The sequence below is a fragment of the Gorilla gorilla genome, chromosome 18 (assembly GCF_029281585.2).
Source record: "Gorilla gorilla gorilla isolate KB3781 chromosome 18, NHGRI_mGorGor1-v2.1_pri, whole genome shotgun sequence".
NCBI classification, from domain to species: domain Eukaryota; kingdom Metazoa; phylum Chordata; class Mammalia; order Primates; family Hominidae; genus Gorilla; species Gorilla gorilla.
In genome coordinates this window covers 23,226,932-23,368,296 of record NC_073242.2, presented here as the reverse complement: position 1 = coordinate 23,368,296, position 141,365 = coordinate 23,226,932, and the positions used below count along the sequence as shown (strand labels likewise).

Here is a 141,365-nt window from a genome sequence, read left to right as displayed (position 1 = left end):
CTTCCTGTTTTCTCTACTCTGTTGCTAGAATATGAGAAAAGCTATTGATGTGTGTATAGATCTAGAGATTTCAGAGCCCTTGAGCACAAATTGAGGTGCAGGGAAGAAATAGAATTTTATTTCTTTATAACTTTAGAAAATTTATCAACTTTGTAAAATCTTATAGAACTTCATAGACTTTATAAAATGTAACTTTTATTTTAAGCTCCCTTTGTGCCAGGTGGAAGAAATTCAATCCATCTGGCTCCTCCTAGCCTTTTTCAGGGTGGGCTTAAGTTCCGTGGAGCCTACACAGCACCAGCAGGCAAGAGGGCACGGGGGTCTGGTCACCATCTGCACCAGCGGGCGGCCCCTGAGATGCCAATGGCCTCTGCTGCATCGCCTGTCCTTCCCCTCTGAAGTCTCCCTCCTCCCTCCCTCCCCCGCTCTCTCTCTCTCTCTCTCTCCCCCTATATATGTATATATACACACATATACATACATGTATATATGTATGTATGTATGTATGTATGTATATATATACACATTTATATTTGAGCACGTGTTCTCTCTCTGCCATTTTATTTTATTTTATTTTATTTTATGATGGACTCTCACTCTGTCACCCAGGCTGGAATGCAGCGGCGCAATCTTGGCTCACTGCAACCTCCGCCTCCCAGGTTCAAGCAATTCTCCCGCCTCAGCCTCCCAAGTAGCTGGGATTACTGGCACCCGCCATCATGCTGGCTAATTTTTGTATTTTTGTAGAAATGGGGTTTCACCATATTGGCCAGGCTGGTCTCAAACTCCTGACCTCAGGTGATCCACCCTTCTTGGCCTCCCAAAGTGCTGGGATTACAGGCGTGAGCCACCTCGCCCGGCCTCTCTCTGCCTTTCTGTTTTGAGCACGCATGTTCTCTCTCTCTCTTTTCTGAGCACGCATGTTCTCTCTCTTTACCTCTGTCTCTCTCTCTTTGTTCCCTCTCTCTCTCTTTCTTTCTTTTGAGCATGCATGCTCTCTCTGTCTCTATTTTGAGCACACATGTTCTTTCTCTTTACCTCTCTCTCTCTCTTCATACACACATATTTTTTGAGCACACGTGTTTTCTTTCTCTCTCTGTCTCTATTTTGAGCATGCATGTTCCACTTTTTTTTTTTTTTTTTTTTTTTTGAGATGGAGTGTCGCTCTATCACCCAGGCTGGAGTGCGGTGGCGTGATATTGTCTTACTGCAACCTTCATTTCCCAGGTTCAAGCGATTCTCCTGCCTCAGCCTCCCTAGTAGCTGGGATTACAGGGATTACAGGCATCGGCCACCACACCCGGCTAAATTTTTTTGTATTTTTAGTAGAGATGGGGTTTCACCATGTTGGCCAGGCTGGTCTGGAACTCCTGACCTCAAGTGATCCACCTGCCTCAGCCTCCCAAAGTTCTGGGTTTACAGGAGTGAGCTACCCTGCCCAGCCTCTATCTCTCTTTCTCTCTATTTTGGGCACACATGTTCTTTCCATCTCTCTCTCTATATATATTTTTGGGCACACGTGTTCTGTGTGTGTGTGTGTGTGTCTATTTTCAGCATGCATGTTCTCTGTCTCTATCTCCATCTCTATTTTGAGCACACATGTTCTCTCTCTCTCTTTCTGATTTCAACACGCATTTTCTCCATCTCTATGTGAGCATGCATGTTTTCTCTTTATCTCTACTAATCATCTCTCTCTCTCTCTCTCTCTCTCTCTCTCTCTCTCTCACTCCATCCTCCAAGCCACTCTCAGGCACTCAGGCATGTGGTAAACATCCCCACCCATCTCCATGTCACAGTGGACAGTGGGGACCCCTCTAACGGGCCCCTCTGCCCCAAAACAGAATGCAGCTTCTCTTCTGGAGTCTTCCTGCTTTCCCAGGCTCTCCCCAGGAAGCAAAACGCAGAACCCCTCTGCTCTTGGACCCCGCAAACCTACATGGGGTCCCCTCCTTGGATGAGGGGAGGGGCTGCAGGCCTGGGTCTCCCTTCCTTGGGGACCTGGAACAGCTTCTCCCTGTTTCTTCTATTTCTCCTTCCTCTCAAAGTCGGGAAAATCTTTTCCAGTCTCGTTTAGTGTCTGAAATCTCTTTTTTTTTTTGAGACAGAGTCTCACTCTGTCGCCCAGGCTGGAGTGCAGCTCACTGCAACCTCCGCCTATGGGGTTCAAGTGATTCTCCTGCCTCAGCCTCCCAAGTAGCTGGGATTACAGGCACGCACTACCACACCCGGCTAACTTTTGTTGGCTGGTTTTTGGCCAGGCTGGTTTTTGGCCAGGCTGGTTATTGTCTCAAATCTAGGCTCCTAACCTGAGTTTTCTGAAAACTCAAAAGCTAGAAGAATTTTCATTTTCTCTTTCTGCTTTCTCATCCATTTGCTGAGGTAACAAAATTTAGGGCTGACTTGCTTGAATGGGAGAAGAACTGTTGGGGAAAAGGAAACTCTGGAGTGGAAAAAACATGTAAATATTTCAACATAGGATCCCATCATACATACAGGCACAGGGAGAAGAAACCATTGGCGGAAGTATGACAGAATGTTAATGGGGTGCTGTTTTCAAACGGTGGACCCATGAATGAACTTTTTAAAAAATTTTTATTTGTTTGTTTATTTATTTATTTATTTATTTATTTTGAGTTGGAGTGTTGATCTGTCTCCCAGGCTGGAGTGCAATGGCGTGATCTTGGCTCACTGCAACCTCTGCCTCCCAAGTTCAAGCAATTCTCCTGCCTCAGCCTCCTGTGTAGCTGGGATTACAGGCATGTGCCACTACGCCCAGCTGATGTTTGTATTTTTAGTAGAGACAGGGTTTCACCATGTTGGCCAGGCTGGTCTTGAACTCCTGACCTCAAGTGATTCACCCACCTCAGCCTCCCAAAGTGCTGGGATTACAGGATGAGCCACTGCACCCAGCTGATTATTATTAATATTTTTGAGATAGTGTCTTGCTCTTTAGCCCAGGCCGGAGTGCAGTGGTGCAGTCACAGCTAACTGCAGCCTCCAGCTCCTAGGCTCAAGTGATCCTCCCACCTCAGCCTCCTGAGTAGCTGGGACTACAGGTGTGAGCCACCACACCTGTCCAGATATTTTCTTATTTAAATTTTTCTGAATTTTACAAAGTTTCTAGAATGTATATTGCTTTTATCATTACACACACACTACACACACACACAATTTATTCCAGTTCATTTGCAGTTTGTATTTTACGCAAGTCAAATTTTTTGCATGAGAAATGCCTGAATCCAAGCATAGTAAACACAATGTACATTTCAAAACAATGCAGAGTGTACAAAATATAGAGCAGAAAGGAGGGTTTGTTCACACACTCAATAGCTTGGGTTAGGTTCTACAGTGGCAAACAATCACTTTTGTTATAAAGTTAGGAGTACTGGGCCAATTTAGGGGTGTTGGAACAACTAAGCATGAAAGAGCAACCAAGTAAACTAAAGACTTCATAATGTACGTATTTCTTTGTTTTTGTTTTGTTTTGTTTTGTTTTTTATTTATTTATTTATTTATTTTGAGACAAAGTCTCACTCTGTCGCCCAGGCTGGAGTGCAATGGCGCGATCATGGCTCACTGCAGCCTCCACCTCCTGGGTTCAAGCAATTCTCCTGCCTCAGTCTCCCAAGTAGCTGGAATTACAGGCATGTGCCATCACGCCCAGCTAATTTTGGTATTTTTAGTAGAGATAGGGTTTCACCATGTTGGCCAGGCTGGTCTCAAACTGCTGACCTCAGGTGATCCGCCCACCTCGACCTCCCAAAGTGCTGAGATTACAGGCATGAGCCACCGCGCCCAGTCTGTTTTGTTTTTTAGAGACAAGGTCTCACTCTGTTGCCCAGGCTGGAGAGCAGTGGTGCTACCTGCAGCCTGGATCTCCAGGGATCAAGGGATCCTCCTACCTCAGCCTCCCAAGTAGCTGGGGCTACTAGTGCACACCAGCGTGCCTGGCTTATTTTTTATTTTTTGTAGAGACTGAGGTCTTGCTATGTTGCCCAGGCTGCTCTTGAACTTCTGAACCTGGTATGGCTTAATGTGAAATAACTTTCACAAAAATCCCAACCTGTTTCAACCCAGCCTAAGACAGTGGTGTAGTTCCTTCAGATGGTCAGCTAGCAGGTCCAAGCAGGATAAGGACAAGCAAGGGGCTGACAGAGTGGAAGAGAGACTGAGGGATGAAGGTACCGTGAAGGTCAGGGCACAGGGATAGGGAGAATGAAAGGGTGAAACCGTTGCATGGAGAGAAGGCTGCAATCAGAGAAAGGGACGTTGGAACTAAAGTGGTTCTGAGTGTGACAAGGGCCCAGGGCATAACGTGCAGTTGTGGCGTGGGGGATAAGGTCTCCAAAGAGGTACAGCCACTGAGAGGCTGCAATGCTGGCTAGGCTGTACCTTGGACATTGAAGACACCAAGGAGAGTGGCAGGATTTGTGGTGGAGATGAAGGCTAGGGGCCAAGTTACCAAGTTTTCAGTAACTGTGAGGGGATGACCAGGAGGGCCAAGGATGACAAAGAGGAGGGGGAGAAGGTGGCAGAGCTGGGCTGCATGACCCTCAAATCAGCAGGGATTTTTTTTTATTTTTTTTTATTTTTACACAAGGATGAAGGAGACGTGAATGAGTTGAAACTTGAAAACAGGGTGGACCTTACCTTCAAGGACCCTGGCAGACCCTCTCTGAACAAAACTGGAGACATCTACCAGGAACAAGGGTGGTCACGGCCATTAGAAGGTGCCCTTCCATGCGGCGTTGTCTTACATCTAAGGCATAGGAATCTCTAAGCTCTACGAAGACAGGGACCTCATCATCTTGTTCACCAGGCAGGCATGTCATAGCTTATAATAAATGCATATTTATTGGCTGGGTGCCGTGGCTTATGCCTGTTATCCCAGCACTTTGGGAGGCCGAAGTGAGCGGATCAACTGAGGTCACGAGTTCGAGACCAGCCTGGCCAAAGTGGTGAAGCCCCATCTCTACTAAAAATACAGAAATTAGTTGGGCATGTTGGCCCACATTTTTAATCCCAGCTACTCGGGAGGAGAATTGCTTGGACCCAGGATGCAAAGGTTGCAGTGAGCCGAGATCGTGCCATTGCACTCCAGCCTGGGTGACAAGATCGAAACTCTGTCTCAAAAAATAAATACATACATATTTATTTATTTATTTTATTTTTGGAGACTGTGTCTCTCTCTGTTGCCCAGGCTGGAGTGCAATGGCACAGTTATAGCTCACTGCAGCCTTGCCTTCCTGGCTCAAGCGATCCTCCCACCTCAGCCTCCCGAGTAGCTGGAACTACAGGTGGACATCACCACACCTGGCCAATTTTTTTTGTAGAGATGGGGTCTCACTATGTTGCTGGTCTCCAACTCCTGGTTTCAAGTGATCCTCCCTCCTAGGCCTCCCAAAGTGCTGGGATTACAGAGGTGAGCCACTTACCTGACCCATAATAAATATTTATTGAACGAATGACTGAATTCACCAATTAATCGCTATTTCTTGATAGCCCACCGGGATCCGCTGGTGCAATGATAAAGAGCGCAGGCTTTGAGATCAGGCGGATCTGTATTGGGACTGCGGCTCTCAGCCTCCGCTTGTACCTGCTGTGCAGTGAGGACTCCAGGAACTGATGATGAAGCGGCACGGTCCTCGGCACATGGTAAGTTCTCCATAAGTGGGATCAGTAAAATCCCTCTCCCGGGAAAGCTCCCAACCGTGTTTGGTGGGGTGCCTGGGACGCGAGGATGCGGCTGGGAGTGTGATGAGAAGGGCGGGGATCGGCGAGGACTCCAGGCTGGGGTTGCAGGCCCAGCCAGGGGCGGAGTCTTCTCCGGGTCGGGCGGGGACAGAGCGCTCCCTTGGAGGCACCCAGGGACCTGGCCAGCCGTGCAGCTGCCCAGGAGCTATGGCGAGTGCGGCCAGGGGGTCGAGGCCGTGGCCCCGGCTGGGGCTCCGGCTCCAGTTCGCGGCGCTACTGCTCGGGACGCTGAGTCCACAGGTGAGAGCCAGGGACCGACGCCAAGTCCCCAAAGTCGGGTCGCGGGGCTCAGGGGGCGGCGTCGCACTTGGGGCGAGGGCGCGGCGGGGCCACGGGGGCACCTCTCCCTCCCTCACGCCTGGGTGGTCCCAACTCGGCCCCGACGGAGTAAAAGCCTCCTGGGTTTGGGGAGCCGCCAGTTGCCCCCAACAAATACCTAGCTGGGGAGATCTGCCAGCGTGGAAAGGCAAGAGTAGACCGAGCACCCCGCCTCTTCTGCAGGGAGGGGTGTAGTCTGGGGGAGGGGGGCACCTGGGCACGAAAGCCAGGCCTCTTAAAACTTCTGGGGATCCTGGCTTCCTTTGAAAATATGATTGACTTCAGGGCCCTCTGCTGAGAAATGAGCCTGCACGCCCGGTTTTGCAATTTCAGAGGCTTTACAATGCGGTCCCCTCACCCATGGCTGCACCCCAGGTTCAGAACCTATGGGATAAATGAGCTGGGAGTGTCAGTATCCGCTCCCACGGTGCCAGGAATAGGAGAGTCTTACAGAAATGCAGCCAGGAGGCAAAAGTCGCCTGGCCTAAGAATCCAGGTGTCCCGCCTAGAACCCCCATGGGGCAAAAGCGATCAGGTAGAGTTAGGCACCTCTCATTCCCCGCTTCCACCTCATGGGTCCACCTCATGGTTGCCAGCTGAGAATGCAAGCCCAGTGTGGCCAGATCGGATGTCTCTGGAAAAATTAGAAATGAGAAAGATTTGAAATCTTGGTTTTTTTGTAGAAATCATCCAATTTTTTAAAAAATTGGCAGCTAATTGAAAAATTTTTAAGCACTAGATGGTCAAACAAAATTCATTTCTGGGCAACCAATCTGCAGCCTCTTCTCCAAACCGTTCTCCCTCCTGCCATGCTGCAGATGACAAAATTGAAGCCCAGAAAGAAAGAGGGGCTAGCAGATAATTTCCTGACCCTCCACTCAACACCAGTGGCCCAGCCCCAAACCTGAGGGTCCTGAAGCAGGATGTGGCCTTTGTAGGGGTGCGGCTGGGCCACCCGGATGTTAGGCCTCCTGCTGGGAGCTCAGCCTCACCCTGTTTGCTCAAGGAGGGACTGGAGCAGGTGAGTGAGCCCAGGATCGCCAGATGTAAGTACGGGAGGCTCCAGCCCCCCTCCCAAGGGCACCCCCCAGCCTTGGGTCAAGGGACCCACTGGAGCCTGGCACCAAAACCAGCTGCGCTGGTTTGGGGAGGCAGAAAGGGGCATCCCAAAAGAGGTAGACATTGTGGCAGAGGAAAAAGAGGCCAGGCATAGGAATCAGAGGGATGGCAACTCAAGTCCTTAGTTTTGCCACTTATTATCTCTGTGGCTTTATGCCAAGGACCTAACCAATGACCTAACTTTCCTGAGCCTCAGTCTCCCTCCTCTGTAGAATGGGAAAACTAATAATACCAGTCTTAGAATGGGTGCAGTGGCTCATGCTTGTAATCCCAATACTTTGGGAGGCTGAGGCAGGAGGATCGCTTGAGGCCAGGAGTTCCAGGCCAGCCTAGACAACATAGCAAGACCCCATCTCTACAAAAAAATACAAAAATTAGCCAGGTGTGATGACACACACCCGTAGTCCCAACTACTTGGGAGGCTGAGGTGTGAGGATCAGCTGAGCCCAGGGGTTTGAGGCCACAGTGAGCTATGACTATGCCACTTCATTCCAGCCTGGGCAATAGAGCAAGACCCTGTCTTATATTAAAACAACAAGAACAATAACAAAAAGAAACAAAACAAACAATGAAGTCATTTTGTAAAGGCCTTTAGTCTTCTTTGGAAAACCAGAATGAATTGAGGAAGGAGGTAAGTAATTGGGAATTTAGATACATTGGGAGCCAAAACCTCCCCTCGGAACCCCCCAGCTCCCACTATAACCCCTCTCTAGGGTCAAAGAGATGATGAGTGACACCAGCACGTTCCCCAATCACCCTTCCTCCCCTGCTGCATCCCCATCTGGGGGAAGGGGAGTCATGGCCAGCCCTGCTTGGGACAGGAGCAAAGGGTGGTCCCAGACCCCTCAGAGAGCTGACTTTGTCTCTACCCCCTTGCAGGTTCATACTCTCAGGCCAGAGAGCCTCCTGCTGGTGTCCACCTTGGATGGAAGTCTCCACGCACTAAGCAAGCAGACAGGGGACCTGAAGTGGACTCTGAGGGATGGTGAGCAAGAGGTGGTCCCTCCTCCCTCCTTGGGCCCATAGATTGGTGAAGGGGGAGTCACTGTGGCATAGAGAATAAGAACATGGGCTCTAGAATCCAATAAGCTGGTATCTACAGGCAGCTTCACTGCTTAACAGTTGTGTGGCCTTGAGAAACTCACCTTACCTCTCTGATCCTCAACATCTTCATCTGTAAAATGGGGCAAAGGATATGACCCTATCTGACAGAGTTTTTGGGAAGATGGCATTACATTCACGCCAAGTGCTTGACATCATAGTCATGCCATAGCTCAGTGAATATGAGCTGTGCTTTTCAGTGGAGTCTGGAGGGAACTGCTTATGTTCTGTGTCCCTGTCCCTGCAGATCCCGTCATCGAAGGACCAATGTACGTCACAGAGTAAGTGAACCTGGGGCCTTTTAAGGAGGAAGCTGCTGGGAGATGGGGGACTCATAGTTGTCTGGAGAGAGTTTGTATGTGGGGCAGGGACATGTTGGGAAGTAAGGGAAGAGAATTGGCTCTGGATGTGATATGGGGGAGTGTCTTGGAGCCCCATGATGTTTCCTACAAGAACAGGCTCCTAGTAGCTGAGAAGTTGGAAGGAATTTGGGGCCTTCATGAAACCAGGGGGCAAGCACCCATTGGTCTCCTTGTTTCTCTCTGCTCCACAGAATGGCTTTTCTCTCTGACCCAGCTGATGGCAGCCTGTACATCTTGGGGACCCAAAAACAACAGGGATTAATGGTTTGTATCCCATGGTGTTCGGGAATGGGTGAGGGCCAGGGCTTTCGTCAGCTGGAGCACTGAGAGGTGGAGAGGGAGTATGGTAAGTATCTCCTGTCCTGCAGAGGATATAAGTCAGGACTCAGCACATTGTGAGGAGGCTGTCTGAGGGACCTGTTGAAAGGGTGGTAAGGGGAGGTCTGGCTGTGTCTGCAGGGCAATCTGACTATCAAACTAGAGGTATCCCAGGGCCTTCTCCAGGACTCTGAGGGCTTTAAAGAGAAATGTATATACCAGTTAGCTTTTGCTAAATAAAAATCAACCCAAAACTCAAGAGCTTAAAACTAAAACATCACTTAAATTTATTCAACTCAGAATTTGGTGAGATGACAATTTAGGTTGGGCTCAGCACAGTGGTTCTTCTGCTGGTCTTGACTGAACTTGTTCATGCATGTGTGGTCAGCTGCTAGTCAACTGGATGGCTGTGTTTCTGAAAGTTGGTTGGTAGTTGGTTGGCTTTTGGCAGGGGTGGCTGGGCCATATGTCTCTTATCCCTAGCAGGCAAGCCTAGGCTTGTTCACATGATATCAACAAGGGACCCCAAAGCAGCAATACATAAGCACTTTTCAAGCTTCTGTTTGTGTCACACTTGCTAATGGCTCATCAGCCAAAGCAGGTCACATGGCCAAGCTGAGAATCCAGTGGTGAAAAAACAGATTCCATCTCTTTATGGAAGGAGCTGAAAACTCATCATGTGAAGGGACACAGACACAGACATGAATACAAGATGAAAAGCAATCTGTGGCCATTTTTTGCAATCTTCCACATCAGGACTCTGAATGGGGTGGAATGTGCTTTGTCGGAATTCCTTTTTTTAATTTAAACAAATTTTTTAAAGACAGCATCTCATTATATGTCCAGGCTGGAGTGCAGTGGTACGATCACAAGGCTCACTGCAGCCTCGAACTCCTGGCCTCAAGCAATCCTCGCACCTCAGTATCCTGAGTAGCTGGAACTACAGGTACACACCACCACACCCAGTTCTTTGTCAGAATTCTAACCATGTCAGGGGAAGCCTGCTAGAAAAGTCTTAAGTATATGATTTAGGAAGGTGAAGTGATAAGAAATTTTAGTGTGTGAATCAGGCAAGGTCTCAGCTGCAAACACATGACATACTCAAATAGAATAGTTTGAGGACATTTTGTTAAAAGTGTGAGCAGAGTATAGGGAACCACAAGGGATAGTGCAGTATATTAGTTCATTCTTGCATTGTTATAATAAAAAAATACCTCAGACTGGGTAATTTATAAGAAAGGAGGTTTCATTGACTCATGGTTCTACAGGCTGTACAAGAAGCGTAGTAGCTTCTGCTTCTGGAGAGACCTCAGGAAACTTACAATCATACAATCATGGCAGAAGGCATGAAGGGGAAGCAGGCACGTCTTACATGCCCAGAGCAGGAGCAAGAGAGAGAAAGGGAGGAGGTGCCACCCACTTTTAAACAACCAGATCTCGTGAGAACTCTATTACAAGAACAGCACTGGCTAGGCACGGTGGCTTATGCCTGTAATCCCAGCACTTTGGGAGGCTGAGGTAGGCAGATCACCTGAGGTTAGGAGTTTGAAACCAGTCTGGCCAACATGGTGAAACCCCGTCTCTACCAAAAAATACAAAAAATAGCCAGGTGTGGTGGCACGTGCCTGCAGTCCCAACTGCTTGGGAGGCTGAGGCAGAAGAATCTTTTGTACCTGGGAGGCAGAGGTTGCAGCGAGCCAAGACCGCACCACTGCACTCCAGCCTGGACAACAGAGTGATACCATATCTCCAAAAAAAAAAAAGAACAGCACCAAATGGAGAAATCTGGCCCCATGATCCAATCACCTCCCACCAGGCCCTACCTCTAACATTGGGGATTGCAATTCAACAAGTGATTTGTGTGGGGACAAAAATCCAAAGCGTATCATGCAGTATCCTTTGGTTTGTGACAGTGGGGTGACATTATCAGCCCTAATTCTGGAGGCTGGGGAGGGAGCAGCTACCACAGCCTGGAGCTGGAGAGAGCTGTCCCGAGAGCACCACCCGATGGGACCTCAGGGCTTCGGTAGAGGAACACAGCCAGCCCGTGAGGACTTTGTGACAAGGACAGCAGGGCATACTCTGATCTCACCCTGTCCCCGTTATTCAAACCCAGCAGGAACCCAGAGCACACGGTGCCCACAGACATAACCCAGACAAGTCCAGCTTTGGGGAGAAAGCAGAGTAGAGAAGGGTGGAGGATGGAGCTCCACTCCTAGCCAGCATCAGGCCATGGTCTCCTTTATTCTAGAACAACTCCTTCACTTCTGTGAGTCTCTCATGGCTGTTGACAGTTTTGAAGTATTCACGTGAGTTGTTTTGGATTTTTGGAATTAAACTCCCCACTTGATGTGTGTGCGGCTTTTTGTTTGTTTGTTTGTTTCATTTTATTTTGTTTAGAGACAGAGTCTCACTCTATTGCCTCGGCTGGAGTGCAGTGGCACAATCATAGCTCTGCAGCCTTGAGCTCCTGGACTTAAGCAATCCTCCTGCCTCAGACTCACAAGTAGCTGGGACTACAGGCACATGCCACCATATTCAGCAAATTTTTTTTTTTTTTTCTGTAGAGACGAGGTCTCACCGTGTTGCCCACGCTGGTCTTGAATTCCTGGGCCCAAGCGATCCTCCTGCCTCAGCCTCCCAATGTGCTGGGAGTATAGGCATGAGCCACCATGCCTGCCCCAGTGCAAGTTTTCGAGGAGGTGGTTAGGTCAGGCCGAGAGCAAGTGTCTCACATGATACCTTGACACTGGGTGTGGGAATTTCTGCATTTCCTCAAGAGGCTGTGTAGCAAAATGATTCAGTGTGCTGGCTCTGGAGCCTGACTGCCTGGGTTCAAGGCCAGGCTCTGCCATTTAGTAGCTGTGTGACATTAGCCAAGTTACATGGCCTCTCCAAGCCCCAGTTTCCTTACCTAAAAAGTGGAAATGATAGTAATACCTGTTAATTGGTTGCTATGGAAATGGGCTCACCTGGCACAGTGAGCACTGTGTGTTTCTGCTCTTACTCCTTCCTGGAAATTTTCCGTCTCCTAGAAACTGCCATTCACCATCCCTGAGCTGGTTCATGCCTCTCCCTGCCGCAGCTCTGATGGGGTCTTCTACACAGGTGAGCATCTCTCCAGCCTGTGGGGTCCAGGTTCAGCCAGCAGAGGCAGGGATCTAAGTCGTGACAGCTATATTAGGCACAAGAGTGGCAGGGCCACACCTCTTCCCATGCCAACTTGAGAGCTAACACACTTTCCACCTCCACAGGCCGGAAGCAGGATGCCTGGTTTGTGGTGGACCCTGAGTCAGGGGAGACCCAGATGACACTGACCACAGAGGGTCCCTCCACCCCCCGCCTCTACATTGGCCGAACACGTGAGTCAGGCCCCAGCTGTTCCTCAAGCTCTGGGCAGCCTCCCCTTTTGCTCTGCTGAGATCTGGCTGTGGCTAACCAAGTTGAATTCAGGACAGTCAGTCTGTTAGTCATCAACAAACATTCTACAGAGCACTGAACTAGGAGCCAGGAATAGAGCTGTAAACAAGACAGCTCCAGTCTCTGCCACTGTGATGTTCACAGGCTTCCAGGTCTCTAGGCTGTGTGCTCAGGAAACCCCCACTCCTACAAGATAAACGGCCCCTGGGGTTGGAGGGAGCATCATATGGACGTTCCTGGTAATCTTGCTTCTGGGATCCCCAGAGTATACGGTCACCATGCATGACCCAAGAGCCCCAGCCCTGCGCTGGAACACCACCTACCGCCGCTACTCAGCGCCCCCCATGGATGGCTCACCTGGGAAATGTGAGTTCCACCTTTCTCTGGTCCCATCTTGGAGCAAGGTCCCCAACCCAGGGAACCCTGAACAGCATCCATGACCAATTCCCAGCCACATTTCGACCCACTTGACCTCCCCAGGGACCCCATATACTAAATGGCACACCCCTGATGGCTGACCCCAAGTGACTCCCTCAACACCCAGACTGACCCTCCTGAACCCTGGCCAATCCCTCAGCCTCCTAACTCTTCTATACTCCAAGTGGCCCCAACCCGGTAACCCTGGATGACTTCCCACATCCAGAGTGACCCCAAACAGCCCCTAAGCAATCTCTGCGTGTCCTAACTGACCCCTATATATAACCCCTGAAAGCTAACCCTAAGTAGCCTCTTCCATAGACTGACTCCCCAGGTGACCCTGACCACTCCCCACCATTTTTTGTGAGATGGGGTCTCACTCTGTCACCCAGGCTGGAGTGCAGTACTGTGATCACAGCTTACCGTAGCCTCCAACTCCTGGGCTGAAGTGATCCTCTATCCTCAGCCTCCTGAATAGCTGAGACTGCAGATGTGCACCACCAAGCCTGGCTCATCTTTTAATTTTTTTGTAGAGATGGGGTCTTGCTATGTTGCCCAGGCTGGTCTCAAACTCCTGGGCTTAAGTAATCCTCCTGCCTTGGCTTCCCAAAGTGCTGGGATTACGAGCATAAGCCACCACACCTGGCCCACCCCCTTGATATTATGACTGATACCCAACTGCCTGAGTGACCTTACAGGTGCCCCAAGGCCCCCTCAAGCCCTGATTCCATCATTCTGCATGAGACCCTACACAGGTCACCTCAGCAGAGGTGAGGTCACCTACTCGCCCCAACTGACCCCTCTCACACTCTAAGTGACTCCCAAGTGACCCGAATGCCTCCAGGCCACCCTGATTGATCCATCCCAGGTGACCATATGTTGACCATGAGCAATACCCCACCATCCTAAGTGACCCAAACTGACTCCCACACATCTGAGTCACCTTTGAATGACCCTGACTGATGGCCTCGTTTTCAAAGTGACTCCATGAACTCCAACAAACATTCTCATGTCCAGATAACCCTCCATGTGATCTCCACACACCAGACTGACCCCTCACCCAGAGGGCCCACCCTTGGACCCTCTTAGGAGAGCTTCCAACCACATCTCCCCAGCCACCTTTCTTGGCAGACATGAGCCACCTGGCATCCTGCGGGATGGGCCTGCTGCTCACTGTGGACCCAGGAAGCGGGACGGTGCTGTGGACACAGGACCTGGGCGTGCCTGTGATGGGCGTCTACACCTGGCACCAGGACGGCCTGCGCCAGCTGCCGCATCTCACGCTGGCTCGAGACACTCTGCATTTCCTCGCCCTCCGCTGGGGCCACATCCGACTGCCTGCCTCAGGCCCCCAGGACACAGCTACCCTCTTCTCTACCTTGGACACCCAGCTGCTGTAGGTGTTCGTGCCTGGGGCCCAGGGAGGGAGCCATCTGGGAGTGTCGCAACCTGGGTCTGATGGCCAGGCGAGATGTTCAGCTGTGACACACCAGTACCGCTGAACCAGGGGTCAAAACATTTCAAATTGGTTACCCAACTGGTTGGTAAATAACCAGTGTCCTGTGCTGCCCTCCAAGTGTCCCCGGGACCCCCTGGGTAGCCCCCACTGTTCAGCAACTCATAGGGTAAGATCTGGCCTAGGAGGGTGTATTAGTCTGTTTCATGCTGCTGATAAAGACATACCCAAGACTCGGCAATTTACAAAAGAAAGAGGTTTAATTGGACTTTCAGTTCCATGTGGCTGGGGAAGCCTCACAATCATGGCAGAAAGCAAGCAGGAACAAGTCACATCTTACGTGGATGGCGGCAGGCAAAGAGAGAAGCTTGTGCAGGGAAACTCCCCCTTATAAAACCATCAGATCTTGTGAGACTTATTCACTATCACAAGAACAGCATGGGAAAGACCTCATGATTCAATTACCTCCCACCGGGTCCCTACCACAACCCATGGAAATTCAAGATGAGATTTTGGTGGTGACACAGCCAAACCATATCAGAGGGGGACTCCAGGTCTTAACCTGTTCTGGTTGGTAGGTGCTGTGCCTTATGGATTGTTAAATACTTTAAATAACAACCTTATTTAACTTACCTTATTTAACAACTTATTTAAGGTATTATTGCATCTAACACCTTAGTGTCCCCATCTTGATAAACCAGTAGACAGCTTGGGAAAATCGGGGATCATCTATTCATTCAATTCATTCTGCAAATATTAATTGAGCACTTACTGTGTGCCAGTCTCACTAGAGTCTGGGAGTACAATAGCAAATAACCCAGCCATTGTTCCTGCCTCAGGAACCCGAGTCTAATGGGAGAGACAGATATGTAAAGAGACTATTGCAACCTGATATGATAAAGGATGAGATGAGAGTAGTATAAGATGCCATGGGAATGTATAGGAAGAGTACCCACATCAAGACTGGGGACAGGAGGCAGTCATGGAAACCTTCCTAGAGGAAGGAACATCTAAATTGAAACCTAAAAAATGAATAGGAAATGAGAGAGATGAGAGAGCATAGAATTCAGGGAACAGGAAAAAATTAAATAAGACTGAAATACAGACCTGAGAAAGGAGTAGAGTCTGAGATTATAAGCTAAGAAGAGATCTTGTAGGATCATTTAAAGGGCTTGGACATTTTCTCCTAAAGTTAAAAAGTCACTGGAGAGTTTTAAGGAAGGAAGTGATTTAATCATATTTTCATTTTAGAAAGAACATCTTAGAATGGTATATGGAAAGAAGTGGACCATTCATGGAATATTGATTTGTTCAGGCAAGAAATGAAGATACTTTATACTAGAGCAGAAACTAGAGAGAGGAAAATAAGTGGAGTGTAAGATATATTAGAAGGAAGAACTAGTAAAAATTTGGTGATTAGGGAGTTTGACGATTGTGAGCAAGGAGTCAAAGATCATGCTCAGGTTTCTAGAAGCACGTGGGTCTTGTCATTTTCAGAGGCAGGGAACACTAGAGGAGGTGGGGGAGAAGAAGGAGGAAGAAGTAAAGGATGATGTAACGAGTTTATATTTAGAAAATTGAGCTCTTGAAAGAGGTCTGGGTTAGCCATAGATTTGAAATCATGACTATAGAACATGTATCAGCTAGCTTTAGCTGCATAACAAATTGCCCCAAAACAGAGAACTTAAAAAACAACAGTTTATTATTTTTCAAGATTCTGTGGGTCAGCTGGGGTGGGTTGTTTTTCTTCAGTCTGCTCATGGCTTGCTTGAGTCTGGAGAATCTAGGATGGCCTCACTCACCTATCTCATAGTTGATGGACTGTTTGGCCTATGGGGGATTAAAGAGATCTCTCACACCCCAGCAGGCTAGCCTGGGTTTTCTCCCACGGTGGTCTCAGGGTCTAAAGAAAAATGCTTAAGGAAGCCTGAAGGCACAAGCACTTTTCAAGCCTCTACTTATGTCACATTTGCTGTTGTCTAATTGATTAAAGCAAGTCTCATGGCTAAGCCGAGTCAATGTGAGAGGGAAATATACAAGGGCGTGAGTACCTTGATAACTGAAACTACCCATCACCAGCATTCATTCTTCTCTTCTTTTTCTTCTCTCCCGCTAGAATGACGCTGTATGTGGGGAAGGATGAAACTGGCTTCTATGTCTCTAAAGCACTGGTCCACACAGGAGTGGCCCTGGTGGTAAGAAGTGGTCTCTGAGTGGACTGGAAAGAGGATGAACGGGAGAAGAACCTCCCTCACTCATGACTCTCCATCTTCTGCCATAGCCTCGTGGACTGACCCTGGCCCCCGCAGATGGCCCCACCACAGATGAGGTGACACTCCAAGTCTCAGGAGAGCGAGAGGGCTCACCCAGCACTGCTGTTAGATACCCCTCAGGCAGTGTGGCCCTCCCAAGCCAGTGGCTGCTCATTGGTGAGATCCTCTGGCTCAAATTGGGAGTAGATGAAGATAAAGAACCTGTGAGCCCAGCTTCTGAGCTGGAAAGCTAAGGTCCCCTTCAGCCTGATGACTTTTGCCTCCCACCTTAGGACACCACGAGCTACCCCCAGTCCTGCACACCACCATGCTGAGGGTCCATCCCACCCTGGGGAGTGGAACTGCAGAGACAAGACCTCCAGAGAATACCCAGGCCCCAGCCTTCTTCTTGGAGGTCAGTGCTGGAAGGGGAGAGAGTGGGGGGTACGGAGGCCCCAGCAGATGGGGGAATAGCCCTTGGATCTTTTCCTCAGGCTGCTAAGAATAACAGTCGGGGGTGGGTCAATTGACCTCACACAATTTCCCAGACTTTTTGTTGGGAACAACAAAACTTTTTGTTGTCGTTGTTGTTGTTACTGCCAGAAACACGTTAGAAGTGTTAAAAAGTGGCTGGGCAGGTGATTCATGCTTATATTCTCAGCACTTTGGGAGGTCAGTGTGGGAGGATGGATGCCTTGAGGTCAGGAGTTTGAGACCAGCCTGGGTAATATAGCAAGACCCCATCTCTACAAAAAAATAAAAATAAAAAATTAGTGGGGAATGGTTGTGTGCATCTGTAGTCCCAGCTACTCAGGAGGCTGAGGTGGGAGGATTGCTCAAGCCCAAGAGTTTGAGGCTGCAGTGAGCTATGGTCACACCACTACACTGTATAACACAGTGAGACCCTGTCTCAAAAAAAAAAAAAAAAAAGACATTGACTATTTAAATCATGAAACGTAGGTCACATTTTCTTTAGTCTTCTTCAGCGTAAAAATTGTAAAATATTCATTGAAAACAAAAACTGTAAAAGCATGTGCTCCTGGGAGAGGTTTGGACCAAAATCACTAGTAAGTAGCTCAAGGTTAGAAGGAACAGCCATGGCCTAGAGCAATAATTCTCAAATCCGGCTGCTCATCAGAATCACCTGGGAGCCCACTCCAGCGCTAACACGTTTAGGATCTCTGGAGGGGGACATCTATATTTTTAGTGACATTCCAAGAGTACCTGTATTTTTTAGTGACATCCCATGAAATGCTGGTCATTGGGTAGGTTTAGAAAACCGTTCTTCTGAGCAACATGATGTTTCAGCACTGTGGAGAGTGCCACGTTTCCCACCATACACAGACCACTCACTGCCCCTTCAGCTAAGCCCAGCCCTGTGCTGGGTGATGAAGAAAAGTTAGGGGTTCCCTGGTGGAAGGGGGTGCTAAAAGTGAAGGGCCCTTTATCCCCAGCTATTGAGCCTGAGCCGAGAGAAACTTTGGGACTCCGAGCTGCATCCAGAAGAAAAAACTCCAGACTCTTACTTGGGGCTGGGACCCCAAGACCTGCTGGCAGCTAGCCTCACTGCTGTCCTCCTGGGAGGGTGGATTCTCTTTGTGATGAGGCAGGTAGGCCCACCACCCTGACCTCAGGTCTATCTGGGGAGAACGCTGCTTCTCCTCTCTGAGACCACTCAGCAACTCTCTCCCTCTACCCAGCTCTGACTTTGCCCCCTGCCTCCCTCCCAGCAGCTCCCCAGGCCCCTGCGATCTTGCTCTGTAAGTTCATGCTGCCTGGTGAGGCCATCTCAGTCACAGATACTGGGCCCATCACGGGGCAGGGCATGGCCAGGACAAAGCTCTCTTAGGCTCTCATGTTACAGCAGCAGCCGCAGGTGGTGGAGAAGCAGCAGGAGACCCCCCTGGCATCTGCAGACTCTGCTCACATCTCCCAGGATGCCCAGTCCCTGCACTTGGGGGCCACCCGGAGGAGCCAGAAGAGGCTTCAGAGTCCCTCAAAGCAAGCCCAGCCACTCGACGACCCTGAAGGTGAGCTTGAGTGAACAAGACAGGGCAGTCAGGAACAGAGAAAAGCAAGGGGCAGATTTAACTGCAAAGCTGGTTTATTAAAAGCCACTATAGTGGGGTGGTTAGGTCTACATGAATTAAGAAGAGTGTTTTGAGTAGAGCCTGCTACGTAACTGAGCACTGTAGGAGTGTCTGCTGTCATTTTTTCATCAATTATTTTTTTGGAGACAGGATCTTGCTTTGTTGCCCAGGCTGGAGTGCAGTGGCACAATCATAGCTCACTGCAGCCTCAAGCTCCTGGGCTCAAGAAATCCTCCCTCCTCAGCCTCTCAAGTAGCTGTGACTACAGGCATAAACCACCATGCCCAGCTAGTTTTAAAGTTTTGTTTTGTTTTGTTTTGTTTTGTTTTGTTTTGCAGAGATTGGGTCTCACTATGTTACCCAGGCTGGTCTTGAACTGATGTCCTCTAGTGATCCTCCCACCTCAGCCTCCCAAAGTGCTGGGATTACAGGCATGAGTCACCATGCCCAGCTCATTATTGTATTATTATTTTCAAGGAACCTGGGTGTAGATAAAACTGGGTATAGATCTAAGGCTGCTCTCTGTTTACCTCTTTTGAGCTCAGTTTTTTCGTTTGTCAAATGGGAATAATAACAACCAGTTCATTACATCATTTCATCATGAGAAGTCACAATCATTATTATTAAATAATACTTAGGTAATATTAATATTCATGTTAAAATGATGTTATATTTGGAAACAATAATAGTAAACGACTTTGTACAATTTAGTACCTTTTATTTTTTAAACACTTATCTTTTCTCAATTTAGTCTTATAAAGACTAAAGCCCTTTTAGGTTGGGCATGGTGGCTTACACCTGTAATCCCAGAACTTTCAGAGGCCAAGGTGGGGATTGCTTAAGGCCAGGAGTTCGAGACCAGCCTGGGCAACATAGGGAGACCCTGTCTCTACAAATAATACAAACAATTCGCCAGGTGTGGTGGTGTGCACCTGCAGTCCCAGCTACTCAGAAGGCTAAGGCAGGAGGATCACTTGAGTCCAGAAGGTCGAGGCTGCAGTGAGCTGTGAATCTTTCAAGGTTCTTCTGGCATCTGGAATGTTCCAGGGGCTTCTTGCATGCCTTTACCAATCAGCCCAGGCTACTTCTGCTTGATTGGCTCTGGGCTGGCTCATGTTTTTGGTTGTCTTTGTGAACTTGTGCTGGCACCTTCTAGTCACTGCTCAAGCCACTTCCTCATACCTTGGCCCCACCCTGCCGTCACCTTCTCAGGCGGAAGTCTACGGCACACTTGGCTTGATACTCCAGTGCTGTTCGCAATGTCCACCTCTGTGGTCATTGTGGCTTAGCCCAGAGGAAAACAGCTCCCCTTCCTCAGGGGTCAGCTCTTTTAGAGGGCCCTGCAGCAGGATTTCCTGAGCCCTGAGCTGTTGTAGTTTTTGTCATTTTACTGGCCCTGGGTGGGTCCAAGTAATACTCACCCCACTGTACCCCAAAACGCCCATCTCCCTGGACCTTCGGACTCGAGTTGAGTCTGGCTCATCTTTACCTGGACAACCAGGACTCCATCTTTCCCCAGGATCATTCTTGTCAAAGTCCTCATGGACTGTTTTATGGTTCACAAAATTACAGTGGAGTCACAGCCAACTTTCATTTAACTTGAATAAATTTGGCTGGGCACAGTGGCTCATGCCTGTAATCCCAGCACTTTGGGAGGCCGAGGCAGGGGGATCACTTGAGGTCAGGGGTTCGAGACCAGCATGGCTAACATGGTGAAACCACATCTCTACTAAAAATACAAAAATGAGCCTGGTGTGGTGGTGGGTGCCTGTAGTTCCAGCTACTGGGGGGTAGCTGAGGTACAAGAATTGCTTAAACCCAAGAGGCAGAGGTTGCAATGAGCCAAGATTGCGCCACTGCACTCCAGCCTGGGCAACAGAGCAAGATTCCACCTCAAAACAAAACAAAACAAAACAAAAAACCCACAAAAAACAAAAACAAAAACTTACACAAATTCATCTACATGTGCTTGGCTGGGCCTCCCTCAGGACCTCTGGCTGTATCATGTATTCAATAACAAGTGGATGCAATCCAGCCTGAACCAGAGATAACATTTCTATAGCGCTTACTGTATACCAGGCTATACCAGGCAGTGTTCTGAATCCTGTGAATGCATTAACTCATGAGATAACATTCCTGTGAGGTGAATGTTATTATAGAATTCTCCTTTTATGGAAGAGGAAACTAAGGCAGAAAGGTCTAGTGACAACTCCCATCCTTACTCCCGGCTCACAAAGCTAATAAGTGGCAGCTCAGGGGTCCAAATGCATGTGGCTGGCTCCAGCAAGTGCCCTAATTTCTGTGGGATGGTGCCCCTGTTTGAACAATACCTGGCAAATACCTGTGAAAGAACGTGACTGACTGTAAGTGTTCCCCAACCTGTGTAGAAGAAGCAGCAAAGTCCATCATGTGTATGCAGGATTTCCAGAGGTAATTCTGACCGTATGCCCTTTCTCCCTGACACGACAATTTTTGATTACTTTAGAACTGAACTTGGGAGGCTGAGGTGGGAGGATTGCTTGAGCCCAGCCTGGGCAACATAATGAAGCCCCATCTCTACAAAAATTAAAAATACAAAAAGATTAGCCAGGTATGGAGGCACATGCCTGTAATCCAGCTGCCTGGGGGGCTGAGGCAGGAGGATTGCTTGAGCCCAGGAGTTCGAGGTTACAGTGAGCTATGATCACGCCAGTGCACTCTAGCCTGGGTGACAGAGTGAGCCCCTGTTTCTAAAACAACAACAACAATGACAAAAACTCCCACATTTGCTGCCTCTCCATTATAATTATGCAAAAGGCTGAGCAAAGGGATGGCAAATATCTGTGTGTGCAGACTGAGCCTCCCCAGCTCATATATCTGCATTGAAGGCCTTTGTGGCCTTAAGTCTGGCCTGTCTCTTCGGGGGTGCTTCCGAACATCTAATCCAGGAAACTCTAAGCAAGTGTTTACTCCATGCCGAGAGCACTGAGAGCAGACACACAAGAGCCTCTGAGTCCAGCAGAGCCAGTGACACAAAGAGGGCCCAGAAGGGTGACTGTCACCTGCAGTCAGATGAGCAGGGTTTGTTCAAGCAGCTCTGTCCCTGCTCTCTGATCTGCCTGTTTTTCCTATGTGTGGGCGATGTGCTTCCAGCAAGGCCCTGCCTGAGCCCATCTACTCCAGAAAGTCCAGTGTATACCAAAGGTACTGCCTGCATCTTACTGACAGATGAGTATGAACTCTAAGCAAATAATCCAGAGGAATGCTAAGGTGCAACTTGGTGTTTTCTCACTGATCCCTAATGCTGATTTTATTATTATTATTATTATTATTATTATTATTATTATTATTATTATTATTATTGAGATAGGGTCTTGCGGTGTCACTCAGGCTGAAATGTAGTGGCATGATCTCAGCTCACTGCAACCTCTGCTTCCCAGGCTCAAGCCAATCCTCCCACCTCAGCCTCCCGAGTAGCTGGATGACAGGCACACAACACCATGCCTGGCTAGTTTTTTTTTTTGTAAAGATGGGGTTTCATCATGTTCCCAGGCTGGTCTTGAACTCAAGTGATCCACCTTTCCCAGCCTCCCAAAGTGCTGGGATTACAGGTGTGAGCCACGGTGCCCAGCCCTAAAGCTGATTTTCATTTACTCTTCCCAGAGCTGATTGTAAAAACTGAAGCTAAAAACTCTTATAAAGTAGAGTGTTCTCAGGACCACTGCACTGCACAACTCTAGGGGCGCTATATATGTTTTTCCATATGAATAGTGCCCGTTGGAGCTGAGCAGGACACAGCCTGCCCAGATTTGCCAGGGTCAGAGTGAGACGTCTCTCACAGGCTGCCCAAAGGGAAGGGCAGTAATTGTCCCAACCTACAGATCTTTGCCCACCTGAGCCAACCCCACCCATCCCAGTGGGAAACCGAGGCCTCTAGGGGGATCCCTGCTGCCCTGGAACTAACTCTGGGCAGGTTAGCATCCCATGCCCACTGCTTCTGTCCGGTCCAGTCTTTTTTCTGTGGCTACACTCACTCTCATCACTCTTCCAACTGCCAGAACTCACCTTACCTTGAAGTTGAAGCTGATTCAGTGTCAATTAAAAGGATTCAGTTACAACTGGTGGAGGTGGGCAGAATGGCAGAGGATGTAAAGGGAAAACAAAGCAAAACAAAACAAACCTGTGCAGAAGATGCTGAAAGAGGGAGAGAAATAAAAGAGGATAATATAGCAAACATCACCTCCACCCGTTCTTTCCATATATCCATTTAATCTTCACAATAATATTGTGTGGGCTCTTTAGCTTTAGCTCCCCACTCTACAGATGAGAATACCGAGGGCACAGAAGTGAGGAATTTGCCTAAGTAGACAAACAATCAGTGGCAGCACCAGGCATTGGACCCAGACAGTCTGGCACTTGGGCCCTTGCTCTTACCCACTGCACCAGGCTGAGCATGGGAGGGTGGAGGCCCAGAAAATGTCAAGGTGAGTCTGGACTGGGCCAGTGGCCGGCAAAGGTGGGCAGAGGCTCCCTGAGTCACCACCCTCCTCTCCCCCAGCTGAGCAACTCACCGTAGTGGGGAAGATTTCCTTCAATCCCAAGGACGTGCTGGGCCGCGGGGCAGGCGGGACTTTCGTTTTCCGGTGAGTGGCAGCCAGGAGCCAAGCTGGGGACATGGCACTAACAGCCCTCGTGGGCACTGTCCCCTGGAGAGACATTCTTTCAAAGACTCCCCGAGGTGGGTACAGGTTGATCCCTCACTCGCCAGTCCTGCTCTTTCCTTTATCTGTTTTTTTTTTTTTTTTTTTTTTTTTGAGTCTTGCTCTGTTGCCCAGGCTGGAGGGCAGTGGTGCAATCTCAGCTCACTGCAACCTCCGCTTCCCAGGTTCAAGCAATTCTGGGCCTCAGCCTTCCCAGTAGCTGGGATTACAGGTGTGTATCACCATGCCCGGCTAATTTTTATATTTTTTTTAGTAGAGATGGGGGTTTCACCATATTGGCCAGGCTGGTCTCGAACTCCTGACCTCAAGTGACCCGCCCGCCTTGGCCTCCCAAAGTGCTAGGATTACAGGTGTGAGCCACCATGTTTGTCCCTTTATCTGCTTTCCCTGAATGCCCCCCTGCCCCCGCCATCACCCACTTTCCAGGGGACAGTTTGAGGGACGGGCAGTGGCTGTCAAGCGGCTCCTCCGCGAGTGCTTTGGCCTGGTTCGGCGGGAAGTTCAACTGCTGCAGGAGTCTGACAGGCACCCCAACGTGCTCCGCTACTTCTGCACCGAGCGGGGACCCCAGTTCCACTACATTGCCCTGGAGCTCTGCCGGGCCTCCTTGCAGGAGGTGAGTTGCACGGCTTTCAGGGAGGGTGAGTGGGAAGGTCCGGGCTGGAGAGTGATGCTTTGGCCCTTGCTTCTGCTCAGTACGTAGAAAACCCGGACCTGGATCGCGGGGGTCTGGAGCCCGAGGTCGTGCTGCAGCAGCTGATGTCTGGCCTGGCCCACCTGCACTCTTTACACATAGGTACCCGGACCTCCCCTGCCTCCCGCTCCCTGTCCTTAGCCCCTGCCTTCCGCCCTCAGCAACCAGCTTTCTTTCTGCCCCCCTCCCACAGTGCACCGGGACCTGAAGCCAGGAAATATTCTCATCACCGGGCCTGACAGCCAGGGCCTGGGCAGAGTGGTGCTCTCAGACTTCGGCCTCTGCAAGAAGCTGCCTGCTGGCCGCTGTAGCTTCAGCCTCCACTCCGGCATCCCCGGCACGGAAGGCTGGATGGCGCCCGAGCTTCTGCAGCTCCTGCCACCAGACAGTCCTGTGAGTCTATCCACCAAGTCCTCCAGGCACACAGCTGCCCCAGGCTGCAGAAATCCGTCCCTGTCCCAGTTCCCCTCCTGAGGAGACTCCATGATACTTGCTGTGTGACTTTGAGCTGCTCCTCTAAGCTTGTTTCCCTTAAAGAAGGGATAATTTGTCCCTCCTTCTACAGCAGTATCAGGACTGTTTTGCCACCCAGGGGACATTAGGCAATGTCTGGAGACATTTTTGATTGTCATGACTTGGGAGGGAGGGGCTACTGGCATCTGCTGGAAATGCTGCTAAATGTCTTACAGGACAGGACAGCACCCAACACAAAGAACTAACAAAATGCCAGTTGTGCTGAGGTTGGGAAACCCTGAGCTAGAAAATGGTTTGTAATCTTCACTGTGCTTCACAACCACTGCGCAACTTAAAAAAAGAATGCCCACTGCCGGGTGCGGTGGCTCACGCCTGTAATCCCAGCACTTTGAGAGGCCGAGACAGGCGGATTGCTTGAGCTCAGGAGTTCGAGACCAGCCTGGGTAACCTAGGGAGACCTCGTCTCTACCAAAAGCACACACAATTTAGCCGGTGTGGGTGTGTGCATCTGTGGTCCCAGCTACTTGGGAGGCTGAGGTGGGAGGATCGCTTGAGCCTGGGAGGTGGAAGTTCCAGAGAGTCAAGATCACACTACTGCACTCTAGCCTGGACAACAGAGTGAGACTCTCTCTCTCAAAAAATAAAAAACAAACAAACAAACAAAACCCCAGGCCCCACACCCAGTGATTTTTACCTAATTGCCTGGGTCATTTTTATGTGGAGCCAAGTCCCAGAACCACTGGTATCGAAGATTTTGGAGGGCACCAGATGAGCTAATTAGTTGATACACAGAGCAGCGTCTGACCCACACAGACACTTGCGTTTTGGACCCCTGAATTATGGATTTTGAGTCACAGTGTGTGGGCGGAAGTTGAAGCCAGAGAAATGGATGCCAATCACACAAAAGGACAGTCACCAGGGAAGGCTGCCCCCACTCCTAAAGTTGAGAGAAAGCTCAGTGGCGAGCAGGGCTCAAGGACTAAATGCGTGATGTCATGAGACTGTACAGTTTATTTTTAAATTAGTGGCCAATATATATTTTTTCTTTTTTTTTTCTTTGAGATGGAGTTTCGCTCTTGTTGCCCAAGCTGGAGTGCAGTGGCATGATCTCAGCTCACTGCAACCTCCACCTCCTGGGTTCAAGTGATTCTCCTGCCTCAGCCTCCCTAGTAGCTGGGACTATAGGCAGGTGCCACCATGCCCAGTTAATTTTTGTATTTTTAGTAGAGATGGGGTTTATGCCATGTTGGCCAGGCTGGTCTCGAACTCCCAGCCCTCAGGTGATTCACCTACCTCGGCCTCCCAAAGTGCTGGGATTATAGGTGTGAGCCACTGTGCTTGGCCCTATATATATATTTTTGAGACAGGGTCTTGCTCTGTCATGGAGTGCAGTCATACCATCACAGCTTACTGCAGCCTTAAACTCCTGGGCTCAAGGGATCCTCTCACCTCAGCCTCCCAAGTAGCTGGGACTACAGGCACACAACATGGCACCCAGCTAATTTTTATATTTTTTTTGTAGAGACAGGGTCTCACCATGTTGCCCACGCTGGTCTTGAACTCCTGGCCTCCCAAAGTGCTGGGATTACAAGGTGTCAGCCACATGCCTGGCCCAATATTTTAACGTTTGAGAAATTCCACATAAAATTTGGATTTCTGAATTTTCTTTAAAAAAAAAAAAAATCAGAATCGCTTGAGGCCAAAAGTTCAAGATTGGCCTGGGTAACATAAGAAGACCCATCTCTACAAACAGTTTAAAAATTGGTCAGGCATGGTGGCACATGCCTGTAGTCCCAGCTACTCAGGCCGAGGTAGATTGCTTGAGCCCAGGAGTTTGAGGTTACAGTGAGCTGTGGTTGCGCCACTGCACTCTAGCCTGGGCAACATGAGCAAAGCCCCAACAACAAAAAAACAAAATCAGCTCTGCCACCCTGGAGAGTCCCCTGGTGACAACCGGTTGAAGCTAAGGACCAGCTGCCCCTGCAGACAGAACCCATGCCAGGTCACCACAGTCCTCCTGATTGCCTTATTGCCTCATGTATGGCACCCACTTATGTAACCCGCCTATACCCTGCAGGAATGAAGCTTGGAAACCTGAACTAGCTCAGTAAGGGCAAAGGTTTTGGATGAAAACCATGGGCCCCCTATAGTAGTGTAGAGGGGAGGGATCTAGAGCCAAGGAGATGCTGCCCGGGAAGCATCTTGAGTTCCAGTCTGAGCCAAACCCCTGGCTGCTCTATCAGCCCGTGGGAGAATTTAGCCAGGCTGACTTCCTGGAAGCAGAGATTTCCTTCTCATGCCCATCTCTCTGGCTCCAGACCAGCGCTGTGGACATCTTCTCTGCAGGCTGCGTGTTCTACTACGTGCTTTCTGGTGGCAGCCACCCCTTTGGAGACAGTCTTTATCGCCAGGCAAACATCCTCACAGGGGCTCCCTGTCTGGCTCACCTGGAGGAAGAGGTCCACGGTGAGGGAGCCCTGGGCAGGGCAGAGAAGGGAGGATGGGCAAGATGCTAGGCAGGCCTGAAGCATCTCCTCTTCCATCCTCCAGACAAGGTGGTTGCCCGGGACCTGGTTGGAGCTATGTTGAGCCCGCTGCCGCAGCCACGCCCCTCTGCCCCCCAGGTGCTGGCCCACCCCTTCTTTTGGAGCAGAGCCAAGCAACTCCAGTTCTTCCAGGTCAGACGGAAAGCTTGGGGATGGCCCCCAAAAGTCCTAAGTTTGGGTCCTGGGCAATAAGAAATGGGATATTAGATTAGCTGAGGGAAAACAGGAAGAGCTACCTGGTCCTGGCAGCCTGGCTCTTTCCCTAAACTGGGAGCCAGCCTGGACTCCTAAACTCCACCATCTTGGCACTGTCTGGTCCATTCACTGCCAGCTTTGCCAGCCTCAGCTGCCCTTTGTATGGGAATATAGCCCATTCATTTCCACCTGAGTCATCATTCATGCTGTGCCAGTAGCCCACTGCACTTGAGTGAACTTGAGCAAGAGACTTCGTGCCTCTGAACTGCAGTTTGCTCATCTGTAGAATAGGGACAGCAGTACCAAGCTCATAGGTTGGTGGTAAATAACAGAGGTGTGGCACAGAGAAGCTTCACGCCCCCAGAGGCAATGATCCTTGTCAGTCACCCTAAACCACTCCCATAAGACAACACACTCCTGGCTATGTGGCCTCTGGCCCTGGTCACAAGGCTCAGGAGCTCTCTGGGCCCCAGGACGTCAGTGACTGGCTGGAGAAGGAGTCCGAGCAGGAGCCCCTGGTGAGGGCACTGGAGGCGGGAGGCTGCACAGTGGTCCGGGACAACTGGCACGAGCACATCTCCAAGCCGCTGCAGACAGGTAGAGGCCACACTCAGGTGGGCCTGGGTGGTGGAGGGGAGCCTAGCAGGGACGGTTTTGCCACTGAATTCCCTGTCCACAGATCTGAGAAAGTTCCGGTCCTATAAGGGGACATCAGTGCGAGACCTGCTCCGTGCTGTGAGGAACAAGGTATGCGTTGGGGCCTGGGTCTTGGGGACGCCTGGCTGCAGCTGAGCCAGGGTTCTCTGCTCTACCTACCCACAGAAGCACCACTACAGGGAGCTCCCAGTTGAGGTGCGACAGGCACTCGGCCAAGTCCCTGATGGCTTCGTCCAGTACTTCACAAACCGCTTCCCAAGGCTGCTCCTCCACACGCACCGAGCCATGAGGAGCTGCGCCTCTGAGAGCCTCTTCCTGCCCTACTACCCGCCAGACTCAGAGGCCAGGAGGCCATGCCCTGGGGCCGCAGGGAGGTGAGGTGGGCTGGATGCCACACAGATGGTCTCCGTGCTGGCTCGCTGAAGAGCTGAGCCTGTGGCTGGCCTCAGAATCAGAATCAGAAAAGACCGCCAGGCTGGGTGCAGTGGCTCACACCTGTAATCCCAGCATTTTGGGAGGCTGAGTGAGAGGATCACTTGAGCTCAGGAGTTCGAGACCAGCCTGGCCAACATGGCAACACCCCATTTCTACAAAAAATTTGTAAAGTTAGCCAGGCATGGTGGCGCATGCCTGTAGTCCCAGCTGCTTGGGAGGCTGAGGTGGGAGAATCACTTGAGCCCAGGAGTTCGAGGCTGCAGTGAGCCAGGATCATGCCACTGCACTCCAGCCTGGTCCACAGAGAGACACTGTCACCCCCTTCCCCCCACAAGACTGGCAGAGGCTGGGCAGCCTGGGGCTGATGAAGCAGAGATGTTCCCTGGATCCCAGGCCCTGGCACCCCTCAGGAAATACAAGAAAAAGAATATTCACATCTGTTTAATGTGCATAAAGCCAAGGAAAGGACAGTTCCGAATTCAATAGAAATATTCTGTATAATTCATATGGTGGGGTTGAGGGGGAGGGGACAAGGCTGTAGAACCCACACCCGAACATGTACAAAAATAACTTATACAGCAACCCCCACCTGCAAGGATGATGCAGCTCTACCCAGCCACCGGGGCTGGGGGGCACACTGCAGACATGGCACCACGGGAGCCAACCAGTATGGGCCCCAGATGCAGGTGGGAGTGAGGAGGGCACCAGTCCGGAGGGGAGGGCAGCTATTAGGAGGCCTTGAGACGGTTGCTGGCCGAGCGTGAGCTCAGCAGCTTGTCCACCATAGTGCGGGCGTAGCGGAGCCGGCTGGCCAGCTCCTTGCAGCAGCCGTACTCCTCCAGGAGACTCAGGCGGTATGTGCGGAAGTCCCGCTTCTCGTCGATGTAGGTCACGGCTGCCATCAGTGGGCACAAGATGAGCTTGGTGTGATCCTGCAAGAGAAGAGCAGCAGGGGTTGGCGATCCCAGAGGCCAGTGTATGTTAGGGAGTAGAGGGAAGACACAACAGGTTATAGGTACCTGAGCCACTCACTCCACATTCAACTCACATGGGCCACTGCCAGGCACGCGGAGCCTACCCCAGCTCTCTCCTGCGCCTGGTGACCTCCGGCTCACCTGGAAGAAGTTGATCTGCACGCTGCCGTTGCTGAGGTGCAGGATGATGGCGCTGCGGGTGCGGAACCAGGTCCGTAGGTAGGGCAGCCGGGCGAGCTCATCACCTTCGCGCGGCGTGATGTTGGCACCTGCCTTCAGCAAGTGCTCGCTCATGTAATTGCGGAAATATTTAAGGAGGGTGATCTGGATGAAAAGTAGGTAAGGGGTTCCAGAATTAGAGTCTGATCCTCCAGCACAGGTCCCACTTCCGCAACACCACGCCCCATGGGCCGGACGGCACTCACCTTCTTCATCAAGGAGTTGGGATGGGAACTCACGGTGAGGTAGGACTCAGTGCCGTCACGCTCTATGTACTGCAGGCTGTCACCATCATTGTAGAGGATGAGGCGTGTTGAGTCATTGAAGAGCACCCCCACGCTGTTATCACAGAGCTGATACCCTAGGGATCGGTGGAGAGAGGTCTCAGAAAGGGGGAATAGAAAGTGGGGAGTGGGACCGGGTGTGGTGGCACATGCCTGTGATTCCAGCACTTTGGGAGGCTGAGGGAGGAGGATTGTTTGAGCCCAGGAGTTTGAGACCAGCCTGGGCAACGTGATGAGACCCCATCTCTACAAAATATTTTAAAAATTAGCTGAGCATAATGGTGCACGCCTGTAGTCCCAGCTACTTAGGAGCCTGGGAGTTTGAGGCTGCAGTGAGCCATGATTGTGCCACTGCACTCCAGCCTGGGCGACAGAGCAGGACCCTGTCTCTGGGAAAAAAAAAAAAGCTGGGGAGTCAGGGAGCACTGGGAGCCGGAACTGGGAGGCCTGGGATGGAGAGAGGAGGGCACTGAGAACAGTACCTGGGAGCTCAAAAAGGCCAGAGTCTGTAACAACTGAAAAGGTCACCTGGCTGTGCCTGAGTCACCCACCTGTTCTGGAAGAAACCTACCAAGGCCGTACTTGTCCGAATAGTCCACCCACTTGCTGACCCAGAAGATGGGGATGCAGGCAGGATCCTCAGCCTCCTCTGAGACAGAAACAGACAGACAGTTAGTTGGTCAGGACCAGCCTCTTCCCCTCTGCTCCACACATGTGGCCCACACCAGTGAACAGGGAAGCCTGCTGGGCACCCCACCTGGGCTCAGTTGAGAGGCCTAGGGCCCCAGAGAAGAGCAAAGCAGGGCCTCTGCTGCCAACAGGCTCAGACAAGCAGCAGCACAGACATCTCTGCAGAGAAAGTCTCAGCACAGCACACAAAGTTCCACTCACTCCTTCATTCCACTGACCCATTTACTGAAGGCCTACCGTGCCAGGCACTGTTGCAGGTACAGTGAGCAACAGACAAAACCCCAGCCTCCACGGAGCTTACACTGTGGTTGTAGGGGCAAAGACTAATCAATTTAAGTATGGGCAAAATATCAGTGACTTCTATCATGGTAAGAGTCAGAGGCATCTAGTTTTCCAGTTTGGAGTAATTAAGAAACTGTAAAGACAGAAGCCAGTTGCAAACACATCAAAATGTTATGTTCAGTGCATGCAACAAACCCCTTAATTTAAATCCAATAAACAAAGAAGGACATGTTGGACTATGTTGGGTGAGAAGTGTTATGGAGAACTATGCAGTGGGCAAGAGGATGAGAAGCACCAGCAGAGGGGCCAGGGAGATGCTCACAGAGCTGACACTGGAGCAGACACTTGAAGGAGGCCACAGTGTGAGCCATGTGGTGTCTGGAAGAAGTGCTTTCATGCCAGGACCAGGGAGAAAGCCCTGAGGCTGCAGTACATCTGGGTCTGTTATTTCAAGGGTCTTGAAGAAACAATAGGAACTTACTGAGCAAAAGAAACAGTGTATGAAGGTGGCACATCAAGGTGCTAGAGTAAAAAAGACGGATCAGAAAAGGCGGCAGGAGCCACGGAAGCAGGGCCTTGGATATCAGGAAATGGGGAAACCAATGGTCCAATGGAGACAGGGCCTGAACAAGTCACCAGTGCTTTGTTGGCCAAGGCTCCTCCTGCCTTTTCCAGATGCCCCAAGCAATCCTGCCCCACCCAGGGCCCCGCAGTACCCACCTTGCCTGACCAGCCCACGCTCCGAGGGCTTGGAGGCATTGACACTGTGCAGCTGCTGCAGCATGTCACTGAGGTGGCAGTCGACCACCTCACCTGTCTCTCGAACCACTGGTTCTTCTTTTTCCCGGGGACGCTCAGGCAGGGGGTTCTCCAAGCCTAGGAAGGTGACAAAAACAGGGGCGTTGGGAAGGGCACGGGACTCCCCTGCCACAGCTGAAACTCTTCCGAAAGAAAAATTCTCTTAGCTACCACTGCTTTGGGGAAACTGAATCAGTGCCTGGTTATTAGAGCAGCAGCTGCCATGCTCAGGTGACAGGCACATAGTGCTCACTGTGAGGCAACAGATCTTCAGAAGCCATGGCCTCTGACCCAACGGTGTGGCCCTGCAGGATGACCTGCCACTCAGGCAAACAGCTTGAAGGCACCAGCAGCTCAGAGCTGCCCAGCTTTGAGCAAAGAATGGAAAGCATCTTCAGCATCCAGGCAGATGGAAGGGCTGAGTAGTTCAGTTCATTCACAGAATGGATTCAGTAGGCATTTAAATAAAAACACAAGAAATTTTTTTCCACCCCAAAATTTGCTTTATATGCTTATTTATAACCAAAAAAGCTTGAAAAGATAACATGAAATTTTAACGCTGATTATATCTGGGCAGTAGAAACACAGATTATTTTTATTGTCTTTTTCCTTATTTATTTATTCCCCCACCACCATGTGCTAATTCTCCTTGTATAATATAAAATGTTTAAGTTTTCAATTAAAAAACGATGTCATGATAGGGACTTGGGTATGAAATAATAAGATATTAGGGATTTGCTTTAAACACTCCAGCAAGGCCAGACCCAGTGGCTCACACTTGTAATCCCAACACTATGAGAGACCGAGGCAGGTAGATTGAGCTCAGGAGTTTGAGACCAGCCTGAGCAACATGGCAAAACCCTGTCTTTACTAAAAATACAGAAACTAGCTGGACATGGTGGCACACCTGTAGTCCTAGCTACTTGGGAGGCTGAGGTGGGAGAGTCACTTGAACGCAGGAGGTGGAGGCTGCAGTGAGCCATGATCTTGCCACAGCACTCCAGCCTGGGCAACAAAGCAAGACTGTCTCAAATAAATAATAATAAATAGTAAATAATAATTTTTTAAAACACCAGTAACAAAAAAGGCAGGAGGCTGGAATAAATAAAACAAGTCTTTCCAAATGTTGATAACTAGTAAAAATAGATGAAACATGGGACTCATCATACAGTTCTCTCCACCTTCGGGTAACTGAAAATTTCCTTAAGTTTTTAAAATGCGATATGAAAAGTTAAAACTGAAAGAAAAAAAGTAGGAGTCTGAGGCAGGAGGATCACTTGAGCTCAGGAGTTTGAGACCAGTGTGGGCAAGACCTCATCTCTACCAAAAATTTAAAAATTGGTCAGACGTGGTGGCACATGCCTAAAGTCTCAACGACTTGGGAGGCTGAGGCTGGAGGATCACTTGAGCGCAGGAGATCAAAGCTACTGTGAGGTACGACTGTGCCACTGCACTCCAGCCCGGGAGACAGAGCAAGAACCTGTCTCAAATTAAAAAAAATAAATAAAAGCAGAGAAATAAGTAATCCTTTAAAATATAGCCCAAAGAATAAAAATATCCATGAGTCTATTTCAGACATAACCAAATAAATAAATCAATCGGAGAGAAGGAACAGCTCTTCCTTACAGAAGAATTCCAATTATTAAATGCAGAAAAAGTGAGGAAAAGAAAAATTACCATTAGAACATCACTCTAGGCATGGCACAGTGGCTCACACCTGTAAATCCTAAAACTTTGGGAGGCCGAGGAGGATCACTTGAGGGCAGGAGTTTGAGATAAGCCTGGTCGACATAGTGAGATCTTGTCTTTACAAAAAAAAAAATTTTTTTTTTTTTTTTGAGACAGAGTCTCGCTCTGTTGCCCAGGCTGGAGTGCAGTGGTGAGACCTCGGCTCACTGCAACCTCCGCCTTCCAGGTTCAAGTGATTCTTGTGCCTCAGTGTCCCGAGTAGCTGAGATTACAGGTGCACACCACCACGCCCGGCTAGTCTTTTGTATTTTTAGTAGAGACAACGTTTCGCCATGTTGCCCAGGCTGATCTCGAACTCCTGAGCTCAGGCAATCCACCCACCTCGGCCTCCCAAAGAAAAAAATTTTTTAATTAGCTGGGTATGGTGGCACATGCCTGTAGTCCTAGCTACTCTGGAGGGTGAGGCAGGGGGACTGTTTGAGTCCAGGATGTTGGGGCTGCAGTAAGCTATGAGTGAGCCACTGCATTCCAGCCTGGGTGACAGCAAGTCCTGAGACCTGTCTCAAAAAAAATTCCACTGTAATAATTGCTGCAAGGTATGTAGGAACTCTGGGGAGTTTTTTGTTGTTGTTGCAACTTTTCTGTATAAGCCTAAAATTATTCCAAAATGAAGTTTAAGAAAAACCAATACCTAAAAATTGAAAACTGAAAAATGAACTGAAGTTGTACATCAAATTGGTGATATAGCCACAGAGAAAAAAAGTATTTCAAGTGACTTTTTAAAACGATGTATCCTTAGTGAAATCGAGATCATACCACTCCACTCCAGCCTAGGAGACAGAGCCAGACCCTGTCTCAAAAAAAAAAAAAAAAAGGCCGGGCCTGGTGGTTCACGCCTGTAATCTCAGCACTTTGGGAGGCCGAGGCAGGCGGATCACGAGGTCAGGAGATCGAGACCATCCTGGCTAACACAGTGAAACCCCGTCTCTACTAAAAAATACAAAAAAACAGCCGGGCATGGTGGCGGGCGCCTGTAGTCCCAGCTACTCAGGAGGCTGAGGCAGGAGAATGGCATGAACCCGGGAGGCAGAGCTTGCAGTGAGCCGGGATCACGCCACAAAAAAAAAGGAAATTTTTATGTTTTTCAATGAATCATGAAAAAGTGTTAGAAATTTTTTTAAAGGCCAGATGTAGCAGCTCATGCCTGTCATCCCAACACTTTGGTGGAGGTGAAAGGATTGCTTGAGCCCAGGAGTTCCAAGACCAGCCTGGGCAACATGGCAAAACACTGTCTCTACAAAAATTAGAAAAATCAGCCAGGCATGGTGGTGCATGCCTGACAGTCCCAGCTACTTGGGAGGCTGAGATGGGAGGATCAATTGAGCCCTAGAGTTGAAAGCTGCAGTGAGCTGTGATTGTGCCTCTGCACTCCAACCTGGAAAATAGAGGAGAGACCCTGTCTCCAAAAAATTAAATTAATTAAAGTGATTTGAAAGTATTTTTCAGGCTTGGCATTCAATCCATTTTCTTCTTCTTGGGCATGGTACGTTTATCCAGCCATGGTAAGGTCAGTCTTTCCTGGCAGGGCCGAGGAGCAGATGGGCATTGGAACCACGGATTGAAAGACAGAGGCCTGTCCTACTCCACACCTGAGCTCTCAGGGCCAGGGACTAAGCTGCACACACCCCTACTACAACCTGGGCTTTCTCTGGGGGCTCTGCTCTTACCCAGACCCTTGTTGTACCTTTATTGAGGACTGTGAGGGGCTTCCGGTTGCTGGGGTCCAGGCTGCTGGGAGCAATCGAAAACCTCGGTGGAATGGTCAGGCAGGTGATGGGGAGACGGGCAGGGATATAGCCAGAAGTAAAGAACTCGTCGTTAAGCAGCTCGTTAACGGTTGGGCGGGCAGTGGGATCTGTCTGAAGCATCTTCTGGATGAGGGAGGCGGCCACGGGGTTGATGTGCTGGGGCAGAGAGAGGGACAGCCATAAGCAGAATGTGAAGGGGACCCAGAGTACAGTACGGCCTCAAAGGAGCTGCAGGTTCCCAGCCCACATGCAGCCCCCAGTCTCAAATACACCACAGGTCAGTGGTTCACAACTTGGTTCAATGCCAAGTTCTCCACTGTCAGCTTTACTGAGCACCATTGACAGAAGGGTCAATGGACTGTGGCCGAACACCAACTCACTTTCCTAGCACTCACTATGTGCCAGGAAAGCATTCTAAGCACTCCTGTGTTTAGCTCACTTAGCCCTCACCAACTCATCTAAGGGGTGGGGATCTATTATCATCCCTTTTTCACAGAGGAGGAAAGTGAGGCACAGAGAGGGTGAAGGCCTTGTCTAGCTGGCTTGATTCCATGCTGTCTCTGACAGTGAACTGACACTTTGTGATGGATTTACTATGTCTGTCCTTATGGTGACAGGCCTCCTGGCTTCACACAAGGACACTACACTTCAAACTGGCTGTGTGCTAGGCTTCTGCAGGAACCAGCTATTCCTTTAAATGTATTTCTGTTGGTGGTTGTGAAAATGCACACCACGGCCGGGCGCGGTGGCTCACGCCTGTAATCTCAGCACTTAGGGAGTCCGAAGCAGGTGGATCACAAGGTCAGGAGATCGAGACCATCCTGGCTAACACGGTCAAACCCTGTCTCTACCACAAATACAGAAAAAAGTAGCCGGGCATGGTGGCGGGTGCCTGTAGTTCCGGCTACTCAGGAGGCTGAGGCGGGAGAATGCCGTGAACCTGGGAGGCGGAGCTTGCAGTGAGCCGAGATTGCACCACTGCATTCCAGCCTGGGCGACAGAGCGAGACTCCGTCTCAAAAAAAAAGAAAAAGAAAATGCACACCACTATGCCATTAGGAAGCCCTGGGATTCACAGTGATTCATAATTCTGAGAGCACTCACCACATGCAAGGCCTCTGTGAGGTGCTCCAACGCAGGAACTCCACTTTATAGATGGAAACTATGGTTCAGAAGATGCAGGCCAGGCTGGGCATGGTGGCTCACGCCTGTAATCCCAGCACTTTGGGAGGCCAAGGCGGGTGGATCACCTGAGGTCAGGAGTTCGAGACCAGCCTGGCCAACATGGTGAAACCCCGTCTCTACTAAAAATACAAAAAAAAAAAAAAAAAAGCCAGGCGAGGTGGTGGGTGCCTGTAATCCCAGCTACTTGGGAGGCTGAGGCAGGAGAATCGCTTGAACCTGGGAGGTGGAGGTTGCAGTGAGTCAAGATCATGCCACTGCACTGGGCAACAAGAGCAAAACCACCTCAAATTAAAAAAAAAAAAAAAAAGATGCAGGCCATTTGCCCAATGTGATCTCGCTAAGTGGCAGAATCCATTTGAATTAAGATAAACCATTTCTAAAGCTTAAGCACTTTTGCCTCCTACTCCTTCCTACCTCCTTTGTTTTTTGCTTTTCACACAACTTTTGGGTTACCCAATCTCTTGAGAATCTGCCAACTCTCTCCCCCTAGAAAAAATGCTTATGTGCACATACATGTCAAGTTCTGTATGCAATTTCAGACACAGGCCCTCTCAAGCTCTGTGGCTACCTTAGAGGTGGGATAGACCTATTTCTGGTCCTAGGATATTGCTGGGCTCCATAAACAGCTTCTGGGGAAAACAAAATAAATGTAAACTTAAAGCATCATTAGTCACCTTGGGAATACTGTATTCATTCTTCTTGATCCGGAGGTAGGTCTCTTTTAGGCAAGAAGTCTCAAAAGGTGGTTTGCCCACTAACAAGGTATACCTGTAAGCACAAGGTAGGATTTGGCACCAGTCTCCCAGCCACAACCCAGACATAAGAGAAATCATCTCAGGGTCAGAACAAAGGTCAGGCATCCTTTGGACACTCACTCTAACTCTGGGGCCCCTGAAGACAATCCCTAAGTCTACTGAGCAGCCCCAGAAGCCATGACATTGGCTAGAATAAGCCCTCAGCAGAATACACGTGGTGAGACCAGGATTCTTAAGGGCCAGTGATTTTTTAGCTATAGCCTGTGGTCATCTAGGACTCTGTGCAAGGGCCTCAGACGCTGCCTGTCATGCAAAACAGGTCAAAGGGCTACCTGCGCTTACAGAAGCAGCTCCACCTTTAGCAGTTCTGTACTTAAGTCTTCAAGTTTTCATTTGAAAAAACCCCACTGCAAAGACGTATGAAAGCCATTGCTACAACTCATTTCTAACTCTCCAGTACCTAGGCCCAAAACAAGAAAGATAACACTTGAAAAGGCCCAAGCCTCTGCCTGCCACCAACCGCTGCTGATGGTCTCAATCCAGACAGACCACTGGCACCCCATCTTTCCATCTGTAACTCCTGGCCTAATTTCCCCCACCATGCTAATGCTCATCGGTGTTTAAGACCTTATTGTGCAAGGGAATCACCAAGGGACCTTGTTAAAAATCCAGATTCTGATCCAGTAAGTAGTCTGGGTCCTGAGATAGGGTATACAAGTTCCCAGATGATGGTGACGCTGCCCTGTGGACAACTCTAGCAAAGGACTACAGTAAGGTTGTGGAGACTCTCCCTCCTCCTCCTCCTCCTCCGCTGTACCCATGACCTAGGCTGCAGAAATCGGACAGGATACACCAGTGACAGGGAAAGATATGACAATTAGGCTTTGTTTGGGGATGACTTGTCCCTTGGAGTAGGCTTTCTGTAAAGCAGGCCGAAAGGTCCACAGAAAAGGTCAGCCAGGTAGGATGTCCCAAAGTTGCCCCTGCTGAGACCAGGTAGGTCCAGAGACAACTCCCAACTTACATGATACACCCAATGGACCACACATCCACCTCGAAACTGTGCCCTTTCTTGCTCAGCACCTCGGGAGCTATGTAATTAGGAGTCCCACACAGGGTCTTCTTCCTCTCCCCGTCATATTCGACTTTGGTTGCCAGTCCAAAATCCCCTGGGACAGAGGGAGGAAGAGTTGGTACTTAGATGCCAGCCTCTGACATCTGTCAATGCAGAAGGCTAGTTAAGGTTTGACCATCCAGAACCAGGGCCATCTGATCCCACAAGCCTCTGCTCCTTGTATGTAGCAAGGCTTGCCCAGGAATCTTCCTCGCATGCTGACACCACGGAGGTGCCTCCAGTGACACTTCTCACCCCTCCTTTTAGAAAGGGGCTATGCTTTGAAACAGGAACTGACAGGGATAGTAAAACTCCAATGCCTTCAAGGATCAAGCAAGTTAACCTCCAAGACTTGGCAAGTCTGTGAAGAAGTAATGGGAGGAATAGAGACTGTGGCAAAGAAGTCTGAAGGGGACAGCTGTTTTCCAGCTCAGCAAAGGGCTGCCCTAAGAAAATGCTGTCCTTGTATTACTGAAGCTTTCACCTGTTTAAAAGGAGCTCTGAATCAAACTTTTTGTTCAATCAAACCTTCCAATTCAAAAAATAAAAACAAATTCAAATTCTTTGTAAAAAAAAAAGAAAAATGTTGTATTGGGGCACAAAAAATAATGCATCTGTAGGCAAGATACTGACTTGTGGGTTGTCTCCTTCCCTTCTCCCAGCCTCCTCCAAATTCCAGCCTCTTGTAGTGATGTCAAGCACCCCTGCAGGCTCAGCAACTCACCTATTTTCACCTCCAGATCTTCATTCAGGAAAAGGTTGCCCAGCTTGAGGTCTCGGTGAATAACTCGGTTTCGGTGCAGGTACTGGCAGCCAAGCACAATTTGCCGTAGGTAGTATCGGGCCTCAGGCTCAGTCAGGGCTTTCCTCCTCTTGTGCAGCTCCAGGAGAGACTGTGGGTGGGAAGGAGAGGGCAGGAGGGATGGGGAGGTGGATTGAGGCCGGTGGGGAAGGGAGAGGGTTACCAGGCAAAGGAAGCACAGGACTGGACTCTGGACTCCCAAGGGATGAAAGAGGGGTCTTGGTGGGTTTCTCTCCTTCCCTACGCCCCCACCCCATTCCTTCTCCAGCACAACGGCATCTGGACCCTGCCTTAACACTGTCCACAACCATTCGCAGCACCCCTTCTCCTACTAGCTTCCCCCCTTACCTGGGGGTCCTCTCTCAGCCCCACTCCGGAAGCTCCGAGTCCCCAGCAGCAGATCCCTTTCCTGACTCTTATCTTCCCCGGAAGGCCCGAAGTCTGGCTCCAACTACCCCCCCACTGACCCAGCTCCACTCCAGAAGCTCCCAGGGCGCGGCATCACTAACCTGGGACTCCTCCCTGGGCACTCCAGGGCCCTAGCGTCCATTACCAGCACCCCTCCCCCCAGCACCTCGCGTCCAGAAGCTGACTTCCCTATCAGCAACATGACTCAGACTCCACTTCACTGGAACCCCCTCCTCTAGCAGCTCCCAGAGCCAAGAAGCCCTTACCAAAGACACTTTCCATACATAAGCGGGAGGCTCCCAGCACCCTTCTCTAGCAGCTCCAAGTCCCAGGCTCTCCCTTGCTGGGCACTCTTTCCAGCAGCTCCAGGTCTGGGCGCTCCAACTGCCCCGCAGGCAGTTCCAGTTCCCCAGCAGCGACACTCACCCTCCGGCGGCAGAGCTCCAATACCACGAACACGAAGTCGCTGTCCTCGAAAAAGCCGTGGAATCCTACGACGTGCTGGTGGGCGAGGCTGCGGTGAATGGATATTTCCATGGACATCTTCTCCCTCTGGTGCGGCTTGAGCAGCAGAGACTTAGGCACAATCTTGCCCGCGAACACCTCCTTGGTGTCCGCGTCCGAGATCTCGAAGCACTTGGCAAAGCCGCCCTTGCCCAAAAAGCGGCCCCGCACATAGCGCCGCCGGCTGCGTGGGTCCACTAGGACCTCCGGGATCTCTTTCGCCGGTGGAGCCGCCGCCGGAGCTCCGGGAGCTGCAACTCCGGGGACCCCGGCTTTCCCAGGGTCGGCCGGTGCCCGTGCCAGCTTCCCTGCAGTCACTGCAGCACTCATGCTCCCGAAGCTGCTCTGCAGACCTGGATGCGAGCAGAGGCTCCGCACCGCTCCGCTCCTCCCCGAATTCAAACGCGGCGCTGGGAACGTTACAAAAGCCTGCGCGCCACTGATTGGCCGCGGGGATTTAAAATCCAAACCCGCCCGCCGCGCGGCACCATGGGAGCGCCCTGCGCAGCAGCAGCCTTTAAACCCGGACCCAGCCGGGGAAAACCTGATTGACACGGACGCCCGAACACGTGGGATAGCCTGGGAAACCAAACCCGGCGTGGATGCGGAGACCCAGCCCCGAGAGAGGAGGAATTCCTTCGGGGTTTCTCCCTTTCTCGGGCGTCCGGGAAAGCTCCTGCGGTTCACTTGCGCCTCCTCCAGGAAGCTTTTACTTAAATCTTCCTCTACCTCGGGGCCAGGGAACAGTAGCATCGCCATCACCTGAGAGCTTGTTAGAACCGCAAAGGCAAACGTTCAGGCCCTACCCCAGACCTCCCAAGTCAGTGTCCGCCTCTCAACAAGACCGCTCAGGTGATTCCTACACATCCTGAAGTTGGAGAAGCACAGTACCAGAGCCCCCCATGATGCAACGAAGCTGTCTGGCCTGCTCGCTACTGAATTTCCCAGGGCCTAAAATAGTGGACACTCAGTTTCTTGGTCAGAGGGAGGGAAGGTTGGAAGAATGCCTAGCAAACTGGCAGGTCATAGCCAAATGTGTCTTGCGGGGTTTTGTTTGGCCTCCCCCCACGCCTTTTTTTTGTGTGTGTGACAGAATCTTGCTCTGTCGCCCAGGCTGGAGTGCAGTGGCACGATCTCAGCTCACTGCAACCTCTGCTTCCTGGGTTCAAGCAATCCTCCCGCCTCGGCCTCCCAAGCAGCTGGAATTACAAGCATGCACCACCATGCCTGGCTAATTTTTGTAATTTTAGTAGAGAAGAGGTTTCACCATGTTGGCCAGGCTGGTCTTGAACTCCTGACCTCAAGTGATCTGCCCCTCGGCCTCTCAAAGTGCTGGGATTACAGGCGTGAGCCACCGCGCCCCAACATTGTAAAACATTTACAGCATTTAAAAGAGGAGCTCATAAAAGTTGGGATTTGTGGCCTTTCCTGAAAAAAATCAGCTCTAGCTACTTACTCTGTGCCTACATGCTTTCAGTTTGCCAGTTTCCAGCTACACCCGTTTGCTCTGTAGGTACCTGAGTGGCAACCCTGGAACAGTAAAATACCCAAGTTAGAAGCTCTTTCTCTGTGCCTCCTTAGCACCCTCTGATCCTTCATAGAGCCCAGCAAAAATCAACCATACTATAAGCATCCTTCACCTGCCTTGCAGCTAAGCTGAAGGACAATGAGGACAATGATGCCATCCTTTCTACCCCATGTCCCAAGCTCCCAGAGCAGTGCTTGGTAAAAAAAAAAAAGGGTACTTACTAAAATGTTGGCTGAATAAAAGGAAGACTTTGAAAAATTAAGTTATTTTGTACCCCTATGGTGTGAATTTTTTATTGAAATTTAATACACTTACAGAAAAAAAGTACATATTATAATTGTACATAGAGCTCAGTGAATTTTCACAAACTGAACAAATCTGTAAACCACACCCAGATTGAGAAAGAGAACATGACAAACACCCTGCAAGTCTCCCTTGTGCCCTGTGCTGGGGGGTGCCAACACCACCACCTCCTAGTCTGATGATGTACTAGGAGATTCACAGACTCAGCCTGTAGTCATACTTATGGCTATGTTTTACTACAGCGAAAGGCTAGGAAGCAAAATCAGCAAAGGAAAAAAGTGCATGGACAAAGTCCAGGGAAACCAGGTGTAAGCCTACCACAGTCCTCTCCCAGCAGAGTCACATAGGACACAATTCCTCCAGCAATCAGTTGTGACAACCCATGTGCAATGTTGTATACAAGGGAAGCTCATTACAGACTCAGTGTTCAGGGTTCTCATTGGGAGCTGCTCACCTCATCCTCTGCCTAACACATATGAAAATCTGACTCCCAGAAGGAAAGCAGATGTTGGGCATAACCCACATTGTTTGTACAAACAGTTTAGGCACAGTGAGCCACTCTTATCATTTAGGGAGTAATGAGAACCCTCCTGAAATCCAAGCTTTCAGATGCCAGCCAAGGGCCAGCCTTGCAAACAGGCCTGCTTTCTCATCTCTTTTCACACAGTCCATCTCCTTATTGAGGCTTCTTTACAGCAAAATTATTATTAGTAGGACCCCATGCAAAAGGATGAGACCAACCTCAAGTATGGACCTCAGTTCTTCCTGGTAGGGGTCCTGGACTTAACCAGCTAAAATAAATCCCATTAACCATAAAGTCTATCTTAGAAAGCCAGGTGGCTTCCTCCTTAATTCCTTTTTGTTGTTGTTGTTGAGATGGAGTCTTGCTCTGTCACCCAGGCTGGAGTGCAGTGGCGTGATCTTGGTTCACTGCAACCTCCACCTCCTGGGTTCAAGCGATTCTCCTGCCTCAGCCTCCCGAGTAGCTGGGACTACAGGTGCACACCACCACACCCAGCTAATTTTTTTATTTTTGTAGGGACTACAGGTGCACACCACCACACCCAGCTAATTTTTTTATTTTTGTATTTTTACTTTTCACCATGTTGGTCAGGCTGGTCTCAAACTCCTGACCTCAGGTGATCTGCCCACCTCAGCCTCCCAAAGTGCTGGGATTACAGGCATGAGCCACCGTGCCCAGCCCTTAATTGCTGTCTGAACCTTTTTTTTTTTTTTTTTTCAACCTGACCTGAGGCATCAATTCAGGCACAGTATAACTCTGACCAGTAAGCGGAAGCTAACCCAAATGCTTTCCAGGGCTGAGGGGACATCATGAGAGTTGTGGTCATGTACAGAAGCACAGTCCCAGGGGCACAGGTGGTACCCCTGTAAACAAAGAATTTGCAATATTAGGGCACCTCAAGCAGGACATCCATTAGGCTGTACAGGTGAACAGACCTCCTACCAGGGGAACTCCTGCCCTGGTGTTTCCAGTCCCATCTGAAAAGTTCCCAGAGTCCTTGGCTTCCAAGGGACTGCCTGAAGGCAGTGAGTCCCAAAGAGTTCTGCTTGTTCAGGATACAAGTTGATCCATCTCATGAGCATGGATGACATTTGTGGGAGATCTTCCTGGAAAGCATAGAAGCTAGACCCACTCTGTTGTCAGTCTGAACTCAAAGCACTCACAGCACGTGGAAAGGCAGCACTGGGAATTTTCCTTCAGCAAGAGGAGGCTTCCAGGGATCAAGCCTCCCCAGGTGCCAGGCTTTAATTATTTTCTCCAATATGACAAAAACAGTCGTGCCCTGTTCAGCAATCATAACATGGCATTTTTTCAACCATCTCTTACTCTCAGCTAGACCTTTCCTCTGGAAGGGTTGTATGTAAGAGGCACAAAAGCATTTTTGTAGATAAACTTTTTTTTTTTTTTTTTTTGAGACATGGTCTGGCTCTGTTGCCCAGGCTAGAGTGCGGTGGCACAATTTTGGCTCACTGCAACCTCCACCTCCTGGGCTCAAGCCATCCTCCTACCTCAGCCTCCTAAGTAGCTGGAACCAAAGGCACATGCCATCATGTCCAGCTAATTTTTGCATTTTTTGTAGACACAGGATGGTCTTGAACTCCTGAGCTCAAGCAATCTGCCCACCTCGGCCTCCCAAAGTGCTGGGATCATATGCATCCATCACTGCGCCTGGTCAACATTTTTTTTTTTTTTAACTATCATCCTAGAGTTCAAGTAGATAAATGTTTTTATGCAACTTAACCAGAAAGACATTCAGAAATTGGTAATTATGTGTGGAGGGTTGAACTATGTCCCCACAAAAATTCATGCTGAAGCCCTAACCACCTACCTGTACCTCAAAATGTGAGTATATTTGAAGATAGGCCCTGAAGAGGTAACTAAGTTAAAATGGGATTGTTAGGATGGGCCCTAATCCAACCTGAGTGGTATCCTTATTAAAAGAGAAGATTAGGACACAGACACACAGACAGAGGGACCATACAAGGACACAGTAAGAAGGCAGCCATCTGCAAGCCAAGCAGAGAGGCCTCAGAAGAATCTAAAGCTGTCGACACCTTGTCCTGGACTTTCAGCCTCCAGAACTGCAGGAAAATAAGTTTCTATTGTGTAAGTCACTCAGTTTGTGGTACTTTGTTATGGTATCCTTAGCAAATTAATAAAGGATGAAACCCTGAATTTTTAAAAATTTCAAAATGTGTTTACATAATCTTCCACCCCTTTTGTCCTGATTATTCAATGAGCAGACTAGCAAAGCCTAATACCTTTCTGGGGACAGCTACGTTTTAATAATCCACCTATCTCACTAAGCTGTGTGTGCTGGGAGAAAAGTGAGGGAAGTAGAGTCAGGCTGTCAATCCACTGTTGCAAGCTGCAACTAATCTCAAAAGCTGAATGCAACAAGTCAACAGCAGTGAGAGAAGCCCCAGAGAAGGTTTGAGTCTGGTCTGTCAAAAGCAGGAGGAGAGGTCATAGTCCTTGCGATGTGCCCTTCCCCAGCCTGGAGCGTTTGGCAAATATTAGAAGTTAGGAATGCAATTAGCCTCTGTATTAGAGACAAAGAGCCTATCAGCAGCTTGATCTTAGATGGTCCCATTAGAGAATAAGCCCTTTTCAGCCAGGTTCCAGGATGTTTTCATAGTTTAGCGCTCCACGGAGGGGGTCCTTAATCTCCAACGGCCCCAACGTCTGAGTCCTGATCATTGAGCCTGTGCCTGCTTTCAGTTCAGCATAGCTCGTGTTGAGGCTAAAACAGCTCAAGGCAGACAGTAGCAGGTTTCAGCTTAGAGTCAGGGCCAGGCAATTAGGATCTGGGAATTTGAGATTCTCAACAAGCCAGCTGCTTTTCTTCAGCAGCAGTGAAGGCATGCTGCATGGCCAGACAGCTGTGGTCCAAGTGACATGCAAGGCTGCCTTTTTATCTTGTTGGTCTTAGAGTCCAACTGACCCACTCAAAAAAAAATGCATATTAGACTAGACAATCATCAGCCTCTAAGGGTAGACATTTGATTTTGACAAGGGTTCATTAGCAATTTAACCGTATTTTCATTTTCCAAACAGATTGCTTCTCTTTACATGTTGTCTCCCTCTTTCCCGAGGCTCCAATAGGCACAAATCACAGCAAAAATAATCAGTTACAGCCTGTTCTGGTTCCAATATCCGAAGAATTTAAATTCCAATCTATCCACTAGTGGCAAAAAACTAGAAAGCTGTATCCCACTAACACCTTTCATATTTTATTTTTGAGTAGCTTTATTTGATTAGGGTGATCCCTCTAGCATTTATGAAATTAACAAGCATAAAACTTTTTTTTTAAGAGATGAGTAGCTGGGACTACAGGCGCACGCCACTGTGTCCAGCTAAGGTATGTTTTTTAAGCAATGAAATCAACCAGTAAAAACAAGTTCAAATATTTTTCATTCACACACTCAAGGCCTGCTGAGCATCCACTGCATGTGTTTTACTTGTTCCATTAGAAAGGTTTACTAAAAAATGGCGGGGCACAGTGGCTCATGACAGTAATCCCAGCACTTAGGGAGGCCAAGATCGCTTGAGCCCAGGAGTTCAAGACTAGTCTGGGCAACATGGTAAAACCCTGTCTCTATTTAAAAAATAAACAAATACAAGCAAGTTTTTTTTAAAAAAAATGATGATATATTAAAGAAAATGCTCCTAATTCTCTTATGTCTTTTCATAGCTGTTTCCATGTTCTCATATTCCCATCCTTGTCAACATGGAATTTTTGTTGTTGTTGTGGTTTTTTTTTTTTTTTGATACGGAGTCTCGCTCTGTCGCCCAGGCTGGAGTGCAGTGGCACAATTTCGGCTCACTGCAAGCTCCGCCCCCTGGGTTCGCGCCATTCTCCTGCCTCAGCCTCCCAAGTAGCTGGGAATACAGGCACCCGCCACCATGCCTGGCTAATTTTTTTGTATTTTTAGTAGAGATGGGGTTTCACTGTGTTAGCCAGGATGGTCTCGATCTCCTGACCTTGTGATCTGCCCGCCTTGGCCTCCCAAAGTGATGGGATTACAGGCTTGAGACACTGCGCCCGGCCAAACATGGAATTTGTTTTATACAGTTGCAATTATGGTCCATTAATACAATCTATTTGTATGTTATCAGTAACAGTAACACTAACAGTGAACCCTTATTAAGCATTTACTATGTGCCAGGCACAGGGCTAAGAGTTTTACAGAGATGATCTCATTTACCTTGGGTTACTTACCCAACCAAGGTTTATAGCCAGCAGGTGGCAAAGCTTGAATTCCAACCCAACTCTGCTGACTCCCAAGTACACCCACCTGCACACTTGCCTCTTGGGCCTTGTTTGTCTGGCAAGTCCTAAATCCCAGACTCATTTGTTCACTTGCTTGCTTCCTCCCTCCCTCCCTACCAAAACACAGTATGATCTGTCGGTTAAACTCAATAGACTAAAAACTCCGGGTTCAAATGCTAGCTCCTCCATCACTAGCTGTATGACCTTGGGAAAGTACTTAATCTCTCTGTGCCTCAATTTCCATGTTTATAAAATGGGATAAAGTGCCCATTATAGTGCCCATTTCCTAAGATTCTATCCAGGAGATGATGTGCCTATTTCCTAAGGTTCTTATAATGAGATTCTGCAAGGACAGCACTCCAAATAGTACAGGCACATGGTTTTGACAGTTGTTTCTGTTATTATTGAAATAAAAAGAACCTATACCTGTTCCCAGGAAGCTCAGAGTCTCTCACAGGCCTTTTCAGTTCCTGGGGCTCTCATATTTCCTCATTCTCCCAGACTCCTCTGACCCTACTCTTCCTCAGGCTCTTATTGCTCCTGTGGGAAATCAGAAAGAGCAGCCAGCAGACAACACCAACTGAGATGAATGCAGCTGAAATGGCACAGGTCAGTATGGCCAAGAAACACCATGGGCTAATGTTCAGACCCATGGTATGAAAGCCAGAGTGGGTGTGAATTTCACTCCCATGTCTCTTATCTTGGATGGTTTTCATCTGCATGACCCATTTGCCCAATGCCCAATGGATGTGAAGATACAGAAAAGTCCAGGTACTGTTTTCAGGGAAGTAGGATGTCCTGTGCCAACTCTCCTCACTTCAGGGTCCAAGTCAGAGTGCACAAGGAAAGCAGGTGGGGCTGGCCCACCAGCAAAAGCTTCAGGAGAGCAAGGGATTGGCTGACTGGGCTGCAAGGGTAGTGTTCAAAGCCAGCTGCCTTGGAGGCCAAGATAGTGGAGGAGCTGCATAAAACATGGATTTTGCAGCCAAGTAACAGCTGGCCTTGATTCCAGCTCAGCCATTTATTAGATGTGTGGCATTGGGCAAATTTACTTAACCTCTCTGAATATCAGTTTCCTCTGCTGTAAAACAGGCTGTGAAACTCTCACTTTTTTGACAGTTGGGAGGATTAAATGTTTGCACCCCATAGATACAAAACAAGGAAGGGTGATTTCTCCATCTCTTCTTTGTGGCGGACTGATTATAAAGGGCAAGATGTTTTAAATTTTATTTTAAATTTTAAAAATATGTAAGAATGCTATGCCTTATACTCTAAGGGGTTTTGCTCAAGGTGTATCACTTCCTAATAAAAGTAGGTATAACTGCCACTTATTGAGTGCTCACCCTGAGCCAGTACTTATGCTTTACATGTATAAATGCATTTCAATCATCATAATACCCTATCCAACTTCCCCATTTTATGGATGAGAAACCTGAGGTTCCACGAAGTAAGATAACATGCTCAAAGTCACAAGGCTAGCCAATGGCAGGCTGGGATTTGATCAGCCTGACTCTAGCACTTACACTCCTCACCACTATGATGGCTCTCAAAATGGGCCCCTCAGACCCTCTCTGTATTTTGACTCTTTGGCTTTCTCCCTCACTAAGCTGTGAGATCCCTATGAGAAAGAACTGGCTCCATCTTAGTCTCCACTGTATCCCCAGGACCTAGGAAGTGCTTGGCACCTAGTAGTGGCTTGGAAAGCACTTGTCAAATGAATAAATGAGTGATGGTGTCTCTCTTCTCTGTGCAGCATATGGTGAGGGGCCCACCTTCTTACCCCTAAATGGAAGCAAGCACATATTCTACTAAAAGCACAAGCCCATTGCTGGGGGGCTCTAGAAGTGTTTCAGTTATCATGTACTTATGGGAACTGTAGAAGTTGGCAAGACATTTCGCTGAGACCAGTTCTGAAAAAACCAGGCCTTCGGACACGCTGTCCCAACACTGCCAGTATAATTTCAGGGGACTTGCAGCTCCATGGAAGCTAACCCCCAGGAGACCAGCCAGCTGGATTTGACTACCTATAGTCACCATCCAGGTTGTCAGATGCCAATTTTTTTTCAGGAGAACAGCTGAGGCTAGCCAGAATATGGCTGGGCAGCACCCTCTAGGCTCTCACTGGATAGAACAGGATACAGAGAAAGGCCTTCCTAGCCACCAAGACCTCTTCCTTATAGCTGAGAAACTTCCAAGGATATGTTAACTATGAACAATGTTGTCTGATTAATTTCAAGTCTGCCAGATGTGTCAGTGACTAAGAAAGGAACTGTGGCCTCAGATCCTGAGTGAAATGGTTCATGCAGAAGTGACTAATACAGAAGCCACCACCCCAACCCCAAATAACCACAAGGGCTCTGTGCAGCCATATAAAACAGAATCAGTCAACAGGAGGCTCACAAGACAATCATTCACCTTTGTTCCCTGCACCAGGTATCCTGAAATCTGAGACTTATCTTGAGCTGGGGTAAGGTCTGAGGCATGCTGGCAGGGTGTAGAGGGTTGGGGGTGAGGGTGGTCACATCCAGGCAATCATTCTATTAAGGATGGGCTAGATGACCCACAGACTCAGGCCTGACTCCTCAGGAGCTCACAATAGGGGTTCAGACAAGAACACAGGTACATAACTGAAACTCTATTGATAAGGGTGCCTCGGTAAGGTGCTATGGGAACCATAAGGATGCAGTTCCATGGCCCAGTCAGCTCATCTGGGGAAAAATAATAAAACAAAAAGGAAGCAGTTCCAGACAGAAGACCATCTCCAAATGGTTCTTTATTGAACACCCACTTTGGCTAGGCAATATCCTCCCCCTACCCTCTAATCCAGGCTCAGGTACCCCCAATGGAGTATCCTCAGAAGGCACCTCCCAAGACCAGGAGTAATGAGAGATTGGGCAGAGGGTAAGGGACAGCAGGGAGACGGAGGAAAATGAAGACACCAGGGAAAGAGGAGAGGCCTGAACTGGACAGCTGATGCTTTGTCCTGCCCAGCACCCATTCGTCCCTTCTTCAGGTAATATCATCTGCCACCACAACCACCAGCACCAACTCTCAGTCTCTGTGGGTACATGCCAGGCCTGTCCATTTGGTGTATTCCATCTTCCTGGCCACAATGATGACTTGAGGCTGGATACCTTCCTCGTCTGGACCAATGAGAACCAAATCCAGCAGTTCTGTCAGCAAAGGGGAGCTCTTTTTATCAATAACTGGTGCTGTGGGGCCACACCGTGAAGCCCAAGAATAAAGCCAACTCAAATGAAAGCAGAGCTGAGAGCCAAAGAGACAGATCCCTGTTTGGAGTCCTGGGATGCAGCCTGAAGCCCAATCTAGCCCATCCTTTTCAGCTACGTGAGCCATTAAATTCCCTCTGCCCCAAGTGAACTGGAAAGAGTCCCAACCAAGGTCCTTCCCATCTGGTTGTTCTTCTGGAAGTATTTTGAGGACAAGGAGATTTTCTTCTCTAGGGTTATAAAAGTAATTGTGTGGTGACAGGCTGTTCCTAGGTCCCTGGGGTGAGAGCCACCATGGAGACAAGAGTCCAGCTTGCCTTTCCTAGGATACACACTCACGACTGTCAACACATCTTCGAATACATCAGCACATAATTATAAACTCTGATTGTTTGTAGTAGCTATTGTTTTTGTCTTCCCACCACCTTGTTTTGGATGAAGAAAAGGTCATGACCCAGACTGGATTAATCATGTGGCCAAACACGCATGGCCACAGTGACTGATCCAAGAGGACATGGAACTCACAACAAACCATTGAGAACTTTGGGAGTTTCCAAATTAGAACTGGAAGGGAAGAAACCTTTCATTCAGGGCCCCCAAGCTAGGAGGATGCAGGTCTGGAGCTATCAGCTGCCATGGCTCCAAATGCACGGCGAAGGCTCATGTGCAGCAGGAGGAAAGGAAGCCAACAAAGAGGCCTGGTTGAGTCTGCTTGTTGTCTCCCAGTGGCCATTCTTCCCCCACTCCTTTTTACTAGCAGAATCTCCTTCCTCAGAGTTTTGGCTGCCCAAGTAGAAACTAAATTTACAGCCTCCTTTGTTGCTAACTGTGGCCACATGGCAAGACAGTAGGAACCTGGGTGCCTGATGACATTATGGACCAGCCCCTTGCCTGGCCTGGACCAGCTGACTATCACTGCACTGTTATGAGAGAGAGAAATAAACTTCCATCTTGTCGAAGCTATGTATTTTGGTGGTTTTATGTATAAACATTTTAAAAATAACAAACTAGAAAGGAGTTCTAGATGGAACTAGTGGCAATGATTACATACAGCTGTTTTGTTTTGCAAACCCCACAACTGGATATTAAGTCAGGATAGCTCCTGCTAAATTCTAATCTCAAGGCTGAACTGTTCTGCCCTATTCACTTACAGATCAGAGCATTAGGCAAGGACAACCTTCTTAGCCCCTCACTTCTGAATCTTCCTTCTAAGCTAAGAGGTCAGAGCAGAACCAGGAAATGTTGTGCTATTTGGCCAGAAGGAGATGGTAAGAACAGCCCTAGTAACTTCATTTACTCCTGAGGCTCTGTGCCCACAAACTGATTCTAAGAGCCCTTCCTGTACATATGCGAATGAGCTCTAAGTACAGACATTTTGGTGTGAATTGTGGAGTTTATGGCAAATACAGGGTAGGCTGAATGGTTCTAGGCCAGGAAGCAAGAGTTCACAAATGCGGTGTCTTCAATGAAATAAGGTAAGTACCTTGAAGCAAGGAGTAACTGCCTGACTAATGCATCCACATGAGAGACTCAAATCTAACACTTGGCAAAATTACAATCTGGGATACTGAGGTCCCCACTTTTAGTGAAAGCCAAAGGCCCTAGGTCAAAATGCTAAAAAGTCTTTTACTAACTATCCTAGGGCAGCTAAGGTCATTTTGGGAAGAAGAGAGAAATACTATTCACCCCTCCCTTCAAGTTTTAATAGCCAACAGGAATCTGGGCTCTGAAAAGTCACAAACACCTTTCCCAAGATTATGAGCAACTGCAACAACTGGCCAAATGTGTTAGCAGCAGAAAAGCTGGGCATTACCTGTGTGAGAGGCGCTCAGCATGGGCAGTGAATGGCCGTGAGCAGCGCACCAGCTACATAGCCTCCACACCGGAAGGGTGCTGCTGCTCTGCAGGTCCGTTTCAGGCGGGATCCAGCCATCCACAGGACCAAGGGGCTGGAGCGTTGGGAACAGATGATTCTGTGTTCCACAGATAACGGTACAAAGTGACTGTTCATAGATAAGGTGTAAGCACAGCATTTGAAGACAGCTCCTCCAGATGGTCTGTCTGTTAGTGAATTCTTAAGCGCTTAGAGCCTTGAAGATTGAGAAATTCTAAAGAAATTTTTTAAAAGGAGGATGGTGGTAGATGTCAAAGACACAAGAGCTCTTTGTAGGTGCTGACTGGCTCACTTTGTCCCCAGGTTCATCTTAGAGCTCAAGCAGATTCAAGACATGAGGCAGAGATGCTAGACTTGTGTCAGGGGCAAAAACTTCTGGTAGTAGCTCTTGGTGACGTCAATCATCAGCTCCTGAGTGCACTCCGGGAGCTCCCCTGAGAAGAGTCCTGGGGAAAGAAAGACCCAGCTCTAAGGAGCTTGAAGAAGTTACAAGAGGTTAAGATATTTCTCTGGCAATATCCTTCTCACCTCAATCAGATGCATGTCTGACAATCACTTAAACAATCGCTGAGGCTGTTCTGGTCCAGCGCTTGCTAAGAACAGCTAAACTTTTTCACAGCAGGACCCCAATATGGAGAAATTACTAAACAAAAGTCTCTCCTTCCTCCTCTGCAAAAGCAGAGATGCATGACACGGTAGAATGGCCAAATGCCTCCCCAAAGAATCTGAGTGATGATTTTGTTCATCTTAGAAACTCAGATTCAATGATCTGAGAGATGAGATTTATTTTTTAATTGGAAAAACAATTAAACCACTCAGTGGTAGGTATCATATACTGTCAAATCTCTCTGTTCATATTATTTTCCATCTGTGAATTTATGACGTGCCTCTGTATATGCTACATGATTTCAGCTGTGTAAAACAACATGGAGAAGAAGATACTGTCTTGGGGTAGGGCTAAGGAAATGTGAGGTTTTCTCCTTCCTTCTGCTTTTCAGTGTTTTCCAAGTTTTCTGAGAGAAGTATGTATCACTTTCGTTTCCTCAAGTTTTATAATTTGGAACTCCAGGCTCCTGATGGGCTTTACTTGTGAGCATTCTATCAGCCAAGGTCCAGAGATAATGTATTAATATTTGCCCCTCTCCGGTATCCCCAGGGTATTGCTGGTCTTAGACCATGGTTTATGCTAACTTTTCAGTCTGGGAATTCCTGGGCCATGTGGAATGTACAAATTAAACCCATGACCAATGTGAGGGTAAGCCCAGTACTAAAATTCTCTAGACAGACTTTTTCTACCCAGAGTCCAGGCCAGGCAAGAAATGCTTTCTTGTACATTCCCTGTGTTGGCAGCAGATTTGTTTTACATCGACTTTTCCTTGAGAGGGAATCCTTTAAGAGTATTTGAGGATCTCTCTGCCATGTGTGGATCCAAGGCTTTATTTCCATCCCGACATGAGTATCACCCCTCAAATCACTCTATTATGAAGACAGCATTAACCCGTGCAATCTCACAGCTTGGACTTAGTTTCCTCTTTGTGTTTGGCCCTTCATAATTTCCTTATTTTCTGGTGAACCCAATTATGCATTTAAACAGATGCTTGTTATATGTTAGGTAGCATTTCTAGGTACTTTGTACAGGTGAATTTCTAAGTTAGCTCTATCAATATATTGCCAGAGATAGGAATTGTAAGCATTACTTTTGTGATGGAAAATACAATTGAGTTTTAGGAAGTTAAAATAAAATTAATCAACACCCAAGGTTACCTGGGCAGCCTGAGAAGACAGTGAATGGTGGAACCACAGTTTCTGGAGGTAATACTGTGTTGTCAAGAATTTTGCAGCAGTCTTTCAACACACATCGGCGCCCCTGAAATTAAAATCTTGTTAATAGGAAATGGATCAGTCTACTGTGTGAAAGGCTCCTTTCTATTTTCCCCATTCATGATACCATGTAATAGCCAGGGACGGTGACAAGAGGGTTGGTTGCAACTTCCTGCTTCAGGTGGTACCTGACGAGAAGGAGGCAGCAAGGTTGTGAGAGTGTGTGTTTGTGTACATTTCGGGGGGAAGGCTGTATGCTAGAGGCAGGACAAACTGTCTCAGGCATTACAGACTGAATTTCAGTCTTCCATGAGCTCTGTTGAATTTTCCTTTGATTTAGTGGACATTTGTGCTTTTGCTTGTCCAGCATCCATTCCCCTTTCTTCTGGTAACAGAACCTGTATTTTCCTCAGTAACCCTCCCATCCCCATCTCATCCATGTGCTTCACCCCCCAGCCCACATACCAAACCCCAAGCCTGGAAACAATAACAGGTCAGCAGATGACCCCAATTAGTCTGATGGACCCCAACCTCAAGGCTTTTGCTGGGACTGCTGGGGAAAGCAGCACTTCCCACTGGGGTTTCCAGAGGATAGGCTGGAGGACTGGAATAGGCATCTTATTTCCATGAAGGAAGAACCTGCCTGGGAGTGAACCTCCCAGAGGAAAGCAGCACAGAGATGGAGACTAATTCTTACAACATGGGCTGAACGCCTGGAGCCATTTGGCTGTGACATTAAGATCTACTCCTGTACTCTTGGTTTATATTCACCACCCATTCCACTCCACACCCACCAGCTTAACGTTGGTTGGTTGGTTTGCTCTTTTGTCAATTCAAACTGGAAAAATCCTGAAAAATTAATCTGGATATGAAACTATTAGTTCATTTGTTCTCCCACTGGTGAGTGATAGTCATGTAGATGTTTGAACCTCATCCCTGACTTTAACCACTGTCACCACTTTTCAATTCTGCCATGATCCACGGCGTTCACAGAGCAAGAAATAAGGTCTGAGAGACTCATCTGTTTCATGGGGCTTCTGTATACAGTTTACAGCTGTATCTTAGACTCCTTGCTGAGGAAATGAAAGTTTTGATCATTTTGACTGCATTTACATCAGGGCCTGTTAGTTCACTGGTATCCTGGCTAGACAATCAGAAAATATACCTGACTGAGAATGTGGAAATCTTTACAAATACCAGGACAATGCTAACCAGTCCAGACCTCAGATTTTAGCAAAGAACATGATTGATTTGCTTGTTTAAATTTTTCCCCATTATTAAACACTTAAATCATATGTTTTTCTAGGAAAAGGTAGATTGCTAAATGAACTTCTTATGAAAGCATGTGAATTTCCTAAGTGGCTCTGAATTTCCCAAGTGGCTGATCTCTCTCCAGCTAGGTGGATAACAGCTATGAGAATACTCAGCAACATCTTTAGCTCAAAAGTACATTATGACTATAGTTCTTCGTTCTTCCTTGTAAAGTTATCTTCCATGGGTTACCTGCTAGTGGCAATTTCAAAAATATGGCAACTATCTTTCCTGGTGACCTCAAATTAACATAAACCCTAAGAATTCCTGTCATGACTAAGCTCCTACTAACTCAGACTAAGTTCATGAGGTAGTGAGTAAAAGGACACCCAATGTGCTACATAAGGCATGATATAGTCCCATGGAGGGATCCACAGACAAAGGGCCCTGGAAAAGAAGACTAGTTGATGGGATACTTTCACTGTGTATACCAGCCACCATGCAGCCTGAAGGCACCTGCTCTGTCCACTGGTTGGCCATTTTGCCCACTTAGAGAAATAATACTTAACTGGGTTTCAGAAGCTGTCTGGGAAGACTGATCAATCAAATTAAACATTTAAAATGTAGGTATTTCTTAGGCATGAATGAACTGGTAATAGCTGAGGAGGTAAAAGCTGAAACTTCTTTTTTTTTTGGTGGGGGGGGACAGAGTCTCACTCTGTTGCCCAGGCTGGAGTGCAGTGGTGCGACCTCGGCTCACTGCAACCTCCACCTCCTGGGTTCAAGTGATTCTCCTGTTTCAGCCTCCCAAGTAGCTGGGATTACAGGCATGTGCCACCATGCCCAGTTAATTTTTTTGTATTTTTAGTAGAGACGGGGTTTCACCATGTTGGCCAGGCTGGTCTTAAACTCCTGGCCTCAAATGATCCTCCTGCCTCGGCCTCCCAAAGTGCTGGGATTACAGGCATGAGCCACTGCGCCTGGCCTGAAACTACTTCTTTATTCTTCCCTAGAGAGCTTTCCAAGGAGTTAACAACTGCAGCCGTGCTGCTAATACTACAGCTACCTATATATCCTGTGCAAGTAAGTTAGCATCTTGGAGCCTTGGTTTCCTCATCTGTGAAACAGGATGGAAAACCAAATCTGCAGGGAGGTTGTCAAGAATAGAGAGAATAAATGTAAAACTCATAGTACAGTAACAGTGCCTATAAATATTGCTTGTTAAGCTTTTCCTTCAGGCATCTGAGCAATTCTGATGAACACCTACATCTTCACATATCCAAATGGAAATTAAGACTATCACATGGGATGTTATAGGAAGGAGCTATGTGTCATGGGGACGGCTGGACTAAAAGAGTTACTTCCAGTGCTGAGATTCTAGAATTCTAAAAGAATCTCTCCTGAGATTGAGTATTTGTCAAGGCTCAGTGAGTACCGCCAATATGGAACAATGACTATATCATGAAGTGATGTATTAAAAAGTGGCATAAAAACAAGAGCACCTGACAATAGGATTAGAATTTCCTAAGCACTGGGAATATAATTTGGGTTTAACCTTTCAGACATTTCGCTCTGAGGATAAACGACAGGGTTATACGACTAGGCTACTGGGGTGATATCTTCACTTTGCTAAGGAAAATATCAGAAACCCCCAGCTGGAAGACTAGCTTTTGTCAAGTAATTAGGGTGAGGGGAGAGGATGAACTTTACTAACTTTCCCCTTGTCCCAAAGACTTTCTGTCCACCTTTGCTGTACCCTCATAGCTCCTGGAATGTGAACTGTTTGGTTTCTGCAAGTTTTTTGATATTTCAGGGTCTGAGTCTTATCCAGGGCAGAGAGCTGGCTCCATATTAACGGGAATGGTCATTAAAGAAACAGAGTCTTGGCTTTTCCTAGAATCTAGTCTGGAGTACAAATCTAAAATGCAGAAAACACTTTCCCTAAACATGGTTCTCATAAATCCCAACTGAAATCAAGCTCATCATCTAAGAAATCACAGGAAATCCAACCTTGTTAAGCCTTGGTTGGGTTAAATCAACCTATTCCTAGGCTCCAATGGACCAGAGTCCTACAGATTCTGCTGAGCAAGGGGCCCGCTTGCACCCTGAATTACATGTAAATGCCCTTTGATGACTTGAACCCTTCCTTACGCATGTGAATCTCTTTCCTGAAATGCCTGTCTTCCCCCGGTTTCAACTCACCCTTCAGATTTCCTTACTCCCATTAGACTGTAAGCTCCGTGAAGTAAGGCAATAAGTAGGCCATATAGCAGCATGGCTAATAACCATATTGCCTGGGTTTAAATCCCAGGTCTACTGCTTTCTAGCCCTGTCAAATCCCTTAACTTTTGGGTTTTTTTTTTTTTTAAGAGAAAGGGTCTTGCTTTGTTGCCCAGGCTGGTCTTGAACTCCTGGGCTCAAGGGACCCTCCTGCCTTGGCCTCGCAAAGTGCTGGGATTACAGGCGACAGTCATCACACCTGGCCCCAAATCCCTTAATATTTAAGGTCCTCAGTCTTCTCATCTGCAAATAGGGATAACATCTAACACATTTGAATGGTTGTAAGGATTAAATGAAATCATCAAAGGAAAGAGTTTAACATCATATAGAGGAGACTTGATAAACGCTTGCCCGTATTAATGTCTAGAAAATATTCCAAATCTTTTTATTTATTTATTTATTTATTTATTTATTTATTTATAAGACAGTGTCTCGCTTTGTTGCCCAGACTGGAAAGCAGTGGTGCAATCTTGGCTCACTGCAACCTCCGCCTCCTGGGTTCAAGTGATTTTCCTGCCTCAGCCTCCCGAGTAGCTGGGACTACAGGCATGCGCCACCATGCACAGCTAATTTTTGTATTTTTGTAGAGACAGGGTTTTGCCATGTTGGCCAGACTGGTCTCAAACTCCTGACCTCAAGTGATCCGCCCGCTTCAACCTCCCAAAAAGCTGGGATTACAGGCATGAGCCACCGCACCCAGCTGAAAAAATTCCATATCTGTCAAGAAAAATCCAACTCTGGGAAGACTGGAAACCATTGCTACCCTGCTTAGTCACAGAAACAGGGTCCCACCGAAGTGAGGGATGGGAGCTGAAGGGAAAGTGAGGCTGCTTTGCCAGCCAAGTCATCATACTCACAATCACACAGTTCTTCCCAACATGAACATAGGAACCAATCTGAGCTGCGTTGACCACACAATCTTCCTCTATAAAGACATGGTCTCCAATATGTAAAGGAAAGAATGCAACACTAGAAGAGGAAAAGAAGATGAACACAGAAAGGTCAAGATGATGTACTTTGGGTCAAGGTTTATAGAACTACAGATCATAATCTGAACTTTATCATCTTAGCAAGACTGTTCCCAGCAAGGAAAGAAACCTCAGGCTAGAAAAATTATACAATATTGAAGAAAATGAATATGATTACTAGTTCAAAATTGCAACAGTACACCAAAGAAATATGCAAGGAAAAACCAAGGCAGGAGGGGCAAGATCTTCAAAGCTAAAAGAGCAGGTACCAAATAAAAATCAATGAACGTTTGTTCATTCCCACTTCCTTTGAAAATGCTCACAGATCACATTTTTAGTAACCTGCCCTATAATGTTCCAGGGGATTGACAGTAGGCTCATGAGTTATAATTTCCACATTCAGCATTCTAAAAATTTATTCATTCACAGATTTCAGTGAGTGACTACTATGTGCCAGACTCAATGCTAGAAATTAGGGCTATAATAATGACAAAAGAGACAGAACACTGTCCACGAGCAGCTTGCAATCAAGAGAAGAAATGAGATTAAATAGTAAGTAGTGACAACTGTGATAAGGGCTACAGAAACACAATATCAAGTTATGAGCATATATAACAAGGAGACCTTACCTAGTCCATGGCTTTAGGAAAAACTTAATTGACTTTGAGTAGGAGTCAGCAGGCTTTCTCCAGATATCTGGCATCATTCCCATCCCGTTCTCTAGGGTTCCTCAAATGTCACTGACAGTGGTTCTGTGATCACATTTATATGTAATTTCTATACCTTGGTATGTAAAATATTTGGACTGGAATGAATATAAAGTGCTAGATGCTCACTAGAGAAAAGGGAAGTAGAAATGCGGAGAGAAGGGCAGTATAGAAGAATTTCAATTCTGTTCTATTCTGTCCAGAATATTTTTTCAGAGATGATACCTGTCCTCTACGAACCTATAATTTGTTTAAATCTTCCTTAACCACTAGTATTTTTGGTCTGTACCTCTTGTGCAGCAATGCATTCCCTGATCTCATCACAGTCTGTAGCAGTACTGACAGTTCTTTAATTTTAAATTTAAGATTCCAAGTTCGATAGTATTATCTGGTTCTGGTATGATATGCAGGTAGAAAAAAATCCACATTTAGCTTCTATTCACGTTTTGCTATTTACACTTTCATATTTTCAGCATTTCTCACATGTACTATTCCTATTTACACATCCCTTCATTCAGCAATAAACCCCTTGTTCACTCTTGGTGCTTTTCCTGTGCCATATCCAACCCAACAATGCTGTTAATCAACATCTCTAGTAGTGTATCAGTCACACCGTATAAAACCATAATAGGGTACCAGGAGGTTTTCTGGTTTTCCCCTAGTAGCCTTCAAAGCTAATCATGTGAATGTTTTATAATGATTCCCCGATCCAGTTCTTGTATGTCATGGAAAGCCTGGAATCCAACATCATTATTGGAAAGGTGGGATTATTTCTGCATGATATACTTCTGGGTATTATCATTAGTTTGAGTTAATTGCTCCCTCCTCTGTTCCTTCCTAACCATGGTCATACCTCTGTGACAGGTGTATCACATCATATAGTAGCTGTCATATGTCACTATCTGATTATGCTAATTGCTTCTACAACTAGACTTTGGGAATCTTGAAGCAGGAATTTTATTTTATCTATCTTTATATATTCTCAGCTTACAACCCAGCTGCAGGCATGAGGAAGGTGCTCAATAAATGCTTGCTGACTTATTGGATGAAATGCAGATGGGTGCCAGGAGGGCAATTAGCCAAGGAGGAGAGAAGCAAAGAGGCAAAGAGAATACTTTAGCACCATTATCAGCTATGGTGGTCAGTTTGCCTGCTCTGTTCCTGGCCTTTCTTGGACAGTCTTTATTCCCACTGAAGGATCAGTGGACCTGACTTGACTCTGCCCTTTGGGTCAAAGTCGTTCAGATCAGGGATACTTAAGGTGAGTCAATCAGATTCTCTCTCTCAGGAGTTTGGAAATAACACATAAGATCTCTAGTTGGTGTCTGCTGGAAGCCTAAATGGAGAAATGATATAAATTAGAGGCTGAGTCAGCAAGGTAGGCTCCATGAACAAATGGGGCAGGTATCTGTGAGAGAGAAAAGGCAAGTAGAAATGCAGAGAGAAGGGCAGTATAGAAGAAAAAATACAGTCTCAGATACAGAAAGGGATAGGTAGACAAAACAGTCTTGATTCCAGCTAGCTGTCCAATTCCAGGTTCCGGTCCCTTGTGAGGCCTGGCTTGCTCCTTTTCCTACTCTTAGGTTCCATTATATACGCCAGTCTGTTTGATCAGAAATCCTTTGCTTTTGCCAGTGTGTAAGCAGATTCTGTTTGTAGCAACCAATCATCAACCAGACTGAGACAACCACCAGCAGAGTTGTGTTCATTATGGTGAACTCTTACTCAGTGCTTCAAACAACAGGACAGACCTAGTCATTATACCACAACTCAACACATGGACCACACCACCAGTGGCAGCTTCTTGCCCAAGACTTGAACAAAGTAATTAAATTACATACCCTTTGCTGAATTTCTTGAATGGTGGCCTTATGACACTACGACTTTTCACAACACAATGACGTCCAACTCTTACATTTGCCAGATCCCCTCGGATAATACAGTCATTCATCACAATGGTCTGTAAGACGAAGCAAATTTTAAAAAATTAGCAACATAGCCTAAGACGTAACAAAAAAGGGTAGATAACGAGATACTGATTCTGAGTTATGTTACAATCCACTCTGACAGAATGTTTCAAATGTTCCACCAAAAGGAATAAATTGTAAGGTAAAAAGAGAACTGCCCTCATGACAGTGACTGCAGTTAGTGATGTTCCTAGTACATCACAAGCTTTGCCCTTAATCCCCCATGAATAGAACTCACTGAATGAGCACTTAGTGAGAACACCTATAGCAGATCTGGCTTATATGTCTCTTTAGATTTGCTCAGGTAAGTCCTCATGCCCCCCAAGCCTTGGCTGCTTGCTTACCAAGAGTTCTGGCTGCTTTACCTTTGTCTTCTTTCTTAACACTACACCTCCTCCAACTCCATGCTCCAAGAGGTGGACCCACTGGAGTTCTGGTTCATCTCCCAACCTCTGAACTCAGATTCTAAGTGCTACACTGCAGAGTGTAAGACGTGGCTTCCCCAGAAGTTGTTCCCCTGTAAGTCTGGGAGGATTAATGCCTTATACTTGGTAAAGAGTAGGCACCCTCAAAATGTCTGCTGAATAAATGAATGGGGTTAAAAAGTGCATATGCTGGAGTTGTAACTGGAAAAAGTAAGCAAGGGACATGCAAGTAGATTATGAGGAATTATGTATGCTAAGCACAGAAACTTAGACATTTTTCCTAGAGGATATAGAGTCAATAAAATATTTTATTTCATTAAAAAATTTTTTCTGGCCAGGTGCAGTAGCTTACGCCTGTAATCCCAACACTTTGGGAGGCGGAAGCAGGTGGATTGCCTGAGGTCAGGAGTTCAAGACCAGGCTGGCCAACATGGTGAAACCCCATCTCTACTAAAAATACAAAAATTAGCCGGACATGGTGGCAAGTACCTACAGTAATCCCAGCTACTCAGGAGGCTGAGGCAGGAGAATCGCTTGAACCTGGGAGGCGGAGGTTGCAGTGAGCCGAGATCACGCCATTGCACTCCAGCCTGGACGAAAAGAGTGAGATTTTGCCTCGGAAAAAAAAAAAAATTTTTTTTTTTTTTTTAAGACACAGGGTCTCACTCTGTTGCCCAGGCTGCAGTGCAGTGACACAATCATAGCTCACTGCAACCTTGAGCTCCTGGGCTCAAGGGATCCTCCCGCCTAAGCCTTCTGAGCAGCTGGGACTACAGGTGTGTGCCACCACATCCCACTAATTTTTAAATGTTTTGTAGAGATGGAGTCTCACTATGTTGCCCACGCTGGTCTTGAACCCCTAGGCTCATGCAATCAATCCTCCAACTTTGACCTCCCAAAGTGCTGCGATTGCAGGCATTAGACACTGCACTTGGCCCCAGTATTTTAAACAAAGGATTAACATACATAAATTTCCGTATTATTACTACTGCTCTGGAAGCACCCTGGCATCTGCATGGAGGATACAGGTGAGAGACCTGAGGAAAACTGACCCTTTAGATGACTACAATGGATCAAGGTAAAAATAGATAATTAGTCTTTTTTTTTTTTTTTTTTTTTTTTTGAGATGGAGTCTTGCTCTGTCACTCAGGCTGGAGTGCAGTGGCATGATCTTGGCTCACTGCAACCCCGCCTCCCAGGCTCAAGCAATTTTCCTGCCTCAGCCTCCCCAGTAGCTGGGATGACAGGCACCCACCACCATGCCTGGCTCATTTTTGTATTTTTAGTAGAGATAGGGTTTCACCATGTTGGCTAGGCTGGTCTTGAACTCCTGACCTCAAGTGATCCTCCCAAAGTGCTAGGATTATAGGCATGAGCCACTGAGCCCAGCCTATAATGGATCTTATCTAAAGCAATAACTGTACATATAGAAAGAAAAAATAAATAGTAAAAATATATAAATTAACAATAAAAGTAAATTAATCTGATTAAGCCTGTAGATTTAATGGCCAATTTCAAGGAAGGAGGGAGATAAGGACCCTATTAGGCAATTCCATATAGACATAATCAGCCAAATTCAGCAGCTGGAGAATTCAACTGTATAGTGATCCAGTTTCTGCAATATATAAATGGCATGGAGAGAAAAAAGGGTTGGGGAAAGAGAACTGTTACAGATTAAAAGAGACTTAAGAGACATATCAACCAAATACAATGGGTGCAGCATCATGTTTGGATTCTGCTTTGAACAAACGAACTGGAAAAAGATATCCTGAGACACTGGGAAGACTGAATATGGACTGAGCGTTAGATGGTATTAAGGAAGTACTGGAGTTTTTACAATATTAACATGATAACAGTGATACTCTACTCATTTTTGTTTGTTTATAGAGACAGGGTCTCGTTCTGTCACCCAGGCTGGAGTGCAGTGGCATGATCATGGCTCACTGTAACCTTGAACTCCTGGGCTCAAGAGATCCTTCTGCCTCAGCCTCCAAGTAGCTGGGACTACAGGTGCATGCCACTAGACCTGGCTAATTTTTCTCTTCATTTTTTGTAGAGACATGGTCTTGCTATGTTGCCCAGGCTGGTCACAAATGCCTGGCCTCAAGTAATTCTCTTACTTCAGCCTCCCAAGTGCTAGGATTCCAATTGCGAGCCACCATGCCCCACCTCTACTGAATTTTTAAGTCCTTAAGAATTAGTAAGACACACTGAAGTATTTGTAGGTGAAATAATATGACATTTGCAATTTGTTTTAAAATACCATCCAGCTGGGAATGGTGGCTCACATCTGTAATTCTAGTACTTTGGGAGGCTGATGCAGGAGGACTGCTTGAGCACAGGAGGGCGAGACCAGCCTGGGAAACATGGCAAAACCCTATCTTTACAAAAAATACAAAAATTAGCCAGATGTGGTGGTGTGCACCTGTAGTCCCAGCTACTCAGGAGTCTGAGGTGGGGGGATTGTCTGAGTATGCGGAGGTCAAGGCTGCGGTAAGCTGAGATCACAGCACTGCACTCCCACCTGGGTGACAGAGCAAGACTGTGCCTCAAAAAAAAAAAAAAAAAAAAAAAAAAAAATTAAGCAGGGCATGGTGGCACGTGCCTATAGTCCCAGCTACACCAGAGGCTGAGGCGGAAGGATCACCAAGAATCAAGGCTACAGTGAGCTATGATAGTGCCACTTGCTGCACTCCAGCCTGGGCAACAGAGTAAGACTCTGTCTCAGAAAAAGAAAAAATAAATAAGTAAGAATAAAAAACTCTAGCCTTCCCTACCCCACCCTAGTCAAACTAGGACTGAGTTTACAGGGTGAGTTTAGAGATGAAGCAAAAATGTCAGAATATTGCTAATTATGGAAGCTGGTAAATGAGTTTATGGGAATTCATTATATATCCTCTACTTTTGTACATGTCTTGAGAGTTCCATAATGATAATATTTAGCTATAAAAAGGAAAAAATAATAATCTGCTACTATATGCAACAAGATGGATACATCTCAAAAACATTATGCTGCGTGAAAAAAGCTTGACATAAAAGAGTATATGATTCTAACCCAGATATCCATGAATGGGCGAAAGGATAAAGAAAATGTGGTATATATCACTTCTTGGCCTTTTGGCTAAGATCAAGTGAAGAAAATGTAGTATATATACATAATGGAATATTATTCAGTCATAAAAAAGAACGAAATCCTGTCACTTGCAGCAACATGGATGAACTGGAGGTTACTATATTAAATGAAATAAGCCAAGCACAGAAAGACAAATATCACATGTTTTCACTCATATGTGGGCACTAAAAAAGTAGATTTCAAGACAGAGAGTAGACTGTTGGTTACCAAAGGCCAAGAAAGGTAGGAGGAAGGAAGAGGGGTTGATTAATGGGCACAAATATACAGCTTGATAGAAGAAATAAGACCTAGAATTTGATAGGTCAGTAGGGTGACTATAGTTTACAGTAATCTATTATGTATTTCAAAACAGCTAGAAGGAAATAATTTTTTTTAAACTTTTAAGTTCAGGGGTACAAGTGCAGGTTTGTTACACAGGTAAACTTGTGTCATGGAGGTTTGCTGTACACATTATTTCATCACCCAGGTATTAAGCCTAGTACCCATTATTTTTCCCGATCCTTTCCCTCCTGCACCCTCCCAGCTCCCCGCTCCCATAGGCCCCAGTGTGTGTTGTTCCCCTCTATGTGTCCATGTGTTCTCATCATTCAGCCTCCAGCTCCATCCATGTCCCTGCAAAAAATATGATCTCATTCTTTTTTATGGCTGCATTGTATTCCATGGTGTACCTGTACCACATTTTCTTTATCCAGTCTATCACTGATGAGCATTTAGGTTGATTCCATGTCTTTGCTATTGTGAACAGTGTTGCAATGAATATATGTGTGCACATGTCTTTATAATAGAATGATTTATATTCTTTTGGGTATATACCCAGTAATGGGATTGCTGGGTCAAATGGTATTTCTGTCTTTAGGTCTCTGAGGAATCACCACACTGTCTTCCACAATGGTTACACTCCCACTAACAGTATGTAAGTATTCCTTTTTCTTCACAACCTCACCAGCATCTGTTATTTTCTGACTTTTTAATAACAGCTATTCTGACTGGTGTGAGACGGTGTCTTGTGGTTTTGATTTGCACTTCTCTAATGATCAGTGATGTTGAGCTTTTTGTCATGATTATTGTATGTCTTCTTTTGAAAAGTGTCTGTTCATGTCCTTTGCCCACTTTTTAAATGGGGTTGTTTTCTACTTGTAAATTTGTTTAATTCCTTTAGATGCTGGATATTAGACCTTTGTCAGATGCATAGTTTGCAAAAATTTTCTCCCATTCTGTAGGATGTCTGTTTACTCTGTTAATAATTTCTTTTGCTGTGCAGAAGCGCTTTAGTTTAATCAGATCTCATTTGTCAACTTTCGCTTTGTTGCAGTTGCTTTTGGCATCTTCATCATGAAATCTTTGCCTGTGCCTATGTCCTGAATGGTACTGGTTAGGCTGTCTTCCAGGATTTTTACAGTTTTGGGTTTTATATTTAAGTCTTTAATCCATCTTGAGTTGATTTTTCTATATGGTATAAGGAAGGGGTCCAGTTTCAGTTTTCTCCATATGGCTAGCCAGTTATCCAAGCACCATTTATTGAATAGAGAATCCTTTCCTCATTGCTTGTTTTTGGCAGGTTTGATGAAGACGAGATAGTTGTAGGTGTGTGGTCTTATTTTTGGGTTTTCTATTCTGTTCTATTGTTCTGTGTCTGTTCTTGTACCAGCAACACGCTGTTTTGATTACTGTAGCCCTGTAGTAGTTTGAAGTCAGGTAGTGTGATACCTCCAACTTTGTTCTTTTTGCTCAAGATTGCCTTGGCTACTCTAGAAGGAAATAATTTGATTGTTTCTAGCATAAAGACAAACATTTAAGGTGATGAATATCCCAATTACACTGATTTTTTATTTTTTCATTTTTTGGGGGACAGGGTCTCACTCTGCCGCCCAGGCTGGAGTGCAGTGGTGCCATCACGGCTCACTGCAGCCTCGACCTCCCAGGCTCAAGTGATCTTCCCTGCTCAGCTTCCCAAGCAGCTGGGACCACAGGTGTGCACCACCAAGCCCAGCTAATTTTTTTTATTTGTAGAGATGGGGGTCTCCCTATGTTGCCCAGGCTGGTTTTGAAATCCTGGGCTCAAGAGATCTTCCCACCTTGGCCTCTGAAAGTGCTGGGATTATAGGTGTGGGCCACCACGTCCGGCCAAAACCAATCTTATCTTTATAAATTTTATAAATGTATTAAATTATCATGTGCCCCCAAAATATGTACATCTATTATATGTCAATGAAAAATTATTTTTAAAAAGGGCTTGTGATTCTAATTATATGAAACTTCAGAAAATGCAAAACTAATCTATATTAGTTTTATATTGGTGGTTGCCTGGGGCAAGGGTACGAGGGTAGAGGATTGACTGCAAAGGGGCACAAGGAAACTAGAGTAATAGAAATGTATTCTATATCTTGATTGTAGTAGTGGTTGCATAGATGTACCCATCAGTCAAAACTTGTCAAATTGCACACTCAAAATGGACACATTTATTGTATGCAAATTATACCTCAATAAAGATGATTGGTTTTAGGTCCATAATAAAATGTTTAAAAAGAAAAGAAGGAAGAGAATCTATATGACTTGGTGACTGTTCGGCTGTTGGGAGTTAAGACAAAGAGAATTTACAATAGGGTAAGCAATTATGAGGATTACCAATTAAATTTTGAAATGTTGAATTTGAGATAGCTACGGGATGATCAATAGGCAGTTGTAAATAAAGGTCTGAGGTCAAGGACAGAAGGTCAGGCTAGGGAGGTAGGTAGGGAACTCCTGATATATAGGTGAATTTAGATTTATCGCTAGCCTGAACACCTGACTCTGAAGAATACCAAAAAAGAAATAGACTCATACCTGGAAAAACTTACTCATCTCAACTGCATACGTATAGTCTACAAAACTTGTACTCATAAAAAAAGAACTTCCACATCTGCTGCTGATTATCAAGTATTACAGTTCTTTGGGTTTTCTTTTTTATTTTTTAGTTTTTGAGATGGAGTCTTACTCTGTTGCTCAGGCTGGGGCGCAGTGGTGTGATCTCAACTCACTACAACCTCCGCCTCCCAGGTTCAAGTGATTCTCTTGCCTCAGCCTCCTGAGTAGCTGGGATTACAGGTGCATGCCATCACACTAGGCTAATTTTTGTATTTTTAGTAGAGATGGGGTTTCACCATGATGGCCAGGCTGCTCTCAAACTCCTGACCTCAGGTAATCCGCCCGCCTCCGCCCGCCTTGGTCTCGCAAAGTGCTGGGATTACAGGCATGAGCCACCGTGCCCAGCCACTTTGGTTTTCAAAAGATGTACTCTTCAAGCTTAAAGAGATTATCTATTTCTAGCATGAACTTCCTCCATCTAAGAGTCTTAATTTACTTCAATTATTGTTTTCAGTTTCATGTTTCCACCTACAATCAGAGAAAATGGCTTCCTTTTCTTTTGGAGGAAAACAGAATTCCAAAAGTCCTGGGTATTTGGTGATGGTGGTTGTTTTATTGTGTTTTAAATAAGTACAACAAGCTTAATCTGGAAATAAAGAACATCCACATAAGTCTGTTTGTCAGCCTAAACTATACACCAACTAAAGAAGCAAACACACGCAAAGGAAGTAAATTGTATCACAGGTGGTCAGAGAAATTTAGGAAGATGGACTCAAATCTTGGTTTCCTATTTCACAAGGAGTAGTGCTGAGAAGAGAAGTCAGATTCAAAACAGAGGTAACAGGGTGTTAAAATGAAAGAAGGTGGCTGCCCTTCAGAGAAGCAAATGAAAGGAGGTGGCTGCCCTTCACAGAAGCAAAGCAAAGAGTTCACTGAACTCAACAATGGGCAAGGCAGAGATAGCAAAGTGGAGGTTGAAGGACTATACTTGCAAACCTGTATTGTTTGGCTCATGCAGCATTTTTATTATTTATTTCTTTTAATTTTTTTTAGCTATCTCCTACAGGAAGGACACGTGGCATTTTAACGAATCATTTAAAATTAAACATTACTATTTGAGTAGTGGAACATCTTGCATTTTAAAAAGTGAGATTTCCAGTTGCTTTTGAAAAACAATCAGAAGCTCTGGAAAGCTGATTGTTGCCACGTGGGCCTGTATTCCCACACAGTAACAACCAGCTTGGGCTTAGATTGGTCACATTCTCCAATTCACCAGGCCCCACCACTCCCTATTGTTCACACTCAGTCTTACTGACTCATCTGATCTCTTTCTATCCCTGCAGGCACTGTGACATCTGATATATGGGCTCAGGAAAACAGAAATGACAAAGTTCTGAAAGAGAAGGGATAGAAATACAAATGGATTGTTCATAATAGCAAAAAACTAGAAACAAAGTAACTTTCCACCAAGAGGAGGGTGGATAAGTGGAATTGTACACAGCAGTGAAAATGCACAGACGGGCCAGCCGGGTGCAGTGGCTCACGCCTGTAATCCCAGCACTTTGGGAGGCCAAAGTGGGCAATCACCTGAGGTCAGGAGTTCAAGACCATCCTGGCCAACATGGTGAAACCCGGTCTCTACTAAAAATACAAAAAAAAAAAAAAAAAAAAAATTAGCCAGGTGTGGTGGGAGGAAGAGGTGGTGTGTGGGGAGGGAGGGAGGCAGGAGAATCGCTTGAACCTGGAGGTTGCAGTGAGTCAAGATCGCACCATTACACTCCAGCCTGGGCAATAAGAGCAAAACTCCATCTTAAAAGAAAATAAAATAAAATGCACGGACCACAATGAATCTTAGAAATAAAAGCTGAGTACCTCCCAAAGCAGTCTACAGACTCAATGCAATCTTAACAAGATAACAATGAGATTCTTCACAAAAATAGAAAAAAGATCCTAAAATTCGCAGAGACTCTGAATAGCCAAAGTAATCCTGAACAGAAAGAACACAGCTGAAGGGGGCATCACACTGCCAGACTTAAAAATATACTGCAATGCTACAGTAATCAAAATAGCATAATACTGGCATTACAAAAAAGACACATAGGCCAATGGAACAGAATAGAACCTAGAAATTAATCCACATATCTATAGCCAGCTGATTTTTGACAAAGGTGATGAGAACATTCATCTGGAAAAGGACAATCTCTTCAATAAATGGTGCTGGGAAAATAGCATATCCATAAGCAGAAGTAGACCCCACACCTGTCACCATACACAAAAATCAACTCAAAATGAAATCTTTTTTTTTTTTTTTTTTTTTTTGAGACAGAGTCTCACTCTGTTGCCCAGGCTGGAGTGCAGTGGCACCATCTCGACTCACTACAACCTCTGCCTCCTGGGTTCAAGTGATTTTCATGCCTCAGCCTCCTGAGTAGCTGGGATTACAAGCATGCCACACCCAGCTAATTTTTTCTATTTTTAGTAAAGATGGGTTTTACCATGTTGGCCAGGCTGGTCTTGAACTCCTGCCCTCAAGTGATCCGCCCGCCTTGGCCTCCCGAAGAGCTGGGATTATAGGCGTGAGCCACTGCACCTGGTCTATAACTTAAAATGAATTAAAGACCTAAATGAAGGCCTAGGACTATAAACTACTAGAAGAAAACATAGGGGAAATGCTTAAAGACACTGGTCTTGGAAAAGATGAGTAAGATTTCAAAAGCAGAGACAACAAAAGGAAATAAACAAATGGGATTATATCAAACTAATATGATCCTGCACAGCATAGGAAACAATCAACAGACTGAAAATATGGCAGAACATATCTTCAAACTATTCTTCAAAGACAGAATATATTAATACAAGGAACTCAAACATCTCAACTGCAAAAAAACTCAATCTAATTTTTTAAATGGGCAAATGATTTGAATCGACATTTCTCAAAAGACATACTAATGGCCAACAATTACATATTTTAAAATGTTCACTAAACATCACTAATCAGCCAGGCATGGTGGCTCATGCCTGTAATCCCAGCATTTTGGGAGGTCGACCGCAGGTGGATCACTTGAGGTCAGGAGTTCGAGACCAGCCTGAGCAATATGGTGAAACCTCGTCTCTACTAAAAATACAAAAAAAATTAGCCAGCATGGTGGTGTGCGCCTGTAGTCCCAGCAACTCAGGAGGCTGAGACAGGAGAATTGCTTGAACCCGGGAGGCAGAGGTTGCAGTGAGCTGACATCACGCCACTGCACTCCAGCATGGGCAATGGAGCAGGACTCTGTCTCAAAAAACAAACAAACAAACAAAAAATCACTAATCATAGGGAAGGGCAAATTAAGACCACAATGAGGTACCACTTCACCGCAGTTTAGGATGCTTATCATAAAGACAAAAAATAACAAATACTAGTGAGGATTTGGAGAAAAGGAAACTCTTATACACTGTTGGTGGGATGTAAACTAGTACAGCCACTATGGAGAACAGTATGAACGTTCCTAAAAAAAACTACAAATAGGGCCAGGTGTGGTGGCCCACACCTGTAATCCCAGCACTTTGGGAGGCTGAGGCAGGTGGAATACTTGAGGTCAGGAGTTCACGACCAGCCTGGCCAACATGGTTAAACCCCATCTCTATTAAAAATACAAAAATTAGCCAGACATGGTGGTGTGCACCTGTAATCCCAGCTATTCAGGAGATTGAGGCATGAGAATCACTTCAACCAAGGACGTGGAGATGGCAGTGAGTTGATATCGCACCACTGCACTTTAGCCCGGGCGACACAGCGAGACTGTGTCTCTAAAAAAAAAAAAAAAAAAAGAAAAAAGAAAAAAGAAAAAAAAATTAGCCAGCAATGGTGGTGCATGCCCGTAGTATAAGCTACTTGGGAAGCTGAGGTGGGAGGTTCGCCTGAGCCTGGCCTGGAAGGTCAAGGCTGCAGTGAGCTATGATTGTGCCACTGCACTCTAGCCTGGGCAACAAAGTGAGACCTTGTCTCAAAAAAATTAACTAACAAATAAATTAAACAAATAAATAAAGATTTTTAAAATAAAAATAAATCACAGGAAACCAAGTTAAACAATATATATTATTTAGGGATATGTGGAAAATTTGCTTAAATAATAAAGAATTTATAAGACACAAAATCAGGACAGTGGTTTTCTCTTGGAGGGTGGCAAAAATAGGAATAGGGGAGGAACATAAAAATAGTACTTATTGTATACAGATTATGTTCTAATTCTTCAGTTGGGTATAGGGTTCACTGGTGTTGATTTAATTTTATGCTTTATGACATATATGTCACATATATTCTTTTGTATACCCAAAATATTGCCAAATTAAACATCTTTAAAAAGCAAAAGGTAGCCAGGCATGGTGGCTCATGCCTGTAATCCAAGCACTTTGGGAGGCTGAGGCAGGCAGACCACCTGAGGTCAGGAGTTCAAGACCAGCCTGGCCAACATGGTAAAACCCCGTCTCTACTAAAAATACAAAAATTAGCCGGGCATGGAGGCACGCACCTGTAATACCAGGTACTGGGGAGGCTGAGGCAGGACAATTGCTTGAACCTGGGAAGCGGAGGCTGCAGTGAGCCAAGATTCCACCACTGCACTCCAGCCTGGGCAACAGGGCAATACTCCATCCCCCTCCCAAAAAAAAAAAATTAAAAAAAAAAAAAAGCAAACAGCCCTCAATAGGCAAAACAATCTTATAAAAGAACAAACATGGAAGACTCATAATTCATGATTAAAAACTTATTATAGTAGGCCGAGCACAGTGGTTCACACCTGTAATCCCAGTACTTTGGTAGGCCAAGGCGGGCGGATGACCTGAGGTCAGGAGTTCGAGACCAGCCTGACCAAAATGGCGAAACCCTGTCTCTAGCATGGTGGCGCACGCCTGTAATCCCAGCTATTCAGGAGGCTGAGGCAAGAGAATTGCTTGAACCTGAGAGAAGGAAGTTGCAGTAAGCTGAGATCGTGCCACTGCACTCCAGCCTGGGTGACAGAGTGAGACTCTTTCTCAAAAAAAAACCAAACAAACAAAAAAAAACCCAGAAAACTTATTACAAAGCTATGGTAATCAAAACAGTGCAGTGTTCCATAAAGATAGTCATACAGACCAACCAAATAGAATTGAGAGTTCACAAATAAATCTATTCGTCTATGACCAATTGATTTTCTAGAAGAGTGCCAAGACCATTCAACAGCGAAAGAATAGTATTTTCAACAAACAGTGCCAGGATAACTGTATTTCTACATTCAAAAGAACTAAGTTAGACCCCTACCTCAAACCATATAAAAAAATTAACTCAAGCCAGGTACAGTGGTTCACGCCTGTAATCCCGGCACTTTGGGACGCCGAGGCTGGCAGATCACCTGAGGTCGGGAGTTTGAGACCAGCCTGACCAATATGGAGAAACCCTGTCTCTACTAAAAATACAAAATTAGTCAGGTGTGGTGGCGCATCCCTGTAATCCCAGCTACTCGGGAGGCTGAGAGAGAAGAATCACTTGAACCCAGGAGGTGGAGGTTGCAGTGAGCCGAGATTGCAACACTGCACTCCAGCCTGGACGACAAGAGGGAAACTCCGTCTCAAAAAACAACAAAAAAAATTAACTCAAAATGGATCAATGACCTAAACACAAGCACTAAGACCATTAACGCTCTTAGAAGAAAACACGGCAGTAAATCTTCATGGCCATAAGTTTGGATTCTTAATATGATACCAAAAACACAAGCAACAGAAGAAAAAATAGATAAACCAGACTTCAAAATTAAAAACTTTTGTGCATCAAAGGGATGCACAAAATTTACAGAAAGGAAGAAAGCATTTGCAAATCATATATCTGATAAGTGTTTAATATCCAGAATGCATAAAGAACTAGAACTCAATAAGAAAAAGACAACACAATATAAAAATAGGCAAAGGACTGAACAGACATTTCTCTAAAGAAGATGTACAGATGACCAACAAGCAACATTCAAAGATGTTCAATATCATTAGTCATTAAGGAAATACAAATCAAAACCACTATGAGATACCATTTTATACCTCCTTGGATGGCCATAATCCAAAAAAAAAAACAGAAAATAACTAGTGTTGGTAAAGATGTGGAGAAATTGGAACCCTGCACAATGCTGGTGGAAACATAAAATGGTGCAGCCATTTTGGAAAAAAATTTGTCAGTTTCCCAAAAAGTTAAACATAGACTCACCATTTGTCCCAGCAATCACACTCTTTTGTATACACCAAACATTGCCAAATTAAGTATTGAGTATATACACTCCTAGGTATATACTCAAAAAAACTGAAGACAGGGACACAAACAGATACTTGGACATCAGTGTTCACTGCAGCATTATTCCCAATAGCCAAAGGGTAGAAACAATCCAAGTGCCTATACGAAATGTGGCATATACATACAATGGAATATTACTCTGCTATGGAAAGGAATGAAGTTCTGATGTGTTTTAACAAGGATAAACCTTGAAAACCTTACACTAAGTGAAATAAGCCAGACAAAAAGGACAAATATTGTATGATTCCACTTATATGAAATATCTAGAATAGGCAAATTCATAGAGACAGAAAGTAGATTCAGGCTATCAGCAATGGAAGGAAGTAGGGAATGGGCGTGTATTCCTTAATGTGTAGAGTTTTTATTTGGGGTGATGAAAAAATTTTGGAAATGGATAGTGGAGATGGTTGCACAACATTGTGAATGTAATTAATGCAACTAATTGTACACTTAAAAATTGGTAAGGCTGGGCGCAGTGGCTCATGCCTGTAATTCCAGCACTTTGGAAGGCCAAGGAGGGCAGATCACCTGAGGTCGGGAGTTCGAGACCAGCCTGATCAACATGGAGAAACCCCGCCTCTATTAAAAATATAAAATTAGCTGGGCATGGTGGCACATGCCTGTAACTGGGGAGTCTGAGGCAGGAGAATCACTTGAACCTGGGAGGCGGAGGTTGTGGTGAGCCGAGATCGTGCCATTGCACTCCAGCCTGGGCAACAAGAGCAAAACTGCGTATTAAAAAATATATATCTATATCTATATCTATATAGATATATATATCTATAGATATATATATCTATATAGATATAGATATATAGAGTTAGGCTGGGTGCAGTGGCTCACACTTGTAATCCCAGTACTTTGGGAGGCCAAGGCAGGTGGATCACTTGAGGCCAAGAGTTTGAGACCAGCCTGGCCAACGTGGCAAAACCCTGCCTCTACTAAAAATACAAAAATTAGCCCAGTGTAGTGGCGTGCACCTGTAGTCCCAGCTACACAGGAGGCTGAGGCATGAGAATCCTTGAAGCCAAGAGGCGGAAGTTGTGGCGACTGAGATGGCGCCGCATCACTCCAGCCTGGGCAACTGTCTCAAATAATAAAAATTTTCAAAAAATTGTTAAAATAGCAAATTGTTATACATAGTTCACCATAAGAAAAAAAATCTTGGGCTGGGCCTGGTAGCTCATGCCTGTAATCCCAGCACTTTGGGAGGCTGAAGTGGATGGATCATCTGAGGTCAGGAGTTCGAGACCAGTCTGGCCAATATGGTGAAACCCTGTCTCTACTAAAAATACAAAAATTAGGCCAGGCGCGGTGGCTCACGCCTGTAATCCCAGCACTTTGGGAGGACGAGGCAGGTGGATCACGAGGTCAGGAGATTGAGACCATCCTGGCTAACACGGTGAAACCCTGTCTCTGATAAAAATACAAAAAATTAGCTGGGCATGGTGGCGGGTGCCTGTAGTCCTAGCTACTCAGGAGGCTGAGGCAGGAGAATGGCGTGAGCTTGGGAGGCGGAGCTTACAGTGAGCCGAAATTGCACCACTGCACTCCAACCTGGGCAACAGGGCGAGACTCCGTCTCAAAAAAAAAAAAAAAAAAAAAAAAAAAAAAATTAGGTGGGCATGATGGCGGGAGCCTGTAATCCCAGCTACTCTAGAGGCTGAGGCAGGAGAATCACCTGACGCCAGGAGGTGGCAGTTGCAGTGAGCCAAGATCGCGCCACTGTACTCCGACCTGGGTGACAGAGCAATACTCTGTCTCAAAAAAAAGGAAAAAAAAGAAACAGTATGTCTGAGCAGCAATTACTGAATTACATTTCTTTTCCACTTAATTCCTTGGTATGACAGGCTTAATGGAGACTAATTATCTTCTACTGAAAATATTTGTGATCTCTTGGTTAAAACGAGACTATTTTCCTTCTGGAAGTTAGAGATGTAATATTTAAAGAAAAATTAATTTCAAAATTGAGTGTTCCAGATGGCAGGAAAACAACTGTGAACTTCACTGTTTGTCAAGCTCAAATATACCCTGTGATATTTTCTCTTCCAAGTTTATACTCGTCTCTTTGCTATTGTAATTTATTTGGATTACAAGATTCTCAGGCTTTCAGATTCCACTTTGCATATTTGTCTCATACTTTAATATCTTTTCCAATTGTCACATTCGTTTTAAGAGTTTCAGTTAATAGTGAATTATTTATTCTTACTAAAGAGATAATTTTATAAGTATTACTTTAGTTTCTACCTTCAAATATTTCATTACCTGTTACACTTTGTGCCCAGTAGTTTAATGCACACTATATCGTAAAATAATGTTGGTTCTAGGTACCACTGTATTTTGTTCCTGGCATAAAAGAAAAAAGGTTTTCTGTTGCCTCTTATTGAACCTTTTTGCATTCAAGAGATCCAACTTAGGCTGGGTGCAGTGGCTCACACCTATAATCCCAGCACTTTGGGAGGCCGAGGTGGGTGGATCACTTGAGGGCAGGAGTTCAAGACCAGCCTGGCCAACATGGTGAAACCCTGTCTCTACTAAAAATACAAAATATTAGCTGGGCTTGGTGGCAGGTGCCTGTAATCCCAGCTACTCGGGAGGCTGAGGCAGGAGAACTGGTTGAACCTGGGAGGCGGAGGTTGCAGCGACCTGAGATGGGGCCACTGCACTCCAGCCTGGGTGACAGAGTGAGACTGTCTCAAAAAAAAAACAAAAAAAAACAAAAAACACACACACAAAAAAAACAAAAAGGAGATCCAATTTACAAAATAAAAAATTTAAAAACAAGAGAATTAAAAATGTAAACAATAAATGGGAGATATGGCAACATTTTATCTGCCCTGCTATGGTGACAATTAGCAGAACGCAAGCTAAGGTTTGCAGCCTGGAGCTGGCTTTGTCCCTTACCTTGCCATTGAGAACGATGTTCTGGCTTCCACACAACACTGACTGGCGACTGACTTTGTTCCCAGATGCCTAAAAGAAAACAACGGAAAACCGGGGAGAGCAAACTTAATAGGTTTCTGGACTACAGGTTTCCATCAAGAAAGCTCCTATTTGAGAGAAAAAAACATAAAGTGGGGTGCTGTCCACAATGGAGTGAGTCCAGGATATCAAAAAAGCAATGATGGATTAGGAAACTATGGCTGAGTGTGGTGGCTCATGCCTGTAATCTCAGCACTTTGAGAGGCTGAGGCAGACGGATCCCTTGAGGACAGGAGTTCAAGACCAGCCTAGGCAACATAGTGAGACCCCTTCTCAACAAAAAAAATTTTTTTTAATTAGCCGGGCATGGTGGCGCGTGTCTGTAGTCCCAGCTCCTCAGAAGGCTGAGGCTAGAGGATCGCTTGAGTCTGGAAGGCCGAGGCTGCAATGAGCTGTGATTGCGCCACTGCACTCCAGCCTGGGCAACAGAGTGAGACCCTGTCTCAAAAAATAAAAACACAAAGGAAACTAGGGACTCAAGGAATAAACTCATAATTTCAATGTCTATAGCTTGGTGGCATCAGACAGACGCGGATTCAAATCCCACTTCCACGCGTGGGCTTTACGGCTTTAAAACGAGGATAATGACTATGAGTATCAGAGTTGTGAGAAAGCAAAGAAAACCAAAATAACGATAGTAACGTTAATTGACCACTTGCCCTGTTTCCAAGATTTTACAAACATATCATGTACTGATCATAACCAAATCGGCAGGGTGCGGTGGCTCACGCCTGTAATGCCAGCACTTTGGGAGGCCAAGGCGGGTCGATCACCTGAGGTCAAGAGTTAGGGACCTGCCTGGCCAACATGGTGAAACCCCGTCTCTACCAAAAAATACAAAAATTAGCCGGGCGTGGTGGCGGGCGCCTGTAATCCCAGCTACTCGAGACGCTGAGGCAGGAGAATCACTTGAACCCGGGAGGCGGAGGTTGCAGTGAGCAGAGATCGCGCCGCGGCCCTCAGGCCTGGGCGACAGAGTCTCCGCCCCCCAACCCCCCTCCTCAAAAAACAGAACCGAATCGTTTTTAGCGCAAGTTAACAGATACAAAAGGCAGTGTAAAAGGGCCCGAAGTCCGAGCTGTAATTCGTATGAACAGGATGGGACTTGTCCTATCCTCCCGAAGGCACTTTACCCCTATGAGAAAATCAGGAATAAATACAAAAGGCAACTGGCCAAGCGCGGAGTAAACAGCAAAGCCAGACGGTACACGGGGCGGCTAGATAATCCGGGACTAACGGCCAAAGGGACAGGGGTTGGTGGGGTAGGGGCAGGTTGGGAACGCCGACCAGGCCTCAAAGGGACGCAGGGTTGGAAAGAGGAGGATACATATCTGGACCCGCGCACCGTCTCGATGTACTCAGACTTGTTGTAGAGCAGCTCGCCCAACTCCATGGCCGCCGCCTCCTTCCCTCAGCCCCGGATCCTGTCAGTCAGTCGGTCAGTCTTTCAGAGATTCCGGCTACTTCCGGCCGCTCCTCCACTTCCGCTCCAGGTGGCCCACTGGGACTCATCGACAGCTCGGCTCTCCTTTAGGCGGCCTCGCTCCACTGCTCGGCCGTCTACGGCTGCGCGTGCGCAGGCCGAATGGTGGATTTAATTGGCCGGAGTTTAGGGCGCGCTTGGCCCGCGTGGGTCAGCTGATCGCGCACTGAGGGTGCGATCCCGGGCTCCCCATTCCTTCGTGGGGCGCCTCCCCGGCCCAGGGCCAACTGGGTCCCGGTGTCGGCAGGCCTGGGGTCGGCGACGGCTGCTCTTTTCGTTCTGTCGCCTGCCCGATGGACGAGCCTCCCGGGAAGCCCCTCAGCTGTGAGGAGAAGGAAAAGGTGCCAGGGGGTGCGGGAAGGGCGGACGCAGGACTCTGACCCCGCTTTCCCAGGGTTTTAGGCCTGGCTTTGTGTCCTCGGCAGTCCGAGGGCAGCAGTATCATCTGACCACCCCCTCCTCTTAGGGCTGACGGGGCACAGAAAATGAAAATGTGGAAATAGCGTGGTGCTCACGTGGTGGCGTTTAAAGAACAAATTTCATTACAGTAGCAGCGCATTAATACAATGTGTAACAGTTTGTAGATAAAGCTGTATCGACACACTTGCTCCTCCCCCCTCCCACACCCTCAATCTTTACTTCTCCCCCCGGACGGCCTCAAGTAAATCTTTTAAGTCTGGTACTTCCAGGTCCTTTCGTGTGTTAATGTGGGTGGTGGAGGAGGGGCGTATCCCTAACCACCAAAAAGGAATCCTATGTATATTTTTTGGAGAAGGGAATGTTCATAAATGGTATGATCTGAATGGTTCTGCAGGTTCCGTTTAGCTTTCCTGTCAGGACATGTTTATCTACCTTGCTTTCTTTAAGTTCTAGACAGTATGTTGTAGTTTGGAAGTGCCCTCGTTTTGTTTCTTTTTTCTTCCTTTTCTGTTTTTCTTCTTTTTTGAGACAGAGTCTCACTCTGCCACCCATGCTAGGGTGCAGTGGCGCGATCTCGGCTGACTGCAACCTCCGCTTCCCGGGATCAAGCGACTCTCCTGCCTCAGCCTCCCGAGTAGCTGGGATTACACGAACCCGCCACTGCACCTGGCCTTGGAAGTGCCCTTGCTTCTTTAGACTGTACTTTACTGATAGACTTTTAGGATGTTTCCAGCTTGTGCTGATGTTATTCTTATCCTGGCTTACCTTCTGGTGGAGGTGAGAAAGATCATTTATAAGTAAACAAGATAATCCCCAGACATTGATAAGATTGGTGGGAGGCCAGTCTCCCTGGCTCACGCCTGTAATCCCCGCACTTTGGGAGGCCGAGATGGACAGATCGCTTGAGCTCAGAGTTTGAGACCAGCCTAGGCAACGTAGTGAAACCCCGTCTCTACTAAAAATACAAAAATTAGCCGGGTGTGGTGACGCCAGCCTGTAGTCCCAGAGGCTCAGGCCTCAGAGGCTGATGCACGAGAATCGCTTGAACCAGGGGACGCTGAGGTTGCAGGGAGCTGCCGAGATCGCGCCACTGCACGCCAGGCTGGACGACAGAGTGAGACTCTCTCTCAAAAAAAAAAAGAAAATTCCGTACGGTTGGCAACTTGTCTAGTAGTATGTTTTGCACATAGGTTTTGTTTTGTTTGTTTTTGAGACGGACTCTCGCTCTGTCGCCCGGGCTGGAGTGCAGTGGCTCGATCTTGGCTCACTGCAACCTCCGCCTCTCAGGTTCAAGCGATTCTCCTGCCTCAGCCTCCCGAGTAGTTGGGATTACAGACGCCCAACACCACGCCGGGCTAATTTTTGTATTTTTAGTAGAGACAGGGTTTCTCCATGTTGGCCAGGCTGGTTTTGAACTCCTGACCTCAGGTAATCTGCCCGCCTTGGCCTTCCAAAGTGCTGGGATTACAGGTGTGAGCCACTGCACCCGGCGTTTTTTTTTTTTTTTTTTAGGCAGAGTCTCGCTCTGTTGCCCAGGCTGGAGTGCAGAGGCATGATCTAGACCCACTGCAACCTCCGCCTCCGGGTTCAAGCAATTCTGCTTCAGCCTCCTACAGGCACCCACCACCACACCCGGCTCATTTTTGTATCTTTAGTAGAAGCAGGATTTCACCATGTTGGCCAGGCGGGTCTCGAACTCTTGACCTCAAATGACCCACCTCAGCCTCCCAAAGTGTTGGGATTACAGGCGTGAGCCACTGCGCCCAGCTGAGTAGGTCTTTTTTTTTTTTTTTTTTAAAGGAATGTATGGAGGATGGAAATCTTGATGTTTTGTTGGTTGAAAGATAAGTATAGCTAAAAAGTTGCTAAAAAGCAGAAAAACCGAGGCTGGCTTTGCTGCTGAGAGAATCCTTTGAAGCAAAGAAGCCAGAGAGACGAGGGAATCTAGGCTTTCAGAGAACAGTAATTTGATTCAGCCCAATTCATTTATTTATTTAATAAATATTTGTTAAATGCCTACTGTGTGCCTGGCTGGAGATTGAGCAATGATAGCTCCAACCTCACTGGCCTCACTGGCCTTCTGCGTGTTCCTCAAACGTAGGTAACCTATTCCACTGCAGAGCTTTTATATTTGTGGTTCCCTCTGCCTGGGGTACTGTTCCCTCTGATCTTCCCAAAACTAGCTCCTTCCTCATTCAGTCTTAGGCTCAAATGATAGTCAAAAATGCCTCCCTGACCACTGTAACTAAAGTAGTCCCTGTCAGTAGGCCGGTAACTCTCTCATATCACTCTGTTTATCTGTGTATTTTTTTACCTTGTAAAATCATTTCTGTTTGTTTTCTTATTTATTATCTGTCTCCCTCACTGTATGTAAATTGCATCTAGAATAGCATCTGGAGCACTAATTGACACATAGTGGGTATCAATTATTATTCCAGGTACCAGAGATACCTGGACCATTAACGGATAGATAGAAGATTCATTTGTTGAGTGACTGAGGATGGCAGTTCCTGCTACCTTCAAGGATCTGGATGATGGGGAGAAACAGAGAACATAGTGTGAGAATACTGTGGTAAGGAAAGTACAGAGGACTGGTAGAGTGTCTAACCTAGATTTGGAGAAGGACCTAGAAGTCTATCCCAGGGAAATAAAAATCTAAGCTAAGGTTTGAGGAATCAGTAGGAATTGGCAAAGGAAGGACATGTTCCAGATGATAGGAACAGGTTATGCAAAGATCCTGAAATGGTCAGAGCTTGGTGCTTTTTGAGAACCAAAAGTAGATTGTTATGGACCAGTGCTACTCCCTGCCTCTTGCCAAGGGACCCCGCCAAGCACTGCATCCCTTCCCTCTGACTCCACCTTTCCACTTGCCCAGTATTGTTGGTGTTTTTCTTCTTTCAGTTAAAGGAGAAATTAGCATTCTTGAAAAGGGAATACAGCAAGACACTAGCCCGCCTTCAGGTAAGTGAATCGTATTCTCAAATTAACGTGTTATAGTACAAACAATTTAAAAACAGTTCTTGACTCTATAAAACTTTAAAGAAAACGTATTTCTGGGGCTGTTTTTGTCTCCTCTAGCGTGCCCAAAGAGCTGAAAAGATTAAACATTCTATTAAGAAAACAGTAGAAGAGCAAGATTGTTTGTCTCAGCAGGATCTCTCACTGCAGCTAAAACACTCAGGTAAATCTAGACCATTCACTTATGCCTGCTTTATTATTCATTTCCCAGGTATATTTTGGCTATTGTTCTTTTTCCCACAGTGTGAAGATAATGACTAGCAATAGACGCTTTAATTTTAATTTTATTTTTTTGAGACAGTCTCACTCTTTGTGACCCAGGCTGGAGTGCAGTGGCACAATCTTGGCTCACTACAACCTCCACCTCCCAGGCTCAAGCGATTCTCGTGCCTCAGCCTCCCGAGTAGCTGGGACTACAGGCACGTGCACTACCACACCTGGCTAATTGTTATATTTTTAGTAGAGATGGGGTTTTGCCATGTTGGCCAGGCCGGTCTTGAACCCCCGGCTTCAAATGATCTGTCTGCCTGGGCCTCCCAAAGTGCTGGGATACAGGTGTGAGCCACTGTGCCCGGCTGCAATATATTCTAATTAACATAAAATTCATATGCCGTAAAATCTATAGTCTCTATTTTCAGTTAGACTGTTTATTCTTTTTCCCTCTCTTGCTCTTTTTCCCTCTCAATTTTCAGAAATTATATTTATTGTTTAAATATTAGAAAGGTTTTTTGTTTTGTTTTGTTTTGTTTTTATTTTGAGACAGAGTCTCACTCTGTCACCAAGGCTGGAGTACAGTGGCTCGATCACAGCTCACTGCAGCCTCCACCTCCCGGGTTCAAGCAATTCTTCTGCCTCAGCCTCCCGAGTACCTGGGACTACAGGCGCACACTGCCACGCCCAGCTAATTTTTGTATTTTTAGTAGAGACGGGGTTTCACCATGTTGGCCAGGATGGTCTTGATCTCCTGACCTCGAGATCTGCCTGCCTCAGCCTCCCAAAGTGCTGGGATTACAGGTGTGAGCCACCGTGCCCGGTGGAAGGTTTTTTTTAAAAATGTAAGTATATATGAACAGAGAAAAATTCTGTGAAAATATTCTGAAAACAATGGTCAATTCTGATGTTTAAATGCAAGTAATTTATAATAATAAAACTGAGGGGTTATTGAAATGGGAGTGTTATTAAAATTACTTGAGCCAAGGGGGAAAATAAAGAAAGAAATACATGAAATAGAAAATTAGTTGAGATTTAGAAGTTAAGAGAAGAGATTGTGTGATAAAGAATACTCTGTTCATTTAAAAAACATTTTTAGCACAATGCTGTTTGTTTATATGTACTTAAAATTTCATAGGTTATTAGAATTTAAAAAATTAGAACTTTTAAAAATATGTACAGTATGGAGTATGTACAGTTCCTTTACATACTCCATCAGATAGCAGAAGTAGTCAACACCTTGAACACATTCCTCCTAAAGGTAACAGTGACCTTACTACTCACAGCCTAAAAAATAGGTTTATTTCACCTGTAAATTCATCTGCCTGAATGAAATGTCACTGATTCTTTCTTAAATAAATGTTTAGTAGTATTTATATATAATAGGTTAAAAATGAGTATTTTTTGTTTTATTTTATAAGAAAAATATAAGTTATATACATTTTTTTCCTCCTCAGAACCTAAAAATAAAATATGTGTTTATGACAAGTTACACATCAAAACCCATCTTGATGAAGAAACTGGAGAAAAGACATCTATCACACTTGATGTTGGGCCTGAGTCCTTTAACCCTGGAGATGGCCCAGGAGGATTACCTATACAAAGAACAGATGACACCCAAGAACATTTTCCCCACAGGGTCAGTGACCCTAATGGTGAGCAAAAGCAGAAGCTGCCAAGCAGAAGAAAGAAGCAGCAGAAGAGGACATTTATTTCACAGGAGAGAGACTGTGTCTTTGGCACTGATTCACTCAGATTGTCTGGGAAAAGACTAAAGGAACAGGAAGAAATCAGTAGCAAAAATCCTGCTAGAACACCAGTAACTGAAGTAAGAACTCACTTTTTAAGTCTTAAATCTGAACTTCCAGATTCTCCAGAACCAGTTACAGAAATTAATGAAGACAGTGTATTAATTCCACCAACTGCCCAACTAGAAAAAGGTGTTGATACATTCCTAAGAAGACCTAATTTCACCAGGGCGACTACAGTTCCTTTACAGACTCTATCAGATAGCGGTAGTAGTCAGCACCTTGAACACATTCCTCCTAAAGGTAGCAGTGAACTTACTACTCACGACCTAAAAAACATTAGATTTACTTCACCTGTAAGTTTGGAGGCACAAGGCAAAAAAATGACTGTCTCTACAGATAACCTCCTTGTAAATAAAGCTATAAGTAAAAGTGGCCAACTGCCCACAAGTTCTAATTTAGAGGCAAATATTTCATGTTCTCTAAATGAACTCACCTACAATAACTTACCAGCAAATGAAAACCAAAACTTAAAAGAACAAAATCAAACAGAGAAATCTTTAAAATCTCCCAGTGACGCTCTTGATGGCAGGAATGAAAATCTTCAGGAAAGTGAGATTCTAAGTCAACCTAAGAGTCTTAGCCTGGAAGCAACCTCTCCTCTTTCTGCAGAAAAACATTCTTACACAGTGCTTGAAGGCTTTCTGTTTCCTGCAGAATATTATGTTAGAACAACACGAAGCATGTCCAATTGCCAGAGGAAAGTAGCCCTGGAGGCCGTCATTCAGAGTCATTTGGATGTCAAGAAAAAAGAGTTTAAAAATAAAAATAAGGATGCAAGTAAAAATTTAAACCTTTCCAATGAGGAAACTGACCAAAGTGAAATTCGGATGTCTGGCACATGCACAGGACAACCAAGTTCAAGAACCTCTCAGAAACTTCTCTCATTAACTAAAGTCAGCTCTCCCGCTGGGCCCACTGAAGATAATGACTTGTCTAGGAAGGCAGTTGCCCAAGCACCTGGTAGAAGATACAGAGAAAAAAGAAAATCAGCCTGCACCCCAGCATCAGATCATTGTGAACCACTTTTGCCAACTTCTAGCCCGTCGGTTGTTAACAGGTCCAAGGAGGAAGTCACCTCACACAAATATCAGCACGAAAAATTATTTATTCGAGTGAAAGGTAAATCAAGATGTGTTTGATGATGATGATGATGATGATGATGAAAGTTAACAATTACTATTTGCCTGGCACTTCCTTTCCTTTCTTTTCTAAAAAGTGACAGGGCCAAGTGTGGTGGCTTACGTCTGTAATCCCAGCACTTTGGGAGGCTGAGGAACAGTGAGACCCTGGCTCAAAAAAATTTCAAAAAATAAATAAATAAATAAAAATAAAGAGACAGGGGCTCACTGTTGTCCAGGCTGGAGTGCCGTGGTGCAGCCTCTATCTCCTGGGCTCAAATGTTCCTCCTGCCTCAGCCTCCCAACTAGCTGGGACTACTGGCATGTACCACCATGCCCGGCTAATGTTTTTAAATTTTTTGTAGAGGTGAGGTCCTGCCCTGTTGCCCAGGCTGATCTTGAACTCCTGGCCTCAAACAATCCTCCCACCACAGCCTCTCAAAGTGCTGGGATGACAGGCGTGAGCCACTGTGTCCAGCCTGCCTGGTACTTTCTAAATGTTGTACAGATACTAACTCATTGAATCATCACAGCAGTCCTATGGTGAGGTAGAATCTATTTTCATTCTCACTTTACAGGTGAGGAAGCTAAAGTACAGGGAGATTAAAATAACTTTACTTAATTTAATTAAAATCACAGAGCCAGGATTCAAACCTGGCGGTATGGTGCCAGAGTTCACTAATAGAGCTGAAACAATTCAACACTGAAAAGGAAAATGTATTGGTTCTTTACGTAATATTACATATTCAGGTTCAATACAATTCTTTGGGTAGAAGCTTCACAGCTAACATAGAAAGTGTTTTTGAAGTAAAATGGAATGTGTACTAGAGAAAGACTCCATGTTGGGCTTGGTGGCTCACCCCTGTAATCCCAGCACTTCGGGAGGCCAAGGTGGGAGGATTGCTTGAGCCCAGGAGTTTGAGACCAGCTTGGGTAAAATGATGAAACCCCATCTCTACAAAAAAATATATAGAAAAATTAGCCAGGTGTGGTGGTATATGCCTGTGGTTTCAGCTACTTGAGAGGCTGAGGTGGGAGGATCACTTGAGCTCAGGAGGTTGAGGCTGCGGTGAGCTGTGATTGCACCACTGCACTCCAGTCTGGGTGATAGAGCAAAACCCTCTCTCAAAAAAAAAAAAAAAGACTTAGACTCCACTGACTATCTCTTTTAGAAGTCATCATGTAATGAAAAGGCCTAAGCAACTTTTTTGGATAAAATATCTAATGCAGTGTCTCTAAGGCCTCTAAGGGACACAGGATTTTGGAGGATGGGCAGCAAGGATACATTGTAATTTAAACTTTCAATTCATTTACTGAGAATTTAATCATATCTGATGAACTAAGTACAAAATCTGGGTAATTCATTGTGGCTCTAAACTAGGGATCAGCATACTTTCTAGAATGGGCCAGATAGCACAGATTTTAGTCTTTGTGCTCTGTCTCATCTACTCAGCTATGTGCCAGAGCAGCCAGTCAACTTGTAACTGTGACTGTGTTCCAACGCACCTTTATATGCACTTTACAGCCAAGTTCCTAAAACAGAAAAACAACTTTATGTGCAAAAATAGGTAGCAGGCTGCTCTGTACCATTGGACATGGACTTGGTCTATAAGCTATGACTAATTAATCCAAAAATAATAATTGTGACTTTTCATCACCTTTTAAGCGAACAAGAATACAAAGTCATCAAAAAGTAGGCAATCCAGTAATCTAGAAATACTGTTTTTTACACAGTAGTTTTTTTTTATTGTTGTTGAGACAGAGTTTCACCCTTGTCGCCCCGGATGGAGTGCAATGGCGCTATCTCAGCTCACTGCAACCTCTGCCTCCCAGGTTCAAGCGATTCTCCCACCTCAGCCCCCTGAGTAGCTGAGATTACAGGTGCCCACCACCACACCCAGCTAATTTTTATATTTTCAGTAGAGATGGGTTTTCGCCATGTTGGCCAGGCTGGTCTCGATCTCCTGACCTCAGGTGATCTACCCACCTCGGCCTCCCAAAGTGCTGGGATTACAGGCGTGAGCCACCAGGCCCAGCCAGTAGTTTGAAATAGTCTGCTATAATTGTAGTAACCTGCAGCTACATTTAAAAACTTTTTTTCTCAAGGTGACATTCACGTAACAAAATTAACCATTTTAAATTAAGTGAACAAGTCAGTACATTTACAGTGTTGTGCAACCACCACCTTATCTCATTCTAAAACATTTTCATCACCCCTAAACCCCATACCCATTAAGCAGCTGCTACCCATTTCCTCCCCTGACCCCCTACTTCATCCCTGGGCAACCACCAATCTGCATTCTATCTCTATGGATTTACCTGTTCTGGGTATTTCATATATATGGAATCATACAATATGTGACCTTTTGTGTCTGGCTGCTCAGCATAATGGGTTTGTTTGTTTTTGAGATGGAGTGTCACTCTGTTGCCCAGGCTGGAGTGCAGTGGCACAATCTTGGTTCACTGCAACCTCTGCCTCCCAGGTTCAAGTGATTCTCCTGCCTCAACCTCTTGAGTAGCTGAGATTACAGGCACCTGCCACCATGCCTGGGTAATTTTTGTATTTTTAGTAGAGATGGGGTTTCACCATGTTGTCCAGGCTGGCCTCAAACTCCTGACCTCAAGTGATCCACCTGCCTTCAGCCTCTCAAAGTGCTGGGATTATAGGTGTGAGCCACTGAGCCTGGCCACTAAGCATAATGTTTTTAAGGTATGTTTCTGTTGTAACATGCATCAGTACTTTGTTCCTCTTTATGGCTGACTAGTATTCCATTGTATGTATATACCACAGTTTGTTTATGCATTCATCATTGAGGAGATAGCAACATTTTGAATGATGTGGGATACCATTTGCAATAAGAGCAGTAAATTGCTACTGAGGAGGCTGATGTGGGAGGATTGCTTGAGCCTGGGGGGCAGAGGTTGCAGTGAGCCAAGATCTCGCCACTGCACTCCGGCCTGGGCAACAGAGTGAGACCTCGTCTTGAAACAAACAAGCAAACAAAAAGCAGTAAATTACTCTTTGCTTCAAAAGGGGACTAAGTTTTCCATAGTGAGAAGAGCCAGCATTTTGTAGACCATACTCTGGCAGCCTGTTGAAATCACAGTTTTAGAGGTAGGAAAGAATGTAGGTATTTTTAGTTCACTTCCCTTATGACAGACAATGAGAAAAGGGAAAATGAAATAAATCGATTTACCTAAGGTTTCACTGCAAATCAGTGGTTGAGTTGAGACTTGTCCTCAGTCCCTTCTCCTAGTTAATACTATTGACCATACACTGTTTTGTTTTGTTTGGTTTTATTTATGTATGTATTTATTTATTTATACTGTTGGCCATACACTGTTTTGTTTGGTTTGGTTTTATTTATTTATTTATTTATTTATTTATTTATTTATTTTTTGAGACAGAATCTCGCTCTGTTGCCCAGGCTGGAGTGCAGTGGTGCAGTTTCAGCCCACTGCAACCTCCGCCTCCCGGGTTCAAGTGATTCTCCTACCTCAGCTTCCTGAGTAGCTGAGATCATAGGCATGCACCACCATGCCCAGCTAATTTTTTTAGTTTAGTTTGTTTTTTTTTTTTTTTGAGACAGAGTCTCACTCTGTCGCCCAGGCTGGAGTGCAGTGGCGTGATCTCCGCTAACTGCAAGCTCCGCCTCCTGGGTTCACGCCATTCTCCCACCTCAGCCTCCGGAGTAGCTGGGACCACAGGTGCCAGCCACCACACCCGGCTAATTTTTTTTTTTTTTTTTTTTTTTGTATTTTTAGTAGAGACGGGGTTTCACCATGTTGGCCAGGCTGGTCTTGAACTCCTGACCTCAAGTGATCCGCCTGCCTCAGCCTCTGAAAGTGCTGAGACTACAAGTGTGAGGCACCATGCCTGGCCTTATTTTTTTTAATTTTTATTTATTTATTTATTGTTTTTAAAGACAGTCTCACTGTGTTGCCCAGGCTGGTCTGGAACTCCTGGGCTCAAGCAATTCTCTTACCTTGACCTCTGAAAGTACTAGGATTACAGCTGTGAGCTACCATACCTGGCTAGCAATACACTGTTTTGGGTAGTGCAGAAAAATAGCTGCTAATTAATCACTAACTCATGACCGTTGTTTGAACCCTTCGCCCAAGTTTCTGAGTCATGGATGGGAAAAGTAATGAACATTTTTTAGTATATTTGAGTTTAGAAGCTCACTCTTTGTTGGGTATTACGTTTAAGAATGGTTTAACATGTTTCTTTGATAGGACTTCATTGTAAACATTAAGTTCATTCTGGGGAAATTAAGGTTCATTAAAATGTTTCTTTTAAATCTAGGAGATCCTATTCTCTTTGTCATCAGTGAAACAGATTGTCTGTTTTGTTGGGTTTCGTTACTATTTTGTGACTTATTTTTCTTCTTTAGGGAAGAAAAGTCGTCATCAAAAAGAGGATTCCCTTTCTTCGAGTAATAGTGCTTATTTATCCTTGGATGATGATGCTTTCACGGCTCCATTTCATAGGGATGGAATGCTGAGTTTAAAGCAACTACTGTCTTTTCTCAGTATCACAGACTTTCAGTTACCTGATGAAGACTTTGGACCTCTTAAGCTTGAAAAAGTGAAGTCCTGCTCAGAAAAACCAGTGGAGCCCTTTGAGTCAAAAATGTTTGGAGAGAGACATCTTAAAGAGGGAAGCTGTATTTTTCCAGAGGAACTGAGTCCTAAACGCATGGATACAGAAATGGAGGACTTAGAAGAGGACCTTATTGTTCTACCAGGAAAATCACATCCCAAAAGGCCAAACTCACAAAGCCAGCATACAAAGACGGGCCTTTCTTCATCCATATTACTTTATACTCCTTTAAATACGGTTGCGCCTGATGATAATGACAGGCCTACTACAGACATGTGTTCACCTGCTTTCCCCATCTTAGGTACTACTCCAGCCTTTGGCCCTCAAGGCTCCTATGAAAAAGCATCTACAGAAGTTGCTGGACGAACTTGCTGCACACCCCAACTTGCTCATTTGAAACACTCAGTCTGTCTTGCCAGTGATACTAAACAATTCGACAGTTCAGGCAGCCCAGCAAAACCACATACCACCCTGCAAGTGTCAGGCAGGCAAGGACAACCTACCTGTGACTGTGACTCTGTCCCGCCAGGAACACCTCCACCCATTCAGTCATTCACTTTTAAAGAAAATCAGCTCTGTAGAAACACATGCCAGGAGTTGCATAAACATTCCGTCGAACAGGTACAATCCATTTCCTTTGTGAAATTTTCTCTGAAGGAATGAAATGCCTTAGTGAATGTAAACAGCATGACTTGCTTGCGCATTGGGCCTTCCATGTTTAAGAATGGTTTGACGTGTTTCTTTGATATGATTTCATTGTAATCATTAAGTTCATTCTGGGGAAATTAAGGTTCATTAAAATGTTTCTTTTAAATATGGGAGGTCCTATTCTCTTTGTTATCAGTGAAACAGTTTGCATTTGGAGCTTTGCTGCTGTTATAAGAGGAAATAAAGACAATACGAAGTAGACATTTTGATGAGTGGGTAATGCAGGCAGACATTATACATAAAGTGTAGACTAATGATGTGACTTTTGTTTTCACAGACTGAAACAGCAGAGCTTCCTGCTTCTGATAGCATAAACCCAGGCAACCTACAATTGGTTTCAAAGTTAAAGGTCAGAAGAATATTCTCTTCCAGCGTCTTGTGTCTTACATATGAAAACTTTAATGAATTGAAAAGAATTCAGTCATATAGCTTCTTTTTCTTTAATACGATTAAAGATATTGGTAAACAGATTCAGAAAAACAGATTTGGATTGGTTATTTTTCCCAATATTTACCTCTGTTTATGTTTTGAGCTCTCCTCTTAAAGTTTCTATGCCAACCTATTGGCAAGAACAACTTAGGCTAAGTAACTGAACTTCATGTCTAAATCTAAGTTAGGGAGCTGGGCACGGTGGCTCACCCCTATAATCTCAGCAGTTTGGGAGGCTGAGGCGGGCGGATCACTTGAGGTCAGATGTTTGAGGCCAGCCTGGCCAACATGATGAAACCCCATCTCTACTAAAAATACAAAAATTAGCCGGGCGTGGTGGTGGGCGCCTATAATCCCAGCTACTAGGGAGGCTGAGGGAAGAGAATACTTGAACTGGGAGACAGACGTTGCAGTGAGCCAAGATCTTCACCACTGCACTCCAGCCTGGGTGAGTGAGACTCCGTCTCAAAAATAAAATAAAATAAATCTAACTCAGGCATTTTGACGGAGTGAAATGAGAGTTATTCATGCTTCTCCTACTCAAATGGTGTAATGTTTCTGGAAGAATCACTTATGGTGATTTATAAGAAAATGGGGAGCAGTTCTAGTGGTTAATCTTTTCTGTGCAGTCTGGTAACTGAAAATGTTGCATTACTAAATGTCCTAGGTGTAGGGTTGAAGATGGGGGTGCAGAAGCTCTCCCAGAGAATCACTGGTGTGAAGGAAAACACTTCAAATCCACATAAAGTTTTTCCCAGTTACTGGCTATGTCACCTTGGACAAATTGTGTAACCTCTGAGCCCCAGATTCCTTTTCTATAAAGGATGCATAGTAATACCTATGCTCTGTTTCGGAATTTATTCTTGAGTCAATTTTAATAACTTATTTTATTTTTTGAGACAGAGTCTGTTGCCTAGGCTGGAGTGCAGTGGGGCAATCTCCAATCTCCAATCTCCACTCACTGCAACCTCCGCCTACAGGTTCAAGCAATTCTCATGCCTCAACCTCCATAGTAGCTGGGATTACAAGCGTGCGCCACCACGCCCTGCTAATTTTTGTATTTTTAGTAGAAATGGGGTTTTGCTATGTTGGCCAGGCTGGTCTTGAACTCCTGACCTCAGGGGATCCGCCTGCCTTGGCCTCCCAAAGTCCTGGGATCACAGGAATGAGCCACCATGCCCAGTGTCCTAATAAATTAGTCTCTTAAAGAATCAACTATTTCATTCATATTTTCAAATGTGTAGGTAAAAAGTTACTTCTTATAGATAATTAAAATCTGTGTATATGCAATTAAGCCTCTCTTCCCCATTCTCCCATTTCTAAATTATTGTTTTTCTACATTAGACTCGAGAGTTGGCCATTACGTGGGTCTTCCAAACAAACTAGTTTTTGGTTGTATTGATTATTAATTGGGTTATGTTTTGTTGTTGTTGTTGTTTGGTTTTCTAGTTCATTTATTTCTGTTTTTATAATAAACAGGATAACTGTAAATAATTCCTTCCTACTTTTTTTTTATTGTTCTTATTTTGTTCTTGTACTGACTTCCTGAGCTGCATGCTTACTTGATTTTAATCTTTCTTGTTTTCTTAAAAATGCCTTTGTGATTATGATTTTTCTTGGAAATTTCCAAATTTTCTTGGAAATACTGCTTTGGCCACGCTCTGTGGTTTGATACATAGTGCTCCCATGCTCATAATAGTAGATAGTATAATGTATGTTGTTTCAATGTTATTCCCTCCGAGGAATAACATTGAAACCTGTGGTTTCAGCCCATGAGTGGTTCATCAGGATGTTTAATTTTCAAATGGATAAGTTCTACAGGATATTTTTTTGTGGTTATATCTGAATTTATTCCATCTGGACTATACATTTTAAAATCTTTCTTGGGCCGGGCACGGTGGCTCATGCCTGTAACCCCAGCATTTTGGGAGGCCCAGGCGGGTGGATCACTTGAGGTCAGGAGTTCAAGACCAGCCTGGCCAAATGGTGAAACCTTGTCTCTACTAAAAATACAAAAATTAGCTGGGTGTGGTGGCGGGCGCCTGTAATCCTAGCTACTCGGAAGGCTGAGGCAGGAGAATCGCTTGAACCCGGGAGGTGAAGGTTGCAGTAAGCCGTGATTGCACCACTGCACTCCAGCCTGGGTGATAAAGTGAGACACAGTCCCAAAAACACCCAAAAATTAAAATTAATAAAATAAATAAAAAATAAAATCTTTCATGATGTAAGTTTGATAGGCATTTTTTTAGGTACATAAGAACCACAAAGCTCTTTCTTTTCACCTGCATAAGACTTAAATTTTACATACCTACTGTTTCATTGAATTATAATTCATCACTTTGCATACTTATGCTTTGCATAAAACAGCACTCGAGTACCACTTTAACAGAACTGTTGTTGCCATTGTGTCAGAATCCTTCAGGTTCCTGTTCGGTAGATGTGAGTGCCATGTTTTGGGAAAGAGCCGGTTGTAAAGAGCCATGTATCATAACTGCTTGTGAAGATGTAGTTTCTCTTTGGAAAGCTCTGGATGCTTGGCAGTGGGAAAAACTTTATACCTGGCACTTCGCAGAGGTAAGTGGGAATCTCGAACTGAAAGAGATCTTTGCAGCCATTTGCCTGATAATGTAGATGGGCAGCTTACCAAAATTGGGAGCTATGACCATGCAAGGCAGAACAGAGATGAGGTTTTTTTCCCAACATTTTATTATGAAAAGTTTCAAACATCCAGAAAACTTGTATAGTGAGCACCCATATACCCACCATTCTAGACTCTACTATTAACATCCTGCTTTGTTCGCTTTATCACAAATTTTTGTTTGTTTGAGACAGGGTCTCACTCTGTCATGCAGGCTGGAGTGCAGTGGCATGATCATGGCTCACTGCAGTTTTAACCTCCCCAGGCTCAGTAATCCTTTCACCTCAGCCTCCCAAGTAGCTGGGACCACAGGCATGCACCACCATGTCTGGCTAATTTTTTATTGTTTTTTTTTCTTCTTCTTTTTATTGAGATGGAGTCCTGCTCTGTCACCCAGGCTGGAGTGCAGTGGCATGATCTCGGCTCACTGTCAACCTCTGCCGCCCAGGTTCAAGGGATTCTTGTGCCTCAGCCTCCTGAGTAGCTGGGATTACAGGTGCCCACCACCATGCCTGGCTAATTTTTTTGTATTTTTAGTAGAGACGGGATTTCACCATGTTGCCCAGGCTGTTCTTGAACTCCTGACCTCAGGCAATCCGCCTGCCTCAGCCTCGCAAAGTGCTGGGATTACAGGTGTGAGCCACCACACCTGGCCTATATTTTTTATGCAGACAGGGTTTTGCCATGTCGCCTGGGCTGGTCTTGAACTCCTGGGCTTAAGCAATCCGCCTGCCTCAGCCTCCCAGAGTGCTGGGGATTACAGGTATGAACCACCATGCCCAGCCGATCACAGGTTTATCTAGAGATGGGTTTTTTTTGTTTGTTTTTTTTTTTTTTTTTTTTTTTGGAGAGAGAGTTATACTCTATTGCCCAGGCTGGAGTGCAGTGGGGCGATCTTGGCTTACTGCAATCTCCGCTTCCCGGGTTCAAGCAATTCTCCTGCCTCAGCCTCCTGAGTAGCTGGGACTACAGGCGCCCACCACCACGCCCAGCTAATTTTTGTATTTTCAATAGAGATGGGGTTTTACCATGTTGGCCAGGATGGTCTCTAACTCCCGACCTCAAGTGATCCACTCGCCTCGGCTTCCCAAAGTGCTGGGGTTACAGGCATGAGCTCTACACCCAGCCTAGAGACAGGTTTTTACACTAGACCTGTTGGAGGAGCTTAGAATTTTATGTCGATTCTGACTTTGACACTTGCTGATATTTATACTCCTTGCCCTTCACCAAGGCATTATTTTGCTTCTTTTCTACATGTATTTCCTTCTGGTCTTTTCCCACCATCATATACATCTTACATGCTTGCAATCTTAGTGTGCTTAAAATTTTTAGATCTGTCTTTTCTCACCATACATATAAACATTTTTCTGGCCAGGCGAGGTGGTTCATGCCTGTAATCCCAGCACTTTGAGAGGCTGAGGTGGGTGGATCTCCTGAGGTCAGGAGTTCAAGACCAGCCTGACCAACATGGTGAAACCCCGTCTCTACTAAAAATAAAATTAGCCAGGTGTGGTGGCGCATGCCTGTAATCCCAGCTACTCGGGAGGCTGAGGCAGGAGAATCGCTTGAACCCAGGAGGTGGAAGTTGCAATGAGCTGAGATCGTGCCATTGCACTCAAGGCTGGGCAACAAGAGTGAAACTCCGTCTCAAAAAAAAAAAAAAAATTTCCTTGTTCCTGTAGAGTCTTCATACTTGAATATACCTCATTCTTGCTCTCCAGATATATACAACATCTAACACTGTGCTTTACACAGAGGTGCCCAATAAATATTTGTTCAGTGAACATAGATATACTTTTAAATGGCTGCATAAATATTCTTTTCATTCACATGCCAAAATATACCCAATTATTCCCCTATTGTTAGAATTATACCTTGCATTAGGTAAATGCTCAGTAAGCACTATTATGCTATTATGCATATAGTTTATTTAGATTTACAGCTAATAAAAAGAGTTTTCTGAGCCTTCAAATGATGAAAATTATCCTTATACAGTGAGAATACAAAAGAATGTGATAAATTTTGGAAAATCTGGACTAAACAAAAATGAAACAACCAAGCATAATTTTTGGCTGCTTTGTTTTATTTAGGTTCCAGTATTACAGATAGTTCCAGTGCCTGATGTGTATAATCTCGTGTGTGTAGCTTTGGGAAATTTGGAAATCAGAGAGATCAGGTATGTAATTCCCAAGGAGTGATTTGTTTTTCCTTCATCTTTGTCTCTGTCAGCTGGTTTTAAGTGCAGGTAATAACCTAGGCTTGAGTCTTGAAAGAATCTGAAAGATCTAAAGAGAGAGAGATTTGTTCAAAAAAAAAACCAATAGAATGACATCCCTGACTGAAGTTTCTATTTAAAATGTGAACCTAGGCTGGGCGCAGTGGCTCACGCCTGTAATCCCAGCACTTTGGGAGGCCAAGGAAGGTGGATCAACTGAGGTCAGGAGTTTGAGACCAGCCTGGCCAACGTGGTGAAACTGTGTCTCTACTGAAAATACAAAAATTAGCCTGGTGTATAGCACCTGCGGGTGCCTATAATCCCAGCTACTCAGGAGGCTGAGGCAGGAGAATCGCCTGAACCCAGGAAACAGAGGTTGCAGTGAGCTAAGATCGTGCCACCACTGCATTCCTTCTGGATGACAGAGTGAGACTTTGTCTCAAAAAAAAAAAAAAAAAAAAAAAGGCCGGGTATGGTGGCTCACACCTGTAATCCCAGCACTTTGGGAGGCCGAGGCAGGTGGATCACGAGGTCAGGAGTTCGAGACCAGCCTGACCAATATGGTGAAACCCCGTCTCTACAAAAATACAGAAAAATTAGCCAGGTGTGGTGGTGCACACCTATAATCCCAGCTACTCAGGAGGCTGAGGCAGGACAGTCGCTTGAACCTGGGAGGCAGAGTTGCAGTGAGCCAAGATTGTGCCACTGCACTCCAGCCTAGGCGACAGAGCAAGACTCTGTCTCAAAAAAAAAAAAAAAAAAAGTGAACCTAGTCCTTTAATATTAAAAGGTTACTCCTCACATCACCCCATTTTTCCTTATATTTGGCTTAGGGCATTGTTTTGTTCCTCTGATGATGAAAGTGAAAAGCAAGTACTACTGAAGTCTGGAAATATAAAAGCTGTGCTTGGCCTGACAAAGAGGAGGCTAGTTAGTAGCAGTGGGACCCTTTCTGATCAACAAGTAGAAGTCATGACGTTTGCAGAAGATGGAGGGTAAGAAAAGCATTGATTGATTTTTAACTATTAGATGAGGAATGATTTTATCACAGGTTTCAGAGAAAGTTGGGTAACTAGGATCTCGTTTTTCTGTGCTGGGGGTGTAATATAAGCATGTACTGCATCAACACTGGGTTAATGACATAGAAGCAGGTTAGTGAGGTGGAAGCCAGACATGTCAGGGATGAAGTCAAAGAAGGTGAGAGGCTCAGCAAATGTAGTTTGTTCTTCAGTCTTCTTTGAAATCTGTGTGTCCCTTAAACGTTAGAAATACCTCTGCTGGGCACAGTGGCTCATGCCCATAATCCCAGCCCTTTGGGAGGCCAAGGCAGAAGTTTGAGCCCAGGAGTTCAAGACCAGTTGGGGCCACATAGCGGGGCCCCATCTTTACAAAAAATTTAAAAATTAGCTGGGTGTGGCAGAGCATGCCTTGTGGTCCCAGCTACTAGGGAGTCTGAGGTGGAAGGATCACTTGAGCTCAGGAGTTCAAGGGTGCAGTGAGCTGTGATCACGCCACCACACTCCACCTTAGGCAGCAGAGCGAGACCTAATCTTACACACACACACACACACACACACACACACACACAAATATTTTTAAAAATATAGAAATACCTTAAGGTCCTAGACCCTTTCCTCGTTCCGTACACTTGTGTCCATTGCTTCACTGACCATCTTGGTGCTGACTACTTGCAAACATACATTTCTACCTCTGAGCTCTTTCTTGAGCTCTAGACCTGCAGGCCTATTTATTAGACGTACTGGGGACACCTTAAATTCAAAATGTTGCAAACTGAACTTACAGCATCTTCTCTATCATATACTCGTTACACTTTATTTTTATTTTTCAATTACACTTCATTGTTATTATTCATCTTTCTTCTAAAAATGGAGGGCAGGGAACTTTGGCTTATTTATTCATGATCTGTTGCAGTAATCTAGGCAAGAGATGATAATTGTTTGCTTAAATTAGGGGTATGTTGGTGGAGATGGGAAGAAGCAGACAGATTTCTGAGAGATGAGAAGATAAAATTACTGGGACTTGGTGATTGACTAAATTGAGAGGAAGGAGAGAATATCAACATGGTAGGGTTGGTCACTTGAGTGGTGACCAAGCTCGAAATGTGGATATTATCCTTGTCTCCTTCCCCCCAGTCTAGGTGGTCACTTGAGTGGTGACCAACTCTGAAACTTGGACATTAGATGGTGATGCAATTCATTGAGATAGGAATGCAGAAAGAAACAAAAGTAGAGAAAGTTAACAAGTTTAATTTTGAATATAATGAATTCGAGGTGCTTGCAGCATATCTAAGTAGATATTATGAAAGTAGTATATGTTCATTGTAGAAAGTTTAGTATACACGTTTTCTGGGTTAGATTTTTTTTTTCCTGATATTAGGTTAGTTTATATTATGCATAGTTCAACAATGCGGAGAAGGGCTACCTAGAGACTGCTTTAGTGCAAAGTACTGACTTTTCTTACTGTTTTAATTACAGAGGCAAAGAAAACCAATTTTTGATGCCCCCTGAGGAGACTATACTAACTTTTGCTGAGGTCCAAGGGATGCAAGAAGCTCTGCTTGGTACTACTATTATGAACAACATTGTTATTTGGTAAGCTTTCCCTCTAGGTCCTCAGTTCCCTCATCTGTAGTATGAGGATATACCTCTAATTTTACAGGGTTGTTGTGAAGATTAAATAAGAGAGTATGTGTAAACATGATTGTGGTTTTGTGTTGCTGTTGTTGTTGTTTTTGTTGTGTTTTGAGACAGAGTCTCCTCCTATCACCCAGGTGGGAGTACAGTGGTGTGATCTCGGCTCACTGCAACCTCTGCCTCCTGGGTTCAAGTGATTCTCCTGCCTCAGCCTCCCGAGTAGCTGGGATTATAGGGATGTGCCACCACACCCAGCTAATTTTTGTATTTTTTAGTAGAGATAGGGTTTCATCATGTTGGCCAGGTTGGTCTTGAACTCCTGGCCTCAAGTGATCCACCTGCCTCAGTCTCCCAAAATGCAGGGATTACAGGAGTGAGCCACCATGCCCAGCTAATTTTTGTATTTTTTAGTAGAGAAGGGATTTTGCCATGTTGGCTAGGTTGGTCTCGAACTCCTGGCCTCAAGTGAACTGCCCGCCTTGGCCTCCCAAATTGCTGGGATTACAGGCATGAGCCACTGCGCCCGGCCTGATTGTGGTTTTTTTGTCAGATACTATATACTTGACTTACCAACAACATCATATTAATTGAGACATAACCAAAAAAGATCAGTCTGAGTAGACTATTTAAAACTAAATGGAATTCTATTTTCAAAGATGTACACTTCTTTCTGCTTTTGGTTAGTGGTTGAGTAGTTTCTGTCAGACCAACTGTCTACCTTCGAATAACTATACACTCTGGAAAAAATACAAAAAACAACTTTCTAAAGGCACCAGAGAACAAGAAAAAGAAGAAACATACTGGAGGGGTTTCTCCCTTTAGGTGAAGGGAATGGCACTAGGCAACATTCCTATTATGGCTTTAAGCTAGGGGGCAAGGCCCACTCTGCTCACTGGGTGACTGGAAGCCTAATAGAAGATCTTCTGTCCCACTGGCTTAGAGAACCAAAGGACAGAGTTCAGGGTGATCGCAGCTGCTAGAAAGGGAGGGGAAAAGTCCTAAAAAGGAGAGAGCAAAAAATAAAAAAAAGAACCCTAAATTCTAGCTATAATGTTTACCTAAATATTTGATTGACCCTTTAAACTGCATATTCATAGGTCAGACTGCTTGGAGTCCGGTAAGACTGAAAGCAGCTCAGGTAAGACTGAAAGAACTGAATTTCAGTTTCGGCATTTGGAGTTCAAGTTCAGCCAAGTTAACTGTTTACTAGGACAGACAAACTTACAACCAAAAAAATCAGGGCCAGGCACGGGTGGCTCATGCCTATAATCCCAGCACTTTGGGAGGCCAAGGCAGGCAGATCACTTGAGGCCAAGTGTTCGAGACCAGCCTGGCCAACAAGGCAAAACCCCAGCTCTACTAAAAATACAAAAATTAGCCAGGCGTGGTGGTGCACACCTGTAATTCCAGCTACTCAGGAGGCTGAGGCAGGAGAATCGCTTGAACCCAGGAGGCAGAGGTTGCAGTGAGTCAAGATTGCGCCACTGCACTCCAGCCTGGGCGACAGAGCAAGATTCTGTCTCAAAAAAAAATAATAATTTTTTAAAAGTCAATAGAATTGTATTTTAAAAGTACTTACCATATTGTCTGGCACATAGGAGGTATTCAGTAAATGTTAAAATTCCTTTTTTAAAAATATTTTTAAAAAGAAAAAACATCAGTGTTTGTCAGAGGAACCTAACAGAATACAAAGTTTTTGCAAAATATTAATATCACTGTAACTAGGATACAGTCCAAAGTTACTCAGTATACAAAAAAAAAGTGTGGCATCTCTACTAAAGATACCCCATCTCTACTAAAGATACCTCGTCTCTACTAAAGATACAAAAATTAGCCAGGCCTGGTGGTGCGAGGCTAAGGCAGGAGAATCTCTAGAACCTAGGAGGCAGAGGTTGCAGTGAGCCAAGATCGCGCCACTGCACTCTAGCCTGAGTGACAGAGTGAGACTCTGTCTCAAAAAAAGAAAAGAAAAAAGTGTGATCACAGGAACCAAATTAACAGATTTGTGATAGGGAAACCATCACAGGAGTCCCCAGCCATCTCTTTTCTGACTACAGGGAGAACCATACCCAGCCACAGGCACTTACTTGCAAGTTTAATTTGTATTAGGAGAATAGATTGATTTTTTTTCTTTTCTCAGAAGCCTTGTCTATTAACTGTTTCCTTAGGGCCAGAGTGGGTCTTGGTAAGAGGAAGTTATGATATTAGTGTGACCACTACCCTAGCTCTTATGTACCGTCCAACCCTAACCTTTTTTTGTTTTCTTTTTTTTTAAACACTGGTGACTTACAACCCTAACCTTCTAGGAAAAAACTAGAAAAGTATGGCCCTTGAGAGAAACGTTGTGCCCTTCCCACCAGAAAGCCTCTGAAATTTGACTATGTTCTGATCTGCCAGAAGACCCTGCTTTCAGATGTCCTGTTGTCTAGGGTAGCGCTTGGCCACTTGGAGCACTTTCACCAGGGTTTCTGCCGAGGGGTGTTATTTGAGGACGGTGCTCTTCCAGAAGTTGCCTTTTCTATTCTTTGTGCTATTTCCATAGTCCACACCTTCATTATCTGTCTCCTGAACTGTTAAAATAATCTAGTAGTTCATCTCCTTGCCATTAATCAATATTCAAACTTGATATTTTTTTTTAAATTTTTTTAGAGACTATGTCTTACTCTGTCACCCAAACTAGAGTGCACTGGCATGACCATAACTCACTGCAACCTCGAATGCCTGGGCTCAAACGCAGGTCATTTTTTATTCGACTACTTTGTAAATACTCTTTCTTCAACTCTACCCTCATCCCTCAAAAGAAAACCTTTACAGGGGCCCATGTTTGCTTTCCTTCCACTTTTATTTCCCCAGTGCTCTAGTACAAAAATGTCCTCTCCAGCTCTGCCGTCCTCCTTTCCTCCCTTTTTCCTTCCCATCTCTCAGTTGTACCCTTTTTCTATAAGTAGTCCTTTGGCATTTCGTATATAAGAGGTCACAAAGGAATTTGAGATTGGGGAGGGATTTCTTTCTGAAACAGAGTCTCACTCAGTACCCAGGCTGGAGTGCATAGGCATGACTCACTGCATTTTGAGGTAGCTCACTGCAACCTCAAACTTCTGGGCTCAAGGAATCCTCCCACCTCAGCCTCCTGAGTAGCTGGGACTGCAGGCACACAGCATCATGCCCTGCTAATTTTTAAATTTTTTGTAGAGATGAGAACTTGGTATGTTACTCAGGCTGGTCTTGAACTCCTTGGCGCAAGCAATCCTCCCACTTCAGCCTCCCAAAGTGCTGAGACCACAGATGTACACCACCATGCCTGGCTAATTTTTATTTTTCTTTTTCTTTGTAGAGGCAGGGTCTTGCTATTTTTTCCAGGCTGGTCTTGGACTTTTGGACTTAAGCAACCCTCCCACCTCGGCCTTCTAGAGTGCTGGGAAGTTGGGGAGGGATTTCTATACTTGGCTTCTAAGTTCCCCTTAGGGGATATTTTCACCCCCACAATACCTTGAGTTCTGTTGTACTATTCCAGCCTTCATTGATGTTTCCTTCTCCGAATTCATACTGCCTTGGTTGTTTTTTTGTTTTTGTTTTTTTGAGAGAAGGTCTCAGTCTGTTGCCCATGAGTACAGTGGCATGACTATGGCTCACTGAAGTCTCAACCTCTCAGGCTCAAGCAGTCCTCCCACCTCAGCCTCCTGAGTAGCAGGACTACAGATGCATGCCACCAGCCTTGACTAATTTAAAAAAAAAAAATTTTTTTTTTAAATTTTTTTTTGTAGAGACAGGGTCTTCCCATGTTGCCTAGACTGGTCGTGAACTCCTCAATGCAAGTGATCCTCCCGCCTCAGCCTCCCAAAGTGCTGGGATTGTAGACATAAGCTGCCGCACCTGGCCTGCCTTGATTTTTAATTTAGTATTTGCTTCTTTGTGTTGTTTATCCTCTCTCGTTTTTGAAGACAGGTACCATGTCTCATATCTATTCTTGGTGCCTGCCTTAGCTCCATGTTTAGGGTAGTTACTCAAAGGTGTATTAATCATATTGTCTGTCAAAAGCTATTACTTACCTTTTGGGCTCTGTATAATTTTATACTTACATGTAGTATTTGTTCTTATTTAACTCCTGATTTGTTAGATGTCTCAAGTGATTCATGTTATACTCAAGTGTCAAGTGGCTTTTTTTGGAAACTATGCTGAAGGTCTAAATATTTCTTAAGCTTGGCCGGGCACGGTGGCTCACGCCTGTAATCCCAGCACTTTGGGAGGCCGAGGTGGGCAGATCACGACGAGGTCAGGAGATGGAGTCCATCCTGGCTAACACAGTAAAACCCCGTCTCTACTAAAAATACAAAAAATTCGCCAGGCGTGGTGGCGGGTGCCTGTAGTCCCAGCTACTCGGGAGGCTGAGGCAGGAGAATGGCATGAACCCAGGAGGTGGAGCTTGCAGTGAGCGGAGATCACGCCACTGCACTCCAGCCTGGGCGACAGTGAGACTCTGTCTCAAAAAAAAAAAAAAAAAAAAATTTCTTAAGCTTAATGTTTACAATGAAGTCATACCAAAGAAACACGTTAAAACATTCTTAAACACTGAGGGGCCAGTGTGTAAGGAAGTCTTGCTGTCCATATTCACTGAGACATTTCATTTAATATCTTCCAAACATTCAGTAGGTATCTGGGTCTCTACTTATGTCCCATTCTCTGTGAGAGACGCAGAGATGAATCAGATATGAATCCTGGTCCCAGGGCCCCTATAATCTAGTAGGTAAATAAGATGCCTTTACAATCAAAGCCTACAATTTCAGTACAATCCTTTTTACAATTCACATAAGGTCAAAGTGATTTGGGATTTGAGGAAAGAACAATTACTAAATACAGACCATGTATGAAACTCTGTAGGACACCCATCTGGTGTCCCTGATAGGAGGAAAACTTTGCATATGCATATAAAAATTTAATTTTCCTTCTTCAGTTTTTTATACACAGTATCTGGCCCATAGAATTCTGTATTTGTTGAGTGAATACATGATACAGTATTGCCAGTAGTATATTGCATACCAAATGAGGTATATGGACAAAATTAAAGGAGAGGAGATGACTGTGGACTGCTGTAGTCTCAAGTGAGTTCATGCAGCTTGGAGGGGGTGGGATATAACTAGGCTCTAAGAAATGGATGGGAATTCGTCAGTAACAGGGATGGGAACTCTTCTGTAATGGGTGGCAGGGAGTTGGGGGAGCAGGGGTCATTGGAAGGCATAGCTTGAGCAAAGTCTAGAGTCAAGGAAATGCATATGTTCTTCAGGCAGAAAGATTTCAGGAAATGGAGCAATGAGTGATAATGTAATATTGCACTGCTGGATTCATGAGAGTTATAAATACCACCGGGCGCGGTGGCTCACGCCTGTAATTCCAGCACTTTGGGAGGCCAAGGCGGGTGGATCACCTGAGGTCAGGAGTTTGAGACCAGCCTGGCTGACATGGTGTACCCCGTGTCTACTAAAAATACAAAAATTAGCTGGGTGTGGTGGCGCCTGCCTGTAATCCCTGCTACTCAGGAGGCTGAGGCAGGAGAATTGCTTGAACCTGGGAGGCAGAGGTTGCAGTGAGCCGAGGCTGTGCCATTGCACTCCAGCCTAGGCAACAAGAACAAAACTCCATCTCAAAAAAAAAAAAGAACTTGGACTTCATGTTGTGGCTAATGGGAGCCAACTGAAAGTTTTTCATCAACAGAGTAACATGAACCAGGTGCAGTCTCTCACACCTGTAATCCCAGCACTTTGGGAGGCTGAGGTGGGAGGATTGCTTGAGCCCAGGAGTTCAAGACCAGCCTGGGCAATATAGTGAAACCCTGTCTCTACAAAAAATTAAAAAATTATTCAGGCATGGTGGCACGCAGCTGTAGTCCCAACTACTTGGGGCAGTGAGGTGGGAGGATCGCTTGAGCCCCAGAGGTCAAGGCTATAGTGAGTCATGATCACGCCACCACACTCCAGCTTGGGCAATGGAGCGAGACCCTAAGCTCCAAAAACAAAAAAAATAGAGTATCATGACAAAGCAGTTATCAGTGTCACAAATCCTCAATAAAGCTGGGGAGCAGGTCAGGTGCAGTGGCTCGTGCCTGTAATCCCAGCACTTTGGGAGGCCGAGGCAGGTGGATCACCTACGGTCAGGGGTTCAAGACCAGCCTGGCCAACCTGGTGAAACCCTGCCTCTACTAAAAATACAGAAATTAGCCAGGCATGGTGGTGGGTGCCTGTAATCCCAGCTACTTGGAAGGCTGAGGTGGAAGAATTGCTGGAACCTGGGAGGTGGAGATTGCAGTGACCCAAGATGGCACCACTGCACTCAGCCTGGGTGACAGAGCGAGACTCCATCTCAAAAAAAAAAAAAAAAGCTGGGAAGTGATTCCAACAAACTTTATCTTTTTTCTTCTTTATATTCACCCCTCTCTTCCTACCCCACTTCAATCTTTCCTTCTATCCATTATTTTGGTCTAGTTGTAGTATAAATACATGTAATAGAGATATAATTGTAACTCTCTTTTAGGTGTAGTCTCTTGCCCTACAAAATTTGGTTTCCTGGCCGTTGTCTTCCATGGAAAATTTAGACATAACAAGAAGTGTCACAAAATCATGATACTGCTATACCATGTGCCTGATTTCAATACCAGGTTGAATGAGATGATGGAACCTTCCTCATGGAATTTGGAGAGATTTATCCCTAGGGGCATAGTAGATTTAATCTAAGGCTGAACTATCAAATGAAACTATTGGCAAAATTAACCCACAGTTCTACTTTTACCTAAATCTATGACTAAAGAAAACTAAGGAGCTCTTAGTTTTTTCCCTGGTCACCTCCTAAGACATGCTATGATGAATAAGAAAATATTTTCTGAAAACTGGTTTGTTGGAAGAATGTGATCAGCTTATTTATTTTTGTTATCTAAGGAATTTAAAAACTGGTCAACTCCTGAAAAAGATGCACATTGATGATTCTTACCAAGCTTCAGTCTGTCACAAAGCCTATTCTGAAATGGTAAGTAATGACTGGCTGGGACCACTTTGTGTGTTACTGTTGGTCTCATTAAGTGAGAGCAGTAAGTCATAAGCAGTAATGAACAAACCTTCCCTGTGGCGTCTTTTTTCAAAACTGGATAGCAATGTTTGTCCTTTCTTGAAATTTAGGATGAAAATAAGTGTTGGTACAGTGATTGCTTGGTAAATTTTCTGGCTGTAGGATCTGAGGGCAAATATTTATTTCTAGCTGTGGATTTGAACTGAGAACTATTATGCCTGTTATCAGACTTGACTCCCAGCCACATTGCCATGTTTAAGTAGCCTTAGGAAGGATGATTAAATGATCCAATGATCCCAGAAATACTTTTTTTTTTTTTTTTTTGAGATGGAGTTTTGCTCTTGTTGCCCAGGCTGGAGTGCAATGGCGTGATCTCAGCTCACTGCAACCTCTGCCTTCTAGGTTCAATTAATTGTCCTGCCTCAGCCTTCCGAGTAGCTGGGATTACAGGTGCCCGCCACCACGCCCGGCTAATTTTTGTATTTTTAGTAGAGATGGGGTTTTGCCATGTTGGCCAGGCTTGTCTCGAACTCCTGACCTCAGGTGATCCACCCGCCTCAGCCTCCCAAAGTGCTGGGATTACAGATGTGAGCCACAGTGCCCAGCTAACATGCTTTACTCTTAGGCTTTAGTCTTCTCACACAGAAATAAATACAGTTACTCAGCTCTTGCACTAATAGTCGGCTAGTGGGTACAAACATACAGTTAGAAATAAGAAATAAGCTCCAATATTCAGTAGCAGAGTAGAATGACTGTAGTTAGCAACAATGTGCTATATATTTCAAAGTAGCTAGAAGAAAGGACTTGAAATGTTCCCAATACATAGAAATGATAGATTCTCGAGGTGATGGGTACCCCAAATACCCCGCCTTGATCATTATATACTTTGTGCACATAACAAATACATGTACCCCATAAATATATAAAATATTTTGTATTAATAAAAAAAAATGCTTTGGGAGGCCAAGGTGGGTGGAACACCTGAGGTAAGGAGTTTGAGACCAGCCTGACCAATATGGTGAAAGCCCACCTCTACTAAAAATACAAAAATTAGCTGGGCGTGGTGGTGCACGCCTCTAATCCCAGCTACTTGGGAGACTGAGGAAAGAGAATTGCTTGAACCCAGGAGGCAGAGGTTGCAGTGAGCCGAGATTGCATGATTGCACTCCAACCTGGGCGACAGAGCGAGACTCCGTCTCAAAAAACAAAAAGAAAAAAAAAAAAGTTTTAGCTTGGGCAATGTGGCAAAACCCCATCACTGTAAAAAAAGACAAAAATTAGCCAGGCATGGTGGCATGCAGCTGTAGTCCCAGCTACTCAGGAGGCTGAGTTCAGGGGATCCCTGGAGCCCAGGAGGTCGAGGCTGTGGTAAGCCATGATCACACTGCTGTACTCCAGCCTGGGCAACAGAGTGAGAACCTGTCTCAAAAAAAAAAAAAAAAAAAAAAAGTCTTGGCCTGGCATGGTGGCTCACACCTATAATCCCAGCACTTTGGGAGGCCGATGTGGGTGTATCATGTGAGGTCAGTAGTTCGAGACCAGCCTGGCCAACATGGTAAAACCCCATCTCTACTAAAACTACAAAAATTAGCCAGATGTCATGTCAGGCACCTGTAATCCCAGCTACTCAGGAGGCTGAGGCAGGAAGAATTGCTTGAACCCAGGAGGTGGAGGTTGCAGTGAGCCGAGATCGCGCCACTGCACTCCAGCCTGGGTGACAGAGCAAGACTCTGTCTCAAAATAAATAAATAAATAAATAAAAAGCCTTGACTCACAATCTAGTTACAGTGGGAAAGTAGTTGTCTAGGAGTAATGAATAACTACTTGATTATTCACTGTTGAAGCCATGAGCAGAGACAATGGCAGCAGGCTCAGCATTTGTGTAGAGACTGACTTGCCTGGTGATTACAGTGAGAGGATCAGCATCCAGAGGCTCTGAACACAAAGACCACATCTTTCCCTAGCCTAGTAGGATCTGTGGAATTGAACTTAAAAGTTGTGTGATCTTATATAATCCAACACATAATCTTGAGCCTAACCTTTGTCCTCCTTTAAATAAGACAGTTGTGGCCAGGTGTAGTGGCACATGCCTGTAATACCAGCTTCTCCAGTGAGAGGATCACTGGAGCCCAGGTGTTCCAGGCTGTAGTGAGCCATGATGGCACCACTGTACTCCAGCCTGGGCGATAGAGTGAGACCCTGTCCCAAAAATAACTAATAGTCCAGGTGCAGTGGCTCACGCCTGTAATCTCAACACTTTGAGAGGCCAAGGTGGGTGGATCACCTGAGGTCGGGAATTCAAGACCAGCCTGGCCAACATGGTGAAACCCTGTCTCTACTAAAAATACAAAATTTACATGGGTGTGGTGTGTGCGCCTGTAGTCCCAACTACTAGGGAAGCTAAGGCAGGAGAATTGCTTGAACCCAGGGGGCAGAGGTTGTAGTGAGCCAAGAGTGTGCCACTGCACTCCAACCTGAGTGACAAGAGCAAAACTCCATCTCAAAAATAATAATAATAATAATAATAATAATTAATAATAATAATAACTAGGCTGGGCATGGTGGCTCACGCCTGTAATCCCCGCACTTTGGGAGGCTGAGGCAGGTGGATCACCTGAGGTCAGGAGTTCAAGACCCAGCCTGACCAACATGATGAAACCCTGTCTCTACTAAAAAATACAAAAATTAGCCGGGCATGGTGGCAGGTGCTTATAATCCCAGCTACTCAGGAGGCCAAGGCAGGAGAATCACTTCAACCTGGAGGCGGAGGTTGCAGTGAGCCAAGATCGTGCCATTGCACTCTAGCCTGGGCGACAGAGGAAGACTCTGTCTCAAAAAAAAAGAACAACAACAACAATGAATAGATAGATAGATAGATAGATAGATAGATAGATAGATAGATAGACTGACAGTTGAATTCATCTCTAGAATTTACTTTTTTTTTGAGACAAGATTCTTGCTCTGTCACCCAGGCTGGAGTGCAGTGGTGTGATGTCGGCTCACTGCAACCTCCGCCTGCCAGGTTCAAGCAATTCTGTGCCTCAGCCTCCCAAGTAGCTGGGATTACAGGTGTGCCTGCCGCCATGCCTGGCTAATTTTTTTGTATCTTTAGTAGAGACGGGATGTCACCAAGTTGGCCAGGCTGGTCTTGAGCTCCTGACTTTGTGATCCACCTGCCTCACGCTCCCAAAATGCTGGGATTACAGGCGTAAGCCACCATGCCTGGCCTAGAATTTACTTATTAAGCATTTAAATAATGTTATACCTTTTATATTACAACATCAATACCCACTTGATATTAAAACATTTCACACAGACATGTGTAAGATAGTAAGTAAAAGTCCCCCATAAAGCCAATCTTCAGAAATAATATTTTATGCCAGGCATGGTGGCTCACACCTGTAATCCCAGCACTTTGGGAGGCCGAGGCGGGCAGATCACGAGGTCAGGATATTGAGACCATCCTGGCCAACATGGTGAAACTCCATCTCTCCTAAAAATACAAAAATTAGCTGGGCATGGTGGTGCGCACCTGTAGTCCCAGTTAGTTGGGAGGCTGAGGCAGGAGATTGCTTGAATCCAGGAGGCGGAGGTTGCAGTGAGACGACATCCTGCCACTGCACTCCAGCCTGGCGAAAAAGCAAGTCTCTGTCTCAAAAAAAAAAAAAAGAAATAACATTGTATTATTTATTTAACTGTTTAGTGCAGGGATTGATAAACTTTTTCCATATATGACCAGACGGCAAATACTTTCAGCTGTGCTGGCCTTACAATCTCTGTTTTACATACTCAACTCTGCCATTGTGGCCCCAAATCAGCCATAGACTGTATGCAAATGGATGGATGTAGTTGTGTTCTAATAAAACTTTATGGAGACTGAAACTTGAACTTCATATGTTAATTTTGGCATGTCACAAAATGTTATTTTTCTGATGTTTCTCAGCCATTTCAAAATCTGAAAAACATTCTTAGTTTATTGGCCATGGAAAAATAAGCACTGGGGCCAGGCATGATGGCTCACAGCTGTAATTCCAGTGCTTTGGGAGGCTAAGGAGGAAGGATTGCTTGAGGCCAGGAATTCAAGGCTGCAGTGAGCTGATTATGCCACTGCACTCCAGCCTAGGTGACAGTGAGACCCTATCCCCCCAAAAAAAGTGTTGGGTGGCCGGGCGCGGTGGCTCACGCCTGTAATCCCAGCACTTTGGGAGGCCAAGGCGGGCGGATCCTGAGGTCAGGAGATCGAGACCATCCTGGCTAACACAGTGAAACCCCGCTCTACTAAAAGTACAAAAAATTAGCCGGGCGTGGTGGCAGGCGCCTGTAGTTCTAGCTACTCGGGAGGTTGAGGCAGGAGAATGGCGTGAACCCAGGAGGCAGAGCTTGCAGTGAGCAGACATCGCACCACTGCACACCAGCCTGGGCGACAGTGCAAGACTCCGTCTCAAAAAAAAAAAATGTGTTGGGTTAGATTTACCTGGTGGGCCATAGTTTGTCAGCCTCTTCTTAACTGTATAGCATTTAACATTTTTAAATCCTCAGTTTTTTTCCCTTTTAGAGATAGGGTCTCACTCTGTCATTCAGGCTGTAGGTCAGTGGCACCATCATAGCTCACTATAGCCTTGAGTTCTTGGGCTCAAGCGATCCTCCCCACTCAGCCTGCCAAGTTGATGGTATTACATGGCATGAGCCACAGCACCCAGCTAACTTTTAATTTAATTTTTTTAGATGATGAGGTCTTCAGCTGTGTTTCCCAGGCTTGTCTCAAGCTATCCTACTGCCTCGGCCTCCTGAGTTACCTCAGTTGTTTTCTAAATATAAAAATATTTTATTTTCATTAATAAATTCAATCATTTGACCTGACGCCGTGGCTCACGCCTATAATCCCGGCCCTTTGGGAGGCTGAGGTGGGTGGATCACAAGGTCAGGAGATCGAGACCATCCTGATCAACGTGGTGAAACCCTGTCTCTACTAAAAATACAAAAATTAGCCAGGCATGGTGGCGCATACCTGTAATCCCAGCTACTTGGGAGGCTGAGGCAGGAGAATCACTTGAACCTGGGAGGTGGAGGTTGCAGTGAGCTGAGATCGCACCATTGCACTCCAGCCTGGGCAACAAGAGCGAAACTCCGTCTCAAAAAAAAAAAATCTGTATGTGTGTATATATATATACATATATATACACACACACATATATACGTATATATATACGTATATATATACACATATATATACATATATACGTATATATATACATATATATATACATACAGTAATATTATTATTAGAGCCTGTAATTTTAAAGCCAGGAGAGAACTTTAACACATTTTCTCACAGAAACAGCCATAGGTGATGGTATCTTTTTTTGGTCACCCTTATTCATAGAGAATAGTAGTGTCAGGGTTTTAAATAGGCTATTGTGGGCTGGTCTGAGAAACCAGCCACCATGTACAAGATTGTTTTTATGGGAAAACATGTTCTGAATGTTCAAAAACCAATTTACAAATGAATATTTCTAATTTGAGCACTCCCTGCACATGTGTGTCCTCATTCTTTCTTTGCCAATATTTCCCCAAATGAATGGCATGAAATGTAGTACTATCTAAGGGGAAGGAAATGGATGAATCAGATTCATGCCTGGCAAGACTGGCTAAAATAAACACTGGGAACCGGAAGCAGGAGAAGCTAAAGCTAGAAGTTGGCTGAGCTCGGTGGCTGACGTCTGTAATCCCAACACTTTGGGAGGCTGAGGTGGGAGGATCCCGTGAGGCCAGGTGTTCCAACAACAGCCTGGGTAACACAGGAAGGCCTTGTCTCTAAAAAAAAAAAAGAAGAAGAAGAAGAAGCCAGAAGTCCAGTCCAGTAATAATCTCAACAGTTCCTAGACGGCAGGGAAAAAAATCAAGCCAGTGGTTAAATCCTGGATACTTCAGAGCCTATCGGTCATTGCTTTAATTGTTTGGTTTTTGTCTCTGCCAGATCTTTATTTTTCCTGACATACTCTTGACAGTCTATTTGGGATATTTATTTTTCTCTGAAATTAGGGGCTTCTCTTTATTGTCCTGAGTCATCCCTGTGCCAAAGAGAGTGAGTCGTTGCGAAGCCCTGTGTTTCAGCTCATTGTGATTAACCCTAAGACGACTCTCAGCGTGGGTGTGATGCTGTACTGTCTTCCTCCAGGGCAGGCTGGCAGGCAAGTGTGCATAACTGCTACTCTATGGGTGGGACATTCTGAAAGGCACTGTGCAAACACAAAAACTAGATATTTTTGTGTCACTTAGAAGAATGGAAAACATGAAATACTATATATCATGATAGGAATATTCAGAAGTAGGATGAAGATGAGTGGACTTGAGTCAAACCCCAGATTCCCTGCATCCTGATCTCTACTAGTATGGGGTTATATAGGTTTTTAATAGTGTTTATTCAAGCCCTGTTTTTTCCCCTAAGGTAAATATTTTGGCAGCGCATGGTGGATCATGCCTGTAATCCCAGCACTTTGGGAGGTCAAGGTGGGAGGAGAGCTTGAGCCCAGGAGTTTGAGACCAACTTGGACAACAGAGCAAGACCCAGTCTCTACCAAAAAAAAAAAAAAAAAAAAAAATATATATATATATATATATATATATATATATTAGCCAAACATGCTGGCATGCACCTGTACTTCCAGCTACTCGGGAGGCTGAGGTGGGAGGATGGCTTGAACCTGGGAGGTGGAGGCTGCAGTGAGCTGAAATCATACCACCTCACTCAAGCCTGGCAACAGAGCAAGACCCTGTCTCAAAAAAAAAAAAAAAAAAAAATTCACATAAAGAGTAATGAACGTTCTGTATTTAAAAAACATAATTTATGTTCTTTCCCTAAACCTAAATTAAGGAAAATTTAAGGTACTTTAGGAAGACATCTTTACTTTGAAATCTGACTGAGTTTGACTGAGCCTCTATCATGCAGGCAGTTTATATTTATCTATAGATAAGTATTTATCTGGCCAGGCAGTGGCTCACGCCTGTAATCCCAGCACTTTGGGAGGCTGAGGCAGGTGCATCATGAGGTCAGGAGTTCACCAGCCTGGCCAAGATGGTGAAACCCCGTCTCTACTAAAAATACAAAAATTAGCTGGGCACAGTGGCAGGCACCTATAATCCCAGCTACTCGGGAGGCTGGGGTCACTTGAACCTGGGAGGCAGAGGTTGCAGTGAGCCGAGATCGTGCCACTGCACTCTAGCCTGGGAGACAGAGCGAGACTCCGTCTCAAAAAATAAAAAATGAAAAAAAAGCAGGGTGCAGTGGCTCACGCCTGTAATCCCAGCACTTTGGGAGGCCGAGGCAGGCGGATCACGAGATCAGGAGTTCGAGACCAGCCTGACCAACACGGTGAAACCCCGTCTCTACTAACATACAAAAATTAGCTGGGCATGGTAGTGCGTGCCTGTAATCCCAGCTACTCAGGAGGCTGAGGCAGGATAATCGCTTGAACCCGGGAGGGAGAGGTTGCAGTGAGCCGAGATTGTACCACTGCACTGCAGCCTGGGCTGAAGTGAATCAAGAAAACAAGGTCTGACTTTAATAACTCACAAGGATAATGCACACAGTTACAATACATGTTTTTTTGGACCTTATGCAAAGTTTATTTGATAAGTGCATGTTCTAAAAGACATTCTCTATCCCTATGCACTTAGCTAGCTGTGACACTTCTGCAGGGTCTTGCTTTGTTGCCCAGGCTGGAGTGCAGTGGCACAATCTCAGCTCACTGCAACTCTGCCTCCCGGGTTCACACCATCTTCCCATCTCAGCTTCCCAAGTAGCTGGGACTACAGGTACATGCCACCACGCTTGGCTAATTTTTTTTTTTTTTAAGAACCTAAGAACCTCAGAACTATCATCTGCAGTATGTGCTTTCATATAAAACTTGCTTCCTTGGATTTGAAGAGAGAACGATAGTCGTTGGCCCTAGAGATTAAAGATAAAGATAACTGCTTGGTCAAGCATTTCCTTTGTCACTTTTCAAACTCATCTGTTCAGGAATCCTTGAAAGCCTGTTTGGTACCAATCCTGTAGGAAGCATATCTTAGTTCTATTAGGCTGCTACAACAAAATACCACAGACTGGGTAGCCTTTAAACAACAAAGTGTATTTCTTACCATTCTTTTGGCTGGGAAGTCCAAGATCAAGGTGCAGGTGGATTCACTGTCTGGTGAGAGCCCGTTTCCTGGCTCATAGATGTGTCCTCACATGGTAGAAGGCAGCTTTCTGGGGCCTGTTTTACAAAACCACCAATCACTTCTCAAAAGCCCCACCTCCTAATACCATCACATTGGTGATTAGGTTTCAACAGATTAATCTTGGGAGGACACAAGCATTCAGACCATAGCAAAACACTGCTGTTTCTGGCCGGGCTTGGTGGCTCATGCCTGTAATCCCAGCACTTTGGGAAGCCGAGGCGGGCAGATCACTTGAGGTCAGGAGTTCGCGACCAGCCTGGCCAACATGGTGAAACCCTGTCTCCACTAAAAATACAAAAATGAGCTGGGTGCGATGGTGTGCACCAGTAATCCCAGCTATTGGGGAGGCTGAGACAGGAGAGTCACTTGAAACTGGGAGGCAGAGGTTGCAGTGAGCTGAGATCTCGCCATTGCACTTCAGCCTGGGTGACAGAGCAAGGCTCTGTCTCAAAAACAAACAAACAAACAAAAAAAACACATTTCTAATTTTATGGAAATTAGAAGGGAAAACTAGTGACTGTTGTTCAGTGCACAAAATAAAATACATGAAGCTTGCACTGTTTGAGAGCACAAGAGTGGAGAGGTGGGCACCTTAATTGGCAGTAGAGGGTTGGGGAGAGACTGTCAAAGAAAACCTTAGGGAGTTTCCAAAGATAAGTTAGGAGTTAGGTACGCAAAGTTGGGTGGGAACCAGGGATAAAAAGTATCATGCAGTTCATTCATATAATATCCTTTTGAGAGCTGGCCATGCCTCAGGCACCAGTGATACAGCAGTGAATAATAATAATAGCTAATTTTTTTTTTTTGAGACGGAGTTTCTCTCTGTTGCCCAGGCTGGAGTGCAGTGGCATGATCTCAGCTCACTGCAACCTCTGCCTCCCAGGTTCAAGCGATCCTCTTGCCTCAGCCCCCCTAGTAGCTGGGATTACAGGCACGTGCCACCATGCCCAGCTAATTTTTGTATTTTTAGTAGAGACCGGGTTTCACCATGTTGGCCAGGCTAGTCGTGAACTCCTTACCTCAGGTGATCTGCCTGCCTTGGCCTCCCGAAGTTCTGGGATTACCGGCGTGAGCCACCAGGCCTGGCCACAATAACAGCTAATTTTTTTTTTGGAGACAGGGTCTCACTTTATCGCCCAGGTTGGAGTGCAGTGGCACGATCTTGGCTCACTGCAACCTCCACCTCCCATGTTCAAGCAATTCTTGTGCTTCAGCCTCCCGAGTAGCTGGGATTACAGGCATGTGCCACCACGCCTGGCTAATTTTGTATTTTTAGTAGAGACTGGGTTTCTCCATGTTGGCCAGGCTGGTCTCAAACTCCCAACCTCAGGTGATCCACCCGCCTTGGCCTCCCAAAGTGCTGGGATTACAGGCGTGAGCCACCACACCCGGCTAATAATAGCTAATTTTTATTGAGCACCTCCTGTGTGCCAGGCACTGCGCTAAGCCTTTTATAGGAACTGTTTCATTTAACCTCACCACAGTCCTGTCAAGTATGTGCTCTTAAAATCATCCCTATTGTACTGATAAAGTTAAATAATTTGCCCAGGGTTGCACAGCTCTTACTTTGTAGAGTTAGAATTTAAACCCAGGTAGCTGAATGCAGAGCCCTTGTCTAAATGAAAAAGGCAACCAGGTAGGTTTCTGCTTCATAGATGGCATCTTTTATGGGGGAAATTCCCACTGAATATGGAAACAGGATAATCTCAAATAGTGAAAAGTGCAATGAAGATAAAAACATATATGTCATAAAGATGGAACAGATCCCGTATGTGTGTGCACACTGCCTGAGATAGAGGATTAGGGGTGACCTTTCTATGGACATAACAGGCCTGAATGATGACAAGAACTCAGCCATGCTAAGAGCTGGGGTGAGAGCCTGTCAGGGAGAAAGAATGGCAAGAGCAGTGACACTGAGTTGGGACTGAGTTTGGCCAGAGTGATGGAGAGTGGAAGGAAGGCCACTGTGCGCCAGCCTTCAATTGCTACAAGATGCATCAGAGAGATTGGCAGGAACTGGACATGTGATTCTGTCCAAAACTGCAACACAATAGCCAACAGACCTCTAAGGCTGCAAATGTAGGCATTCATAGTTACAGGGATTTTTGTGTCTGTTGCTGGTTTTGGGAACATGGTTTTGACCTTTTTTTTTTTTTTAATTGTTTTTTGGATATGTAATCTGAATTATATCTTCTTTGTATGCTATCAGGTTCCTGGAAGGTGACGTGAAAGATCACTGTGCAGCAGCAATCTTGACTTCTGGAACAATTGCCATTTGGGACTTACTTCTCGGTCAGTGTACTGCCCTCCTCCCACCTGTCTCTGACCAACATTGGTCTTTTGTGAAATGGTCGGGTACAGACTCTCATTTGCTGGCTGGACAAAAAGATGGAAATATATTTGTATACCACTATTCATAAGTTAGGGTAAAGCGAAAACACAATTTTCTGGATATATTGGGCCTCTTAGTATTTTTTGGAGTTTTAAATATAAAGGAGAATATCTGAATGACACTTAAAATGATTGCTTGTTTATGTCCAGACAGACTTATTTTTTATTCTAATGATGGTGGCACCACTGATCTTGGATGTACATTTATGTTTACTTTGAGAAAAAGGGTTTTAGGTTGATTTTTGTACTTTCCCACATTTGTACATGTGCTTTTAAAGGTGTACATAAAGCTTCAAATGGCAATAAATATTTATTTTTATACATTCTGCTTGGCATGTTATTGTTTCCCATTCTTTCAAGATCATTTGCAGAAGCAAGAACTAATTATTATACAACCAGGATATTTAATCAATAGTCTTTGCCTAGTAAGTGTAAATTTCAGTTCAGTTAACTTACTACACTAATATGCAATATACTTTTTGTGCTATTTGTAATACTTTATTTTTACATACATACTAAAATAAAATGAAACCTACTAAAATATCCTAATTTAGGGATACTCTTACTCTTTTTCATTCTCATGCGTCCTTCATGCCAGTGCTGCATTATCACTAGAGTCACCTTTTTTTGAGATGGAGCCTCACTCTGTCACCCAGGCGGGAGTGCAGTGGCATGATCTCGGCTCATTGCAACCTCTGCCTCCCAGGTTAAGTGATTCCCCTGCCTCAGCCTCTCAAGTAGCTGGGATTACAGGCACCCACCACCACACCTGGCTAATTTTTGTATTTTAATAGAGATGGGGGTCTCACCATGTTGGTCAGGCAGGCCTTGAACTCCTGACCTCAAGTGATCCACCTGCTTTGACCTCCCAAAGTGCTGGGATTATAGGCATGAACCACTGCCGCTCTTTCTTTTCTTGGTTTTTTGTTATTTGTTTTTTTTTTAGAACGGAGTCTCCCTCTATCACCCAGGCTGGAGTGCAGTGGGGTGATCTGGGCTCACTGCAACCACCGCCTCCCAGGTTCAAGTGATTCTCATGCCTCAGCCTCCTGAGTAGCTGGGATTACAGGCGTGCTCTACTATACCCGGCTAATTTTTATATTTTTTGTAGAGACAGGGTTTCACTGTGTTGGCCAGGCTGGTCTGGAACTCCTGACCTTAGGTGATCTGCCTATGTCGGCCTCCCAAAGTACTGGGATTACAGGGATGAGCTACCGTGCCCAGCCAAAGAAGATTATATTTTTTAAAGACAAATTTTTGGGCCGGGCGCAGTGGATCACGCCTGTAATCCCAGCACTTTGGGAGGCCAAGGTGGACAGATCACTAGGTAAGGAGATCAAGACCATCCTGGCTAACACAGTGAAACCCCATCTCTACTAAAAATACACAAAATTAGCCGCGCATGGTGGCACACGCCTGTAGTCCCAGCTACTTGGGAGGCTGAGGCAGGAGAATCACTTGAACCCGGGAGGCGGAGGTTGCAGTGAGCTAAGATCACACCACTGCGCTCCAGCCTGGACAGAGCAAGACTCTGTCTCAGAAAAAAAAAAAAAGGCACATTTTTGGCCAGGTGCAGTGCTATAATCCCAGCACTTTGGGAAGCTGAGGCGGGTGGATCACAAGAGGTGGGTGGATCACACACACACAAAAAAGACACATTTTTATGATACTGTAGTTTTTGCTCATTTACAAATTCTGGTATTTTTTTAATTTTTTTTTCAAAGGATGTCTGTTATATTTTCTTTGAGACAGTCTCACTCTGTTGCACAGGCTGGAGTACAGTGGTATCACAGCTCACTGCAGTCTCAACTTCCCCACGCTCAGGCGATCCTCCAACCTCAGCCTCCCCAGTAGCTAGGACTAAGGTATGGGCTACCATATCCAGCTAATTAAAAAAAAATTTTTGTGAGACAGAGTCTCACCATGTTGCCCAGGCTGGTCTCGAACTCCTGGGCTCAAGCCATCTACCCACTGTGGCATCCCCTCCCAAAATGCTAAGATTACAGGTGTAAGCCTCCACACCCAGCCTCTTTTACAAATTCTATACCCACAATTTTTAACCTCAAATTATTTGCTAGTGTATCATAGATACTGGAGAACTTTTTGTAAAGATTTAATTTACTCATGAACCTTGAGAAACCTGTATTATTATCTTGATAATAACAAGAGTTAACAAAACTAAGGCACAAAGTAATTCTAGTCAGTAATGGTTGCACAAACTGAGCATCTGCTTGACACAGTAGGTATGTAAATCATTGCTGTGAGACCTCTGCCATTGAGAAGTACACAGTCTAGTGGGAGAGACTGTCGCATAAAGCAGTCAGGACTGTACTTTAAATTTAAGGGGTATGTTTCAGACCCGGCATGGTGGCACACACCTATAATCCCAGCACTTTGGAGGCCGAGGTGGGCAGATCATTTGAGGTTAGGAGTTCGAGACCGGCCTGGCCAACATGGTGACACATTGTCTCTTAAATACAAAAAGTAGCTGGGTGTGGTAGCACACACCTGTAATCCCAGCTACTCGAGAGGCTGAGGCAGGAGAATCGCTTGAACCTGGGAGGCAGACATTGCAGTGAGCAGAGATTGCACCACTGCACTCCAGCCTGGGCAACAGAGCGAGACAAATTAAAAAAAAAGGAAGCTAAAAAAAAAAAAATGTAAGGGATATGTTCCAGGTGCTATTATGGAAGCTCAAGGCTGAGCAGTTTGGACAACCCAGGAGTCCCAGAAAAACTTCATGGGAGATGGCAATTTAGCTGAGCCTTGCGGGATAAGTAGGTCAAAGCAGAAGCAAAGGATATTCTGGGCAGAAAGGACAGCCTGGCCAAAATGGTGAAACCCAGTCTCTACTAAAAATACAAAAATTAGCCAGGAGTGGTGGCAGGCGCCTATAGTCTCAGCTACTCGGGAGGTTGAGGCAGAGAATCGCTTGAACCCAGGAGGCAGAGGTTGCAGTGAGCCAAGATTGCACCATTGCACTCCAGCCTGGGCGACAGAGCGAGACTCTGTCTCAAACAATGACAAAAAGAAAAAGTGTAACAGCTTGTCTATGAAAGGTAGGAGGAATGGTATTAGAGATCTATAAAGGGTCAGCGGAGGGTCCTCTTACTTTGTTTTTAGGCTAAGAGGAACTTTGATGTGTTTATGGGTTCAGGAGAAAGAGCCAGAAGAGAGACCTTTGAGATGTAGGGAAGAAGAGCTAACTGATGGTATAAGGTCCCATTGGGAATAAGAGGGGATGAGACTACCGTGCAAATGGGCTGGCAGAGGGAGCAATCATGGTGGATTGGTGGGATAGTTTGTGCTGGGAAGCTGACAGCTTTTATGCTTATCCATCCTTTGATGGGAATGCTACTGAAAAGCACCCGTGTTGTCTTTTAACTCTTCCTCATCTGCTAAGGATGTGATCTTAATATTGGGACTTTTACCCTACAGGCCATGTAGGCTGATATTTTGTCTTTATTTGTTTGCTGAAGGGAAAAGTAGCTCTCCCAAATTATTTAAATAAGAGATGATTTGTTATGTTTTACCAAAAGGATTAAATGTAACACTGAGGCCGGGTGCAGTGGCTCACGCCTGTAATCCCAGCACTTTGGGAGGCCGAGGCGGGCAGATCATGAGGTCAGGAGTTCGAGACCACCCTGGCTAACACGGTGAAACCCCATCTCTATAAATACATACATACATACATACATACATACATACATACATACATACATATATACATACATACGTGTAACACTGAAAGACTAGATAGGTCATGGGAAGAGATGGCCCCAATTGTGAACTTAGTAGGATTAGGTTCTTCCTAAGCTAAGAGCTACATTTTTTTGGGAAACAGAGTCTCACTCTGTTGCCCAGGCTGGAGTGTAGTGGTGTGATCATAGCTCACTGCAGCCTTGACCTCCTGGGCTCAATTGGTCATCCCACCTCAGCTTCCCAAGCAGCTGGGACCACAGACATGCATCACCATGCCTGGCTAATTTTTTTAATTTTTTGTGGAGACAAGGTCTCCCTGTGTTGCCTAGGTTGATCTCAAACTCCTGGGCTCAAGCGATCCACCTCCCTTGGCCTCCCAAAGTGCTGGGATTACAGAGGTGAGCCACTGAACCAGGCTTGCCTGTCTGGCTTGCTCACTGTTGCAGCCTCAACAATTAGTACGTAACAGATACTCAATTTTTTTTTTTGAGACTTTTTTGAGATGGAGCTTCACTCTTGTTGCCCAGGCTAGAGTGCAATGGCGTGATCTCAGCTCCCTGCAACCTCTACCTCCCGGGTTCAAGCGATTCTCCTGTCTCAGCTTCCTGCCTCCTGAGTAGCTGGGATTACAGGCACCTGCCACCACACCCAGCTAATTTTTGTATTTTTAGTAGAGACGGGGTTTCAACATGTTGTCCAGGTTGGTCTCGAACTCCTGACATCAGGTGATCCGCCTCAGCCTCCCAAAATGCTGGGATTACAGGTTTGACCCACCGTGCCTGGCCCCCAGACACTCGAGTTTTAAAGGAATGCTATAATAAATAGAAATTATTTTACAACAGTGGGATGATACTATGTTTTTTTTGTTTTCGTTTTTTTTTTTTTGAGATGGAGTCTTGCTCTGTTGCCAGCCTGGAGTGCAGTGGCGCAATCTTGGCTCACTGCAACCTCCGCCTCCCGAGTTCAAGCGATTCTCCTGCCTCAGCCTCCTGAGTATCTGGGACTACAGGCACGCACCACCACACCCAACTAATTTTTGTATTTTTAGTAGAAATGGGGTTTCACCATGTTGACCAGGATTGTCTCGATCTCTTGACCTCGTGATCCACCCACCTTGGCCTCCCAAAGTGCTGGGATTACAGGTATGAGCCACCGCGCCTGGCAGCATACCATTACATTTTATTTTACTTGGATTTAACAAAAATAAAAAGAAATTGAGGTAAAACTGGTGGCATTATTGGATCATTCATTCAGGCAGATTTCAGAATTTGGAGTCATTATCCCGTGTGTTTCCATTTCAGTCAATATCCTTTAGCTCCCTGCTTAGAAATAGGAATTAGCCTTCTTAAACTCCTCCCTCGCTTACCTATTTTTGTTAGCTATTGTAAGGAACATGGCTGTGCTTTGGTCAAGGATAGGCCAAGGTAAGATGTTTACATCCTGCGTGACTCAGCAAGTTTAGACAGAGGCGTATAACTTCACTTGTTATCACAGCCATGTAGGCATAACATGGGAAGGTCATCACTTGGCTCTAAGCCACTATTTTCTGTAAAAGGTATAATTGCCCTGCTGATACTGTACAGGCGTTCATGCCCAGAGAAAGAGTGAGAGAGCCAGAGCTGTCAGTCTTTGCAGACAGACAGGGGGAGGCAGATCACAGCTGAGAGAAAGAGTTAAGCTGCTGACCCTGAAGGCAAGGGAGAGCCAGCCTCGCAGTTGTGTGTGGGAGCCATGGGACTAAGTGCCTGAGACAAGGCAGACAGTGTGAGAGAACTAGTGTAAGTAAGCTGCTGATGAGAGCTGCTGCTGAATAAAATCATCTTTCCCCTGCCTACCGTCCCCTGTGTTCTTTCAGCTATCTGTTCATCCACCCACTCCCCTCAGACCTCGATATGGGCTGGAACCTGGCTGTGGGCATGAAAGTTGGCATAGTCGTGCACCTGACAGCTATATTATACACTGTCAAGTTTTAAAACATGTATATTGTTTTAATCATAATTCTCACATTTATTAGTCTTAGTTATGTATTGAAATTGATTATTTTTTCACATTATTATATTTTTTTTACCTATTCAATAAATGTTAATACTTGTGGAAGAATCGTGGAATCAAAACTTTGTCCTTTTTTTCTTTTAATCTTTTTTGTAATAGAGACGGAGTTTTGCCGTGTTGGCCAGGTTGGTCTTGAACTCCTGAGCTCAAACAGTCCTGCCCCCTTGGCCTCCCAAAGTGCTAGGATTAAAGGCGTCAGCCACCGCACCCGGCCCCAAACGTTTAAATAGATGTATTTCAGAACTTTCAGATAAAAAATGAAAGTAGGTTTCTCGTGCCGTGTCGTTTAGGGAAAGACGGCGACGTCTGCACAGTTTAGTTGTGACACCAAGCAGTTCGTCCCCGAACCTGGATGGGCTCCGAGGGCACAGTGCCTCCAGGAGCCGCCAGGGGCCGCCACCGCCGGCGGTGCCCGACAGCGCTGCTGTGTGCGTCGCCTGCGCGCCGCCGGAAAGGAACCCTGGTCCGGAGGCGGCGGCGCAGTGCATCCTGGGTTGGCGTAGCGATGGCGTCTCGTGTCCTTTCAGCCTATGTCAGCCGCCTGCCTGCGGCCTTTGCGCCGCTGCCCCGGGTCCGGATGCTGGCCGTGGCCCGGCCTCTCAGCACCGCTCTGTGCTCCGCGGGGACCCAGACGAGGCTCGGGACTTTGCAGCCGGCCTTAGTGCTCGCGCAGGTGACTCGTGGTGACTTTGCTGCCGCTTGGCAAGGGTCAGGGATTGGGCCCGGTGGGGGTGGGGGCCGGGCATCCGCGGCGCGCCAGCTGCAGGCAGGGGTGACCCGGGGGCAGCCGGCTCGCTCCGCAGCCCCGCTGCCTAAAGGTGTTTAGTTGGCCCCTGACGGGAGGCCGGGTGACCTCGTAATAACGAGCAAGAGCACTGACTCGAGTCCAGCACTGCTGGGCTGCCGCTTACCGAAACTTTGGACAAGTCTCCTAGCCGGGCTCACACTCACCTGCAAAATTGGGATCCTGGTCTCTACCTTGCGGAGTAGCAATGAGGATTAGATGAGTTAATGCGGCTAGAGCACCTCATACGGTCTCAAAATAGCGGTCACCGTATTGTAGTGAAAGCAGCATGCAAAGAGGCAGCCACACTGGCCTACAGCCTTCTCCAGAGCGGTTTTCTCTCTGCAGTTCTGTCCTTACTCTTCCCTGCAGCACCTTCTGCCTGTGTCCAGGACTCTTGGAAGTAATTCTAGGAAACAAGCGCAAGTGACCTTTGAACAATAAGGATTTGAATTGCGCGGGTCCACTTATATGCGGATTTTTTTCAACCAAACGCGACCAGTATTTACGGGATGTGCCGCCCCGCGTATAAGGAGGGCAGGCTCTTCCTATAAGCGGATTCTGCAAGGTTGACTGCGGGACGTGAGTGTGCGGGGATTTGGGTATAGTCGGGGGTCCTGGAACCAATCTCCTGCGCAGATACCAAGGAACGACTGTACCTGTAGTATATAGCTTGAGCTGATGAAATGTGCGTGAGGCTGAAACGCCGGGAGGCAGTGATTTCGGTGGTGGTGGTGTTGTTTTTGAGACAGAGTCTCGCTCTGTCACCCAGGCTGGAATGCAGTGGCGTGATCTCAGCTCACTGCAACCTCCGGCTAACGGCAACCTCCGTCTCTCAGGTTCAAGCAATTCTCCTCCCTCAGCCCCCCCGAGTATTTGGGACTACAGGCGCCCGCCACCATGCCCGGCTAAGTTTTGTATTTTTAGTGGAGACGGGGTTTCATCATATTGGCCAGGTTGGTCTCGAACTCCCGACCTCGCAATCCACCCGCCTCGGCCTCCCAAAGTGCTGGGATTACAGGCGTGAACCACTGCGCCCTGCCTTTTATTTTGTTGTTTTCTAAGTTCTCCAGATGACTCTGAAGTGCAATTGGGAATAAAAATAACCGTCTTAAGGTAGGATAGACTCCCAAGGTCAAGTTATGAAACCCCTTTTCAAAGTCATAGACTTCAGGTAATAGTGGTTTCAACCTTGACTGCATGTTAGTATGAAAAATAAGTGTCTGGCCAGGCGTGGTGGCTCACGCCTATAATCCCAGAACTTTGGGAGGCCGAGGCGGGCGAATCGCTTGAGCCCAGGAGTTTGAGACCCTCCTAGGCAACATGGTGGAACCCCGTCTCTACAAAAAATACAGAAATTAGGCCGGGCGCGGTGGCTTATGCCTGTAATCCCAGCACTTTGGGATGCCAAGGCGGGCGGATCACGAGGTCAGGCGATCGAGACCATTCTGGCTAACACAGTGAAACCCCGTCTCTACTAAACATACAAAAAATTATACGGGCGTGGTGGCACGCGCCTGTAGTCCCAGCTACTCGGGAGGCTGAGGCAGGAGAATCGCTTGAACCTGGGAGGCGGAGGTTGCAGTGAGCCGAGATCGCGCCACCTGTATTCCAGTCTGGGCGACAGAGAGAGACTCCATCTCCAAAAAAAAAAAAAAAAAACAAAACAAAACCCAGAAATTAGACGGGCGTGGTGTCACGCGCCTCCTGACTAGTCCCAGCTACTCAGGGGGCTGAGGTGGGAGGATCGATTGAACCCAGGAGGCAGAGGTTTTAGGGAGCTGAGATCATGCCACTGCACTCCAGTCTGGGAGGCAGACCGTCTTAAATAAGCCAGCCAGCCCGTGCGAGATCGACAGAATCTAGAAGTGAGTACTAGGCGACTATTTTTAGAAGTCATCAAGTGTTTCTTTTGTGAAGCCAGTGTTGCTGTTCACTGACAGTATAATGGATTAATTCATTGGGCACTGCCCTATTGGCTGTATCAAAAGGTGAAAAGTGTCACCTTGAAATTAAGGGTTAAAGGCCGGGCGCGATGGCTCACGCCTGTAATCCCAGCACTTTGGGAGGCCGAGACGGGCGGATCCACGAGGTCAGGAGATGGAGACCATCCTGGCTAACACGGTGAAACCGCGTCTCTACTAAAAATACAAAATAATTAGCCGGGCGTGGTGGCGGGCGCCTGTAGTCCCAGCTACTCAGGAGGCTGAGGCAGAAGAATGGCATGAACCCGGGAGGCAGAGCTTGCAGTGAGCCGAGATCGTGCCACTGCACTCCAGCCTGGGTGACAGAGCCAGACTCCATCTCAAAAAAAAAAAAAAAGAAATAAGGGTTAAAAAGGCAGTAGTTAGAATTGATGAGTGTCTGGTTCCTAAGATTGATTTCAACATTGGGCTAAAATGTGAAGTGATTGTCTTTGTTCTTACAGCATTGATTCTCAGTTGATTGGACATACAGATCACTTAGGTTGGAATACAGATTTCTGATTCAGTTCTGGGAAGGGGCCAGAGAGTTTCCACCTCCAGTGGGCTTCCAGAAGATCCTGCTGCGGGTGTTCCTTGGACCATGCTTTGAATGGCAAGGAGCTCGGAAATGTTCCACTATGGCGGCTTGGCTTGCATATATAGCAGAGGAACCATTTTATTTATATTTACAAAGTGGTTTTGACTAAGTTCATTCAAAGATATTGAGGGCCAGCTGTGTGCCAGGACTCATGCTAGCTGTTGAGAGATACAGAGATGGATACAAAAGGAAGACATTAGCTTACATCTTCATTGAACGCTTTGCAGCCCTTATGTCCAACTTGCCGGCTCCTTCTCTGCTGCTGTCTTCTTCCCTAGGCTGTTGTGACACTGTTCTCCCTTGGTTGGTTTGCCCCCCTACCTTGTTGGGACACTTTGCCTTTCAGGCTGGAGTGCAGTGGCATGATCGTGGCTCACTGCAGCCTTGACCTCCTGGACTCAAATGGTCCTCCTGCCTCAGCTTCCTGAGTAGCTGGGACTAGGCATGAGCCACCATGCCTAATTTTTTGATGTCTGTCTTTTTTTTAGAGACGGAATCTCCTTATGTTGCCTAGGCTAGTTGTGAACTCTTGGGCTCAAGCAATCCTCCTGCCTCAGCCTCCCAAGTGCTGGGATTATAGGCATGAGCCATCACACCTGGTGTGCCTAACCCTTAAATGTTGGTGGACTCCTGAGTTCTCTTACCACACATGCTCCCTGGACTCTTCACTCTTGGTTTCTGTTATTGCTGTATATCCCAGACCTCCGCCTCCAGTCCTTGTTCATCTCATTTGGACCATTGCTCATGCTACCTATTCCCTGCTGTGAAATTTCCTCTCCTCAAATCCGTCCACTATGCCAACTTCAGAGCAACTAGTCACTCATTTACATCCTTTTTCCCAAAAGAAGCTAAGGCAGCTTTCCTGGGTATAAAAATACCAGATGATATAAAATAGAAGGTAAGGAAAAAACAAAAAAACAAAAACCAAGGGCAGTGGCCTAAAATGCAGCCTGGAAGTCTTATACTTGATCCAGGCAGGCCCCGAATCTACACTGTCCAGCAGCTGGAGCACAAAGATAATTTCCAGCAGTTCTATGGGGCATGGTACCCAGATGAAGACAGCACTTGTACAAAAAAAAGCTAGCTATTCCAGGACTGGGACCAGGACCAGACAAAGTCCCAGTCCCTTCCCATGGCCCTTAAGGCTCTGCAGACCTGGGCCCTCCCTCTTAGCCTCCAAGCCTGTCATCTATGTACCGTCTCCCAACATGAGCTGATGTCTTCTCACATAGACACAGGCACTGCACTTTCATGTCTTTTTTTTTTTTTTCCAGACAAGGTCTCTGTCACTTAGGCTGGAGTGCAGTGGCATGATCATATCTCAGTGCAGCTTCAAACTCCTGGGCTCAAGCAATCCTTCTGCCTCAGTCCCTTGACTAGCTGGGATAACTGGCCCGCGCTACCACGCCTGACCTCATTTCGTTTTCTTGACCTGTTCTTCCCTCTCCTTGAATTATCAGTCTCGGCTCTTTTCCTCACCAAATCCAAGTCTGGCATCCTCCTTTCCGGCCACTCAAGGACTGAGTGACAACTTTTGTTATTGCATCAGCCTACAGATACTTCTGTCATGGTGCTTGCCATATTTTTATTTCAACTAAAATGATCTGTGGATTGCTCTTTTCCATTAGAGTGTAAGCTTCTTTGGGGGGAAGGTTGTGTCTTATTCATCTTTTCATTTCCAGCCCATTGCACAGTTCTTGGCACACAGGTAAAGTTCCCAGGCTTCTGAGACAGTCGTGTAAATAAAGGCAAGGCATTGTGAAACAGGTGTGTGTAGTGCAAAAGCAAAAAGAGATACTTGACCAACCTGTCAGTGAACGTGATCTTGAAGGCCTGTACAGAGGCCAGGAAGAGCCTGGCACTTACCTCCTTGTGGTTGACTCTTAGGGTGTCTGGAAGGGAACATTGTTGGGGGGAAGAGAGTGAGCATATCATGAAGGGAGCTGTATGCTGCAGTGAGGAATTGTGGGTATTCTCTGCAAAGGTCATAGTGAGTGAACATGAAACAGGGCTTATTGAAGGAATAAGCCCCAGGTGGCGGAGAAGGAACAGAGGTCTGTAAGCAGGAGTTTTGGAGACAGGTCAGGAGTTCATTTCCAAACTGTTGAGTTTGAGAGGTCTGGGCTGCCTGTGTAGAGTGGACCAGTCGGCAGTTTGTAGAGACGGCCTTTAAAGCCCTCTCCTTAGCCTCCTCTGAGGGCAGAAGTGGGCCCCAGTGGAGTACCGGGATTCTGATGGAACCTCATCTGTTTGAATTACTAGCCCAGAGGGTCATCACTCTTTACCTGCAAACAGTACCTTCTCTGATGTCTGGGAGAGGTGGTTTATTTCCCATATAATTGTTAAGTGTAGATCTTGGGGAAGAACAATTAACACCAGAAACATCACATGTTGGCTGTTGGGGAGGTGGTTGTCCATTTTGTATCCCTTTTATTTTTTCCCAATCAACAGAGATCCAGTTAGAAGGAGCAACAAGACCTTCCAGGAGGCCATGCTGGAAGGACATGGGGTGAGGGGCATACCTAACCTTCCCTTGCCTCAGTTTCTCATCTGTAAAAAAGAGGGTGATAGTATCATGGATCTCACCAGAATACTGGAGAGCTGAAGAAAGATGATGTGTGTAAAGTGCTTAGGGCAATATCATAGCCTGACCTGATAAGAAATCAATGGAGGCCGGGGCGTGGTGACTTATGCATGTAATCCCAGCACTTTGAGAGGCTGAGGTGAGTGGATCACTTGAGACCAGGAGTTCAGGGACCAGCCTGGCCAACATGGTAAAACCTCATCTCCACTAAAAATACAGAAATTAGCCAGGCATGGTGGTGCACGCCTGTAATCCCAGCTACTTGGGAGGCAGAGGCATAAGAATCACTTGAACCTGGGAGGCAGAAGTTGGGGTGAGCCAAGGTCACAACACTGCACTCCAGCCTGGGCAACACAGTGAGACTCTGTCTGAAAGAAAAAAAAAAAAGAAAGAAATAGAGACCAGAGGCAGGAGCATGAGAGGGTAGTAGGATCAAGTATTTTGGGGCTACGCCACAGCCAAGGTATCAAACTAGCTGCTGCTGGTCATTGTTCTCAGGATCCTACTAAATAACCCTAAATAGCACTTACTGTGTTAAGTGCCAGCCAATGTCCAAGCCCTTTACTTCATCTCACTGATGCTTCACAACAGTCCTGTGAGTGTGGTACTGTTGTTTATCCCCATTTTACAGATGAGGAAACTGAGATGTAGAAGGTTAAGTAACCCACCCAAGGCCAAACAACTAGTGACAGCCAGCACCATGGTGCAGGCATAGGTGGTCTAGTTTCAGAGTCTGAGCTCTTGCCCACTAACTTACTGCCTCACGCTGATCCTGATGCAGCACCCACTCTAGATTGGCATGTGGCCTCCAGTCAGAGACTCATTTAATTTAAGCACATGGTGCCCACCTGGCCCTTGTAGGTACTTGCCGGAGCTGCTGAGGACAATGCTGACAACCTACTTGGCCTCATGGGTAGTTGTGTACGAACATAGAATATACCCTCACCAGGGGTCTTGCTTTGTTGCCCAGGTTGGTCTGGAACTCCTGGGCTCAAGCGATCCTTCCGCTTTGGCCTCCCAAAGTGTTGGGATTACAGGCGTGAGCCACCACACCTGGCCTCGTACCATTTCTTTTCTTTGTTTTTTGTTTTTTTTTTCTTTTTGGAGACAGAGTCTCACCCTATCGCCCAGGCTGGAGTGTAGAGCCATGATCTCAGTTCACTGCAACCTCTGCCTCCTAGGTTCAAGTGATCCTCCCACTTCAGCCTCCTGATTAGCTGGGATTATAGACACATGCCACGATGCCCGGCTAATTTTTGGACTTTTAGTAGAGACGGAGGTTTCACTGTGTTGGGCAGGCTGGTCTTAAACTCCTGACCTCAAGTGATCCGCCCACCTTGGCCTCCCAAAGTGCTGGGATTACAGGTGTGAGACACCACATCGGCCCAATACCTGTTCTTTATGCAAGATGAATGTTTCTTCTACAGAGGTTATACTGGTTTGGTTCTCTGGGCAGTATTTATTATGATTTTTCATGGACCTTTGTGAGTTTCAGGGACCTGAGCCCTAACAAGCAGCCCCACTTTCTATAGGGAAATGCCTGAAGAACGCCAAGCCTCGGACTTAAAATCAACTTCAGGAGGTAAACAAACCAACTTAGATTAGGGATTTCTTTCTTTTTCTTTTTTTTGAGACGGAGTCTTGCTTTGTTGCCCAGGCTGGAATGCAATGGCGCAGGCTTGGCTCACTGCAACCTCTCCTCCCACGTTCAAGCGATTCTTCTTCCTCAGTCTCCTGAGTAGCTGGGATTAAAGGCGCCCACCACCACGCCCGGCTAATTTTTGTATTTTTAGTAGAGACAGGATTTCACCATGTTGGCCAGGCTGGTCTCGAACTCCTGACCTCAGGTGATCTGCCCACCGTGGCCTCCCAAAGTGTTGTGAATATAGGCGTGAGCCACCACGACTAGCCAGATTAGGGATTTCTGTAGTGAGCAAAACTGCCAGATACCCTGTTTTGTTTTCTCTGATTCTGCGTCGTACCTTCCACAGCATTAAACCCCCTGACCTGTAATTGCAGCTCATTCCACATTTGTTGAATGAAATCTGGTCAATACCCTAATACCTAAACATCGAGCCGACTAATACCAGAGATACGTGAGGTATTGCTCTAACATGGCAGAGGCCAGAAGGGCTCATGGTTTGGCTGGTGGCCATGAGGCAAGCCTCGCTGGAAGGGAAACAGATTGGAACGTAGTGACTGTAAGCTCCCTCATCCCCTCTTTGGGTGGGAGGCCAGCTTCCTTTGTCCTGGCTGAGATCAGGGAGATAACTGCTGGAGCCAAACTAGACCTTTCTGGTGTATGGTCCTCAATTTGAATTGCCTTTGGGTTTACCATGACAGCTCTTTCCTTGTGGGTTATTTTGATTTGGGTCAGCCTATTAAAGGTGGCAGCACCCTGTAGAGGCCTTGGGATGCTGAAGATGCCATGAGAAGACATAGGCATTCTGCAGACGCTAGACAATTTTAGTGGCAGTTAGTGTCGCAGAGCAGTATGAATGTCCAGAGCGTGAGGGTTGAACCCAGGAGGCAGAGGGGCCGGTCCTGGCTCCCAGGAAGGAGGCCTGAGATGCTGCCGAACTGTTGGGGCTTCTGCGATTACCCAGTCCTGCAACTTAGTGTGTCCTGGTGGCCACAATGAGGATCAGATGCCGTGGGTTCTCTAAAGCCCCGAAAGTTCTGTGAAAGTTACCTATAGGCTTGTGCATTGATTTAGAGGTATTTTCCGTTCAATGACAGTGTTTCCTTCCTGCCCTCGCTCTAGGTTCCTGGTAGAGTTACACAGTTGTGCCGTCAGTATAGCGACATGCCTCCTTTGACGTTAGAGGGCATCCAGGACCGTGTTCTTTACGTATTGAAACTCTATGACAAGATTGACCCAGAGAAGGTAACTGATGGTGGTTTGAAGTTTTTTCTTTAAATATAGAGTATTTAATTACATGCTAGAAAATGCAAAGGGAAAGATACTCAGTAAAAATCTCCCTGGCTCCCAGCCACCCAGGCCCATTCTGGGAGATAGCCAGCGCTACCAGTTTCATGTATGTTTCCAAAGGTACTCAATGCATATGTTAAAGAAGTATACACACGTGTGTATATTATATGTATGTATATCTCACCCTTTTTAAAAAACACAACTGGCCGGGCGCTGTGGCTCATCCTGTAATCCCAGCACTTTGGGAGGCCGAGGCGGGCGGATCACCTGAGGTCGGGAATTCGAGACCAGCCTGACTAACATGTAGAAACCTCATCTCTACTAAAAATACAAAATTAGCCGGGCATGGTGGCACATACCTGTAATCCCAGCTACTTGGGAGGCTGAGGCAGCAGAATCACTTGAACCCGGGAGGTGGAGGTTGCAGTGAGCCGAGATAGCGCGATTGCAGTCCAGCCTAGGCAACAAGAGCGAAACTCCATCTCAAAAATAATAATAAATAATAAAAACACAAGTGGGGCCGGGCGTGGTAGCTCACGCCTGTAATCCCAGCACTTTGGGAGGCCAAGGCGAGTGGATCATTAGGTCAGGAATTGAAGAGCAGCCTGGCCAAGATGGTGAAACCCCATCTCTACTAAAAATACACAAATTAGACAGGCATGGTGGCAGACACCTGTAATCCCAGCCACTGGGGAGGATGAGGCAGAGAATTGCTTGAACCCGGGAGGGAGAGGGTGCAGTGAGCCGAGATGCCACTGCACACTGCAGCCTGGATGACAGGGTGAAACTCCAGCTAATAATGAAAAAAAATTGAATCTGTTGTGTAGGTAAGGCAGTTTTTTTTTTGATTTGGGTTTTTGAAGAATCATTCCTGGTGATCCTGAGGTCTAAATTAGAGTGATAGGGTGATGGTAAACACTTTGGCCAGGCGCGGTGGCTCACGCCTGTAATCCCAGCACTTTGGGAGGCCAAGGCGGGTGGATCACGAGGTCAGGGGTTCGAGACCAGCCTGACCAACATGGTGAAACCCCGTCTCTACTAAAAATACAAAAATTAGCCGGGCGTGGTGGTGCACGCCTGTAATCCCAGCTACTCGGGAGGCTGAGGCATGAGAATCGCTTGAACCCGGGAGGCCGAGTTTGCAGTGAGCCGAGATCGTGCCATTGCACTCCAGCCTGGGTGACAGAGCAAGACTTTCTCAAAAAACAAAAAACAGACAAAAAACATATAGAGTGAAATCCTTCATTAGCTATGTATATATTGTTCACTTCAAAACAGAGTAAGATAAAGCAAACCATGTACATACTAGCATAGGTTACATATAAAATGTCAGTTACAGCCTCTGTATGTTAAAAAAAATTCGATGTAGTCATAAGGACAGAAAACCAAACACTGTGTGTTCTTGCTCATAGGTGGGAACTGAACAATGAGGTCACTTGGACACAGGGTGGGGAGCATCATTTACCAGGGCCTGTCAAGGGGTAGGGGGCTTGGGGAGGGACAGCATTAGGAGAAATACCTAATGTAAATGATGAGTTGATGGGTGCAGCAAACCAACATGGCACATGTATACCTATGTAACAAACCTGCACGTTGTGCACATGTACCCTAAAACTTAAAGTATAATAAAAAAATTCAATATAGTGATTAAGTGGCATTGTACCACCCTATTATCTTGGGAAGCAGATGCTTTCATGGACTAAATTTTGTGTTTGGTGCTCCTTTCTTGCAGCTTTCAGTAAATTCTCATTTTATGAAAGACCTGGGCTTAGACAGTTTGGACCAAGTGGAGATTATCATGGCCATGGAAGACGAATTTGGTAAGGCTCAGTCTTCTATCTACATACTGCGATTTTTGATTAAGGTGGATTAAACTGAAAGAAGTGGTGGGCATCTGAATTGGAATTAGAATTAAATATTAATAGAAACAGTAGCATCCACTGCCCTTGGCACACACCTTCCTGCCCACTTACCATCAGGTGAAGTAAGCTTTAGGGATGGTACATTTATTCAGAGAGCACCTTGCACAAGCCCAGCAGAGTGCCCAGTGTGGTGCCAAGAGCCGAATGACCAGAGATGGTTCCAGGGGACTGATTCTTCAGACAGGGTTCTAAGACAAAGGGCAAAAGCCTCCCCGGAACACATACTGATGACATGTCAGCCCCTCCTGAGCTCGGGTAACGCGAACCAGGTAGAAGTAATGTGTGCCAGGACAAGAGACGCACCCAGAGCCTCTGGCCTTGGTCTCCTATCCTGGCTCACAAGCACACTCCAAGTTTGGGACTGTGCGTTGGGCAGGTGAGACCTTTATAAGGTTCCATGCCTGTTTCTGCGTGAGTTGACTGAATAGGAAATCAAAGGACTCCTGTGCTGTTCTGCAGAGCAGGGCCTAGTTAAAATTCCTCACAGATGATGCTGACTAGGATGGAATCCTTTGCCTAGTGCTTAAGAGTACCAGGTCTGGAATTGAGTTTAGTCAGGTATGAGCCTGGACAAGTAACTGTATCTCTCAAAGCCTGTTTCCTCAGCTGTAAAGTGGGGGTGATAATAGTAGGAACCCCAGGATTGGAATTGCTGTGAGAATTAGAGATGATGTGTAAAATGCTCAGCACAGTGTTTGGGCCAAAGTAAGCTAACTACCAAAACCCAGCCATTTATAAAAACCCAACCATCATAAAAAAAAAAATGCATGGGTGACGTGTGTTACAGCACACGAACCTTGAGAACGTGCTGAGTGAAAGAAGCCAGACACAGAAGATGACACGTTATATACCATTTACATGAAATGTCAAGAAGAGGCAAATCCAGAGATAGAAAGTACACAGGTGGTTGCCAGAGCTAGGGAGGATGGGGAGTGGCTGCTGACGGGCACTGGGTTTCTTTTTTTTTTTTTTTTCTTTTTTTTGTATTGATCATTCTTGGGTGTTACTCGCAGAGGGGGATTTGGCAGGGTCATAGGACAATAGTGGAGGGAAGGTCAGCAGATAAACAAGTGAACAAAGGTCTCTGGTTTTCCTAGGCAGAGGACCCTGGGGCCTTCCACAGTGTTTGTGTCCCTGGGTGCTTGAGATTAGGGAGTGGTGATGACTCTTAACGAGCATGCTGCCTTCAAGTATCTGTTTAACAAAGCACATCTTGCACCGCCCTTAATCCATTTAACCCTGAGTGGACACAGCACATGTTTCAGAGAGCACCGGGTTGGGGTTAAGTCATAGATCAACAGCATCCCAAGGCAGAAGAATTTTTCTTAGTACAGAACAAAATGGAGTCTCCTATGTCTACTTCTTTCTACACAGACATAGCAACAATCTGATTTCTCTATCTTTTCCCCACATTTCCCCCTTTTCTATTCGAAACAACCGCCATCGTCATCATGGCCCGTTCTCAATGAGCTGTTGAGTACACCTCCCTGACGGGGCGGCTGGCCGGCCGGGGGCTGGCCCCCACCTCCCTCCCGGACGGGGTGGCTGGCCGGGCGGGGGCTGCCCCCCACCTCCCAGACGGGGCCGCTGCCGGGCGGAGACGCTCCTCACTTCCCAGACGGGGTGGCTGCCGGGCGGAGGGGCTCCTCACTTCTCAGACGGGGCGGCTGCCGGGCGGAGGGGCTCCTCACTTCTCAGACGGGGTGGCCGGGCACAGACGCTCCTCACCTCCCAGACGGGGTCGCGGCCGGGCAGAGGCGCTCCTCACATCCCAGACGGGGCGGCGGGGCAGAGGCGCTCCCCACATCTCAGACGATGGGCGGCCGGGCAGAGACGCTCCTCACTTCCTAGACGGGATGGCGGCCGGGAAGAGGCGCTCCTCACTTCCCAGACTGGGCAGCTGGGCAGAGGGGCTCCTCACATCCCAGACGATGGGCGGCCAGGCAGAGGCTGCAATCTCGGCACTTTGGGAGGCCAAGGCAGGCGGCTGGGAGGTGGAGGTTGTAGCTAGCCGAGATCACGCCACTGCATTCCAGCCTGGGCAACATTGAGTACTGAGTGAACGAGACTCCATCTGTAATCCCGGCACCTCGGGAGGCTGAGGCTGGCAGATCACTTGCGGTTAGGAGCTGGAGACCAGCCCGGCCAACACAGCGAAACCCCGTCTCCACCAAAAAAATACGAAAACCAGTCAGGCCGTGCCTGCAATCGCAGGCACTCGGCAGGCCGAGGCAGGAGAATCAGGCAGGGAGGTTGCAGTGAGCAGAGATGGCGGCAGTACAGTCCAGCTTCCGCTCGGCATCAGAGGGAGACCGTGGAAAGAGAGGGAGAGGGAGAGGGAGACCGTGGGGACAGGGAGAGGGAGAGGGAGCAACTACCAAATTATATGGTATATACAAGGAGGAATTTTCTATTATGTGAATTCTGTCTCAACAAACAAACAAACAAACAAACAAACATACCTCCAAAGCATCGTACCCAACCTGTATGCATACTGTCTAGAAGCTAACTGGCCCACAACCTATATGGGATTCAAGGTTGCTGAAAGTTTTGATATACTTGTAGGTGTTGTAGAAGGGTCAGGTGTGTTCAGTTCTAAAGGATTTTTTTTTTTTTAACTCTCTCACATTGTTGTATATTTTTCTTTTAGGGTTTGAAATTCCTGATATAGATGCTGAAAAGTTAATGTGTCCACAAGAAATTGTAGATTACATTGCAGATAAGAAGGATGTATATGAATAAAGTATCAGGTAAATAATTAGACTTAAAAAATGATGTTCACCCATAGATTTGTCTGTGGTTCTTCAATAAAGGAAACTTAAGAAGAAACAGAAAATGGAAATGCTTGACCAAGATTTTTCACTACTTATAAAATGCAAGCCCTTTCCTGTTGTCTGCCACTCAAAGGGGCCCAGCCCTGGTGGTGATCTTTGAGAGGTTGAGAACTGTCATTCCTGGATAGAACTCCCTTGATTGTCAGCTGTCCTCACAAAAGCAGAACATTGTACAAAGTACTGAACAGGGTAACCTGGAAACAGACCTCTGTCTCCCTCAGTTACTCAGCCAAGGTAAGCCCAGCCTGCTGGGTAAGACACTGAGGTGACCTGACTCTTAAGTAGGCAAGAGAGGCCTCATGGATAAGAGGATGGACTTTGGAGTCAGAGACACCCAAGTTTATTCTCAGCTCTGCCACACACTATAAGCCTGGTGGTCTCAGGCAGGCTGCTTAGCTCTGTAAGCCTCAGTTTCCTCATATGTAATATGGTGGTAATGATAGGACCTACCTGGGGCTTTTGTGAAAGCAAAATTGAAGAGAGTATATATATCACTTGATATAATGATGTAAAGAAGCCTCTCAGTAAATAGTAGCTTTTGTTACGTGGGACCTAGAATAATCAAATAAGACTTTTTGAATTAAAACATTGTATTAGTGTCTTTAGTCTTTAGCTTTTAGTGACCCTGCATTTTTTTTTTTTTTTTTTTTTTTAAAGATGGAACCTTGCTCTGTTGCCCAGGCTGGAGTGTAGTGGCATGATCTCGGCTCACTGCAACCTCCGCCTCCTGGGTTCAAGCGATTCTCCTGCCTCAGCCTCCTGAGTAACTGGGATTACAGGCGTGCTCCTCCACGCCCAGCTAATTTTTATATTTTTAGTAGAGATGGGGTTTCACCATGTTGGCCAGGCTGGTCTCGAACTCCTGACCTCAGGTGATCCACCCACCTTGGCCTCCCAAAGTGCTGGGATTATGGGCATGAGCCACTGCACTCAGCCAGAGGCTGCATTTTTAGCACCTGAAAGATGTCACTTATCATTAGTAAGAATACATCAAAAATAACATTGAACTTATTTTGTCTTTTCCAGACCCTTTGGCTTTGCTGAGAGAGGACTCAGATGATAGTGACGAATGTCTGGCAGTGAGGACACATTTTGGCATTCTTGCTGACTCTGACAGAGTGATTCTGATGGACTTGTATTTAAATTGTATAAGTGTTTTACTGTTTGAAAATAAATCTATAAAACCAACATTTTCCCCCGTCTTCAGTTTTTCAATGATGTCTATAAAGTGCTTTTTTATGTTTGTATATTGACATTGCTTAATATTTTTAAAGGTCTGATTTGTCATTTGTATTCATGCATGTCAAAAACAATGGCTTCCCCAGCCATGTACTTGAAGTAAGGCTGTCTCCCCACCTTCGTATCAGGAGTGAATATATTCATGGAAATGGACTTTTTGCTTCAAAAAAAATTTTGTTTTGGTTTCCATTAGCTTATCAGATGTGTCAGCTGATATCAGCAGGTGGGACTAGTTTTTCATCACTGTCCTAAAGATCCCTTTTAATACAGTTTAACAGTTTTGGAGAATGGGAGGCTCTCTTTCCTCCTGGAAGGTCAGTTTGACATTGCCACACATCAAACCACAGTTTGATTTGTCACACATCATTATTGGTTCCACCTCTTTTACTCTTAGCACTGTGTTGGTTCCTTGGGGTTGATGTAGATAACATGTATGCATTGCTTAGCTCTTGAAGAGTTTAGTTTGAGAGTTACATCAAAATAATTCCTCTCCTTTCACTGACATTTCTAGTATGGGGAAGGAAGAGGAACCAAAGGCCTACAGTAAGTAGTGTCTTCGAGGCAGAGGGACTAAGGTGAGGGGCCCTCAGCCAGCAGAGAATCTCATGGCTGAGAGATGAGGTGGTTGAAGGATGGGAGTCAGCTCTGGGATTGGGTGCACACTCACATCTGCTTCCCTTCCTGCAGGTACCAATACGCTGGTTCCTTCTGGGTTGCTCTAGAGTTATTCCAGGCATGTTAGGCAGACATAGTCTTTTTTTTTTTTTTTCAACTTTTATTTAGGTTCAGGGGTACATGTGCATGTTTGTTATATAGGTAAATTATGTGTCATGGGGTTTGGTGTGCAGATTATTTCATCACCCACGTAATAAGCATAATACCCCATGGGTTTTTTTATTTGAGAAGGAGTTTCACTCTTGTCGCCCAGACTGGAGTGCAGTGGCACAATCTTGGCTCACTGCAACCTCCGCCTCCCAGGTTCAAGCGATTCTCCTGCCTCAGCCTCCCAAGTAGCTGAGGTTATACCTGCCACCATGCACCCGCCACCACACCTGGCTAATTTTTTGTATTTTTAGTTGAGACGGAGTTTCACCATGTTGGCCAGCCTGGTATTGAACTCCTGGCCTTAAGTGATCTGCCCACCTCCGCCTCCCAAAGTGCTGGGATTACAAATGTGAGCCACTGTGCCCAGTCCCCCATGGGTGTTTTTTGGAGCCTCACCCTCCACCCTCCAGTAGGCCCCAGTGCCTGTTGTTCCCTTCTGTCCATGTTTACTCAATGCTTAGCTCCCACTTAAAGTGAGAACGTGGTATTTGGTTTTCTGATCCTGTGATAGTTCACTTAGGATACTGGTTCCAGCTGCATCCATGTTACCATAAAGGACATGATCTCATTTTTTATGGCTGCATAGTATTCCATGGTTTGTGTGTGTGTGTGTGTGTGTGTGTGTGTGTGTGTGTGTGTGTATACACATTCTTTTTTTTTTCAGACAGTCTCACTCTGTTGCCCAGGCTGGAGTGGTATGGTGCTATCTTGGCTAACTACAACCTCTGCTTCCCCAGTTCACGTGATTCTCCTGCCTCAGCCTCCTGAATAGCTGGGATTACAGGCATCCGCCACCATGCCCGGATACTTTGCATTTTTATTAGAGATGGGGTTTCACCATGTTGGCCAGATTGGTTTCGAACTCCTGACCTCAAGTGATCCACCCGCCTTGGCCTCCCAGAGTGCTAGGACTACAGGCGAGAGCCACCGCACCCAGCCTACACATCTTCTTTACCCAGTCTGCAGTTGATGGGCATTTAGGTTGATTCCATGTCTTTGTTATTGTGAATAGTGTTGCAGTGAACACAGGCATGTGTGTGTCTTTATGGTAGAATGATTTATATTCCTTTATGTATATCCAGTAATGGGATTGCTGGGTCGAATGCAAACCTCGTTTTCTTTGAGTTCTTTGAGACATTCACTGTCACCCAATCTGAGTGCAGTGACACGATCGTGGCTCACTGCAGCCTCAACCTCCCAGGCTCAGGCCATCCTCCTGCCTCAGCCTCCCAAGTAGGCACACCACTGCTAATTTTTTAAGTTATTTATAGAGATGGGGGGTCTCACTGTGTTACCCAGGCTGGTCTCGAACTCCTGGGCTCAAAAGATGCTCCCGCCTCCACTTCACAAAGTGCTGGGATTACAGGCATGAGGCACTGCACCTGGCCCCTTTTTAGCAATAGAAAGCATATCCTCAGTTATGAAAATCATATTGTTACACTAGACCTTTTTTATTTTTTTTCAATACTTAGCAACATATCTTGGAAAACTGCCAAATTGGAGGATAAGGCTCTTCCTCATTGTTTTTTTACAACTGCATTTATTTAACAATAGCGTGAGCACTTACTAAGCACTGGTGATGAAATAGGGAGTAAACAGGCTGTGTGTTATTCCTTTGATTGGAACGTCTAGTAGTTTAACACTGGGGGTATTTTGGTGGTAGTCCCCAAGTTGTTCTGGCTATTTTAAATCCCATGGCAGCTGTACATTTTACCAAAAAAAGCGTCTGATTGTGTCTGCCTAAGATCACAAAGTCTGACTGTACTGCCACTTCAGTGCCTGCTTTGCTACTATCTTCACCAGACGCCTGCAGTGAAACAGCCCATTCACATCATCCAGTAGCTGGTGTAAGCCCCAAAGAAGCCAGAATGAGGGAAGGCATTTACTGGATCTCACACACACACATCATTCATCCCCAAGGCCATTTAGGGTCTGGTTGTTCAAGCAATAGCAAAGGCCTTTCTGTTCTTTCTGCTCTAAGAGCTTATCAGAACGTTCTTTTGAGAGACTTCTGTGCCACTATAGGTAGGTGGCAAACTGGCCAAATGTAGCATTCCAAAGTGTGTGTGAATTCAAGAACAGGATAAATGGAATTGTATGCATATGGTATTTAATAGCTGCTGAAAACACCTCGGAGGATCTGTGCCTCTGTTGTACACCGTTCCCACTGGGAAAGGGCGGTTTGTGAAGCCTGTCATGACCCAGTCCCAGCCCTGTCTCCAGCCATCCCCACCATATCTCCAGTGGAGCTGCTTCAGTCTTCTCACTGTGTCCTCCATACAGCAAGTTCACTCACTCGCTCCACACACAAGGAAGTACCCACTGTGTGTTAAGCACTCCTGGAGCCTGAGTACACAGTTTCACACCATATAGTTTGTCTCCCATCTCCAGGAGCTCACCACCTTGTAAGGGAGATAGGTACAACCTAGGTGGAGGTATCATACTCAGCATCACCAATGATACAACAAGCCAACCTCCTATGCTGCTCCTGATGTGAGGCATTGAGGTCATGTCACCTCTGAGGCACTCTTGCTAAAATCATCTAACTTGAATCTGATTATGAGGAAACAAATCCAGAAGGTGGGACAGTTTATAAGGCCTGGACTTTAAAAAGTGTCATGAGAGGTCCGGCATGGTGGCTCATGCCTGTTCTGTTAATCCCAGCACTTTGATTTGAGGCCAGGAGTTTGAGACCAGCCTGGGCAATATCGTGAGACCCTGTCTCTTCAAAAAAATTAAAAATTAGCTGAGTGTGGTGTCACCTGCCTGTAGTAGCAGTTAGTCCCAGATTTGGAGATTGGGATAAAGAGAGATGGATGGGCAAGAGATTCTGGGAATAAAATGGCAGAACCTGGGAGGATCACTTGAGCCAGGGAATTAGAGGCTACGGTGAGCTATGACTGCACCAGGGCACTCCAGCCTGGGCAACAGAGGGAGACTCTGTCTCTAAAAAAGAATTGAAAAATTTAAATAGGTGGGGTGCAGTGGCTCACACCTGAAATCCCAGCACTTTGGGAGGCTGAGGTGGGTGGATCACCTGAAGTCAGGAGTCCGAGACCAGCCTGGCCAACATGGCGAAACCTCGTCTCTACTAAAAATACAAACATTAGCCAGGCATGGTGGCAGGTGCACGTAATCCCAACTACTTGGGAGGCTGAGGCAGGAGAATCGCCTGAACCCGGGAGGCAGAGGTTGCAGTGAGCCGAGATCATGCCACTGCATTCCAGGCCGGGCAACAGAAACTCCATCTCAAAATAAATAAAATAAAACAAATAAATGGCAGAATCTGATCAGTTGTGTCTAAGCTATCTCCCAACGTACCAGTACTGGGTGAGTTGTGGTCTAAAGCAGGGACCAGAGGATTGGATCTGATGCATTGAATTTGAGGTGTTTGTAGGATACCTGAGCAGGCAACAGATAATGAGCAACAGTTCAAGAAAAATGTCAGGCTTGGAGTCTGAGCGCTGGTGAGGTGCTTCCCCAGTGCCGGCTCCCTCCTGCTAAGTTCCCATTGAGGAGTCCCCTCACCCCACTCTAGGAAGTGGCTTACGTGGGAACGATTGGCCCTCTGCCCCTGGGATGCGCACTTAAGTACTTGAGCGTAATGTGAATTCTTCTTCAGGGATGATTTGGTGCTGGGGTTGAGAAGCTAGGAGAACTGAGTGAAAGACTTACCTATCACCTGAAATTCTTTATCAAGTGCATGTGTTACTGTTTTAATTTTTAAAGTGGTAGCCAACTAATAAATAAAGCCAATTAAACAAATGTAACTGACAAATTAACTTTATTAATATGCAAAGCTAATTAATAAAGCCAACAAACAAATGCCAAGGTTCAAAGTTTAAAAAAGCAACTCACACACCCAACTTAGTGCCCTGAAGACACACAGCAAAACCGAGGAAAGAAAAAAATTTGAAAGCAAAATAAAGCAGCTGGGTTCTTTCCTAACTTCTCGAGTACCAGGCAAGCTGGGTTCTGAACTGTAGCTTCACTCGGTAACAGGCATGTGATGTTGGCTAAGCCATCTAACTTCTCTGAACCTAAGATTTCCTCTAGTGGCTGAAGCGAGGGTCACAGGAGGGATGTGGTGCAGTGTTGACTGTATAATGCAAGTAACATCCTTCACACTGTTAAGACATAAGGAAGGAGCTGATGTCACAGGACCTGAATGCAGAGTGTTTAGAGCAAGTACGTGGTGGAAGAGCGCCCAAAGGTGATGTCCATTCTTCCCTCCAGGGCTGGAGGCCTAGAGAAGCAGCATTTGCCTGGCACATAGCAAGAGGTCAAAACACCCTGCTAGGTGGTCTCTCTTTTTTTTTTTTGAGATGGAGTTTCACTCTTGTTGCCCAGGCTGGAGTGCAATGGCACGATCTTAGCTCACTGCAACCTCCACCTCCCAGGTTCTAGTGATCCTCCTGCCTCAGCCTCCCTAGTAGCTGGAATTACAGGCATGCGCCACCATGCCTAATTTTGTATTTTTAGTAGACATGGGGTTTCTCCATGTTGGTCAAGCTGGTCTCGAACTCCCGACCTTAGGTATCTGCCCGCCTCAGCCTCCCAAGTGTTGGCATTACAGGCATGAGCCATCACACTCAGCCTAGAAGTACCAGATAGCAGATTCTCTAGATGGGCATCAGCCAACATATAGCATGGGACACAATCCCAATGCTCCCCCTCTCCCATGTAGGAGTCAGATCCCTAAGCATCCAGCCGTA

The 141,365-nt window shown here is 46.0% G+C and overlaps 5 protein-coding genes across 14 annotated transcripts; 3 read left to right on the top strand and 2 right to left on the bottom strand.

Annotated features, from left to right (window-relative positions):
- The first annotated feature begins 5,865 nt into the window (after positions 1-5,865).
- ERN2 (endoplasmic reticulum to nucleus signaling 2) lies at positions 5,866-28,791 on the top strand. Of its 2 annotated transcripts, XM_004057355.5 has the most exons (22): positions 5,866-5,994; positions 8,071-8,176; positions 8,540-8,573; positions 8,846-8,918; positions 12,008-12,080; positions 12,227-12,334; positions 12,657-12,758; positions 13,941-14,205; positions 16,382-16,460; positions 16,547-16,694; positions 16,811-16,932; positions 17,972-18,127; positions 18,382-18,547; positions 23,145-23,229; positions 23,734-23,923; positions 24,004-24,103; positions 24,195-24,394; positions 26,794-26,941; positions 27,026-27,153; positions 27,690-27,813; positions 27,896-27,963; positions 28,039-28,791. In XM_004057355.5, exons 1-22 carry the CDS (start codon positions 5,902-5,904, stop codon positions 28,249-28,251), a joined length of 2,781 nt encoding a protein of 926 aa, XP_004057403.5. In that variant the 5' UTR covers positions 5,866-5,901; the 3' UTR covers positions 28,252-28,791. The 2 variants fall into 2 exon arrangements, with proteins under 2 accessions (XP_004057403.5, XP_063556115.1); XM_063700045.1 differs by lacking the exon at positions 17,972-18,127 and having other exon boundaries at positions 5,867-5,994.
- On the bottom strand, positions 28,734-41,430 carry PLK1 (polo like kinase 1). Its single transcript, XM_004057359.5, has 10 exons — positions 39,742-41,430; positions 38,830-38,998; positions 38,016-38,160; positions 36,911-37,004; positions 34,989-35,208; positions 31,478-31,633; positions 30,357-30,434; positions 29,708-29,862; positions 29,424-29,606; positions 28,734-29,240 (listed from the first exon to the last, which is right to left on the bottom strand). Exons 1-10 carry the CDS (start codon positions 40,576-40,578, stop codon positions 29,037-29,039), a joined length of 2,241 nt encoding a protein of 746 aa, XP_004057407.3. The 5' UTR covers positions 40,579-41,430; the 3' UTR covers positions 28,734-29,036.
- A 7,769-nt stretch (positions 41,431-49,199) lies between these two features.
- Positions 49,200-78,048, bottom strand: DCTN5 (dynactin subunit 5). 4 transcript variants are annotated; one of them, XR_002003145.4, is made up of 7 exons: positions 77,589-77,774; positions 76,166-76,234; positions 60,439-60,557; positions 57,780-57,891; positions 53,335-53,437; positions 51,490-52,016; positions 49,200-49,619 (listed from the first exon to the last, which is right to left on the bottom strand). XR_002003145.4 is itself a non-coding variant. In XM_004057357.5 (6 exons), exons 1-6 carry the CDS (start codon positions 77,634-77,636, stop codon positions 51,919-51,921), a joined length of 549 nt encoding a protein of 182 aa, XP_004057405.2. In that variant the 5' UTR covers positions 77,637-78,048; the 3' UTR covers positions 49,200-51,918. The 4 variants fall into 4 exon arrangements, 3 of the variants coding, with proteins under 3 accessions (XP_004057405.2, XP_055221481.1, XP_004057406.2); XM_004057357.5 differs by having other exon boundaries at positions 49,200-52,016; positions 77,589-78,048; XM_055365506.2 differs by having other exon boundaries at positions 49,200-52,046; positions 77,589-77,742.
- Positions 77,849-115,537, top strand: PALB2 (partner and localizer of BRCA2). 6 transcript variants are annotated; one of them, XM_063700044.1, is made up of 14 exons: positions 77,939-78,067; positions 80,585-80,718; positions 81,048-81,107; positions 81,225-81,327; positions 82,832-84,304; positions 88,698-89,527; positions 89,892-89,963; positions 92,456-92,617; positions 94,772-94,857; positions 95,730-95,891; positions 97,392-97,508; positions 104,477-104,564; positions 110,646-110,794; positions 115,033-115,537. In XM_063700044.1, the coding sequence occupies exons 5-14, from the start codon at positions 83,506-83,508 to the stop codon at positions 115,241-115,243; spliced, it is 2,676 nt and encodes an 891-aa protein (XP_063556114.1). In that variant the 5' UTR covers positions 77,939-78,067; positions 80,585-80,718; positions 81,048-81,107; positions 81,225-81,327; positions 82,832-83,505; the 3' UTR covers positions 115,244-115,537. The 6 variants fall into 6 exon arrangements, with proteins under 6 accessions (XP_018867789.3, XP_055221477.2, XP_063556113.1 ...); XM_019012244.4 differs by lacking the exon at positions 80,585-80,718 and having other exon boundaries at positions 77,849-78,067; XM_055365502.2 differs by lacking the exons at positions 80,585-80,718; positions 110,646-110,794 and having other exon boundaries at positions 77,866-78,067.
- A 5,879-nt stretch (positions 115,538-121,416) lies between these two features.
- On the top strand, positions 121,417-135,774 carry NDUFAB1 (NADH:ubiquinone oxidoreductase subunit AB1). The gene is made up of 5 exons (XM_019011904.3): positions 121,417-121,641; positions 129,663-129,785; positions 131,563-131,650; positions 134,403-134,502; positions 135,613-135,774. The coding sequence occupies exons 1-4, from the start codon at positions 121,474-121,476 to the stop codon at positions 134,492-134,494; spliced, it is 471 nt and encodes a 156-aa protein (XP_018867449.1). The 5' UTR covers positions 121,417-121,473; the 3' UTR covers positions 134,495-134,502; positions 135,613-135,774.
- The last annotated feature ends 5,591 nt before the right edge of the window (positions 135,775-141,365 follow it).

Excerpts from the sequence above, each read along its gene's own strand:
- PLK1 (XM_004057359.5), bottom strand. The coding sequence starts at position 40,578 with ATGGCGATGCTACTGTTCCCTGGCCCCGAGGTAGAGGAAGATTTAAGT. Across the intron at positions 38,161-38,829 it reads AGATCTGGAGGTGAAAATAG|GGGATTTTGGACTGGCAACC; the intron begins GTGAGTTGCTGA and ends CCTCTGTCCCAG. Across the intron at positions 35,209-36,910 it reads ATGAATACAGTATTCCCAAG|CACATCAACCCCGTGGCCGC; the intron begins GTGACTAATGAT and ends TCTCTGCCCCAG.
- PALB2 (XM_019012244.4), top strand. The coding sequence starts at position 78,020 with ATGGACGAGCCTCCCGGGAAGCCCCTCAGCTGTGAGGAGAAGGAAAAG. Across the intron at positions 95,892-97,391 it reads ACGTTTGCAGAAGATGGAGG|AGGCAAAGAAAACCAATTTT; the intron begins GTAAGAAAAGCA and ends TTTTAATTACAG. Across the intron at positions 97,509-104,476 it reads ATGAACAACATTGTTATTTG|GAATTTAAAAACTGGTCAAC; the intron begins GTAAGCTTTCCC and ends TTGTTATCTAAG.
- NDUFAB1 (XM_019011904.3), top strand. The coding sequence starts at position 121,474 with ATGGCGTCTCGTGTCCTTTCAGCCTATGTCAGCCGCCTGCCTGCGGCC. Across the intron at positions 129,786-131,562 it reads ACAAGATTGACCCAGAGAAG|CTTTCAGTAAATTCTCATTT; the intron begins GTAACTGATGGT and ends CCTTTCTTGCAG. Across the intron at positions 131,651-134,402 it reads GGCCATGGAAGACGAATTTG|GGTTTGAAATTCCTGATATA; the intron begins GTAAGGCTCAGT and ends TTTTTCTTTTAG.
- DCTN5 (XM_004057357.5), bottom strand. The coding sequence starts at position 77,636 with ATGGAGTTGGGCGAGCTGCTCTACAACAAGTCTGAGTACATCGAGACG. Across the intron at positions 60,558-76,165 it reads ACATCGTTCTCAATGGCAAG|ACCATTGTGATGAATGACTG; the intron begins GTAAGGGACAAA and ends TTCGTCTTACAG. Across the intron at positions 57,892-60,438 it reads TTCAAGAAATTCAGCAAAGG|TGTTGCATTCTTTCCTTTAC; the intron begins GTATGTAATTTA and ends TTCCTCTTCTAG.
- ERN2 (XM_004057355.5), top strand. The coding sequence starts at position 5,902 with ATGGCGAGTGCGGCCAGGGGGTCGAGGCCGTGGCCCCGGCTGGGGCTC. Across the intron at positions 12,759-13,940 it reads GGATGGCTCACCTGGGAAAT|ACATGAGCCACCTGGCATCC; the intron begins GTGAGTTCCACC and ends CTTTCTTGGCAG. Across the intron at positions 26,942-27,025 it reads CCTGGAGGAAGAGGTCCACG|ACAAGGTGGTTGCCCGGGAC; the intron begins GTGAGGGAGCCC and ends TCCATCCTCCAG.